The sequence below is a fragment of the Primulina tabacum genome, chromosome 14 (assembly GCF_025594145.1).
Source record: "Primulina tabacum isolate GXHZ01 chromosome 14, ASM2559414v2, whole genome shotgun sequence".
Lineage (NCBI taxonomy): Eukaryota > Viridiplantae > Streptophyta > Magnoliopsida > Lamiales > Gesneriaceae > Primulina > Primulina tabacum.
The window spans coordinates 32132574-32249588 of NC_134563.1; the positions used below are offsets into that span (position 1 = coordinate 32132574).

The window sequence follows — 117015 nt, forward strand, 5'->3', positions numbered from 1 at the left end:
TGCACTAGAAAGTATAGAAGATCTTTTCCGTAGAGATAGAACACACAGAATAAATCGACCCAATACCTCTTAATTAAGGTGGCCGAAACTTCTTGCAACAGCAACGAAAGTCTCGAGAGCAACACCTCTTAATTTGGAAGAGCCAAAAAATTCTTGCATAAAAGCTTTTCTGCCATTTTATTATCAAATAAAAATAAAAAATTTGATACTCACGGGAAATTTAGGGTTCGATTCCAGCAAGTGTCACTAGTCCAGAAGCATTTTTCGAAATTACCCTGAGCCTGAAATCACGAATAAGACTGTTAGAAGGGGGCTAGGAGGGTATCCTGGCATAGCTCCTCCGACGCTCAAGTCAGAGACTGAGGTTATAAGTGGATAGCAGCTAAAGATGCTGCTGAAAAATAATATAGTGAATGAATGAATTAAACACTCGAACCTGATATTTATATGGAAATACCTGGGCCCGTGATGGGCCTTGCACCTTGGTTGGGGGTGGCCTAGGGGTCCCACATCTGGTTTGGGCTAACCCTGGGTCCACATCTGGTTTGGGCTAACCCTAGTGGGTCCATCTATGGGGTATCACCAGTCTCCCCCTCCCGAGTCGAACTGAATCGCAGGTTCGAAGTTCGATAAATGTGTTGTCCTCGGTTTACAAGGCGCAAGTTGTGCATTTTTCCTTTGCTTCTCATTAGTATCCACAGGTTTGGAAACATATCAAATCACGATCATGTTCCGAATGGAAAGATTTGGTCTGAGCTTCCTCTATAAATAGAGATCCCCTTCTCCCTTCATTTTCATTTATCTCCCACAGAATTTACCTCGCACCTCATTCACCAGCTCTCCCCCTTCTACGCCTCATCCTCGTCTTCGCCCGCTTGCCCACGCGTCACCACGCCACATCCCCTCGCAGCGCCGCCTTTCGCCCCTTTGCATACTCGCCAGCACACCTCACCCCTCGCCCTGCACCACCATGCTCACACCTACCCACTCGCACCCTCGCCTTGCCATACTTCCTCTCGCCCCTCGCAGCGTCGCCCGTGCTTCACTCTCCTCGCCCAGCACAGCCCTTCACCCTTGCTTGTCTCGCCGCAAGCCGCACCCTCGCCCCAGGCCTCACAGCCCTTCAATTATTATGCCACGTAGGATTATCATAATAGAGAACTAAGGAGACAATTGCTGCTCACATAATCAACAGATTCCGTGACAAATCTTCTTATGATGCCCTTATACATCTAGCTAATCAGTATCCTTGGTTTCAGATTATTGATGCCAAAGTTCACCAACTGGATTTTTTGCTTGAACGTATCTTATTATCTTTGAAGGAAATAACGGTAACCCTCCTCCATGGTCAATGACTTTATATTATTGGTTTAATAAGTTTACATTGAAATAAAAGATGATCTAATATTTGCTTACATGGCAGCCAGATCCACTGATTGAGGCCTTGGAGGCTGTTGTTGGCGATCATGATTCCTTAGGTGATGAACTTGAAGCAGTACAGGAAAATTCAGCATAGGTTGTTATATCTAAATGCATGCTTCATAATAGAAAAAATATTTTGATTTCATAAGTTGCATCTCTGAATCGAGATGAGAAAATCCTGACATTTTATATTTATTAGTGGACCGATGTTGAATCTCTCATCAAAGAATTGCTGCAATTTGAAGGAATACAATCTGTATCGAAAGGCCGGTATTTTTTTAGCCCAGGTTTGGCTCCGACTTTTCAGGTAAGATACCAATATATTTGTCTGCCTTCCAGATTTTTTTGCCCAAATTTTGTTGCACAGCTGATATGTCAAAGAAATTCGCATATCTGCAATGGAAAATGGTGATAGCTTACCTCAGTGGGTTTGCATACTGGAATCAAATTCTTATTATTAAATTCTTGTAGGTGTACATGGCGTCTATGTTCGAGAATCAATACAAGTTACTCGCTCGAGCTGGAAATAGGGTACAAGAGGTAAAACATTCCTAACTCCATTTATTTGCAGCTTGTTTGTTGATCAAATGAATACAATGAACTTTTTATTTATTCAAAAGAGAGACATATTATGTATCACAATGTTTTCTGGACTTGACCAAAGGAATCGGAATTTACTTTTTCGTTGTGTTATATGTCAGCGTGTGTCGATGTGGGGTTGGAGGGAGGTGGTAGGCATTGTGAGAAACATTTTCTTGTATAACATGTATACTTTGCTTCACAAGAGTCGAGTAAAGCTTAATTGTTGTCATCTTTGAGCTGGTTCAATGAGCTATAGCACTACTCTAGCTAGAATGAGTAGTCAATATCTATGAGAACCGAAAATCTTGCAATAATATAATTAATTATGTGTAAGGAAATGTTAGGATTTTATTACTATATTTTTGGGTACATGTATGTGGATGAGATATATGGGAATACTTTGGTAATACAATATTAAGTCATATAAGTATGCAAATCATGCATATTTTCGAATTGGGGAATTATATTGCAAGATGGAAGGTAATATATTAGACTTAGGAGACTTAGGCATAGATATTGCATATTTTCGAAATTATGCAAGGAAATCTCCAAGGTTTGGTAAAGACCATGCATGGCTAAAGGAATCAAAGCATAGATGTGGTAATTTTCGAAAATCCCATAGATTTGGTGCATAAATATTGTGGTGCCTAAGGATATAATCACATGCAAGAGTAAGCTACAAGAAAATTGGAAGTAAATCCCCTCACTTGGCCACCATATTTTCGAGATTTGGCAAGGAAATTAGAGTCAAATATTGTGAGGTTTATGCCAATCTTGAGCATGATTCTAGTGCCAAAATTAACTCCCTCTCCCTCACCTATAAATACCACATCAAAGCCTAGCATTCCTACACTAATTTCGAAAAACTCTCTTGCTGAAGATTTCGAAAATTCAGCAACCTCTCCATAGCCGAAACTCTGCCCAAATATTGTCCTAAAGTTAGCCTAAAAGTCGAAGCCGAGGCGCTGTCCAAACAAGAGCAAGGAGCGATCCAATTCTCGAAGCCAAACACCTACGTTTCTAGCATAAATACATACTGTAAGTGGGCTGTTTTAAATGCTTATAAATTCGGTTTTATGTATATGTGATTTTCGGTTTTTGGTCTAAAAATACGGTCGAGTACCGTCGTTTTGTCTATGCGTTTTTACGAAAATCTTGGTACGTTTTGTGGACACTGTGAGGATTCCCTGGAAATGGGTGGAATTCCAACATATGGCCCTAAACGGTGGGATAGAACCGTTTTATGGCCTCGCCCCCTTAGAGGATTAAAACTTAGGGACTGACGTCGGTAAACCGTTAAAGGTGAAAAATCGCAGTGTTGTCATGTTACGAATACGATGTTACGGTTATGAAAAGCATGCTGTATGTATATGTATGTTTCGAAAATGTTATTAAATTGTTTATGCTGTGTTCAATATCCCCCATTTACTGAGTATTCCCAAATACTCACCCCTCTTACTCTCTCCTCCCAGATAAGTCCGAGGAACAGGTTGAGGACGAAGAGTCCGAACAGTTTTGGGGCTGGTGAATCACAAGATTAGTAATAGGTTTTATTTCGACTTTTATGATTTAATGAATTGTAAGACGCTTCCGCATTTATTTCTGTCGTTTAGTGATTTTGGTTATAAAAGACAATGTTTCCTTTGGATTGAAATTATGATATATAAACTGGTTCGGTTTATACTGTGCTACGAAAGGCTTGTTGTTTCGATTGTGTGATTGTTAAACAACGCCGGTGTCAATCTCGAGTTTCGGGGCGTGACAATATCGAACGAGCACTTGAACCTAATTCAAGAAGTCGCTTCATTAGCTGTCGCTTGGTCCGAACCACTTGAGTCATTCTTGATGCAACAGTGGTTTCCATTGCAATTGCATTCCTATATACAGCCATAATAAAACCAAACTAACGAACGCGTATATATGTGCATGACTTAAGACAAAGAAATAGAGATATAATCTTCTTTTGTTAAAAATATTGTTGTAATATTAGAATGATATCGTCTCCTCGATTTTTGTAAATAAACCGAAACTAAAATTAAGAATTTACGATTTGGTTTCATTTGTTGAAAGTAAAGATTCAGCAACATGAATGAAATGGGATTGGTACAAAGAAATATTTCGAAAATTTTATTTAAAATGCTTAGTGAAACAACACACTTTTCTTAGATTTTTTGGTTTTAAATCGGCGTGATTTTTCTTGGAATACATCAACACCGTGAATGGTGGTACTAAGTAACTAATAAGTTATACACTTTAGTAATTAGTTAACACAAAATTTCTCATTAGATCATCTAATGAGTCAATCTTGTAAGATGAATATTTTATCCGACTCGATCCAAGAAAAATATATTATTTTTTATATCAAAAGTATTATTTTTTTATAAATATCGATCTGGTCAACTCGTCTAATAGATATAGATCCGTAAAACCGTCTGTTTCACAAAAAACTTACTCGTAAAAGTATTACTTTTCTTTATAAATATTGATCTGATCAACCCGTCTAATATATATAGATTCGTGAAATCGTCTGTCTCACAAGAAACTTACTCGTTAGTGAGACTGACTCATATCTATGTAATATAGTACATTTATATAATCATTGAACTACGCGCTATAAAAAAACCATAATTAAAACATTGGAAATATTTAGAACTAAATCGCATCTTGATATATAATTTATTTAAACATAACTAAATTTTATGGAGGTATATATGGAATATATATAGGTGCATGGCCATTTACAAGCAATAGTGTTCACAATAACAAAAGACCTCATCAATCCCAGGGAATTGGTCACAATGTGGATATGGATTAAGATCCGTATAGTAATCATAGCATAATTGTATGCATCTAGCTTCGCTCAAAGTCTTTCCACATACTCCCAATATACTCACACACGTATAAGGATACGTTGTTCTTGGTGCGAGTGCAGGTGAAATATCAATTTTAAGCTTCGAGCTATGCAGTATGGGGTATTCACCTATGTATATACATCATAATAAGTAACAGACGATACGCCGATGGTGGAAGATATAATTAAGAAGATTCAGATTTACGTCTTTCGATCCATACCGATTTCAAACGATATGGTGCATGTTTTGTTATAGCCCATGTATTGTTGTAGCTGTAATTGAGTTCTAGTTTTTGATTTGTTATGTTATTTGTGTGTCTTCTGGGGATGCACACTATAGTTATAACACACACTTTTTACTTTTTTTTAAATGAAAGTAATTTTGTTATATATAAAAAAGTAACAGACGATGATGCTAATATTATTAGGTTCTTGTTTGGAGTTGTATAGGTGCTCAGTTGTCTTTTAGTAGCTGCGTTTTCTTGTAGCGAATAAAATCTATCACGCAAAATTGAATCATGAGACAGTCTCACGAGAGGTTTTGTGAAAAAGAAATTATGATTTATTATTTCGAAAGACTAATACTTCCAAATATCGTTAGAGAGTGACAATTTCATGTTATCTTTATGATACTATTTCAACTTAAAAACTCTTTGTGAGACTTACTCATGAGTTAATTTTGTGAGACAGATATTCTCTTTGAGTAAATAATGAAAAAATATTATTTTTTTTATTGTAAATATGGACAAAATTGACATCGTCTCACAAAAGACATACTCTGAATAAATTTGCTCCATATTTTATTTATGTTAAGAAGAAAGAATAATAAATAAATTTACTCAAAATTGGAGAGGCAGGGGGGGTGAAATTTCTACCTGAAGCAAGAATGAAGGCTAGAGAAAGGAATAAACTTAGAGACTTGTTGGCCATGTAGATAGTAAACAAATTAAGATTATTTTTGTTGTGAAAAAGTAAAAATTTATGGTAAGAAGTAAAAATCTCAAACTCTCAAAATTTACCAAACTACACACTTTATAATATTTTTCTCTCTGCTCAATTGTGATTTTCTTCACAAATGAGAGATCTATTTATAGGAAATCTTTACAAATAATCCAAAAATAAAATACATCATTACCTACATCATCACACACTAATTTTCAATATTTACAACTCTTATTTTCAACATTCAAATATTCAACATTCAAATATTCAATACTCACATTTTAAATATATTTTTCAACACTCCCCCTTGTGATGATGATCATAATGATTGTCTTCATTACGTGTTTTTATACTGCCTCGTTAAAAACCTTACTAGGAAAAACCCATTGGGATAAAAACCATAGTAAGGGAAAAAGAGTGCAGTCACGTAAACTCCCCCTCATGTTGACACGAACAATTCTTCACAAATTTCGTAGATTGCGCATCCCAATATTATATATATGCTTTCTGAATATTGACGTAGGAAGCGCCTTTGTGAAGAGATCTGATGAATTTTCACTTGATTGAATGTGACGAACATCAATACATCTATTCTTCTCAAGCTCCTTGGTGAATGCGAAGAACTTAGGAGGAATATGTTTAGTTCTGTCGCTTTTTATGTATCCTTCTTTCATTTGAGCAACACATGCAGCATTATCTTCATATAGTATCACAGGCTTCTCATCAGATGATAATCCGCATGAAATTTGGATATGTTGGGTCATTGATTTTAACCACACACATTCACGACTTGCTTCATGTAGTGCAATAATCTCGGCATGATTTGATGAAGTTGTTACGAGCGTTTGTTTCTGAGAACGCCAAGATATTGCAGTGCCTCCACGAGTAAATACATATCCAGTTTGGGAACGTGCCTTGTGTGGATCAGATAAGTATCCAGCATCAGCATAACCAATTATACTTGGATTAGCATCTTTTGAATACAAAAGTCCCAAGTCTGTCGTTCCTCGTAGATAACGGAATATATGTTTAATTCCGTTCCAGTGTCTCTTTGTTGGATATGTGCTAAATCTTGCCAACAGATTCACGGCAAAAGATATATCAGGCCTTGTACAATTTGTAAGGTACATAAGGGCACCGATGGCACTTAGATATGGTACTTCTGGACCAAGAATATCTTCATCATCTTCACATGGACGGAATGGATCCTTTTCTATGTTTAATGATCTAACAACCATTGGAGTACTTAAAGGATTTGCTTTATCCATATTAAAACGTTTAAGGATCTTTTCTGTATAATTTGTCTGGTGAACAAACATTCCACATTCTTTTTGTTCAATTTGTAAACCCAGACAATACTTGGTTTTTCCAAGATCCTTCATTTCAAATTCTTCCTTCAAGTATGACACAACTTCTTGAATTTCTTTATTCGTTCCAATGATGTTTAAATCATCAACATATACAGCAATAATTACGCATCCGGATGTTGTTTTCTTAATGAAAACACAAGGGCATATTGAATTATTTACATATCCCTTTTTCATCAAGTGATCACTTAGTCGATTATACCACATTCGACCTGATTGCTTTAACCCATATAATGATCTTTGTAATTTCACAGAATAACATTCCCTGGGTTTTGAACTTTGTGCTTCAGGCATCTTAAATCCTTCAGGGATTTTCATATATATATTACTATCAAGTGATCCATATAAGTAAGCTGTAACAACATCCATAAGACGCATTTCTAAATTTTCAGATACCGCCAAGCTAATCAAATACCGAAACGTAATTGCATCCATCACAGGAGAATACGTTTCTTCATAATCAATTCCAGGCCTTTGAGAAAAATCTTGTGCAACAAGTCGAGCTTTATATCTTACTATTTCATTTTTCTCATTTCGCTTTCGAATAAAAACTCATTTGTATCCAACAGGTTTTACACCTTCAGGTGTAAGGACTATAGGTCCAAAAATATTACGTTTATTTAGCAAATTTAATTCAACCTGGATGGCATCTTTCCATTTTATCCAATCCTGCCGATTTTTACATTCACCAAAAGATTTTGGTTCATGATCTTCGTTATCATTTATGATGTCGATTGCCACATTATAAGAAAATATATCATCAATTTCATCTATATCTTTTCGGTTCCATATTTTTCCAGTATTAATATAATTGATAGAGATTTCATGATTCTCGTCAGTTTGTGGTTCTGACAGAACATTTTCATCATCATGTGTTTCTTCAGGAACACCATTCTCTATTTTGTGATCATCATGTGTTTCTTCAGAAACGTCATTCTTTATTTTGTGATCATCGTGTTTCTCTATGAATTTTCTTTTTCGAGGATTTTTATCCTTGGAACCGACTGGCCTTCCACGCTTCAGGCGTTTAATGACATCATGAGTATCTTCCATTTGTTTCTTTGGAATTTCAATTCGAGCAGGGGCATTTGCAGCATGTATATATGATTTAGTTACCCCTTTTGTGTCTGCAAATGCATCTGGTATTTGATTTGTTATTCTTTGCAAATGTACAATTTGTTGTACATCTTTTTCACATTGTTTTGTTCTTGGATCCAGATGTAACAATGATGATACATACCATGTAATTTCTTTTTCGGTATGTTTCTGTTCTCCCCCTAACATTGGGAAGAGTTCCTCATTAAAATGACAATCAGCAAAACGTGATGTGAACACGTCGCCTGTCTGAGGTTCAATATATCGAATGATTGATGGACTATCAAAACCGATATAAATTCCAACCTTTCTTTGAGGTCCCATTTTCTTTCGTTGCGGTGGTGCAATAGGCACATACACCATACATCCAAAAATTCTCAGATGAGAAATGTCTGGTTCTTTACCAAATGCAAGCTGCAATGGGGAGTATTTATGATATGCACTTGGTCTGATGCGAATTAATGAAGCAGCGTGTAAAATTGCATGTCCCCATATAGAAATAGGGAGCTTTGTTTTCATTATCATTGGTCTAGCAATCATTTGCAGACGTTTAATCAATGATTCAGCCAATCCATTCTGTGTATGTACATGAGCAACAGGATGCTCAACAATGATTCCCATAGACATACAATAATTATTGAAAGTTTGGGAAGTAAATTCACCAGCATTATCAAGTCTAATTTTCTTGATTGTATAATCGGGAAATTGATTCCTCAATTTTATTATTTGAGCGAGTAATCTTGCAAATGCAACATTTCGAGTTGATAATAAACATACATGTGACCATCTGCTGGAGGCATCAATCAATACCATAAAGTATCTGAATGGTCCACATGGTGGATGGATTGGTCCACAAATATCACCCTGAATACGTTCAAGAAACATTGGTGATTCAGTTTGGATTTTGACTGGTGATGGTCTTATAATAAGTTTTCCAAGAGAACATGCTTTACATTGAAACTTATTATTCTGAAAGATCTTCTGGTCTTTCAGTGGATGACCATGTGTATTTTCTATAATTTTTCGCATCATTGTTGAACCAGGATGTCCCAATCGATCATGCCAATTGGTTAATATCGAAGAATTATCAACTACCATGTTTGATTCAATGGGACTTATATGTGTATAATGCAATCCAGTAGGGAGCATTGGTAGTTTTTCAATCACATATTTCTTTCCTGATTTATATGTGATAAGACACATATATTTCTCATTCCCTTCATTCATTGTTTGAGTATCATACCCATGGGAATATATATCATTAAAACTCAACAAATTTCTTTTCGATTGTGGTGAATATAAAGCATCATTGATCAAAAATTTTGTACCATTAGGTAACAAAAATTGTGCTTTACCACATCCTTTAATCAAGTCTACAGGACCTGATATTGTATTCACCGTTGTTTTTGTTGGTTTTAGTTCCAAGAAATATCTTTTATCTCGGAGGATAGTGTGCGTTGTACCACTATCGGGTATGCAAACTTCAGCTTTGCTCATAGCATTTTCCATATTTGAACTTCAAAAAAATATGCAATGAAATAAATTACTTGCAATATATATTTAAATATAACACAAATCATAATTATACAATAAAACATTATTCTATGAATACATGAAAAATAGATTATTGTACATTTATATTCTACCATTATATTGTTCATTTTCAGAGAAATCGTTGAGAAAATCTGCAGCATCAATATTGTTCATTTCTATCCCACCAACATATTGATCATTTCCAGAGAAATCATTCATAAAATCACCAGCATCAAAATGAGTTGCATCACTCAAACGGTCACTGCGTTCAGTGAAGTTGGTCTCCTTTTCTTTCCCCTTTAATGATTCTTTATAAAGTTTACAAAGGTGCTCAGGGGCTCGACAAACTTTGGACCAATGTCCTGGAGTATCACATCTGTAACAAGAACTTTCATATCTTTTTGAGTGCTTCTCATTAACACTTGTATTCTCATGATGCCTTTTCTGTGGATGGTTTGGGACGTTCTTTTGAGATGAGTTATAAAAATAACTATCTCGATTATTTTCAAAACCACGGCCTTGACCATGACCACGGCCAATTCCACGTCCACGTCCACGTCCACGACCTCGACCTCGACCTCGACCAAAACCTTGTCTTTGAATTTGATTTTGGTTTCCAGGTTTAAATTCATTTTTACTTACAGCATTTACTTCTGGAAATGCTGTTGATCCAGTGGGTCGGGACTGATGATTTCTCATTAATAGCTCGTTGTTTTTTTCCGCCACAAGAAGACAGGCGATGAGTTCAGAATATCTCGCGAATCCACGTACTCTATATTGTTGCTGTAGAGTAATATTTGATGCATGAAACGTGGAAAATGTTTTTTCAAGCATCTCAGATTCTGTGACCTCATGTCCACAAAATTTTAATTGCGAGATTATTCTATACATCGCCGAATTGTAATCACTGACTTTTTTAAAGTCTTGGAATCTCAATGTATTCCATTCATCCCGGGCGGTCGGAAGTATAACTTCTCTTATATGTTCGAATCTTTCTTTTAATCCCTTCCACAAAGCCATGGGATTTTTTTCAGTCAGATATTCACATTTCAATCCATCGTCGAGATGTCGACGCAAAAATATCATGGCTCTTGCCTTTTCTTGTGACGTGCATATGCCATTTTCTTTAATGGTCTCGCTTAGACCCAATGACTCAAGATGCATTTCTACATCTAGAGTCCATGGCATATAATTCTTTCCCGTGATGTCGAGCGCAACAAATTCGAGCTTTGTTAAATTTGACATGGTGGTACTAAAAAATTACGATGCATTTTATTAGTTAATAATTATTGCAATACAAAGTAACGGATAAACAACAAGTACAAGTATTTGTAAAAATAAAGAAAACACACGAGGAGGATATTCTCCGATAAATAAAAGACTCGTGAGTATGATAACCAAAATAATTAAAAATAACCTTGAGAAAGCCATCTTCTTTTTTCTTCGAAAAATTTGATGATGAATAATTTTTAGAGAAGAAGAGAAAGTTGGAGTGATGGAATGTGTTTGTGAGATCATATTTATAGGGCAAAAAATAGCCGTTGTTTACCATTTATGACCGTTGGGGTACAAAAAAAAAATAAAGGTATGTATTTGTATAATTTTATGATAATAATATGATATATATAATATTAGACATATTTAAATAATTATGTATATCATATCATAATATTATAATGAGTGTCATAATTTATTTTGTTTAAAAACCTTATAGGCTTTTATACTTGTCGTATCCCTTATCGGGAGTGTGGGATGTCGTCTTAACATCCTCCCAGGATTTATAACAAGTTTATGAAAAATTTATTTTTATTATTTCTAATAATAACATTATATTGTATATTAAATAAATACACAATAAATAAATAACAGTAAAATAAATATAATTATTTTTGTTATCTTTTTCTTCTGTTTGGAGCTTGGAAAAGTATGTAGGACTTTTAGAGCTTCGTGCTGATAACGTGTTGTGAAAAAGTAAAAATTTATGGTAAAAAGTAAAAATCTCAAACTCTCAAAATTTACCAAACTACACACTTTATAATATTTTTCTCTCTACTCAATTGTGATTTTCTTCACAAATGAGAGATCTATTTATAGGAAATCTTTACAAATAATCCAAAAATAAAATACATCATTACCTACATCATCACACACTAATTTTCAATATTTACAACTCTTATTTTCAACATTCAAATATTCAACATTCAAATATTCAATACTCACATTTTAAATATATTTTTCAACAATTTTAATATTTTTAAAACTTTGATAGATTCTAGGCTCCAAAATTCTCATGTTATATAGTGGCATGGGCTCTATTAATGGAGTAACTTTGATGATTTACATAATTTATTATATTTTGCTAATTTGGTATAATAAAAAAAAGTAAATAAAAGTCGCATTTAACCGTGCGGAAATTTATATTAAATGATTGCGTGGAATTAAGCAAACGTAATCTAATTCTTGTATCATAGCAATATATATATTTGGTTATCTCAATCATTTTTTTTAACTATGATTTAAAAATAATAAATTATCTATTATTTAAAATTGTTTTTTTATTCAATATTTGAATGTGGCTAAGTCATTGGTGAGTAGATTGCATGCAATATTTTAGTTTTTTGAATTTTTGTAATATCCATAATGGCTAGTGGATTTTACATATGTTGTTAAAGTAAATCATAATTACTTAATTGTACTTGGAATTTTTGCTTTCATGCGCGACGTGGTCTAACCAATTTTTTTTTATTGCCCAAATCCAATTTCAAATATCGTGGAAATATAGCCATAACTACCAAAAAAACAAAAATAATAAAGCGAACTTGGGTCAACGCAATCATCAACTGTAAATTAATGAATGAGATTATGCAATTTTTACTAGATAATAATATGATATTCCAACCATATATCGGCAAAAGTACAAAATCCTAAGTCTGCCACATCTATGGTACAAGACAAAAACTTGTGTGAGACGATCTCACGGGTCATATTTTGTGAGACGGATCTCTTATTAGTCTCATCCATAAAAAAATATTAATTTTTATGCTAAGAGTATTACTTTTTATTGTGAATATCGGTAGGGTTGACCTCTCTCGCATATAAAGATACGTGAGACCGTCTCACAAGAGACCTACTCATCATAAACTCTTGTGAGATCAATATCACACAATTAAACTTTGATGAATAAAATAAGAAATAATTAATAATGCACAACATTTGTGCATTGTCTCAGGGCAAAAAAATTCACCAGAAAAACTTGTCAGTTTAAAAAACTAATACCAACGAATAAAGAAAAACTTACTCCATTAACAAAGTGAGGGAGCAAAGTGCATCCAAAACACTTATCAAATCAAATAGCCAAAACTACGGATGCAATGTTTGTGAAGCCGAAATTTTGATTTATGAACAACACTCTAATCAGCACTGTGATTAAGTGTTGTGTCTGCTTGTCTTCAACACTCCACGACAACACGACAATACGCCTTGGCTTGATCAATTGATCTCTTCGAAGTAAATAACCAACTATCGACCCACCATCTATATTTGATTATTTATAAGCTTCATTTGCTCTAAAATTTATTCATTGAATAGAATTCTACAAGATATGAAAATAAAAGTTTCATTAGTAAATAAACTCTTTTAAATAAATTTATCATATTTAGAGTTTATCAAATATCTCAATGGTCTAAAAAGGAAAAAATAGCGCTTTATTAATTTTCTGCATTAAAACTTACATCTCTTTGCCTGTGCTGTCTGCAGGTCAAGCATACAATATTGCTAATAAACGATGATTTTCCCACTGGTTCATTTGAAAGCCAAACAGATATTTTCACCCCTTTGACCTTGGAAAGTCTTGGCCTCCTAAGCGTCAACCAATTTATACATATGGTACGCTATATAATTGTTATGTTATATCTTCTAGTTTCAATGGTCGGCATTGCAGCCCGTTGCATTAAACTAGATGGTTAGATGATGACAGAAGATGTGATGCATGCCAGATTATTTCCCCACTACGAGCAAGTTAGAAATTGATTTAACGATTGCTTGATAAGTTTTTCACTGAAGCATTTAGAATTGTTTTCAAAAAAAAAAATTTGAGGTTAATACATACTGTGCTACTAATAATTTCATGATAGGATAAACTTTTGGAGTTGTATAAGTATTAAATACCGGTAAATATAAAATGATGAAAAAATTTATTCTTTACTATTGCAGCTGTGTTTGTATATTATATCAAGTGCTTTATAGCCAATTACTCATAGATCAGGTCCATTATATAGCGATACTTTTCAAACAATGGTTCTGGCAGGGGTTTCGTCAGTGGATCAACAACTTTATTTGCGAAGACGACTCTCTCTACCGATATGTCTCCTCTTGCCACAATCTTCTGAATTATGTGGAACTTCCTTAGTATACGTTTCGATCGCTGATGATACCTCGGCTCCTTCGCTTGCACAACGACACTGTTGTTGTCACAGTAGACCAGGACTTGATCAACTATTTGAGGAATGACACCCAACTCTTGGATGAAATTTATCATCCAAATACCCTCCTTTGCTGTAGCCGATGAAGCTATGTATTTGACCTCAATGGCTGAATCCACTGTGGTGTCTTGCTTGGAACTTTTCCAAGAAATAGCACCACCATTCAGCTTGAACACAAATCCAGAGGTTACTTTTGAATAGTCCACATCTGATTGGAAGCTAGAGTCAGTGTTGCTTTCAATTTTAGCTTCCAATTTTAGTTGTCCACTCCCGTATACCAAGAACAAATTCTTAGTTCTTCTATTACCAAAAAGAAAAATATAATTAAAGAATAAATTATATTCTTTTCAATCTCCATATTTTTATATTTCTGAACAAAACACAAAAAATGTTAATCACCAGAACTCCCTTGAGTTAGCACGCAACTCCCCCTGAGTTAGAGACTCGTTTCCCTCTAAATTCAACTTTGTTAAATTAGATGTTAGAGCATTGTTGTTAGAGGTGTTGCAACACGTGAAACAATAACACTTAGTAGCTTACTCAATAAGATCATAACACTAACAATAGCTAAACATCATTACTAAAAGCTAATAAGCAGAGAGAAAGCAAACATCAAAACAAACCAAGGAGTAATTTTATCTCCAACTCCATCGGTGAGCTCATATGTATCTCCTTCTTCTTAATCGTCCGCTTCTTCTTCCATTTTTTATGCTGCTTCAACACTTGCACTTATTGCAGCTTCTCCTACTCCATTTTTTGACAAAAATGCACCGCCATCTCTAGAAGTAAACAGTACTCGGCTACTTGAACTTCATAATGAGCTATGAGCTCTTTCGTATTGAAGATTTACTTCAAGAAAAACTCAATTTGAGCCTGTACAAAAGAGGAGGACAACATAATAAAACAAGCAAGATTCACTATAGATGAAGAGGTCGTGTTGCCAACATCTTGGGCAACACCAGTAGTAGAACAGGGAAGGTCCAACTTCCTATTCCCCTAAAGTAAGTTGGGGCAATCTTCAGCATTTCACCAACATCAGAGAGATCCTTATCAATGTCTATGATAAAACCTTGAGATTCCAAAATATCATAAATTAAAGATGGAAACGACAACTTTGTTGATTTCAATCATCCGTCAGCAAATTGAAGCACAGTCTTGAATACGAGCTTTCCTAAGATGAAAGTAGTCCTAGTACCAATGGGAAAAAAAATAAATGTATGTGGTCTAGTAATCACTCTTGTGTTTGTTGAGGAAGTCTGATTCCGGATGGCAGTCTTGTGAAGCACAGAATAAAAACAAGATAAAGTTTGACTTAGACAGTCTCTTGGGATGATCGCGAAAACATCGAATCGATCCTCCCGTGAGAACACCAATTATTCCATGAACATCAGTGATAAAACCTTCTTTTTCACCAGGCAAAGTGTTATAGAACTCATTAATCACAATATGATTAAATTGATACATATGAAATAAAGCTTTTCAAAGCACTCCCAGATTGAACAACAATAAAGTAGCTGGAAGACACCGAAATAAAGGTATAATTTTAAAAATTTTGCCTAGACAAGCTCCTTTCGCCCAAGGGACATCGTTGGAGAAATAAGCACACTCGGGCATATTTAACAGACCTCTTATCACCCACACTAGATGAGAGGTTCGCAAAGAACTCTAGAATAGGTTTCCGGCAATTGAGTCCATACAATTCCTTCTTTAGCTTGTAGACATAGTCCGAGTGGTGTGGGTCTTCAAACTCTTTCGGTTGACTCACATAAGCTTCTTCATTCAAAATATCATTCAAAAATGCACTTTTCACATTAATTTATCCGATAAAGTTTAATCCTCATATTACATGCAATGTCAAGCAACAGTCAGACTGACTCAATGCGGGCTACATGGGCGAATGTTTCATCAAAGTCAACCTCCTCAACCTGCGTATACCCTTGAGCAACCAACCAAGTTTTATTTCTAACAACATTTTCTGACACATCAGTTTTGTTATTAAAAATCCATTTTGTTCCAATCACATTAACATATTTATTGCTTATAAAATATATTATTATTTGGGTGTATATGTTTTTTATGTAGAGATGAAATTACACAATTTTTAATTTAGAAATGATCTCCTTTTTTTTTGCAAGTGTTGTTCTACCTTTGTGAGAATATATGTTTATACCGGCCTTTTTTAGATTTATAAGCACTATTTTATTCTTGGGATTACGTTTGTTTGTCTTTTTTTTCAATGAGATGGTTAAAAATCAGAAGAACTCATGTTACTAAAAATCATGCAAATGCTCTGTTTATTCATAGAGAATGATAACCCGACAAAATAAATAGATACATGTTTTTAGGGTTTTGAGCAATCATGCTCGCATCGACAAGCGAACACATCAGTCATGGGCAAGTGAAAACAGCGTGCGAATGGATTCTGACCCGCATAAAACCTATTGCACTTTTTGTTGCACTCCTTAGGTGTTATACCCATCATACAAAACCCCAAATAACTCGCACATCGACGTGTTGGGCTAGGGCTAGGAGCCCCGAAAACACTTTTGGAGTCACTCACCACAAGTGAAATATCGAATTCACTTTTTTCCGTATGTATCGACTGATCACCTGTATACACAATACACATCACGTGAAAAGAGAATTTTCTAAATTTTTTAGAAAACTTTATTGTAAAATGCTATGTACCAAATTGAATAAAAAAATTATAACACCAATGTGATAAGATTTAACTATGATCATGTCTAAATGTGCATCGATTTGTTTTGTAATATTAAAGTATCAATTATCAATCAAGAATTTAAGTCCTAACCTAGTTCGGGTTGAGTATTGTATAGAAATAATAATCTCCAAAATTTCAATAAATTAAAAATTAAACGATGACTATTAATTTTGAATATTAAGATGATTTGTTTATTCAATTTCTCTCCTTTAATTTACTGACGAGATCTAGCCTGATTTTCTCTAAAGAAATCTTCAATCTAATACATTATTTCTTATTAAGTATTAGATAATTCTTTCCTTCTTTGCAACAAATTTACAATTTTAGTAATGTAAATTGATATATTTTTTGTTTTAGTTATATCGATATTTGGTTTTCTTCCACTGGTTTTTATTTTGTTTTGATCTTTTTATCTGAAACCACTAATTCTATCAAATAATGTTTTATATGAAACCGATACTCTCATACATGACTCATATAGCATTAATGAAATATATATTATACATATTAAAATATATCAAGCAAAAAATTTGCTTTATTTTTGTCATTTATTTTTATTTAGGTTTATTTTGGTGTGAGTAATATGAGTCTATTCTCGCTATACGAGCTACGTAGGTGAACATCGATATCAGATAAACAGTATTCAAAAAACAGACCAGGTTACAGGACCTAAATGGTAATTTTCTCATTAATGACTTGTTTATCTCAACATTTATATGTCATCAATTTTTTTTATAAAAAATCTTACATTAAACTGATGACATATAAATGTTGAGATAAACAAGTCATTAATGAGAAAATTACCGTTTAGGTCTAAAAAAATTCTTACATTAAAGTGAAAGAGGAAAATTTATTTAAAATCGAGAGGAGAAAAAAATTAAAATTACCTGATGCCAAAAAGAATACCAGAAGAATGAATAAACTCAAAGACTTAATTGCCATCTTGCGAGAAAAAAAAATCAAGAATAAATATTATCTTCGTACTCAATTAATATGTTGGCTGTCACAAATGCTCATGTATAATATATAGCAATGAATCAAAGATTTATATAATATTCATATGATATATACAAAAAATATTTTGTCGCGCTTTACATATATATTCACATAATTACTTGATTTATTATCATAATTAGATTACATAAAGTATATTTATTTAATAGATAGTCACCCACAAAATCAAACTTGCCACACTACAACAATAAATGGCTATTGTGACAATTTTTTATAGACATTTTTAATTAAATGTTGTTACAAATACTTAATAATGACACTTGTAAAAAAATTAATAATGTGTAAAATAAAAAAAAAACATATTAGATTAGTTATCCCGAAAATTTTTAATTGATGTCATTTTTTATATGGAGTGAAACAATTATTTTCCATCCTTCAATATTTATCCAATTCAAATATTCACACATTTATTTTATCGATTTTTCTCCCCAAAATCTTACCATGCTCTCCACCCCAAAATATTATTGCACGCTGCGAAAAATTGGCGCCCAACGAGTTTGAAAAAACATTGAAAAAAATCATTAAAAAACTAAAAAAACAATTTAATTAAAAGGAAAAAAAATTAATTAAAAGGGAAAAAAATCTAATTTTTTGTAACATTTTACTTTGACAAAGTAGTTTTGATTAAGTAAAACGTTAAAAAAACTTTAAAATTTATATTTAGTGAATTAAAAAAATAACCATACTTGACTTTTAATTTCCCTTAATTACTTTGTAAAAGATGAACCGATAGTTAATATTTAAACTCCCTCGATTTTTAAATGTAGCGCCTAAAATCTGGAATAGCCACTAGACCACGAATTTAGAAAAAAAAAACAAAATAACATTTTAAAGATTAAATTTAATTTGAAAGGGAGACTAAAACTCTAATTTTATTTACTGAAATAAAATACACTTTTTAAATTTAATCTAACAACTGTAAAAGTCTAATATATACACATATAGGTCCAAAACCCATGTATATATGTAGAGCTTAAAATCAGTACACGTAAAACTCATGCATTTATTTAATTGTTAAATCATTTATTTAAATTTAAAATAATTTTAGTGATGCAGGACCTATTTAAATTGCATTATTTTAAATTATTTATGTTTATGTGATGCACGTTAAAATATTTTCTCGAGTTTTATATTTCAGGCGATTATTCGATGCGGAATCGAGAAAAAGAGACCGGTGACGATTTTGGCGATTTTAAAATGTGATATTTTATTTTTAGTTAAGTTTGAGGCATATTAATTAATTTAATAATTTTCAGCATTTTTAAAGCCTAAATTATTTATTTGGGAATTTTAGAATTTTAAAAACTTTTAAAGTTGGCTTTGTGCATTTTATTTTGTTAAAAAGAAGAATTTTGTAAAATTAGTGTGTATTTATTTTAATTGAGGAGTTTGTTTAAAATTAATGTGAGTTAACCTTTTTAGTAGCATTTTAATTAGTTAATTTAACAAATTAACTCTCCTAATTACCACTAATCACACGCACACACACTTTTACACACACTAAAAAATCGGATATCACACACACACTTCATTATTCAGATTTTTATTATTTTTGAGAAGAAAAAACCTAAGGTTCCTCCACCTTAGAACAACCGCCCCTCCCTTTGAATTTCCAGCGAGTTTTTGGTGATTTTTATTGCAAGAAATCGCACCACGTTCGTCCCGGATCAAGCCTCGCTCCGTCTCCGCTTCGGTATCGCCGTATCGTGAGTTTTAAATATCAAAAGGCACGTATATTCTGTTTTTCCTGCGTCGATCTTGTCATAGTACAAATTTTATTGTGTTTTGTATGAAATCATATGAACGTTATGTAGTAGTTTGAGAAGAAAATTTATTGGATGTGTTTGGAAGAAATTTTAGATCTGAAATTTCGAACCCTACTGTACTTTGAATTACTGCGATTTTTTGGTCGTGATTTTGAGAAAACTTTCAAAATGAAAATCATAGAAATTTTTGATACCTTCGATTTGATATAAAATTCGAAATATTTGGATAAAAATTGAGTGAGTTATGATGTTTTTCGTGGGACTGCTCAAACTGCGTTTTCTGAAAATTTATGCTATTGATGTGTTCTTCAAGTTTATTTGCTGCAGGCTTCGTTGGGAACCGTCGGGTGATCGCTGCTGTGTTTAGGTATATGGAGTATGAGTTTGGGATGAGTTTTGATGCTTCGTTTCGTGTCGATAGTCGTTGGTTGCATTAGAAATCGTCGGGACAATTGGTGTCAAAATTTGAGTTTACGGATTTGTTGCTTGTTTGGTGTGCGTCGTCGGTTGGGACGTCTTGTGGAGTCGAGTCAGTGCCATAGTGTCCTAGGATGAGTCTCGAGACGTTGTTCACTTCTGTGTAATCGAATTTGGAGAGTATAAGTTTCTGAGTCGCGGAGTCCAGTTTGCTCGGCGTCCGAGCGGTAACTTTTTACCACCCGAGCGCCACTCCTTCTGTCCGAGTGTTCTTTCCAGTAGACCTGGCGCTCGAGCGGTAATTTGTTACCGCCCGAGCGCAGCCCCATCTGTAAAAATGTTTGGTTCTTTCTTCTTTTCAAGTTCAATAGTGAGTTCATGTCTTTTATTTTTGGGAAATGTTCACACATCGTTTCAGAGATTGTTCGGGGTTCGATGTCATGGGTTAGTACGATGATTTAACAAGGTCAAGTCCCGAGTGATCTAGAATGTCTTAAGCTATTTTCATACTTCGGTGGTGAGCACGAGTATCTACGTCTAAGCTATGAAAGTTAAGTGCATGTAATCCTGTTAGTATGTGCAGCAGTGACCCCAAGCGAGATCCAACGAATCCCTCAACACCAAGTAAGTATGTTCGACGTGCAAAGAAAATATTTTTAAGTTTTTGAGGTATGCTAAATGTCTTGTGACCAATTTATGTATGAGATTGGAAAGCGGTAAAGCATGACCAGAGACCAATCCACCCCGTTAAATCATGAACGGGTTTAGATCAGGATTGGAAAGCGGTAAATCATGACCAGGGACCAATCCACCCATTAAAGCATGAACGAGGATCTCATGTATGTGGCAGTGGATTTTCCTTTTCAGCACAGTACTGTGGTTTAGTCTGATCAGGCGTATTTATGTATGGGTCACTTGCTTTGAAACATGCCTCTACGCAAAATGATGAAGTTTATGTATGTTCAAGTATGCAAGCATTATGGCACGTCTATATAATGTATGTAAGATCAAGCTTTTTCACGCAAGTTAAAGTTCAAGTATGTATGTTCTATTATAAAGTTGCATGTGATTTTATTACGTATTACTTGATACTTCCAGTTTATACGTGTTGAGTCTTTAGACTTACTAGACTTGATCGATGCAGGTGAGGATGCATTTGAGGAGACGAGAGGTGGGGACCAAGGAGCTGGCTTGGACTGAGCAGGAGACTAGACCCGAGGACCGCCTAGTTTTTAAGAATTTATGAAAGTTTCAAATACTCTGATTTTATGTTCGTTTACGATGTTCTAAAACAAGTATTTTCGTTAGCAAAATTTCTATGGTGATCTTTTATTGCAAATACTTTTAGATGGTTGGTAAACTTGAGTACAGTTGGTTTATGGCAAATGTTTTTAGACGAACGAGTTATTTTAATGCAAATTCGAAAGTTATTTTATATTTAAGAAAATTTTTATTTTTTCGCAAATTTCAAGTAGTTTAAAAGTACGGTACATTACAATATAAGTCCAAAACCCACCCCATAACCCTTATAAACCTTCGCTTCAGCAGCCTCGCTACACTTCCTTCACTTTCAGCCTCCCTCGGCCTCAGCAACTGCCCTTCAGGTATGACATTTTCGGGTGTTTGCTTCGGATGTATGCTGATTTATGCTTCGTATTTTTGCTTCGGATGTATGTTGATTTCTCAATGATTGTTGCTGCTTGTGGTATATGTTTTGAAGGGCGTCGTTTTGGGTGTTTCCAGATTTCCTTTTTTGTGTAACTTCTGGTTTCTCATATTGTTGTCTGGTTTCGTTTTTGTTGCTGGTTTAATTTTTGTAACTTCCTTCCAATTAATTTTGCTGATGGTTTGTCGATGGCGTCGATTTGTTGGTGGCGTCGATTTCAATCTATTTATCGTTACATTTTTTGGGATTTTATCGATTTGTTGCTGGAGTCGATTTCAGTCTATTTATCGTTTCGAATTTTTGTTGCTGGTTTGTTGCTGACGTCGATTTCTGTCACGCCCCGAGACCGGGGTTAGTCGATACCGGCGTTATCTCACAATCACATAATTGCAAAACAACAAGCATCGTAGTAATTCGCAATAACCAGTCTTTTTCATAACAAGTCATCGTCTTTACATTGCGATAGAAATAAAATGCGGAAGCGAAATACATGATGATAAAATTAAAAGGCAGAATAAATTCGACTGGTCTCAAATGGATTTGCTTCATCACCATCCCCAAAAGTAATCTTGCTCTTCATCCTCGATTTGTCCCTCGTTCTTATCTGGGTGGGAATGTAAGGGGTGAGTATTTTAGGAAATACTCAGTAAATGGGGGCCGATCGGGCATAACAATTATCGAATAAATTATCGTAATTTCAATATTAAGCATGTTGAATCAAATACAAACAAAAATACGAATATAGCACTGGAAATCATCTCATTTTCTATGGTTTTACTGATCAGTCCCCTATATGTTACTCCTCTAAGGGGCGAGGCCAAAGGAACGGTTATTATAACCCACCGCATCAGGGCCTAAACAAAGCATATCAAAGTTCGGAATTTCCTTTACCATTTCTAAATCAAATCATTACAGTGCATTTCAAATAAATCAACATGCTTTCAAATATTATAACTGATATCGAACAACGAATAATTCAGGAGATTTTATACCAAATGAAAACGAATATATCATGCCGATCGAATTTTCAAGGTCATATTTAATTTATTTCGAAATATATTATGCTCACTTAAAGAGAAAATAAGTGAGCCAAATCCTTTATATAATAATTTATATATTCAAAAGTCCACTTTAAAAATAATCAAATAAGTAGACCATATTTATTAAAAGAGTATAAATATCAAGGGCCACTTAAATAAATATAAGTGTGCAATTTTATTTAATAATATCAAAGACAAAAGAAAACAAAGGAGAAAACCCACTAACAGATTTTGTGAAATACTAAAAACGTGATGGGGAGTGTAGGAAATCGGGCGATACTCGGACAACTACTAGTCTCACTCTCGGGTGGCTCCTGGATAGACAATAAGGGAGACAAAAACTTGAAAACTAAGCTTCCAATATTCTTGGGGTATCGATCAACTTACATGCGGGTATTTGAGAAATAAGGAACAAGGCACGGCTTACCACTCCAAGGAAGATAACCGAGAATTGGTGAGTTTGTGGGGAGGATTTGGGGCTTCGAATGGCTACTGGTCCAGGGACAGCAACTTGCTGCTATACAGTTCAAAGATGACAGAGAAGCTTTAGTGAATTTGCTGCAAGAGGCTCCTACGGAAGCTTCAAAAAATGGACAGAGATTGGCTTACTGGAAAGCTTCGGAAGTGGTGGAATCTAGACTTCACACTGCTGCGGCAGAGCTTCGAACTTGGGGCTGAATTCTGGCTTTGAGGAATGACGGGAAATGCTAAGGGAACAATGGACAACAGCTTGTTCGAACCGCCGCGAAAATATCGAGATTCTGGATGAAGCTTTTGGTCGCTGGAAAACTTTCGAGAAAGGGCAAGGAGGTGCTCGGAAATTGCAGGCTCTATATGGTGTGATCTCTCTAGTTGGACACCATATAAATAGGCTGTATCACCCGGCTGAAATGCCCATTCCATAATCCTCCTTACTTAGTTGCTGTGCTTCCCTCTCGGCTGAATGTGGACTCCTTTTTGTTTAGGATACAAGTCCGAGAATCTTGCTGTAATGGTGAGTGATTTTGGCTTCCTTAAGTGCAAATGGAGAGTGATTTTTGGGTTGCAAGAATTTCCTCCAAGATTGGTGCCTTCCATTTGCACGGTCTTCACAATTTCAGTCTCAAATTTTGGTCCATTATTTACTGGTACTGCTATGTGGGATGGAAAGAATAGCTTTACATGTTTGTTGGCTAATATCAGTAGTGGAGCTCCTTGTAGATCCTCATACCGGAGAAGAGCTTTACCTTGTAGATCCTTGTTTATATAAAAAACACGAGACAAAATCATATGTTACACTTGGTGCTCCAAACCGTGCAACACTCTGCTCAAACAAACTCCGTTTACACAAATTATTTAAAATTAAACGCATTAAACATCATGGATGAATAAAATACAATTAATCATTGATAAAACATTTGATCAATCTATTTTTTTAATTAAAAAATATTATATATTATTTTAATCATTTATCGTGTTTATAACATCAATTTCTTTTTTAAAAATAGATGAATCGAGTGTTTTTATCAATGAATAAATTATATTTTGTTCATCCATGATATTTAGTGCGTTTAATTTTTAATAATTTGTGCAAGAGTAGGTCTTTTGTGAGACATTCTCACGAATCTTTATCTGTTAGACGGGTTAACCCTACCTTCACAATAAAAAGTAATATCTTAGCATAAAAAGTAACAATATTTCATGGATGACCCAAATAAGAGATATGTCTCACAAAATACGACCCGTTAGACCGTCTAACACAAGTTTTTGTCTTTGTGCAAACATAACTTGTATGAGCAAAATACAGTAAGGTTTGGAGCACCAAGTATAGAAGAGAATTTCGTCCCAAAGAACACTCCTTTCAGATTATAAAATACTGAATTTTCATTTAATAAAAATACCATGAAAATCTGTTTCCATATATTTGTAACTCAATTCGATTTTCGGTAATTTTTAAAATTACTAGGAAAACACTTATTTATACTTTTAAATTTATAAAAAAAATTAGGACATATATACCATATCTCTTTCGCTTTTTCAAAAATTTAAAATTATTAAAATATTTTCTTATCTATACTTTTAAATATGAAAAAACGGTAGACTCCACCTGTATAACACTTTCCAAAATTTATAAAAAAGTAATCCAATTTAAAGATATGCACACGGGGAGGATCGTGTGCGTTGATGGCTAGTTTTTAATTCAGATATCCTTTACAGTTTCATTTACCAAGCTGAAGAACCAAAATTAAAGAGTGAATGACATAGATAGATTTTGATTACCACTGACGGTCATAGATCTGCAAATTATGATAACTAATACAATGCTGAGTTACAATTTTCTACAAATATACCCCAAATGAGCCATGTTAAAAATTCTTAGAGAAATCCCATAATATATATAGTTTTGATATGATGTTCATTCATTGTGTCGACTAAGTGCCACCATTGAGATAACACTCATATATTATATATGCAATTTTGATATGTTTCATCATATATAAGATGAGTGTCACCTCAACGATGGATACAGTTGATGAACATCATAATAAAACTATATATATTTGAAGGACCAAAAGAGAGAGTAGTTTTAGAAGGTGGAAACTTGCATCCCTTGATAGAATAGGCCTGAAACAATTTGACCTTTAGGGAGCAAAGCCTGCATGACTGCGCCTTTAGCACCTTCTTCAACTGTCAAAATTCCCATATTGGAATTGATACCGGTCTTCACAAATCCAGGGCACACGCAGTTAACACATAAACCTGCAGCTGAATTCTCTTTTGCAAGGATCCTCGTGTACACATTCGCAGCTACTTTCGACATTTTGTATGCAGATAGATTCAACGGCCATCCCTCTGATTCCAACACTCCATTCCTGAAATCTTGCCATTATTTCGTTTAATTTCCTCTTTGTCTGCAAGTTTGTGTTGGTTGTTCTTCTTTTATTGTCTTGGGAAATCATGGGATAGAAATAGGTGAACCAAATGACTACAAAAAAATAGTCGAGTCAATAGTTCGAATTTTTTTCTTTAAAACGATATTGTCCCGCCTCGGTGCTCACGGCGGTTGTCAATTCGTTCCCCAAGATACAACGATTAAGGCTTCAAAATAGTAGCACTACAAATTTTAAAGTCACACAAACTTTGAAAATGTCTATGATACTATCAAGATAATATACAAACTTTTCAATTTTGAATTCTAAGCATTAAACCCAAAAATCTAATTTCAATAATTTAAATCTCGCAAAACTTGGATTTAAGTGCAAATGTTTTAAATATATATATATATATATATATAATTTTTTCGATTCAATCTTTTCACTCGATAAAATTCGAACTCAATTAATTTTTCATTCACCCTGATTGGTGATCAAAAAATAATTTCTTTCGTCACGTAGCTAGTTTGAATTATTTTATCGATCCCAAATGAGTACAGAAACTCATTTTTCTAACACTCAAGTTCTTGTTTGGTGATCTCGCCTGGGATCAACGACAGGAATTGTGGTTCAATATATACCTAATTGTTGGTGGTTTTTTTTAAAGAAAAAATTTACAAAAGTGTTTTAAATAAAATATAAAATGTATCTTTTAAAAATATATACCTCAAGTTTCCCAAACACATTGACCAATATTCCTGAATCCGATAGCAAAAGGGAAAGAAGCAGAGCCTTCGTTACTCTTTTCAAGCCTAGTAGTTTGTTTCCACACATTCTTCAGCCATCTCATACGTTTGTGTGGTCCGTTTGTTTAACAAATCAACTTTGTTCACGTTTTGCTGTACAACAACAAGCACACGATCCCATCAAATTTCTTCGCTAACTTGTGTTTGTATTCCCATATCTAGAGATCGATTTACTTCGTCTTTCTGGAGATTATACGCTTTCCAATCCAATGTGACTCCACCAATCCCTGCATCGTTAACCTGTTAAGATTAAAGAATCTTGATCAGTAGTTTGAGTTCTAAAGTTTTCATATATTTATTCCATATTATGTACATTCAATCTGATTTTATCTATATCCATCTTACTGTTTTGAATGTTTTTGAATTCTATGGGCTTGAAATTCATTCCTTTCTATTTTGTATTTGTTTATGAATGAATATAATGGTTTTTCAAAAACTTTCTCTTCAAAATGGAATAACTAGAACATGACCATATCAAATGTCATCTTGTATATTTTGGGGGAAAATTAGTTAGGAAATTCAAATTCCATACATATCCTCCAATACATTTTTGTTTATTTTGAAAGAATTTCAAATTACTACTAACAATATGTCAATAATATTTTAAGGGAGTGTTTGCAATATCTTTGCTTTCAAAGAAACGATTAAATTTATAGATTACGAAGTGAGGAAAAATCAGAAATGAGTAGTGTTTAAAAATAAAAGTGAAAAATATGAAAATCAAAAGTAGGCAATATTTGATATAATTGATTTTAGTACTAACTTATTACTAGAATCACTTCGTAGAAATAGGATCAACATCCCACCGACTTTTATTCTAATTAAATTAAACAGAAGCTAAGTTAGAATTTGCGTTTAAAAAACACACAATACCATGCACATATGATTTTTATTATGCCAAATTCTAAATATTCAAAAGGAAAAATATGTTTTGTATGATCTAAAACTTGAAAAAAAAATAGAAATTGATGATCTCTTACCAGTATGTCAAGTTTCCCAAAGTGGTTCTTGATGAAGGTTGCCAATGAAGCTATGCTCCCCTCCTTCACTACATCCAGTCGATGAAATATTACATCAGAAAACCCTAAAGACTTGAGGAATTCTAACAGCCTCAACTCCCCTTCTTTCATCTCTTGCTGTCAACACCACATAAATCCCATGACTAGCCAACTGCTTGCATATTTAGAATTTGATCGATCCCCTTGTTTGCTCCCGTGATAACCGCGCACCTACTGGTGATCATGTAGAGACATATAGCGTCAAAGTTCAAAATACTCTACTGATCATGCCATGTCAGGGTGAGACTTGACGCTAGAGACGAGCAAAGACGGTGATCTAGCTATTTTTTTTAAAAAAAAAATAGCTACCTTCAATTTTATATGTAGATTTGGATTGTTTATATAGAATCTAACAAACTCAGTATGTTGCCTCTAATATCGTCGGAGTTGATCATCTCTAAGTATGCATTACAAGAAATAAAGGAAGAAGATTTTATGTAGAATTGAAAAAGTAGAACACACCTGGTTTAATTTCTTCTCCATCTGCTAGATCACAAGCAGATATGCGATCATGGCATAGTCAACTAAGCTGTAGTTTTTATCTCCGTGAGAGAGTTATTCCACTTTTCGTATATTATTGCTATTTTATGTTGAAGTACCAACATAGGAATATCACAAAATTTTAATTAAGACATAAAAAATCTTGTTTTAGTATTTTTTTTAAACCCAAAAATCTAACACGTTCAATTTTGAATAGAATATTGCCAATCCAACACTTTCAACTTAAACTGTTAACCTAATCAAATTTGTTTTTTGAAACATAATTTTAGTGGTGGACTCGATCAATCATACATCACCACAAATTAAAGTCCACCACCAGATCGACTTGAGAAAGCATGCTTATAGTATAGATTACTCATTCAATCATATCATATACTTTTTACCATATGTTTTTTTAATTGATCCAGATATTTTAATAATACAAAAACTCATGTGGGACGATCTCTCATTTTAATTTTGTAAAACGGATCTCCAACTCTATCCAATTCATGAAAAATATTACTTTTTATACTAAATTTTAAGTATGAATTGAGTTGACCCGTATAACAGAAATAGATCTATGTATGTACTTTTTTAATAATGATTATTTTTTTGAGATATATGAGTTCTTTCCTCTAAACTACCACTTTATAATAACCCTTATTTATATGGAAAATTAAATATAGTTTTTTTTTTTGAAGTAGGAAAATTAAATATAGTTAATAATTCAAAATATTATTAATTACTCCAATTTGTAATTAGAAAATAATAGGATATATATTTTGGAAAAAACTTGTGTAAGACGATCTCACGGATCATATTTTGTGAGACATATATCTTATTTGGGTCATTCGTTAAATATTATAACTTTTTATGCTAAAAATATTACTTTTTATTGTGAATATCGCTGGGGTTGACCCGTCTCACAGATAAAGATTCGTGAGACCTTTTCACAAGAAACCTACTCATATATTTTTTGTAATATCGAGTAGGGGTTTGAAAGGTTTCGAACTCGAAATTTACCCTAATTAATAGGACATATGTTTAATAAATTTTATTTATATTTTTTTCATTTTGTGTCTATATTTATTTATTTTTTGTTTATTTTATTTTATTTTATTTTTCCTATTTTGAATTTTGAAACCAGTCGGAACTAAAAGTTTAAGCCCGGCCTCCAAACCAGAAGCCACTCTTTTATTCAAAATCGAGATTCCTATTTGAAGAAGGAAATGGAGGATTGGGAGTTGAGCGCGGAGGAGCTTGATTGTCTGGAAAGGGACGCCCTCAAGCAATTGTCACTCCGCCATTCTACTAGTAGCACGGCCCAGGCTTCTGCCACCTCGCTGCCACCAATTGGGGCAGTGCCGCCTTCTCGTTCCTCAGACATGCCTCCTGCATCTTGCTCCACGAGCAACGATCAGGTTTCTTTCTATCAAAAATTACGTACCATTTACTGGTGACATCGTTGTTGTGCTTATAATCCGTCCACGACGTAAAATATGAAAGATGCAGTGCTCAGTGTTTTAGTAGATGTGAAGGGTTTCTTGAATCTGGACGATGATGGAAAATATTCTCATTTTATCCCATTAAATGTTTTTTTTATTCTTTTCTTGGAGCATTGCATGTCCAAAATTAATTAGGCAGGATTGGTAGGGTGCAAACTGCTAACTTTAGACACCAAAAATTATTGCTTCTTTCTTTCTCTTTTCTTAAGTGTATGCAAGCTGGATATATATTTTCTTGAAAGTCATACAGCCCGATACATCAGATTATTCGGTTTTTCCAATGGTTCATCTGCTCATGCTAATGGAGATGCAACTAGCGGCTAGTCTGCCCATTCTTACTTCATTATTCTCTAAGCAGATGAACGCTTCACATCAGGCTAGTAAATCTCCTTTATCAGCCGCAAGAAAGCTGACTGGTGAGGGCCTTTCTTCAGTGCTTTGACTGCTACTAGACTTTTTTTTGCTTTTATCATTTCCGGCAGTCTTACTTGTGCATCTACCTGGATTCTTTCTCGGTTACACCCTTACACTTAATCCTAAATGAAGACAATTCTTCAAACCAACCAAATCAAAAGCTCACAGTGAAATTTTTCCTGCATTCCAGTGGAAATATTGCTGCAAAATTTCGATTTCACCAGGTATGCGTGTCTACTTTCTTGATACTGTTTCACATAGATTTTCTTCTTCTTTGATGGTGCTTTATCTTCCAATAGACAATTGTAGGAGCTTTTCGCAATATTCCTCGAGCCAATTGGAGTGCAAATGAAAGGTTTGTCTATATTTACTGGTGCTCTTTCCCACTTCAGTTGCATGATGATAAGAATGGTCTAAGCAAGTAAAGTGAGACCTACACGAGTTTGAATATTTTCATCTTTAGTTTTTAAATTATACTTCTGTTTTCAACTACATGACACAGTTATAATGTGGATTTTCTTTGCAGATTGTGGATATTTCCAATATCATCATTATTGACCGCAGAAAGGGTTCTGAATGATATCAGCCCCATGATTGAGGTGATGGATACAAATCTGGGAATCTTTGCTATTATTGATTGCATTTGCATGTTCATGAATGTTCTTGTAGGTGTACTCAGCAATATCATTCTGCTTTAAAAAATTAAGCCATCTTGATGAACAGCTTGAGAAAGAACTCTTGAAGTATGATGATGCATGACCATGGTGGAAAATGCCATCTTGAATATTTGTGATTGGAACTTAAAGTCGATGTGTAATATTTGTCTCTCTTCTATTTATTTTCCAGCTTGAGAACTTGGACCCTTTGGTAAAACGTGCTATTGCAGCAGCTACGGCAGTTTCCGATCTTCGAGGTAAATTTGAAAATTCCCCTCCTCTTATCAGGCTTCAAATCAGGCCCTTTTGTCTGTGATTAATTATATCAAACAAAATAAATTGTTTTTCATGATGGTAGATATGTCTGAACTCTGAAAATATCTATTTATATTATTGAGGTGGAAACATATCTTTCACGCCTTAAGGGTGATGACCATTCACCATACGAAACTTATAATAGGTTTTTGAGAAATTAGAGAATATTGATCTCCGTTTCTTTGGTTCAAATAAATATCGTTGGATGTGATAGGCTATGTTGCATGATCACGAACATGGACATGGATACGGCAACACATACATGATGAGACAAATTTTTAAAAATTTAAGGACACAACACAACTTGTGAGACATGTATATTTAATATTTATGTACACAAACAGAAAAATCGATAATAAGTGACACTAATTGGGTCAAATCCATTGCCTGTAATCATTATCGTTGTGAATATTAGAATGTTGTTCCCCCAAAATTTATATGTTGAATAGTCCATGGAAATTACACATTAAAACCGTCTTATATTACAAAGGACCACAAGTAATAAAGGATAAACAAACAATCCACTAGTACCAACCTATGTGGTGGCTCAAAAGTCTATTAATATCATACTTAAAAAACATCCTGACCCTACTTTCTGACAGTCTTCAGCAGCATAAACCCATCAAATAAGCTTTCTCCTTCTGCAAAGCTTTGAATGGTAAACTGAAGTTTATTTATTCATCTGAAGGTGGTGTTTATATACTGGAGAATGAGATAATCTATATGGAATAGTAACAACAATCTTTCCTATCAATCTGAAGTAATTTTTCCTAACCGAACAAATTTCCCATGACAATACTATCTTGTAAGTTTAGTTTTTTCAGAGCTATCTAGTAAATAATTTATAGCTTAGAAACAACAATTTGGAAAAATGGATTGTTGAGTGCCTTGGTGGTCACATCTGTTAAGTGTGAATTTCTTGTGTGCAGATCAGGCCATCGTCAAGATAAAGGGTTGTGGGCTATACTTGTTGGCCATTACAATATAGTTTCATTGATCCTCCCCACTTAGTCTTTAGGTCTTCTAATATTTTCTTTAACCAAAGTAACTCAGACGCCGATTACGCCATAAATCTGATTTTGATTCTGCACTTGACTGGCTACCTCAGTGTGTTTCTTGCTTCTTTTAGTGACCAGATTTCCTCCAACGATGTACAATATCCAGTTTAGATCTTATATCGAGCTTTCTAATCTGCATCTTTGTAAACTTCGAGTAGTAACATATTGGGTTTCTTGAATTAAATGCCTTTCCCTAGGGTTCCTTGTAGGTATCGGAATAATCTATGAACGGATTTCAAATGGATATTTGTTGGTTTTAAGATGGCGACTTTAAATTTGGATATTTGATAATTTTGTGCTGTGGACCTTATGATGAAGGTTTAGGGTTTTGTGATTTTTAATCATGCTATAGACATGGAATTGAGATTTATAAAAAATAATGAAATAGGAATGTCTTCATTAAATTCTTTTACATATGGGTGGATGCGCATGTATAATTCCTGGCTTGTAAGTCACAAACTTTTATGTTTGGCACTTTGTTGGGGGCGCACCAATTTACTGGATTATGTTTCCCAAACATTAATGCGGTCTTATCATTGTTACTACCAGATCAATACAATAAAATTCCCAGCAATATTGAAGCAAAGCTCCTGCCTTTCCAACGTGACGGTGTTAGGTATGTGAGAATACTCTCTTAACATTTGTATGCTTAGATTGAGTGCAAGATGGGGTATCATATGTTATTCGTAAAGAGATCTCAGCGGTCAATTGATTCATTTTGTCATTTGAATGTTGCTAATTTGGGCCTTTTCAGATTTGTGCTGCAGCATGGAGGGAGGGTCCTGCTTGCTGATGAAATGGGGCTTGGAAAGACTCTTCAGGTATTGAGACTTCAACTTAGAGCTACTATCCATGTCTAGTGTGAGGCGTTAGTTGATATTATACTTTGACCCAATGTTTTCATAACTGGACCGGTGATCGAACCGGTCTACCTTAGAAAAATGATCCAACCGGTCCGACCAGTTTAATCAGATGGCCGGACCGGAATACTGCTATAATATATAAATATTAATATAATATAATGAATAATATATTTTAAATTTTAAAACCTAAAAAATGTATATAAATAAACAAAAATAATATATTTATCAAAATTAAAAAATTAAATAACTATATATTCAAAATGCCAATTATAATTATATTTTTTAAAAACACAATAAATTAAATAAAATCTAGTATTACTAAAATAATATATTTTTCGAAGTCCAAATTCCAAACAATCATGTATGTATATAACAAAATATTAAATTTAAGAAAAATAAAATGTAATTTATCAAAAAACAAGTAGTAAAAAAATCGGAAAACCAATTTTTCCGGTTCATAGCCAGTTCGATCTGTTCTTGACCGGTATTTATAGTTTTGACCGCTAAATGGTTTTTGAGGGTGTTTCGGACCAGGCATGAACAGTGACCGGTTCTTGGTCGAACCGAACTGGCTGGTCCGGTTTCGAAAACACTGCTTTGACCTACCTATATTCGTGGTTGGACAACTTTTAGCTTTGAAACATTTATCATCGAGTGTTATTGTGCATGATATGAGTTAATTATAAGATTACTTATCGATTCAATATTATCTTCAGTGCATCAGTTTCTACTAGCCACTTTTCAAAGCTGAGCCTTCATCACTTGATGAGTATTGGACTTTCAAATGGCAATAGGACGCCCTATTGTCACTTTCAAACATTCTTGTTAATTGTATTAAGTGGAAGCCATACTAAACGGTGCATCTCCTCCTGAATTTTTTCATGTTTGACTTTGCATTTCACTCCGTATTTTTTGCTAGTAGTTGTCTTGTAAAGATAGGTTATTGCTGAGAAACTCGTCTATTGAATTTCAGATTTTTATTTGGTAAACCTTTCACTATGGTGACTTAACCGTTACAAATGGTTTCAGGTTTTGAATTCAGGCACTAGGTGTTTCTCATGCTAAAAGAACTTGTACACATTTTTCTTCTGTTTTAATTCTCATTCTAGCTGCAATATGAAATTTTGATTCATGTGCAGAGCTAAAATATATCTTGATTTCACCCACACATTCCCATCATTGTGACCAAATTAAGGCTTCCTACATTTAAATGTTAAGTTTGGAAGCAATTTGAATTCATTTTATTGATTGGACACATTAGATTATGTAGGGAATACTGCTATCTCTTGAGCCCAATTTGAAGTCTCCTAATTTGCAGATGAAAAGTACTAGCAATAAGGCAAGAAACTAATTCCTAGAAATCATGAAACTAGTATAATGTGATCCTAACCATGACCAAAGATCAATTAGTAGATGATCATTCACATGCTTCACGGTTGCCAATGGTACGAGAACGAAGTAATAGATTAAATTTTAAGTGATTTTAAGAAAGACAAAATATAGAAATATTATGCTGTTTGTATCATTACTTTATCAGTGAAATGTCAAATTTGTCCCTACTGCCACGTGCCCTTTCCATGTGGTTTTCCCGTTGGGTGTTTTGAATTTACCTCTCCTGTACTTAACGTATTTGACACTTATCTCCATTATCAAGTGCAAAAATATAACATGCTAGGGAGGTAAGTGCCAAATACATCAAGCTCAGGGCCAGGTGAATACAAAAAACCCTTTTCCCATTTAGTTTGTGAGGCGTAGCAGGAAGGAATGGTTTTAAGAATGTTGCTCCTCTTCACTGTTTGATGTGGTGGTCCTATATTAAAATTTTGTGGTAGCTTATGAAGAATCGACCTATATGGTTCCATGGTCTTCTAGTTTTGGCCAATTCTTTGGTAGAAGGATATGCCGATCTGTGCTTTGATACCATTAAACTTTGGAAGAAATTTGAATTCATGCTTATTTTAGTGGTAGGAAATTTTAGATTAAATAGAGAATAATACAACCCCTGGAGCCTTGATTAAGTAAATAAATATGACAAAATACTGGAAATCTGAAATCTCCATGAGTTCAAAAGGAAAAAAAATATTGGACAATAAAATAAGAAACCAATTCCTAGAAACCTGGAAACTAATCTGTAGAAATTATTTAAACCATTTAGCTGAAACCATTAGTTTTAGAGATTTAAACTGAATTTATTTATGTATTACTTAAACATGCAGATTATGCTTTTCAGATTGCAAAAGTTTTGTGACAGTATGACACCTAGATTGAACAAGTGAAATCTGATATTTGATCACATCTGCAGGCTATTGCTTTCACCTCTTGCGTTCGTGAGGCGTGGCCTGTTCTTGTTTTGACTCCATCTTCCTTACGGCTTCAGTGGGCTTCTGTGAGTGATGTGCACCATGTCTTTTCTTAAACCTGTTGTGTGTTTCACTTTCTTATTGGCTGCTTTGTGCAGATGATTCAGCAATGGTTGAATGTTGCCTCATCAGATATACTTGTATGTTTCCTTGTTAATTTTTATGCATGATTATTCTTTTTACCTTTGTGAAGATAAGACTATTTTTGTGTTGCTTCAGTTTATTCTTTTAATTGCCAATTCCCAGATATATTACATAATCATTCATGTAAACACTTTAATCATCTTTTTACCAAAGGAAAAAAAAGAAATATAAATGTTGTGTGCAATAATTGTCCCTTTGGGTAGAACAATCGAAACGTGATTCTTGAGCTGCTGTACGGTTTAAAAGATTTGAGTTGCATTGTTACAACCAGCTATAGTTTTTTTATAAAGTGACAAGCACTCGGTCCTACAATAAAATTTGTAGAAGTTGGAGAGAAGAATTGATAAGTCTTTCATTTGTTAATTTCTTTTAATACAAGAGGTCGTATTTATGCGAGAGGGCTGAGAGTCTTTTCCCTTAATTTCAGTAATGAATAGTTAATTCTCATCAGCCAAATAAAGAAATAAACTAATTGTAGCTGACCATTTACAGCTAGAAAATAGCCTGAAATCAGGAAATTCATCAGTTTTCATATAAAAAGAGCTTAAAAGCACTGATTTGATAAAATATACAATAGCCAAACAGAATCCGTAAGAAATAAGTAAAACTAAAAGACGAGTCACGTGAATGATGAAGTCTGCTTTATTTCCACTTTGATGTCCTACTTTTGATCTGGCCTTCTTCTTCTCAGATTAGTCATTTAATCACACTTATCTTTTTGGGATTGTTGTTGTAACGCCCCAGATTCGACGACTGTCTTCACTGTACCAAGACGAGTCTTTCCAGCGTGCTTATGTCCTCACTCACACGCACCCTAGGAAACTTCCCAGGAGGTCACCCATCCCAAAATTTCCCCAAGTCTAGCACGCTTAACTTTGGAGTTCTTATGTGATGAGCTACCGAAAAGAAGATGCACTTTCGTGATATGAGTAGTACCAATAAAATCTTTTAAGCCTCCTCAACTGCACAGTCCCATACCTGAATAGTTTCGGAATCCCTCTCTGTCCGGTGTAATATCGGTTCATTCATGTTCCCTCCGCCTAGATGCCTGCCAGGATCCGCTCATTGTCTCATGGCACCGGCGATCACCCCCCGCCCTCTTCGGCCCCGGGCCTCACATGCCCACCAGCTTCCGTTTGGTTCGTCCCCGAACCACACCGTACTAGGAGAGGTCGGCTCTGATACCAATTGTAACATCCCAGATTCGACGACTGTCCTCACTGTATCAAGACGTGTTTTTCCAGCGTGCTTCTGTCCTCACTCACACGCATCCTAAGAAACTTCCCAGGGGGTCACCCATCCCAAAATTGACCCAAGTCAAGCACGCTTAACTTTGGAGTTCTTATGTGATGAGCTACCGAATTGAAGGTGCATCTTCTTTTCGGTAGCTCATCACATAAGAACTCCAAAGTTAAGCGTGCTTGACTTGGGGCAATTTTGGGATGGGTGACCCCCTGGGAAGTTTCTTAGGATGCGTGTGAGTGAGGACATAAGCACGCTGGAACGACTAATCTTGATACAATGAGGACAGTCGTCGAATCTGGGACATTACAGTTGTTCCATATTGCTTTTGTTTTTACCCAGTGAATAATTATTTTTTGATCTTCCTTGCAAGGCCTGAGATAAATTAGTATCTGTATGCAATGCCTCACCTCAATTATCTGAGAATATAATGGCGTAGAATGATCTTAGTGGATATATGAGAATCAAAATGTTTGTTTTTTAAGAAGATCAAGTATACCATGCAGAACAACATAAGAATGAACTAGAGTTATGGTTTCAGATATGAATCAAAGTAATGCTGGAGAATATAATTGTGACTTATAAACCAGTGCACATTGCCTGATACAGAAATATCAGGTTTTTAAGTGCCATTGCTTTGTTATCAGGTTTTTAAGTGCCATTGCTTTGTTATAGATTGACTTTATGCTTCTTTAATTCCATATGTATAATCCTACGGCTCCGACGAATAATTGTGTAGTTAACTCTGAACTCATGCTTGTAAAAGTTACTTCTACATGTTCAGTTTCACGGAGCAAATTTTTGAAAGCATATGTAGCAGCCAGCCGGGATATTTTCCTTTGTTTATGAAAGAGTGAGCTGGGCTTGTGCAATAACAAATATTACCTGATGAAGAGTCATTGGCAGGTGGTGTTGTCTCAGTGGAGCGGTTCAAATAGAGGTGGATATAAAATTGTGCAGTCGAATAGTAGAGTGTCAGTCAATCTTGATGGTGTCTTTAACATCATATCATATGATATTGTGCCCAAGCTACATGACATCCTTTTGGCTTCCAAATTTCAGGTAACAGTTTGAATTCATGTGCATCTCAAACACTTTGTAAGCAAGGTCTCAAGTTGTTTTTCACCTGCTCTATCTGTTTGTACCCTTATAAATAATTGCAGCATACTTCTGATTATTGCATGTAGTAGGCCTTGTAAAATGAGAACTTAAAATGCACGTTTTGGACATAAAAGAGTACCCCAGAATCCGAGATTCTGAACTTGGCCTTTTTTTATATGCACCAAAATCTCACTAAGTCAACATGCTCGTGTTCCCAGCATGCTTTGCTTAAGGATCATCCACTACTACATGCATGCGTCAATTTGGATTTTTTGGGTTGAATGGGGCAAATGCAACCATGTGATACAACTCATTCAAACTTTTAATAAGTTGTACATATGGGGATACTGTATCTGATGAGGTATTTATTAACTACGATGTGCTTATTCAGGTTGTGATCGCTGATGAATCACATTTCCTGAAGAACGCCCAAGCAAAACGAACATGTGCCTCTCTTCCTATATTGAAGGTTCAGTATATATTTTGTGTTCTGAGATTAGCTACATCAATATTATCAATCAAGAAAGATAATGATGGTTTAATCTAGTTGTGTAAACAAACTGAATCGAGTTAATTTGAGCTGAATTCGAGCCTTAAAATTATTCGAAGCTCGGAATTCTTTTATTTCTTTGCTCGAGTTCGGCTCGAAAAGAAGATTGAGTTCGAGTTCGAGTTTTGCTCGAAATTATCGAACTTATTCGTGGGCTATTTGAACTATTGCTCGGATAGTAAGGTTCGAGAAAAAAGATTCGAAAGGTCGAAACTTCCGTAAGGCTCAAAATTTATATATATTTAATATAAATTATATTATATTAATAAATTATTAAAGCTTGTGAGCCGCTCGTGAAATATCGAACAAAATAATTTTGACTTAAGTTCGGCTCGAAAAAAGTTCGAATATGTTCAGGTTCGATAAATTTGAATACGACTCAAATATTTATCGAGCCGGCTCGAAAAGCTCGCGAACCGGCTCGATTCGTTTACAGTCCTTGTTTAATCACATGCTATCACTTGCTTATCAACTAATTGCACCGGTTGTATTAGATTTTTTATTTGATCATCTTTTAGAGATTGCATAACAAAAACACGATAACGTAATATTGAGGAGATGATCGTTTTTTGTTCTTTCAGTTTTGCAAAAACTTATATTTTGCAGTTGAATGTTTCGGCATTATGTTGTCGGAACATAAATATACTAGTTTGTTGTTAAAAGCAAAAGGGAAAGAAAAAGATATCTTGTCTCGTAGATTCCTCTTTTAGTGTTCCATTTTTATGAAAAACATTGGACCTCTCTCTCCTCCTCTCCCTCTCCCTCTCCCTTCTTTCTCAATACCCTCTGTTGATTTGCTCATGAGTGATTATCTGTAGAGAGCTCAATACACGATCTTGCTCAGTGGAACTCCTGCTATGTCTCGACCAATTGAGCTATTCAAACAGGTATCTTTTTTAGCATCAGTATCATATTTGAGTTCAATGTTCATGATTTTTAATGATTGGAGCTTCTTATTAACTTTTTGATTGCAGTTGGAAGCCTTGTATCCTGATGTATATAAGAATGTTCACGAATACGGTGACCGATATTGCAAGGGTGTAAGCAGTGCGAGTAAAATGCTATTTTCATGTCTCCAGTCTAAAAGACCGAGAAACTTAGTAATGTCTTGTCTTCAGGGCATATTTGGAATTTATCAAGGTGCAAGTAATCATGAAGAGCTGCACAATTTGATGAAAGCGACAGTGATGATTCGTAGACTCAAGAAAGATGTTCTTACCGAGCTCCCTGTGAAACGCAGGCAACAGGTGCATATTAAGCTCTGTTTATGCAATCACTCTGTTTATGCAATCATATCCGCTATACATTTTTATTCTGTGAGTTACAGTTACTATATTGGTGTCTTTGAGGGTATAGTTTTGACTTGGGCTCCATAATCTGATTTCTAAATTCTCAAAAGTGAATGCAAGAACTGTCCCTAAGTTTTGGTAACTACAAAATCTTTCTAGGTCTAATGGATTTAACATGATAAACGTCAATGGAAGAGTCAAAAGGTCTCTTTTGCGCTTTGGTTATTTACCTAAAAAGGAAACAAAGCAACAAGAAGTTAAATTCGTAGTTGCACTATTTTTTCCCTCTATCCTTTCATTTATGTTCCATTTCTGTATCCTTCTTTACCTTCCTTAACTTCGTACACATCCACAAATATTTCTGATTACATTTTTATCATTAATGTCGGTACTAAAAGTAAACGAAATTGATCCTCCACGTTTTATTTTACAGATAACAAAATTGATCCCTCATCTTATCACTGGTGCCTATTATCTCTATTTCTTATAATCGTAAAGTTAATATTAAGCTAGAATCAAGATGCACTCAAACATCATTTAAAAGCTCTCCGAGCCTCAGATAGTTAGCTATATATATATTATGTATTATTTCTTATTTCAGGTCTTTTTGGATTTGGAGGAGAAGGAAATGAGGCAAATCAATGCGCTGTTTTCTGAGGTAACACGGATTTCTTTAGAATTTACTTTTATGGATTAACACGCTAGTTATTCTCTAATTTTGATGCAATGGCTATATATATTCTGGCTGTTTTCTATCCTGATGTCCCTGGTAAGATAGTGTCACACGATGTTACCTTTTTAGATGGTTACCGTATGATGGTTTCTAACTATGTTTGTGCTTCTTATTCTGCAGTTGGGGGTCATAAAAAGCCAAGTCAAGTCATGTCAGTGCAAAGAGGAAGCTGATTTACTCAAGTTGAAGGAGAAAAATCTTATCAACAAGGTATTGGATGTTCATGCATGATTGTTGTGTACTTGCTGGAAGCTGATGACCAAATATTAATGGAATAATGTATTAATAACGAAAACACAATATTGATTGTAACCATTTTTAGCCAAAAAAGAAACATACTATAATTACATATTACTTGAATACACCCACATATATTATAATCATATGAAATTGACGGCTAAATAGAAAGTTTCTGTTGTAACATTCCAGAAATTTGGGTTTTGTTGCAAACATGGTAATATTTCCATGCCATGCTCTTTAAATCCTTTGAGGGATATTTTTCATCAGTACTTGATTGCAAGTTTGAGAAGAATACTAGATCAAAGTAGTTCAACAGAGATGAACTTTTCCTTTATGTTTATTGACATGAATGTCTATGTTACATATTTGATTTGAAAAAAGTTCAACCGGATTAAAATTTTTCGTTAAATATTTATCGCCAACAAGCATCCAACTTACATTATCGATTGGTTCTAATTCATTTTTTTGGTTACTGTTGATAATTGTTGATAAAATTGTTAGGATAAGTAAAATGTTTTAACTTGTTATTTAAATTATATTGATATCTTATCATTAGTGGTCTATGTAGCACGGATACCTTTTTTTTTTTTAAGTATCGGATACGGATACGACACGATACGGATACGACACACGGATACGCGTGTCGGATACGCCAAAATCCGTGTCGTTGACTTTTTTAGGGTTGACCAGCCGGATACATTTTGGACACGGCAAGGACACGCCATGGATACGACGTGGATACGTGTTTCGGATACATTTGGACAAAATTGTAAATATTTAAAGTTTTAGGGGTTAATTGAAAAAAATAAAATTTCTAAGGACTAAAAGGAAAATAATTTAAAATAAATTGGGCTGGGCTTTAAATCCCTAAATACATTTGTATGTCTCTTCATTCTATTTCTGCTCAAGCGGCTCTTTCATACATTTGCGTTTTATATTTCGTACTTAAGATATCTCTATAATTACTTTTCAATGCTAAATTTATACAATATAAATATATATAATATTTATATATTTTTTAATGATTGTTGTATCCTAGCCGTATCGTGTCTTATATTTTCAAAATTTGACGTGTCGTCGTATCCGTATCGTATTCGATACGATGCCCGTACCCGTATCCATGCAACATAGTTAGTGGTAGAAATATTTTATATATTCCGAAAAACTCTGAGGGATGATGATTATTTTTCAGAAACTTAAAAGCTTTGAATAAAAGAAGGCGTTTATGCTTTACTTATTGATCCTTCCATCAGCCTTTATGGTATCAGAGCAAAATTAAAGGCTTCAACCGATGGTCAAAATGGCGTATTCCCGGGAGCCATGAGAATCCGGATCGGAAAATTCCTCCAATATCTCTGGACCGAACACTATTTCTTCCCCTCTTACCTTCGAATCCACATCCCTTCAAATTACGAATCACAAACTCAACGGAAAAAATTTCTTTCCATGGTCTCGTTCCGTCCAATTGGTGATTCGGGGCAAATGAAGGTTTGGGTATCTTGATGTGTCAGTTTCACCACCTTCTTCCACTAATCCAACTTATCAAAACTGGGACACTCAAAATTCAATGGTAATGACGTGGCTTATAAACTCAATGGAAGAAAGTATCAGTGAAACTTATCTCTTCCATCTCATTACTAAGTATATTTGGGATGCTGTGACTTTAGCATACTCCGATCTTGAAGACTCCTCTCAAGTGTTTGAAATGCGTAATCAGATTCGGAACTTGAAACAAGGAGATGGTGCTGTCGCTCAATACTTCAATGCGCTCAAGAAATTGTGGCATGAAATGGATCTGTTCACTGTCTGTGAATGGAAAGATCCAGCCGATGGGATCTTATATCGCGAGATGGTGGCAAAGGAACGAGTTTATGACTTTCTCGCTTGGCTAGATCGAAGTTTGGACGAGGTTCATGGACGTATTCTAGGGATGAAAACGTTACCATCAATCGATGAGGTTTCTGCGGAGGTTCGAAGAGAAGAAAACCGAAAGAGGGTGATGCTTCATACCTTACCTTTTACAGAAAAGTTGGCACTCGCCATACGCACTCCAGAGAATTGTATCGATCCTCATATGAAGAATGGCAAACCTTGGTGTGAACGTTGTGAAAAACCGTATAACACTGTTGAAACTTGCTGGAAAATACATGGTAAACCGGCGAATTGGGTCCCGAACAAATTCAGAAACCGAGAAAAAAAAGGGGCTTCAAGCTTAAGCCAACTTGGACGTAGATGAAAACCAATATGCAGCAGGCTTCTCGAAGACACAAATGGAGCAACTTTGTAAATTATTTTCTGGTGCTGCTGGATCTCCCAACTTGGCTGAGAAAGGTACCAAATTCACAGCCCTCAGTGACCTAACTGCAAGAGGTGAGGCTTTGATCATAGATTCTGGGGCTTCAGATCATATGTCATCCAGTAAGAATTTTTTTTATCATATATTCCCAGTACAAATCTCGAAAAGGTTAAAATTTCCGATGGGTCGTATACTCCTGTCCATGGTGTAGGTACTATTTTACTCGGCCATTCGATTGTTCTTAAGGATGTTTTGCATGTTCCTAATTTGTCTTGCAATTTGCTGTCCATCAGCAAACTTATGAAGGATTTGAATTGTGTTGTTATTTTCACATCATCTACTTGTATTTTTCAGGACCTGATCTGGAGGAAGAGGATTGGCAGTGCTAATGCAAGTTCTGGCCTCTATTACTTTCGGGATGAATCTATCGTGAGTCACCATGTTCAAACAGCCGTTGGGAATTCTCCTTTTTCTCGCAAGCAACACATATTATTGTTGCATTCCAGACTAGGGCACCCGAATTTCTTGTATTAGACGTTATTTCCTTATCTATTTTGTAATAATGATTTGTTTCAATGCGAAATTTGTCAATTGGCAAAACATACACGTGTGTCTTTTCCTCCTCATTCATATAAATAGTCTAAACCGTTTGCTCTAATTCATAGCGATACCTTCTCGAGTATGTACTACTTCCAATCGACGATGGTTTATTACTTTTACTGATGATCATACTCGTGTCTGTTGGGTGTATCTTTTACGTGAAAAATCGGAAGTTGAACAAACCTTTCGAAATTTTTATTCCATGATCAAAATGCAATTTAATGAAACTATTCAAATATTGCGAACAGATAATGGAACATAATTTTTTAACTCTATACTTGACAATTTTTTTAGTGAGAAAAGTTCTTGTGTTAATACACCCCAACAAAACGGAATTTCAAAAAGAAAAAATTTCATTTATTGGAAGTTGTGTGCGCTCTTTTGTTCACATCACACGTCCCTAAATTTTTTTTGGGGGATGCCATTCTCACAGCATGCTATTTGATAAATAGAATGCCTTCACGTGTCTTAAAGTTTCAATCTCCCCTTGATCATCTTCATCAATCCTATCCTGAACATAGGTTGTCATCCTCCTTAGACCTCGGAGTATTTGGTGGCACTGCCTTTGTACATATCCATGATCAAAATCGGAGTAAACTGGATCCTCGTCTCATAAGTGCATATTTTTAGAATACTCTTCGACCCAAAGGGTTATCGGTGTTATTCGATTGATAAAAAAAATATTTTGTTTCTCGGGATGTTACCTTCTTCGAAACACAAGCATTCTTTCCAAAAGGACAGTCTACCCCTTTCCATGATGAAGAAAAAATATTTCAGATCCAGTCCTTCCAAATGCTTGGGAGTATCATTGGAATCTGCCTACTCATCCTACTCCTTCTCCTATTCTACGTCTGTCAATGGCAGGGGGAGAATTACTACAGCAGTTTCCTTTGCACTTCTCAAGAAAGAAACATCCAGATACAGTGGTAGAACCAAAGTTTCTTGACAGCCAAGTCTCCAACTTGGAATTTCGGTTTGCTGATACTATAGATGGTCCGCAGAATGATGTCTCTTGTCCAGACTTAGATGTTCCAATTGCATTGCGAAAGGGAACCAGGTCCTGCACACAATATCCAGTGGCCAAGTATGTGGCATATGAACATTTATCAGCTTCGGTTCAGGCACTAATCTCCAATCTATCAAGTGCAAAACTCCCAACCACAATACAAGAGGCTTGGAATGATTTCAGATGGAAACAAGCTGTCCTAGAAGAAATGCGGGCATTGGAAATGAATGAAACTTGGGAAATTGTTCAAAAACCCAATGATAAAATCCATGTTGGTTGTAGGTGGGTCTTCACGATTAAATACAAGGCTAATGGCTCAGTTGAACGTTACAAAGCAAGATTGGTTGCGAAGGGATACACTCAAACCTATGGTGTGGATTATCAAGAAACCTTTGCACCAGTTGCAAAGATCAATACAATACGTGTTTTATTATCCTTAGCAACAAATCTAGATTGGCCACTATATCAACTGGATGTAAAGAATGTCTTTTTGAATGGAGATCTAGAAGAAGAGGTATACACGGAACTACCTCCTGGTTTTGATGAGGAGAGAAAGAGTTGTAAAGTTTGCAGGTTAAAAAAGTCATTATACGGTCTGAAGCAATCTCCACGAGCCTGGTTTGACAAGGTCACTAAAGTGATCCTAAAACTTAAATTTCTACAGGCTCATACTGTTCATACCCTATTTTACAGACATAAGGATGGAAAAATAACGATTCTTATTGTTTATGTAGATGACATTGTTCTTGCTGAAGATGATCTATATGAAATGGAGAGGCTGAAACTGAAGCTTGCAGCTGAGTTTGAAATGAAAGATTTGGGAAAATTGAGGTACTTTCTTGGCATGGAAGTGGCGAGGAACAAATCTGAAATCTCAGTGTCTCAACAGAAGTATGTGATTGAACTTCTGAATGAGACATGAATGCTAGGATGTAAACCGGTTGATACACCCATGGATCCAAATCAGAAATTGAGAGAAACAGTGAATGGTTCCCCTGTGGAGAAAGGAAGATATCAATCTTGCTCATACTAGACCAGACATAGCCTTTTCAGTGAGTTGTGTAAGCCAGTTTATGCATGCCCCGTCTGAAGACCACATGACAACCGGTCTATCGAATATTAAGGTGCCTCAAGGGGACACCATGAAAGGGACTTTTCTTCAAGAAAACAGAAGCAAGAGATGTTGAAATATTCACTGATGTAGATTGGGCCGGATAAGTGAGTAATAGAAGATCCACATCAGGATATTGTTCCTTTGTCTTGTCTGGGGGAATTTGGTAACTTGGAAGAGTAAAAACAACCAATAGTAGCAAGGAGCAGCGCAGAAGCTGAAATAAGATCAGTTGCTCATGGTATGTGTGAAGCCTTATGGTTGAAAATGTTGCTCGGAGAACTGAAAATGAATGCAAGGATGCCATTGAAACTATTTTGTGATAACAAGGCTGCAATAAACATCTGTCACAATCCGGTGCATCGTAATCGAACTAAACACGTTGAAGTTGATCGACACTTTATTAAAGAGAAGATCGATGAAGGAACAATCAGCATAACATATGTCCAACTTCAGAACAAACTGCTGATATCCTAACAGAAGGCCTATTTAGGCCATTGTTCAAAAAAATGGTTGACAAGCTAGGAATGTATAACTTGTACATTCCAGCTTGAGGGGGAGTGTTGACAAGGTTGTCAGGATAAGTAAAATGCTTTATCTTGTTACTTAAATTATATTGATATCTTATCATTAGTGGTAGAAATATTTATATATTCTGAAAAACTTTGAGGTATGGTGATTATTATTTTTCAGAAACTTAAAAGCTTTGAATAAAAAAGGCGTTTATGCCTTATTGATCCTTCCATCAGCCTTTAGTTACGTAGGTGAAAATTGATACTGTTCTCGTTTTTTTATTTATTTCGTTCTACGTGTGCTTCAGATTTATACCGAGTCTGCCGAAGCCAAGATTCCGGCAGTACTGGACTACATTGGAACCATAATCGAGGTACAAACTTAGTAACTTTTGTCAATTGATTAAACATTTTCAATGAACTACCTTGTATTTTCCTTCTTGCTGCAAACTGTGGATTTATCAGAGAATGTGAAACCTGACTGGAAGTTAATAAATTGATTATGTACAATCCAATTTTGAAAATAAGCTGATACTCCATTATGTTCATGAACTGGAGTTTTATGGACTAGAAAGTTCTGAGTTGTTAGAGGCAGAGATATTCTGCTATTACTAAAAGCAGTTATACAAAAGGTAACTTCTGCTGATCGCAAGGTTGTGTGGGGGAGTTTATGTTAAGAAGGACTGAGAATCAACTTAAGGCACAATGTTTCCAACTTGGGAATTTCAGTTAATACTGGACTTGTTTATCTCAGGGAGTGTCTTGTGTACGAAAGTTTATCTCAGGGAGTGTCTTGTGTACGAAAGTATTGTTCTCGTTTTTTATCTTGTATAATATTTTGATTGTGTGCTTTTATGCGTGGGTCACATCAGAGCAATTCTGCCTTTGGGTATTATTTTGTATGTCTATCCTTACAGTTCTTCTGACTGGGATCAAAAGTGAGAGGGGATCGTCAAATTTCAAAATTTTCCATTTTTGCGGAAGTTCTTAACTAATTGAAATGGTTTATTAACAACTCTAGTTCCACATTTGTTGTCCTTAAATATCTATGTCGGTGCTCCTTTGGGTCGCGTCACTCTGTAAAGGGTGGCATTCTAGCTTTTTTGCTAGTTCATTCATCTCTACATTCCCATTGTTTTCCTGTGCAGGCTGGTTGCAAATTTCTGATATTTGCCCATCATCAACCTATGATCAACTCAGTACACAAATTTCTTTTGGTATGCCCCTGTTTAATTTTGTGGCTGTTTTGATGAGTACATGTTCATTATTATTTTTATAATTTCAGAAGAAAAAAGTTGGTTGCATAAAGATTGATGGAAGTACGCCAGCAGCATCAAGACAAGTTCTGGTGACTGAATTTCAGGAAAAAGATACTGTTAGAGCAGCAGTGGTATCAACCTCGTTATTTGATGTGCTGCTCTTCTATATTATTAATTTATTTATTTTGCTTCACAATATGTTGTTTCTTTTTTGCGTTTCTTTGTGTAGTTGTCCATCAAAGCTGGGGGTGTTGGCTTAACTTTGACTGCAGCAAGCATGGTAATATTTGCAGAATTATCTTGGACCCCAGGGGATGTGATTCAGGCTGAAGATCGTGCTCATAGGATCGGCCAGGTGACTGAAAAAATTTGACTTTTTATTGCCTGGAACTAAAAACGAATCTATTGCATCCATCTTCAGATGGTGGCTGGTAATCATTTGTCGGAAAACATGATTTTACTATGTATCACATACAAGACTTTTATGTTTCTGCTGTAAATATCATTTAACATTTCTGAGTCTGAGTATGATTCTGGAAGGCTTTGTAATCAGTAATTTGTCGCAAATTAGGCTGAAGCTGTACTTTTATTTGCAAAAGGAAAACACACTGTCTAATCCTAATAATATTGACCCGGAAATAATTCCTTAGAATTCGGGATTACAATGACTGAATTAGTACAAATTCTCCTACCTGATTACAGCTATAAACACAGTTTTCCTTATTCAGAGGACCTTATTTTCCTATAATAATTAAACTAAGACCGTATGAAGAAGCCTCAAAAGTTGGAATGAGGTTTGAGAATAAGTGTGGCAGTGTGGCATTGGTCCTGTCTTATTATTGCATTCATGATAAATTTTTTTTTTGGACATAGAACAATGCTTCTATATTGATTAAAAGCTCCTGCTTTCTTTTTAGGTCTCATCAGTCAATATATATTATTTGCTGGCAAACGACACGGTGGATGATATAATATGGTACTTCATGTCTTTCCAACTGTACATGTACAATCTATGGTGGACTTTTCTTTATTGTGTCTACCAGATTAGTTACGTATATTACTGAGTGCCTTCATTGTTTCTTTTCAGGGATGTGATTCAGAGCAAGTTGGAAAATCTTGGCCAGGTACTTATTTTTCGTAAAGTAATTAATATATGTTCTTTTTATTATTCTGTTGTGGTGGCTCTTAACTTGTTAATTCCAAATAATGTTAAATTTGGTAAGATGTGATGTCTTACCAAATTTCATGATAGAACCGAGTAAAGTTGTAATGTCAAGCGGTGGGTGATTTTTTTTGGTATGGTCGCTATTCACCCCGACCATCTTGTTGCCGACCTCCTGTTACTTGTGTTTTGCGAGAATTACTAGCTGATACTTTACTATTGGCTCCATAGATGCTTGATGGCCATGAGAATTCCTTAGAAGTTTCAGTTAAACAACCAAGAAGTGCCAGTCCCCCTTTGAAGCAGAGGAAACTTGACTCATTCATGAAATCATGTTGTAATAAATAATGAACAGAAGCCCAAGAACCCGGGGCATTGAAATGAATTTTGTGCACACCCCACACGCAGCCTCCCATTGTGCCCAACTGCAGAATGATCATCTTATTTTTGTGCGGTGGCATGTAATTGTATCAACTTGTTTATTTTTTCCGGAATATATATATATATATATATATATATATGTATATATGAGGGAGCCTTGTGTCTTTTGCAGCTCGATGGCCTTCAATTTTAAATTCTGGATAAGCCCATTTTCTCATAGCATTAGAAATCATTGTCCTGCACTCGCTTTTTGATGACCTTTTACCTCCAATGATTCTGTAGTTGTTAACAAAAGAAAATGGAAAAGTCCGAAAAGTCGGTCAACTGCTGAAGATTGTGTACCAAGTTTGAAGTCCTTGTTCTTGCCTTGTATTAGACTTTGGTAATGATAGACGAAATTCTTTTGAGAACAAATCCAACTAATCCACTCCAGACAATCATTAGGCTTCGCGCACAAACATGCAAATCAGTGTTTGAGGCCAGTTTCGATTAAGCGTATTTGGTTCAAGTTAAAGGTTGATAATACAAACCAGCAGCAGCTGGATATGCATCTTGTCCCACAAAATCCACCATTTGCGAGTTGTTCGAATAGACACGATGTGGGAATAGACACGATAACATAATGATGATATTTTATTTTCGGTGGCGGAAGAGTGCATATTCTTAATTTATTTACAAAAAACAACAACATGATGACATAACAAGCCAAGCTAATATACATCAAAACCTGATTCACAACTTGCAATGGTCACTTTTCTAGTTTTCCTCTGGATCACTGCGACATATGACATTTGGTAACAATGACGTATCATAAAGAAATATCATTTCAAATATAATGAAGTGATTGTTCATGATTTTAAAATGAATATTGTGGGGGTGAGAAGATGGTTCTCACCAAATTTAGTTTTTCTCACGTAACCAAATAAATATATACAATTGATCTTACGAGTCAATATGAACTTATATTTTTGGAATAAAGTCATATTGTTCAGACGAACCATGTACCTGTGTTAAAACTCTTTGGGCCTGTTTGGTAGGGTTGATTAAGTCTGGATAGATTTTATATTGTGATAGATTATTTGTATTGGAAAAGAAGTCCATGATTCTGCCATATATTATGCAATCCTCCCCAGTACCAAGGATTATTGGTAGCAAAATACAAAATTGTCCCTTCATTTTAAATCAAAAAAATTTCACAGCTGCTAAACCCAGCTTCTCATTCACACTCTCAGTCTTCATTGCCGACAGAAGATTTATGTATGCAAACCACATCTGAAACAATAGCTCTGAAATGGAAAAAAACAACGTAAAAAACATTATCGGAGAACATATATGAAGAATCATTGACCTGTGTTGAAGGTGAAATTCTGAAAGTTAAATTTTCCAAGCTAGTCTTAAATTATATGCTTATCATGAAGAAATCGATTCCGGATATTTTCGGATATTCATCTCAAAATTGTGTTATATATGATAATGTGTATTAGATAGACTTTTGTTCTATTTAAGAATCTCTTTAGATCTACTGAAGTAAGAAAGCTCGGTAACTTCTCCAACCACATTTAACTACTGTAACAAAATCAAAATCAAAATGCATATACATTCAACAATTATTTTTTTTCCAGATAAAATTTTGTATATATTTTTTTAACAAAAGAACACGAATAAGAATTACATAGATGACATCTTACTCAGAAAATCATTTATTTTAACTTAAGATGTGTTCTTCAAATGGATTTGCACGACAGGATCCAAACGAAGCTTTGAGTTGTTCTGTATACAAAAAGTAATAATAATTATTTTTATTGCAATAAAAAGGTTCCCCGAATAAAAATACTCGCAACATCCACTTTTCTCCAATTAAATTTAACTCTTCTATCAACATGGAAGGAGATTATAGTCAACAATTATTTATTTGAAATTAATTATTTTGTATAAAACTGTGTAACAAAATTACTATAAGAAATCTTATGCAGATAAAAGCTTACTCAGAAAATCTTATTCCTAAGTTCCGATGTTTTCTTCAACTGGGTTTGCACGACAGCTTCCGAACGGATCAATGATTTCTTCTCTGTACAAAAAAAACTAAATCAGAATATTCTCACAATAAAATTATTTACAACAACCAGCTTTCTCCACAGATTGCAACTCATCTTCAGATCTAATAATTGTGTGCAATGTGTAAAACTTCAAAAAAATTTAAAAAAATATTTTTTTGCAGTATTTGCATATGCGAAAATAATCATAGACAATCATAATCGCAAGTCGTCGTTGATTAGTGCTTGGTTTTTTCGGGCTTCCTTCACTTGGAATCACTGTAAAAGAAAAAATTCGGCGTGGAAGACATTTGGGAGGAACGCTTGGAAGACGATATTTTCTAGGCTTTGTGGAAAGAATATGGTATTTTGTGGTGTGAAATTCGATTGATGGAATTTGATTTGAGTATTGCAGAGTATTTTCTGTGTTTTGTTGGAATTTGATTGAGTACTGCATGGTATTTTGGTCAAAAGAAAATTTATCCCACTAATAAAAATTATACCACATATGAAATAATTAATCACACAATATTACACATCATTCCTTATCAACAACATATCAATCAAATTATTAATCATTTAATTATCACACCCCATGTACCAATCGGTCGCTTTGTTCATTAGAATCACATTTTCGTTCCAAACCAAAATCCATAGTTCATGGCTCCAATCATGTAGTCATTCATCCAATAAGAGTATAATCAATCAGTAACTAGTCAGGAATTAGTAACATTTTAGAATAACTTCACCTCATTAGCTTACTTTTCGTCTATGTTGTCAATCACGAGCCACATTAAATTCCTATAAATATAGTTTAAACTATATTTCAAGTGTCGGTATGCATTAAATGTCAAACATGAATGATTCAATGAATGAAGAAAAGTCATAATTTGCAGCATAAGGAAATTCAGACGGAAATATGAATACGCGTTTTTAACGCGTATTCACACGGACAAGGGGCTCTATAAATAGAGCTCCCTCTTTCATTTTGAAATCATCCCTTCTTCGAGTTTTCTCTCATCTTATAAGCACTTGAGTGCTTAGTTCTATAATATTTGTGAGGTGTTTGTTCTCCTGTTTTAAGAGAGTGTGTGTTCTCTTTGAAAACACAGTGAGTGGGTTGTACACCACAAAATATTATAGTGGAATTCTTTTCATATTGCCCGTGGTTTTTACCCTAATAATTTTTAAGGGTTTTCCACGTAAATCTCGGTGTCCAGTTTATTCTTTATTTTCGGGTTTTATTATCTCAAATTCCGCACGTGGGACCAACATCAAGAGCTAGAGCCATAACCAGGGGTTGGAATCTTTAAAATCATTTTTGTAGAACAAGCTCACAATTCGTGAAACTTTCAGAACAAGCCCTGATTAAGTGCAAAAAGTTTGGCAATTAGAAAGGTAAAAATCAGGAAAGCGCGTGGACGAGCTCCAACCGCCCACACGACCAGGAGTTTTATAACGACTTCATCCCTTGCCAATCTGAAAAATCTGTATATATAGAAAGTTTTCTGAAATTTTAAACTGATATGGCTTAAATTTCTAGTATATGTGTATCTAAAATCTTGATTTTAGATGTTTTTAAATATTTTCCTAATGAAGAAATTTTGGGGTGTTACACACAAGTTACTTGATGGTAAGATCACGCATGAAAACCGAAGACAACCGAGTTGATTCAATCCACCTTAGTCCTTGTTCAACAACCCTCTAATCAAAAATCTGTGTTTGACCGAGACTAGTTATATTCACGATTACTCTAATCAATCGTTTTGTATGATCTCTAAAAATAGAGTTGATTTTGCAATATTTTTTGAACATGGATACCGGACGAGGTAGTATAGATTGGGATGTGCTTTGGGGTAAAGATGTTGAGTACCAGGGAAAATTTAGTGATCGGGAGTTCCTTACAAGCTAATTCGGAAGAAGGGTGTGATCATGTTACCCTTTTGCCCATAAAAATAAAAACTTAAATTAACCAAAACAATACACTTAGCCAAACATTACATTGCAATTAAACAAAAGAATAGAAAATTTTATTTTTTCCAACCCCGTTTCTTCTTCAATGAGCGCTAAGCTCATTCCCTCCAATGTTTCTTTTTGGGTGTTCTTGCTCAACAGACAGACAATATCACCCCCACCGCAACCAATTTAGAGCTCCACCACAGACGTTTAATTCATTTCCGGGCAATATGGTTGATGAATCCCAGTTAAATTGGGTAAGCTAGGCGGACAATCTATCGGATCAGATTATGTTTCTTCCCTGGGAGCGCTGGGAACTGGGAAGAAGGATTCTGGGTTCAGTGTTCTGCACACTTGAAAAGAAAGAATATTAGAGGGGCATCGGAAGATTTTCTGGCGTAGTCAGTTTCACGTTGAATTCAGTCGAGTACTCATACAAAGGAAAATGTTGTATAGAGAATATATAGTGGGTACTTGTGGAAATGTTTTGTGAATGTTTTTAATGATCAATTAAACCTCAATATTTATAGGAGAAAGAATAATGTTTACCTTGTTTTCAGTTCTCGACCACATCTCATGATCAGACAGTTGCCTACGCCCTGCCCTCTGACATTGTTGCGACTGACATCTCGTACTGCTTCTACTCTTATCAAATCGTCCCACGTGCGTTGATTGATATACTAATGATTTAGAGGCAAGACGATCTATATTTGTGGGCCAAGAGTCGATGTCTGTCCCGAGATGCTAAGGCAGTAGTCATGATGTGAGGGTACAGACAGTGTCCCAAATTCATTATCATAGCCTCCTTACACAACCCAGACTAGTCTGGGATCCTAGGCTTGTATGAGTATGTACTGATATAATAGACTTTTCTAATTGTTGCATACCTAGATATGATTTATACAAGAGCACTCTTTTTTCCCGGGATAGTTTTCCCTCGGTAGCCCCAACTCCCGATCTTTTGCTCTGCCCGAGTCCGAGGATGACCCGAGGTCTTTCTGCGGTATCACCACTTGTCATTTTTCTTGTGGGGTATCTTGTTCAGGATGTGATTAGCCGAAAGTATTGCTTCCCCCCACAAGTTTTGGAGTAGTCCTGAACTTATTAACATAGCATTCATCATATCTTTTAGAGTTCGATTCTTTCTTTCGGCAATGCCATTCGATTGTGGTGAATAAGGAGCAGTCGTTTCATGAATTATACCCACAGATGTGCAGAATTCATCAAACGGTGCTCCGTATTCGCCCCCTCTATTGCTTCGAACCCTCTTTGTTTGTTTTCCTAGTTGATTCTCAACTTCGGTCTTATAACATTTGAATGCTTCAAGAGCTTCATCTTTCGACCTCAAAAGATATACGTAAAAGTACCTTGTATTATCATCAATGAATGTCACGTAGTATCTTTTCCCTCATCTAGTTTGTACAAACTTTAAATCACCAAGATCGGTGTGTATTAGTTCTAGAGGAGTTGTACATCTTTCAATCGAGTGGTAAGGCGCTTTGGTCATTTTTGCTTCAACACATATCTCGCATTTGTGTGTTGGATCGACGTTGTGTTTAGGCAATAATTCAAGTTTCATTAAACGTTGCAAGGTATTAAAATTTACGTGTCCTAGACGAACATGCCATAAATGAGAACACTCAAGCAAGTAAATAGAACTTTTGTCTTTATTACTTTCAACAATATTTTGGCGTATAACCATTATATTCAACTTGAAAAGGTTCTCATCGAGATATCTTTTTCCAATAAAATGACCATTCTTGGTCAATACAACCTTGTTAGACTCAAATACTAGTCTAAACCCGTGTTTGACCAACAGAGACCCTGACACGAGGTTCTTTCTTATGTCTGGTACATGAAGTGCATCAACAAGGGTTACTTCTAAACCCGATGTCAACTTCAGTACTACATTTCCGGTGCCCACCACCTCAGATGTAGTTGAGTTCCCCATGTATAGTTTTCTCCCGGTCGATGGAGTGTACGTGGAGAACAATCCCTTGTTGGAGCATATGTGTCGAGTTGCTCCAGTATCAACCCACCACTCGTTAGGGTTTTCCACCAAATTTGCTACCAAAATAACTGCAGATAAATCAAGTTCAGAAAAATCAAATGGTACCGACCTTTCTTGAAATACGTTGGCTTGAGGATTTCCCTTCTTTGGCTTCCTACAATCCTTAGCCATGTGATTCGGTTTTTCGCAGTTATAAAAAGTGCCTTTGAATTTCTTTTTGTTTGGTGGTTGTTGGCCTTGTTGTGGTTGCTTCTCAAACTTTCTCTTCTTCCCTTTGAAACTTGATTCAACAATGTTCACCCTTGCTGCCATTTTACTTGCCTTGGCCTCGGTGCTCTTGTTGTCCTCTTCTATTCTCAATCTCACAATGAGATCCTCCAATCTCATCTCCTTCCTTTTATGCTTCAAATAATTCTTGAAGTCCTTCCACAACGGAGGAAGTTTCTCGATCAAAGCAGCAACTTGGAAGGACTCGCTTAGACTCATTCCTTCCGCATGAATCTCGTGCAAAAGAAGTTGTAATTCTTGCACTTGACTCGTCACGGACTTTGAGTCCACCATCTTGTAATCCAAAAATCTCCCAACAATAAACTTCTTCAAGCCCGCATCCTCCGCCCTGTATTTCTTATCAAGCATATCCCAAAGTTCCTTGACGGTCTTGACTTGACAATACACATTGTACAATGCATTGTCAAGTCCATTGAGGATGTAGTTCTTGCACAAGAAATCACTTTGGTTCCATGCATCCAAAGCGGCCCTCATGTTGGTGTCTGTCTCGTTTTCAGCAACGGTGGGAGGATCCTCCTTCAAGAACCTTGACAAACTCAAGGTTGTGAGATAGAAGAGCATCTTTTGTTGTCATGTTTTGAAATCTGCACCGGAAAACTTTTCCGGTTTTTCTCTTGGTGCAACGGTTGCATGTGGTGTTGTAGATGATGATGCCATTGAGATTCTTCTTGCAAATAATTAGAAATCCAAATTCTTCTTAAGATTGTTGTTTGGGGTATTCAAATTTGAGAGGAGAAGCAAGAAGAAAACAAATGAATGACTTTGTAGAGGCAAGTGTTGAACACTTTCTCCTTAAGAAGAATTTGCCCATCACAATGTGCTAGAGGTTTGTGGCAATCTTCTCCCAAGATACAACTACAACTCTTGAATAATGTACACTCAAATATTCAAGTTCTATAACAAGTAAATGAATGGAACTCTCTCTTGTTGAAAAAGGAAAAAGACAATATGCAAATGCTTTTAAAATTGTGTATGTTGTGTATATGTTTTTTATTTTCAATAAATCAAACATTTAATGTTTTTCATGTGAAAAGACATGATCTTTAATTCATAGTGGTGTCCCTTGGCCATTGTAACTGACCACAATCATCAAACAATGCCAAGGACACGAAGTTGGGCGCTTCGCGCGCGCGCCCGATCGCGTGCTGCCGAGCGCCTGCCGAGAGCTCTCGGCAAGCGCGCGCAGGTGCGCGCCTGCTACTGTTCACGACCTTTTTTTTTCTTTCGATTTTTGTCCCTTATATGTTCTGACTACTCGTTTGAATTTCTTTCAATATTTGATGAACTCGTTTCGAGTTTATTTCAGAACCACCGAACTTAATATTCATTCATTAAGCTTCGTTTTTTGTTTCGAATTTTTCCAATCAAGCAAATTGATTTATTTGCTTAATTTTCATTCATTAAGCATCAAAATTCCAACATATGTATCTGGATAAAATGGAGGGTGCATGAGTGGGGAAGATGAATGAGCCCTATACGTGGGAGACGGAGAGCGGAGGAGCGAATGATGGCTGGAAAGATAATGGAATCATGTATATGGGAGATGAAGAGTTCATGAGTGGGGGGATATAGATAAGCCCTATAGATATAGATGAGCCCTATATGTGGGAGATGGAGATCGGAGGAAGTGAAAATGAGATGGTCGGGGAGATTGTGTAGATCCGTGTTTGGGAGATGGAATGTCCTCGTCCATATCATCCATCTTTGTATTCAGATCATCCTGCTCTCTATCCAGATCGTTCTACTATGTATCAAACTCATGATGCTAGATAATTATGACTTTGGCACCCCGACCCATCAGCTCCACAAAGCGAAGTGTCACTCTATCAGGCTTGAAGTTTAAAAAATTTCTAGTCAAACAGTGCTCATACAGTAGCTCCTCTACAGTCGGAGTAAGCATTCTGACAAAAGCTTACAAAATTTATTAACATTAGCTAACAAACTAAATGTGAACACAAAAGTAAATGAATTGGATTCTTCATACTCATCTATATTGGAACATCATTCAATGTTTTAATGATATCATCCATCGAAGGGACATTAGCCTCCAAATCATTAGAAAGTATGTTCTTTATCCCCAAAAATGCCTAAACCGAAATCCATAACTCCCAGGTATGATAGGAAAAACTTTCGAGCAATTGAGATCAATGAACAAACAATACTCCAATAAGGAAAAACGTACTGACCTATTGCGTAACACCATACAAACTTCGTCGCCGTACTATCATATGCCTCTTTACTTGTAATAAACCACAACAAGTGATTCGAATTGTTATAATCTTTTACCCTTTGACTCATCTAATCAAATAAATATTGTGTTTTTGGGACGAACGGTTGCATCTCATTTTCATTCAAAAATGACAATATTTTATTAGACGCATCCTCGTACTAAAACCCTGATGACAACTTACAGTAAAACATTTCATTTATTTGAAGTTGGGTGGGGAAATCAATTTGCGTAATACAAATTTTTAATGAAATAAATATTTAATCAAACTAAGGGAAAAACAAAAAAGGACATTATCCTTTGGCTGAAAAAAGAGCGATTTTTTTTTGGGCCGAGTTTTTAAACTCAACCCAAACCATACAAAAGTTGGCCGAGGAAAAAAATGAACCATTATAACAGGCACTGTTAAAACAAGGTATGAGAAATGTTTTTTTAAAAAAGGGTTTTATATATTCTGGGACGAGTTTTTGATTGTTTCAAACAAAAATCGACCTAGAATAAAACCAAAAATTAAAGAGCCTCTTGTGAGATGGTTTCACGAATTTTTATTTGTGAGACGGGTAAATCCTACCGATATTCACAATAAAAAATAATAATCTTAGCATAAAAAGTAATATTTTTTCATGGATGACCCAAATAAGTGATATGTCTCACAAAATACGACCCGTGAAACCGCCTCACACAAATTTTTGCTAAATTAAAACACACGTTTTTTAAAACACGGGTGCGAGAATGTGTTTCCAGACCAATTAATAAAAACTCACCCCAATTATAAAAATCACGATTTTAAAAATGTGGTACGATATATAAACTACAAACTGAGACCAGACCAAAACTTAAGGAAACCATAGAACACAAGGTTGGTCGAGTTATTAAAAATGCGAAATTAAAGTAGTTGGTGTAATTTCAAAACATGTTTTAGGGTTTACATAATTTGGGACGAGTTTTGAAATCGTAACCTCCTAAATTTAATTGAGTTGAATTTTGATCTTCTTTGAGTCGAACTTTATAACTCTACTATTTTAATTGAACGTTTTTAAGATTTGGATTGGGTTATGAGTTCGAAAAAAATACCTTTGAAAATAGTCAGTGTGGCTCACTTTTTTCTCTTCTAACTCGATCTCTACAATTTCTCTCTTCTTCACCATATTGCCCGGAAATGAATTTGCCGTCCGCGGTGGAGCTCTGAATTGATGGCGGTGGGGGTGTTAGTGTCCATCGATTGAAGAAGAACACCTAATAAGAAAGCTTGGAGGAAGAAACGGGGTTGGGGGAAAATACAATTTTCTTTTGTTTAATATAATTTAATATTAGGTCTAGGTTTTTATTGTTGAATTAGCTTTTAAGGGAACCCTTTTACACGTTTCTTAAAACCCTAAACCCTCTTCCTCCGCTCCACCAGGACCATGAACTTTTGCTCCGTTTCCCTCCATCAACGTTTTAAGTCTTTTCCTCGGAGCCTTACTTTCCTCCGTTCGATGGGTGGCGGTCCACGTACCTTCCCCGGCGGGCTCAACAAGTGGCAATGGAAACGCTTGCACGAGAAAAAAGCCCGTGAGAAAGAGAAGCGCCTACTCGATCAAGAGAAGCAAGTTTACCAAGCTCGAGTTCGGTCAGAAATCCGGGCCAAACTAACCCCTGCTGAAAACCCATCAGTAGGGCCGCAACAAATTGATAGGAGCCAGCACAGTTATGGACCCTTATCTGCAAAAGATCACATTCGGGCCCTCGCTGATCGATTCATGAAGGAAGGTGCTGAGGATTTGTGGAATGAAGCTGACGGCCCTTTGGAGATTCCGGTTCGAGCGAATAAGGCTGGTGGGCTGATTGATTCAAGGAAATCGACTTTTAGTTTTAGTGTGGCTGAGAAGAGTGGTGATAGTGTATATTCGAGTACTATGACTGGTAATTTAACAAAACCGAGATATTTTTGTACTTATAGGAAGCGGAGGAGTGATTTAATAGCTGATTTTGGGAAGGAGTGTTCTAGTCAAATGTGTGGTGGTTTTGGTTCTGTGACAGTTTCAAGAAGTGGGATGATGAAGGATGTTAGCGATTTCTTGAATTTTAGGCGTTATTATTCTGTAGGTTCTGCAAATGGGATCAGAGAAAGGTTAAACTTTTCAAGAACTGCTGATTCGATTGGCAAAGGCAGCTCGGATAATAAAGCAGCTTCTGGTGGCAAGAGGGCTGAAAAATGGTCAAAATTTCGAGGAGGTGTGATGGATTCATCGGACGATGATAGTGATGATTATGAGGATGAAGGGGAACCAAGAATTGGGGGACAAACTGAAAGGATAGTGGGTACTCGTGCGGCACTGGGGAAGTACGATATCAAAATAAAAAAGAGATTGCCATTGAATATTGTCGAGGATGAGGATGACTTGTCTCAGCAAGTTGAAGTTATCCGAAAGGAGTTCAGATCTAGGAGTACGCAGGGGGATGGAAGAGAAGAAATTGAAGAGGAATCAATTCTTAGTTCTAAAAGGTATGCTGGATTTTATTTATCAAGTATGATACATTTTAATGGATTGGTGTTGATTATAATTTAATAAGGTAGAGCATGCTTCTTCAGGTTCGATGAGTGTAACATATCTCCTTTAACCGTGCGAGCACTTACTGAAGCTGGTTACGTGCAAATGACCGCAGTGCAAGATGCTACGCTTTCTGTGGTCCTTGAAGGTTATCAATTTCCACTGTGACATTTATTTATAATTGTGTCAAATTCTGTGAGAACATTGTCCAAGTACTAAATCGAAATTATTTTCAATTAGTCATCTAATACAGGATTGTTAGATTGTATTAGTGTTCTACCCTTTCTATCTGCCATTTCCTTTTCTTGCTTGTCGTTTGAATGGGGAAAAAACAGGAATCACCACCATCGCACTCCATCTTGTAGGTTTAACCACATTTCTTAGGATGAATATTTTGTGCAAACCGATATTTTATTTACTCTATAACTTCCTAAGTCACTCTGATAATGTTGCTACTGTTATGGTTTAAAAAAACGCTCTGCATTTAGATAAGGGGTGAATTCAAAATATATCAGGGTGTTAGGGGTGGTGAAGGGGAATTTTATTAGTTGGGGCATAAAGTATGCATTTTTAGAAAAATTGTGCATAAAATTTAAAATATTTTCATTTGGGAAGGGAGGTAGGTGGTAGCCCCCTATACCCTTGTTAAGTTCGCCCATGATCTTAATAGTGGTGGTCAGGTGCAAAATCAGAAGATTACACATAGGATTTTGTTTTATTTGATTATGCCAGTTTTGAATAATGAAAACTGACCTATTATAGTCTGTTCTGTTTCCATTAAACTTGCGCTTTATTTAGTGGAAATACATTGGCTCCAATGGCTGTTGTAGGACACTTTTTGTTATTATTTTTCTTCATTGCTTTAGGCTTAGATGCCGTGATATGATTTTGTACAGCTTGCTATCTTTTTCTTTGTTGGGATAAATATCATTACCATTTGTTTTCTTACTTTTTATGATCCATGGTCTTTCTTTGGAGCAGGGAAGGATGCTTTAGTCAAAGCTAGGGCTGGCACAGGGAAAGAGTATTGCCTTTTTGGTGGGTCACAAGACTTCTTATTTATAGCTTTATTTGTAGTCAGTTCTTAGTTTTTACCCTTATTGCTTTGCTAAACATAAACAGCTTCCTGCTATTGAAACAGTTCTGAAGGCATCAAGTGTTAACAAAATTCAGCGAGTCCCCCCGATATATATCCTTGTTTTGTGCCCCACTCGAGAAATTGCAAGTCAAATCTGTGCGGAAGCAAATGTGCTCCTGAAGCACCATGATGGCGTTGGTGTTCAAACACTAGTTGGAGGGACACGGTTTAAAGTTGATCAAAAACGCCTTGAATCCAATTTATGTCAGGTGTATATATAATTATACGGTATTTGATTATTGCAGTAAAGGTTCTGTTGCGAGCATATTTACTAGGATGTGATGTTTGCAGATAATTGTTGCCACTCCTGGTAGATTGTTAGATCACATTGAAAACAAATCAAGCTTCTCTGTGAGATTGATGGGACTGCAGATGCTTATACTTGATGAAGCTGATTGCTTGCTGGACCTTGGGTTTCGGAAGGATGTGGAGAATATTGTTGATTGTTTGCCTCGCAAGAGGCAGACTTTACTCTTTTCAGCTACAATGCCAAAGGAGGTTCAGCCTTAACTGGTCCTTTTTATTGTATAAGAGCAAAGGTAAGCTATCACCTTTGGGAGGTCTTAATTTTGAAATTGTCAAATTTCAGGTCCGTCGAATATCCCAACTTGTTTTGAAAAGGGAATCTTCCTACATCGATACAGTGGGTATTGGGAGTCTGGAAATTCATGAAAAGGTATATTAAATGATTTGATGGTACCGTGCTTTTCTCTGGGTTAAACTGCTGATAACTCCCGTCATATGGAATTTGGAGTTCACTGAATCAAAAGTTATTTGACCTTAGTTGTGATCAGTTTTAAAGTTGACAGAGGATAATAGCTTCATTTTATCAAGTTTTATTGAAGCGAGCTATCATTACAATGTCCGTGCTAACCCTTTGAGCAGGTGAAGCAATTTTATCTCGTTGCACCCCATGACCAGCATTTTCATTTGGTACACCATCTTTTGAAACACCATACAAGTCAAGTGCTCGACTACAAGGTGGGTTTGAGTTAGGTTTTGTAACACGCCAGTGATTTGGAATCCACATTTATTTGATTTGAACATTTTCTTACAGATAAGTGCTTTACTTCTTCTCAGGTCATTGTTTTTTGTGCAACGGCAGCAGTGACATCGTTCTTGTTTTCCCTTTTCCGTGAGTTAAAACTGAATGTTCGAGAGATTCATTCCAAAAAGCCTTCGCTTTATCGTACTCGGATATCCGATGAATTCAAGGCATCAAAAGGATTGATTCTGATTACATCGGATGTCTCAGCTCGAGGGATGCATTATCCTGATGTCACGTTGGTTATTCAGGTGAAGTGATTGTCTATTGTATTTATTTTAACACTTAAGTTAATCCTACACGTCCATTTCTAGAAATCAAACTTCTTGTATGTTCGGTCGATATTTACGGCACCAAATGACTGGAATCTTTGATGTCAATTGTTTGCGAAAGGTTTTAATTACTAGATTAATCTGTTCTAGAAATATCTACTACCACAAAATTGTCATAAAGGCATTTGGTAATGTCATCAGGCACACCGCACAACTTGGCAAAGACCTTAGAGAATTCCGTTAGTTCATTGGTCTTTGATGTCTACCCATGGGAGTTTAAATCAAAAGTTCAGCATCACTGTATGCATTGCGTCAAGGAAACATTAGTTACGATATCGATGGAACTTCACAGTTGTATTTGAATGATGGCTAATACCTCTAGATGTAAATTTCGTGATCATAAGCGAAGATGTTTCTTATTAAAAAAGCAATAATAACAGGTGGGAATACCCCCTGATCGAGGGCAATATATTCATCGGCTTGGAAGAACAGGGCGACAAGGCAAAGAAGGAGAAGGGTTTCTGTTGCTTGCGCCTTGGGAACAATATTTCCTGGATGAGTTGAAGGATCTTCCTATTGAGAAAGTTGATTCACCAACTTTAGATCCTGATATGAAAGTAAAGGTATACAATCTCTTCTGTTCATGTCATATATATTGCAATCGCCATATATATTGCAATCGCTTTTTTTAAAAGTTTGAGTTCATAGGAGGTGGCTCAGTAGCATCAGTCACCCTGATGTCTAGGCCTAACATTGTGGAATGTATGTTTGGAATAAATAGCTATGAGGCACTTATGTATGTTTGTCGAGCATTGGGCGTTGAATGCTGTATAGAAGAAAGGAGATAAAATATTTGAATTTAGTGTGCGCCAGTGGTTTTGAGCTTGTCAGCACTGGTTCGGTTGTCATGTTAAAATTATTTTTTCTAAAATATCGAGCTCATGGGAGGTGGCCTGGTAATATTATGTAATATTATTTATGCATAAGAAATAAATTTATATTTTTTGGGAAACAAATAAAAAATGAATTTACTCTTAAGTAACTTGTAAAAAACGTTTTCTTTAATTGTCTAGGAGGTGGAAGTCAAGCGAAGGCAAATATTCTGAAAAAGATTTAAAAAAGAGAATTTTTAACGCTAAGAAAGTACTTGTTTGATTTGCAGGAGTAACGCTTTGCACCGTGCAACTGTGGATCACTTGTTCACTATCTGTGGTTATTGCATCTAATGAATGAATATAATATAGTGTCCTAAAAAAATTACTCGCACCATGCAAATAGTTAACCATGGCAGTTTTTCTTAACATTTTCTGGTAACATAAATGTAGATTGAGAATTCATCCGAAAAGATCGATGCTAGTGTCAAAGAAGCAGCATATCACGCTTGGCTCAGGCTATTACAACTCCATCAATGTAATTGGCAGAGACAAAACAACGCTCGTGGAGTTGGCCAACCAATTCTCAGCCTCAATTGGTTTACAAAAGCCACCTGCACTGTTCAGGAAAACTGCTCTTAAGATGGGATTGAAAGGTATTTCTGGGATTCGAATACGAAAGTAGCACCTTGTTTACATCTTTTAAATGCGAATATGATGAATTATGTATGTACATTTTTATCACTAGGGAAAGACTCCCCCGAGTGTCAGCTTTTGATATTTTCTTTGCGTTTTTTAAATTTGGCATGGCGTAGTTTTTGCAGGCTAATATGCAGTCATTGATATCAGGTCTGCATTGAAATTCTATATACTTCCAGTGGTTGGATATATAGAAAATTTGATCCCCTTAGGCCTCTTTTACCTTTGTACTTGGTATAAGTCCGCTGTTGGTTCCTGGATCAAATGCATTGGAACTAAATTTGTGAACGCTTAAATATTTAGTTAAGAATCAAAACTTGAAGTTCCAGAAATATTACAATAATGAAAATCAAGGTTCTAATATTCGCTGGCGTTAGTCGGGCACTTGCATCTAGGACACCTAAGAGGGTACTAGATGTTGTTAGGCGGATTTCACTGCATGAACATAATTATTTCACTGCATGAACATAATTAAAAAAATTGGTGTATTAAGGGAAAGTCAACAAATCGCATTAGACTTTGTTTAAGCCTATAAAAAATTAATTTATTTTTATAACTGAACTTTTAATTTAAATTTGAAGCTCAATTTTATTTTTTAAAAATAAAAGCCCAAAAAAATAATTAATCTTAGGTAAAAACTTGTGTGAGACGGTCTCACGGTCATATTTTGTTAGACAGATTTCTTATTTGGATCATCCATGAAAAAGTATTATTTTTTATGCTAAGAGTATTACTTTTTATTGTAATATCGGTAGGATTGACCCGTCTCACAGATAAAGATTCGTGAGACCGTCTCACAAGAGACCTACTCTTAATCCTAAGGTAGCGTATACTGGCCGGCCGACTAGCATTTTTTTCCAATGAGGTAGGCTCGGATGATATGTAATATTTTGATCGAATCATAGAACAATGATAAAAATAAAAATAACGTAACAAATACCAACAACAATATAATAAATACCAACAAGGTGAAATATGGGAATAACAGAATCTGTGATTATACCGTATTCTTCTTAAACCAAACTTCAACAAAGAAATCATTATCTCAATCTCAAAAGTACATTATTATGTAGCATTAAATAGTCAGAGAAGTTATTTGATACTTGTGTTTTGTGTTTATTGAGCCAATATGTGAATGATTGGGTGATAATAACATCTTGCTTATGACTGAAAATATGTCATGCAATTTACATGTTTTTCACATTTAGTCTTGTTAACGATCAATTTACAATCTTAGTAAACTACTTTTCTTTTTCTTTTTCAATTTTGGTCAAGTTTTTGTGTGAAATGAAATATAACCGCCAGAAATTACATATGTTGCAGACATGAATGTTGATATGTATTTACAAGTGGGGGATATAAAAAAAAATAGGCCACATTTGCAATTTCTTGTAAAATCTCCAAATTAAAAATTACATATCAGCATTCACAGCAGCTGCATGCGATTTCCGGCAGTCAGGTTGGATTAAGGGTGAATATGGACCATTTTAAAAGTAAACGACAATTAGTGTTCTAAGGCATATTTTGATATACTTGATAACTAAATGATTAATAAGTTATCATCCTCCGGCCAATGTTTGTTTCATTTTTTAACAGCCCATAAAAATTGGATGGGCCCGTGATAATGTTAGTCCACTATGAAGAAGACATCCCTCTAATGTATAGGATATCTGTATGATAAATAATAAATTCTGTGAAATGACATTATTGCCCCCATTTCTAAGCTTGAGATTTAAATTAGTTTTAAATATTCATTCGATAAAAAAATTGCTATTGATATTGTGTTACGACATGCATAATTTATTTAAAAATATATTTTTGTTATTAAAATTTTAAACTAAATAGTTAGTATTAAATTAATCTATACTATTTATTAAACTTGAGATATTTCGAAATTTCGCCAATAATTTATTTTAATATATCCATAATCAAATTATAAACTCATGAAACAATAAAAAAATATTAAAACATAAAATATAAATAAAATAAATATATAAAAAGGTGAAAAACGAACTAACTTACTGCACACATCAAATTAAATTAATTTTTTAAAATATATAATATTATTTGATAAATAATTTATTTATAATTGTTTTATAACAATGAAACATATACACACATGCATATATATATACATACATATATATATATATACATATATATATAAGCTACATTGTGCTAATGAATTTTGTTCCATTATTTATTTATTTTTATGATCTATTTATACTTGATAAAATTCTTGAATCTTGAACATAATATGTAAAATTTGATGCGGCAACATATAAAATTTCCAACTTGGGTACTTCTTGTTTTATTTTCTACCTTTGAAAATGAGACTAGATTGAAAAAATATGTTGTAATAGATTAACTATTTCTTGTTTATATAATCTGTTTTTTTTTTTTTTGGTCTTTTTTTTTAAAAAAAATTTCTTATAAAATACTTGCATCAAGAAATCCTGAGTCAATTAGGAAACGTCGCTGTTATACCAAATACCAAAGACGTGACACCAATTCCCCCACCTTCCAGTCGAGTAATAATTATAACCATAAATTAATCAATGGATGGAATATTCAAATTCATTTAATTAATTAAGACACCCAAAAGTCCATGATATTAAATGAATACATATATTGTGAAATTAATCTCTACGTATCTATTTTATTAAATGAGTCGACCTGATCCATATTTAAAATGAAAAATATTAATTTTGACCTAAAAATTAATATTTTTTTATAGGTCAGATATAATAGGAGATATATGTCACGAAATTGACCAGTAAAACAGTCCCAAAAGAGCCTTTGTGCATTAAATTATTGTATCCAATTCTCGCAAGTTAATTTTATATGACTAACAATAAGAAGTACCTTAAATCATGTGCAAGAGTTGCTTGTTACTCCTGTTCTGTCGGCACATTTCACTGTCGACATCTAATTTATAATAATCAATAAATCTGAACAGTTATAAGAACAATTAAATAAATGATTCTCATTGCTACAAGGTCAAATCCACAATATTAATCACAAAGTCTATTCAATTTTGGTACTTAATTACCTAAGAAAATAATTTCTGTCATTCACATTAAGCAAAAAACAGCTGTTTAAAAGATAAAATTAGCACAAACAAACACACACACACACACATTTCTTGTAACATTTAGTTGGTCTTATATTAGCAAGCCATGATCATTGTATTAAATGTATTCAGTCTCTGTCAAACCGAAACTTTCTTTGCATACCATAATTCCTACAAAAATTGTTTATACAATCCATGGGCCCACAATTATTTTCAGGGTGAAGTTCAATATAAAACATTCAAAATTTGGAACATATAACATATACTAATACATGATTTTCAAGGCTTTGTATCGAGTTTTCATCCAAAAAGACATGTCATTAATATCAATTTTTTTATACATATATGAATACTCAAAAATCATATATCAGTGTCATATCTAAAACATTTAGTTCTGAAATATCACATATTTGTTCCAAATTTTCAATGTCATCTACTGAGTTTCATCTAAAAAAACACAAGTAGGCTCATGGAATGCAAAAACATTTTTTGGGTTAGCCAAGACTAAAGAAAAAGAATCGATTCAAATCAAAGTGATCACATATTTAATTATTGAGACATGGGATTGATCATTTTTGCTCTTAAAATTTTATGTTGAAATATAATTTCAACCATTATATAAAATTCATGGCATATTTGTATTCACCTTACAAATAAAATGTATGTCAAATATATGATATAAAATAATAAAGTAGGCAATATGTCTTAAGTAATGGATTACAAAGTCAAACCGGCACAATTCATGCACCCAATGTTTGCGCATTATATATTCCATATAGATGTCTGAAAAAGTCAACTTATGTAGTTACATTTTCAATGATAATTATGGACACATATGTTGTCAAATGTTTTGTTAACTACCTAAAAATATATGAGTATGTCTTTTGTGAGACGGTCTCACGAATCTTTATCTGTGAGACGTACGGGTCAACCATACCGATATTCACAATACGAAGTAATACTCTCAACATAAAAAGTAATATTTTTTCATGGATGACCCAAATAAGAGATCCGTCTCACAAAATACGACTCGTAAGACCGTCTCACACGAGTTTTTTTCAAAATATATATCTGTTCACAAGTAAATCAAATTTTCCTTTTGTTAACATATTGAAATAATAATATTATATAAGTTTTGCACGTATAAGTAATATATATGGGGAAATGATAGTACATTAAGTTATTTTGTAATTATTTTCTTTTGATTAATAAAAAAATGATATTTATAACCTATACTTACGCATCAAATAAAATATTCAAACACACTTTTTGATATGAGATCCAAAATGCATGTTTGATTCCATATTAGTACATCCTATCAACTATCTAAACATTTTGTCAAAAAATATTAACTACAATTAACGCATCCATCCTCACCAACTCAGCTGAATTTCCAGCACAAATTCAGCTAGAATTATGAGATTTCATTCTCTCCAGCTTCTCATTCTGCTCATTATGGTGATACTCATCTCCTCAAGCCATCTCTCGAGTTGTCGAGATATTCGCCACGCCTTTCGTAAAATCACTAAACAAAACACAACATCTGAATTCGGGTCTCGGTTTTCTTGGTATTTTCATGCACCATCTCCAAAAGGATCAAGAAATGAAGAAGACGATTCGAATTATCGAGAGTCGCTCCACAGAACCCCCGGAGGTCCTAACCCTCTACATAATTGACAAGTTCCTTGAGAAGGGGTAATTCATGATAGACTACAAGTTTTTTGCTTCCTTAATTAGTGTGTGTATTCCAGTTTTCTATAACTATTTTTTATGAAATATTCGATGTACACTAGAATGATCTATATGCTGACAGACTAGTTGTTTGTGGTTTTGTTTGTATACTTCTGCCAAAGATGCACACAAAATTTTTACCAGGGTTAAAATATAGAACGTGTACAGAAACATTAATTCAATGTTCTGATTTTTCCATTTTATGTCATGTAAATCAAGAAATTCAATGCATCTCAGATTATTTACTATTGGATACCATTTCATTTTTCTAGATTTTTTCTTGCTCAAACTCATTAAACCAGCAGGCAGCTTGATTAAATGACATAAATAAACTGGTAAAAGTAAGATTAATTTCATTAGTTATGTGATTTATTTATTCAATAATTATTAATCATTGGTTAGAGCCTTTAATTTGTCTATAAATATAAGTGTTGGAATTTTGATGCTTAATGAATGAAAATTAAGCAAATAAATCAATGTGTTTGATTTGGAAAAATTCGAAATGAAGAACGAAGCTTAATGAACGAATATTAAGTTCGGTGGTTCTGAATAAAACTCGAGAAGAATTCATCAAATGTTGAAAGAAACTTAAACGAGTAGTTGGAACGTGTAGGGACGAAAATCAAAGAAAAAAAAATCGCGTGAACAGTAGCTGGCGTGCACCCGCGCGCGCCTGCTAGTGGCTGGCGCGCATGTGCGCGCGCCTGCCGAGAGCTCTCGACAGGCGCTGCCGAGCGCAGCCGAGAGCGCTCGGCAGCGCGCGCGCGTGCAGGCGCGAGCGGGTGCCTGCAGGTCTTCGTTTCCCTTCGAATTTTCTGATGTTTTTTCATTTCCTTGGCATTGTTTGATGATTGTGGTCAGTTACAATGGCCAAGGGACATCCCTATGAATGAAAGATCATGTCTTTTTACATGAAAAACATTAAATGCTTGATATTTTGAAAATCAAACATACATAACATATCATAAGCATATTGTTCTTCTTCCTTCTTCAACAAGAGAGAGTTCATTCATTTCATTGTGATAGAACTTGAATATTTGAGTGCTCATTATTCAAGAGTTGTAGTTGTATCTTGGGAGAAGATTGCCACAAACCTCTAGCACATTGTGAGGGGCAAATTCTTCTTAAGGAGAAAGTGTTCAACACTTGCCTCTACAAAGTCATTCCTTTGTTTTCTTCTTGCTTCTCCTCTCATATTTGAATACCACAAACAACAATAAGTGGGATAGAATCATACTAACTTATTTAATCACCAGATGTAACTTGTAAGAACTACGATAGGAAATATACCGAGAAAAAGAATAAGGGCTAGTCATATTGTCAATTTTTGTTTTTACTCAACACAAAAACATAATATATCATGCACATGCATCGCTCGTGGTTCAAGATTTTTTTATATCATGTCGCATCGCTCATGAGATGATACGATAAAGGTAGTACATTAATCGTGTATCCGATAATATTAATATTGATAATGTTAGTGTGACAAAACATGACTTATTCCCTTGTTTCGAGAGATGAAATAAGAGTTGTACCCTAATCATGTATCTGTTTGCTAAGCTGGATAAGGGCTTATAAAATTAGTTGCTTTAAAATTAGTTGCATTTATTTCTTGAAGTAAAAGATTTCTCAGCCCATTAGTAATGTAACTGGTTTTTAAAACTAGATGTAAATGGAATAGTCAACACGTATCACAAAATTAATAATTAAAGTTTTTTTTTTCCGAAAGTCAAATTCTGGCACTATGAATCTAATCATGTTGTAGTTTCCTTCATATTGTAACTTAGCAAGACTGGGAAAAATAATATAAAAAAAGTACTGCCTTTGAATTAATTATAGCCGACTTGAAGCTACCACGACCGACCGACCGGCCTATCCAACAGTCCAACAAGTCGGCAATGATCACTAGTAAAATAAGAAATTTGAGCAACAAATGCTTAACAAATGCTTAAAAGCAATTGAATTTTGTTTTAAAATTGTAGGCAACTCTTTATTTTCATAGTAATGGAAGAGTTCAATGGCTATAATAAATGTTCTTGGCAAACATTTTAACAAACCGATCCTAAATTATTCTAATCGAGGAGGCATCGTTGATTTGTACTTGTGGAGAATGACTTTCAAGTCTTGGGAGTGCCTCGTCTAATCGGCACTGGATGTGAGGAATCAACTGACACGAATAAGGGTAACTAGAGAATGAAATTACTGAGGAGTACCAAGTAACGCTAGATACAGCAAAACCATGATATTTGAAACCAAGGGAAAATAAATAGGATCCAGAATATGTACAAGAAACACAAGTTTAATTTTCTCGTTCATATGTACATACCCAAGCTTGGTTGAAAAATTACCTGCTCTTCAAAAGGTTATCAGACGCTGGTCGCATTTTGAACCGAGAAAAACATGCCAGTTTTTAGTGGAAGCAGACACCGATAAGAACCTCCACCATCAATAAAACCACTCAGCCATTTGATTCTGTGAGAGCCAACGGGAAAATCAGAAACATCGAGCAAACAAGAGGCGAATCCTTGCCCTTGTTCGTTAAGTTCGAAGGACACACATTCAGTTACCATGCGACGATCATCATCTTGGTCTCTGCTACTCTCCACAGGGCCAAAGACATATCTATACAGCTTTTCATTCAAGCCCATCATATCATCAAGTTCTTGATCTTGCCCGCTGAAGTGGGCTTTCCCTTTACAATCTCCAATTTCAGTAATCTGATAATGTAGTTTACAGTTGAGAATGCAACAGACTTTGGCAAGTGGACCTCGCAGGCCAGATGGCAAGTTTTTCAATTGAAAACACAAACTCAAGGAGAGATGGAACCCTGACAAAACGGATATATTGTTGAGGCTTTTACCATCCGCATCAACCACAAAGAGCTCAAAGGAAGCAGCAGGCCTGAATTGTGTGTACAATAATTAAAATGATTTAGACAAACATCAACACAGCCTAAGCCTAAGCCTAAGCCTAAGAAGTTATACAGACGCTTTAAGCCGTAAAAGTTCAAAACAAAAATTTGAGAATATAAGGCCGAGAGGCCCAGCTTCTATGCCAGTTAACACTAACTTTGCCCATGTAATGAAATAGATTTTGTATTTGACAAAGAAATTGATCTCTTTCAAACACTATGATATTAGTAGGACCGCTCCTTTATCAATATAAACATTTTGGCATATGCATAATATTAAAGAAAACAAGATAAACTAGCCTCTTGTGGTTTAGAATTTCTAAGTAATTCTTCTTTCAACATACCTGACTCGAAAAAAGTGATTCGGAGCTCGGAAAGAGATTGAAAACAATTTTGAGATAACATTCAACAACAGTAGACATCCATCGTTAATAATCTGAACGATTCCATCACCATATTGTTGCACTTGGCTTGCCTCTTTTTGCAAGGAAACAATCCCTGTAATAGAATCCTCACAAAGTTTGTGCATGACTCCAGACTCATAACCAGCAACTGAAATTTGAGTTTGAAACCTTAGAAAATTATGGCCTTTGTAGTTCCCAAAGGATTTCAAAAGATAAAGAAGATCTCTTCTTGTATGAGCATCCTTTTTCCTCAATCGCCCAACCAAATTTTGTACAAGTAAAGCATGGAATTGATCTGAGTTTTCAGATTTATAAATTTGAATTTTTTGTGAAGAATGCAACTTCAGAATTAGGAAAACAAAACCAGCAGTAAAGGCCAAGAGGGAACAACTCAGTGCAAGTGCTTCAATAATCATTACACTCTGCCTATCCATGCCGATGGAAGAGAGAATCAATAAATCCAACTCTTGAGCTAATTTCTTCATCCGGTAGGAGACCTCAGTCAACGTGTACATCAATGAACCAAAAGTGCGAGATGTAGAATCGCATGGAAACAGAATACATCTTTCCAGTTGTTCAATGGGTGGAGGGCCATCTCTAATACAAGAAATTGTGTCCAATAGCTTCATCACATCAATAACAGTTCCTAGGAACTTCGCCCTTATGGTTAGAAACCATATTTGGAAACTCAAAAGATGACCCATATCAGAAGTTTCTAGTAGTTCCTCTGATGATAGAAGCATATTGTGAGTTCCAAGAAGAATATCCATGTAATTGTGTTTGACCTTCCAGCCAATGCCTTGTCTTTCAGCAAAATTAATTTCCGACAGGCAACTAGAGGTGCTTTGGTCAAGTAAAAATAATGATTGCATCTGCTTTTCCGAGGTTGAAAACCGAGCCAAGGATTTCAACCAGCAGAAATAGGAAGCAGACTTAACCACTTGCACGAGTTGTTCAAATATAAAAGCAGCGGTGGACCATGCTCCCTGACATGCAGCAACTTTTCCAACTTTATAAGCAGACCAATAACTGTTACTTCCCAATATCTTCTTCACCCAATTAATAGTGGATATATCAGGCTGAAGAACTGCATCAACATATAACGGACTCGAGTTTTTACTGGAAGACATACATTTTTCTGTCATATCGATGTAGTTGACATGCAAGTGCAACAAGAGGAAGTAGTTCATGCTGGTATCTAGACCAAAATAACTGCAGTGAATCATATTTTCTGCCTGAAGCTTCAACGCCTCCAAAACTTGGTAGATTTCAGTATCAATTTCTCCCATATTTTTCAAGCAAGCAACTAAAATTTTTGACACATAAAGCACAAGGTTTGATTTGATTGGCTCATGAGTTGTGGAGGCGGTTTCCTCAGTGTCCACAACATTGTCAAGCTTACTTGTTAGTTTACCTATGAATAAGTGTATTTCTTTCAGTAATGTGAAACAAAGATAAGAATGCTTTTCAACCAGGATAAATAAAAGGTTAAGAAAGCTTTTAATCTCAAGCTCTGAGGAAAACTCATGCTGCTCAACTTCCACCATTGGTGTTAGCAGGAAAAGGATTCGATCTAAAGCAAATGAGATCACCTTGCAAGCCAGGCTGGTACCAGTTCTGCTCGATTTTATATCAGCTCGTCCCAAAACCTTTTCAGAGAGATCGGACAGAACACTAACAGCTAACACTCTGATTGACACAATGGATGATTGTACCATATTCTCAACAACCACCAATAGCTTCAGAAAAATTTCAGGAAGCTCCATGCAAGATATGGTGGATGAATAAAGTAGAAAAACCTGCATAGAATCATAACAAATGAGACTCGTAGAAAACAGTGTCATGATTCCGTATGAGAAGAATAGGAAAAACCTTATGTAAGACTTTAAAAGTGTCACGCTGCTGTATGACTGGAAACTCAGATTTGTTTAGAATCTCAAATAACTTTTGGACCATGTCTGCACTTGAAGAAAAATTCCAAACTCCTCTTGCTAAGATGAAGAGATGACATCTCAACGACGTAGCTCGTAAATGCAAAGATCTATCTTCACTCAGAAACATTGTAAGCAATTCTACCTGCAACCGGAAAATTATCATGTAAACAATGGTGGATAAAGCAATTAGAGAAAAATTAAACATTTAATCTCTGAACCACAGGCCACAATAATCAACGCGAGACCTCTCTAACAGATCAACTGGGTTGGAATTTTGCTTCGATCAAACATATTTCAGTTTTAGTTTTCACAACCATCATATTCTTAACTGAGAGCAGCTAGCAGTAAATTAAACAACCTTGAATTGTTGAAAGTCTAAGCAGAAAAGAAATCCCTGCAAAGGTATTGAAATTTGGTATCTGCAATAATCCAGAAAAACCTATCCGTGCAATTACTCGGATTTGCGCACAACAATCTATCACTTTGCATTATTTTCCTGCAGCACAACATTATGGAGTCCTTTCTTTCTTCTTAATTTCACTGTAGCTTTAAAGTATTCATTGGGTATAGGGAAGATAAAAGGTGCCTCATTGAACCCTTGACGTTTTGAAGTTACATGAGTAAAGTCATGGTTTTAATACACAAAATAGAAAAGCAAATTGATATCTTAACTACAACTCAAAGCTTCGATCTAAGAGCAATAATAAATAAAACATAGAAGTAACTTGTACCTGACTGGGAATCAATAATAAATAAAACATAGAAGTAACTTGTACCTGACTGGGAATCAAAAGCTTCCAACTAAAAGCAATTCTGGACAGTGAAATCAACATAATGGCAGAGAAGTCATCTTCTGAAGAATCCATTAGAAGCTTGTAACCTGTCTGTAATGAGTAGTTAAAAAGAGCAATGTGCCCGGACATATCAAATCATCACAAGCTTGTAATGAACAGTTATAGAGAGCAACACGCCCTTACATGTTGAATTCTATCTGAAGATCACGCAAACTATACATGCAAGTTCAATTGACACATGTCCACACGTGGCACAAGGCATCTTATTTTAACAAATTTGGTCATAGAAAGATAGAAATTTTTACAAAGTCTTGATTTCAGAATTTTCTCCTGAAAGCATGCTTTTTGGATTAATATGCATTAATTCCTTGAGAGAAGAGATATATCATGAAATAGGAAAATAACGAAAACATGAACTTGTCTGTAGGCGTAAAGAAAGGTGGACAAGATTCTGAACCTTATATGCCTTATCTGCAAGTGAAAATGAGCACCACATTTTGCAAAATTTCCGTGCTCCTGCTAACTTTACGTCCCTTACTATCTCTGGTGATTTCAGCATCGTGGTTAGCATCTCCAAGAAAACATTCCCAAAGTCATCTGCCAATTCACATAAGCATCCAGCCGCAAATAAAGAGGCCTTTACCTGCAAATACAATAACAATTTGTGCATAATCATAAAACAAAGAGCAAACTGAAAAAATCAACATATGATGTGCACTGTTAGCGTGTTCATGCGACCCAAGCACGTGAAAAACAAATAGCTTTTCATGATAGAAACCCGTAAAGCTAAGTACTGCAACGTGCAAAGTGCAAACACTATGATCGAAAACTATACTGGGCATGGGCATCTAGCCACTTAGGTTGAACTATAGACTCCTCAAGAAGTCACAGTAGAATCAATAGCATAATCAATTGAACTAATACAAACACCATTACTGAAACTCCAAATTCCTGGCAACTTAAATAATTTACCTCAAGAACATCACTGGACACCAAACTGGACAGCACTATGTACCTTATATCCGCACAATCTTTAGCAATATTAGCCCAGCAACCAAACATCAGCAAGGCCGAAACTCTTTCCTCAGCATCCCCGTTATCAAAAACTTCTTTTACTCTCCTTAACAACTCCAAGTAATTCTCCAATTTATCCTTGCTCAAAATACCTTCCCCGCCATCTCGTTTCCTCCACCTTCTAAGTCTCAAGAAAAGTTTCACAACCTCGTTTTTAGTCTGTTTGTTTCCTAATCTAAATGCGTCTGCCATACGCAGAAAAATGGAGTTCAGAAAAAGCTTCTCCTCACCGGGAATTAAACCAAACAATCTATACTCTGCAACCACCGTTGGTCTCGATTCCTTGATCCACCACTCAAGATGAGTACCGATTTCTTCCAAAGCTTCAATATTTTTACCTGAACAAGTCATAAAGATTCAAAACACACAAAAAAAATCTAAACAAAAATTCAATTTTTCGAGAGTCAATTACCAGGTTCTTTGGAACGTAGGTTTTTGTGAAGCTGAATGCTCCACTCCATTGCGCATGCCGCCGGAATTTTCTCCATATCTACATACACAACAAACAACACTAGAGAGTGAATTTTCTCTTCGGCGAAATTTTTGGTGCGCAGGGGGTGGGGAGCGGGAGTGGAACTGTTAAAGATTGTAGAATCGGCCCGGTTTATGGCCAAGCCAAGACTATCCCGGTCCATTTAATCGGGGTTTTTCCCAAGGGGCCATGTTTTCATTTTAAGATTAACGAACTGGGCCAGATAAAGATGAAGCCCAATCCATTTAATGAGGTTTTACCTAAGGGGCTGTAACAAATTAGGTCGGTTCACGATAAAGCCCAAATAAGCTCAATCCATTTAATTGGGGTTTGAGACTTCGGCCCATCTTAAATAAAAAAATTGAGCGATTCATCTAATTGAGGTTATTTCCTAAGAGCTGGAGTATGAGACCTCGGCCCCTTATTTTAATATGGTAAACAATTGGTCCAGATAACACTGAAGCCCCAATTAGCCCAATACATTTAATTGGGGTCTTTTCCTTTTGAGACCTTGTTTTCAGACTGTAAACGTTGGGCCTGATACAGCGAAGCCCAAACTATCCAGATCCATTGATCATAAATCTTTACTAAATCATTAATCAAATAAAATCTTAAAATCAAACATATGCACATGATATAAGTATCTTCTGAAACATCTAAAAAAATTATAATTTTATTAAACTACATTTAAACAAAACAAAATTCATATAAAAACTTGTAAAATAACAAAATAAGTAAAAACGAGCTTGTGGTGCGGGCCAGCCCGCAACCCAGCTCAACCGGCCATAAGACGAGACGATGATTTCCATTAGATTACCAACCTAGCCCAACCCGCTTGGGTCACGGGTTAGGCCGACAGATCTGCTTATTAAAAAATTGAAAAGATATTAATAAAAAAATTTTAATAAAATTTTTTAAATACAAAAATGCTAAAAATATTTGAAATTATAAGAAAATGAATCTTAATCAAATAGTTGAACTAATATTTTAAAAAATTACTTTAAAAATTTAATAACGTATAAAGTTAATTTATTAAATAAAATATGAAAAAAAAAACTAAAAAAATAATATTACAAAATTAATTACCATTAAAATTCATTCAAAGTAAACCAAATAAAAATTAAAAATATCTATCTGAAAAAAACTTCAAAAAACAATTTTAAAAAGAATAAAATAATATGATGATGAGCCGGCCTGCCCCGCTCTAACCTAGAACCCATGCGGGCTCAACCCGTTTGGCCTTTCTCAAAACAAAGTTTATTGCATGATCTTAAATCACACCGAATTTACTCGTGATTAACGAATGATGGATTACGCTGTGAGATCAATAGCATGTCATTATAACGTGAGACAAGACTCATTCAGATTTAATCCTCCACCTTTTGTTTTAAAGTCAAATCTATCCTAATTGTATTCACTTTAATCTCTGTGTTTTTATAATCTTAATATTCAATTTCCTCACTATGTCTTGATTAGTACAATATTTCCAACTTCGCGCCAATCATACATAAAATTCTAGCAATTAATTAGGAATTTAACTTAAATTTAATATATCAATTTTCAGAATATTTTATTATTTTTAGAAGAAACCCATTTATGATTAAAAATTTAAAATTAAAAAAATATATATTAAAAGGGGGTTGAAGTCAAATTGATATTGATTTGGCTCTAACATTGCAAGCGGTAAGTAACTTGGTGACTAAGACTCGATCCAAACTGAGCCGCCAATTGGCTCTATTCCGTGTTCTTAAATCCAAATGTATATATATATTCATGATTCTCTTACAAATTTGACAAACTTCGGAAAAAACAAACAAATCAAAACTTTTCAACGAAAGTCAAATCAACATGGAAACATCAAGTTCAACATCCGACCCTGGTCAACATCATGATGCATCGACTACTTCTCTAATATCACGAAGATTTGCTACGAATGAGCGCAGAATGGTGCACTCCGACGAGGAAGTCATACTGGCATCGAGCCGGCCGAAGAAGCGTGCGGGGAGAAAGAAGTTCAAGGAGACTCGCCACCCCGTGTACCGTGGCGTGAGGCAACGGAACTCGAAGTGGGCTTGCGAGTTGCGAGAGCCGAGCAAGCAGAAGAGGATTTGGCTGGGGACATATCCAACCGCGGAGATGGCAGCGCGAGCACACGACGTGGCGGCATTGGCGCTGAGGGGTCAGACGGCATGTCTCAATTTCGCAGACTCGGTATGGCTACAGCCGACTCCTTCGTCCAAGGATGCGAAAGATATTAGAAAAGCCGCGATGGAGGCGGCCGAGGCCTTTCGGCCGAAGCCAGGGGAAGAAGGCGGCGGCGGCGATGACGGGAGGATTGTTGAGAACGTGGATGCGGTGGAATCAAGAAATACTTTTGGGAACAAGGATATCTTTGAGACCAAAATTGCAGGAGGCATATGTGATCAGGAGGTTTTGATGTCTCCGGAGCTCTTGGATAGGAGCTATAGTTGGGATGACAGGGAAAGTGATGCTGAGATTGAATTATGGAGCTACTCGATTTGAAAGGGACTTATTTTTGTGCCTAGAGATATTTTAGTGGGAGCGCCTTTTATTTGTTGTCATTATTGGTTTTTAGAATGCAATAGGATCGTTTTGAAATAGTAAAATTTTACCATTCGACTATATCCGGTTTTTGTTTTTGATGCACAATTTTTCCATACATATTAATAAGTTCAACAAAACAAATATAACTAAGTTCCAAATTTTAAGAAGGCAAAAACTCGTGTGAGACGGTCTCACGGGTCATAATTTTGTGGGACAGATATCTTATTTAGGTCATCCATGAAAAAATATTACTTTTTATGCTAAGAGTATTACTTCTACTGTGAATATCGGTAGAATTAACCCGTCTCATATATAAATATTTGTGATATCGTCTCAAAAGAGACTTCCTCTTTTAAGAATTGGGTGGATGACAATGACCAATCGACCATTGTGTGTTCACTTGAATATCTTGTTTTTTAAACATACCTAAATATGTCGGTTTAATTGAGTTCACATTCAACTTGCAAGCAACAAAAACTCCCACTAACACTAATCCGATCATTGTATTTTATATTTATTATTATATATTTAATTTTAATAATTGACATTAATGATTACGTACTTAGCCAATATATTAGACATGTAAAGCTATGCTATTTCAAATCTATTGATATGTAATGGTCCGACTGTTTGGTCACCAAAAACAGCTTATTCCAGTTAAATATTTTTAAATATACTTTTTGTCATTTTAATATTTCAACATATCATCTTTATCTAACTTAAAAATAATATACATACAAAATATATTATCACACAACTCTTATAATTTTGTTAGACGAATATCTTATTTGACTCGAATCATGACAAAATATTTACTTTTTTTGTAGATATGGATCAGATCGACTCATATCACAGATACAGATTAGTGAGATCGTGTTACGTGAAACTTATTTGCGTATTATTTACTAATATGCTTTCAATAATAATAATTTTTTTTAACACCATCTCCAAAAGGAATGCTCCATTCTATTCTTGTCAAAACCATTTTGAACTTGTAGACAAACATCTATTATTTTTTCTAAAAATATAAACAATTGAGTAAAGATAAAGGAATAAAGAATAAGAAGCAAGAGGCAAAAACGAGGTTTCCTTTGAGTTGAGAAATTTCGAAGGTGAGTTGCCAAGAAACCGTGTTTTTTCCGAAGGTTAAAAAACAACTGTAAACTCATTGTGTGTTCATTTTGGACCGACTGACTGAATATTTTAAGAATATGTTGACTTTAATTCTCTAATTTAATCCTGGGATGTTCACGTGGAAATCAAATTTGATGATTCACGAGATTATCTTCCTCAGATCCTTCTACTTTCCTCTGCATACAGGATCAGATTTCCTTATGTTCAATAACAAATTTACATGTAATTTGACTAAAAAGGAAAAGATTGGCAGTGAAGCTTCCTCAATTCTGATGCCTTTCTTGTTCATTTCCATTTCAGAATAAAGCCTTTTTGCTAACAAAAATCCAGCCTTTTTCGTTTCCTCCACAGTTAAAAGAAAGCCCACTAATATTAGAAAAACCAATGACTTTTAGTTCAGTTTTCATGTTTTTGATTGGTTAAGGGGAGGAAAAATACAGATATGAAGAAGGAAGATCAAGCAAGGTCTCTCTTTGGGATATCTTTAACAGATAGACCCACTTGGCAGCAGTTCTTGATCTGTTCCTCTGGTTTCTTCTTTGGTTATCTCGTCAATGGCATTTGTGAGGTATTTCACAGTTTTTTTGGGATTAAAAGTAAAATTAAACCCCTTGTCTCCCTTTGAAAAAACTGATTAAACTCTTGTTCCGCCGCTAATTTTGAATATTTGTATGACTACTATGTTTCTTTTCTCTTCTTTTCCAGGAAAATGGGTGTTTGGAGTGTTTGTTTCGAAGAAGTTACTTGTGATTGTAGTTGAGGATTCAAATTTTAATTATTTAATTTAAGTATTATTTTGCCAAGGTTGGTGATTGATATTACCGACTTCACCAAAAAAATCTATCAAAATTTTGGTTTTAAATATTGAGGGTTGATCATGAAAATTTCAATTTCTACTCAAGGAGGTGGCTAACCTTTTGTTTTTACCTATATTTATTTGTAGCCCAGTATTTATGCCCTTTGTCTTTTGCTGCATGTAATGAATTACGAAAGGTAGAGTAAATGTAGCTTTCACTATTTTTTACTGCAGGAGTATGTATATAATCGCCTACAATTCAGGTACGTAGATTAGTACTAGCTTCAACTCATTCTATTTGCACATATTTGATCAAGAACCGTGTTAGGCAATGAATTTTAAATTATGGAATTGCGATGTTTTGCAGCTATGGATGGTATTTTACCTTTGTGCAAGGTTTTGTATATCTGGTGCTGATATATTTGCAGGGATTCACGACCAAGCAAATGGTGAATCCATGGAAAACATATGTCAAGTTATCCGCTGTTCTTATGGGCTCTCATGGACTAACGAAGGGTTCTTTAGCTTATCTTAATTATCCCGCACAGATCATGTTCAAGTCTACAAAGGTATAAACCATTAAATTAGCTAGCCCCGGCATCGATACTGAAGCATTTCACTTAAAAATATGCTCTATGTTTTCTTAAAATATCGCTTTATTAAGTTGAAGCTTGCTTCGTGATGTAACCAACCTGTTTTGAACCGGTTCTGAATTCAAAATTATAAGAACTAGTATTTTATAGGATGGGATCCGTTACAGTTCAATGGACTAGTTAGTAAGCTCTGACGGGGCGGTTCTGGTTTGGTTCTTGTTCAACCTGCCATTTTTAAGCTTCCCTAATCAGGTTTTTTAAGTATTTTTTTTTTCAGAAAAGCATAATTTATTTATATTTAGATTTTTGTGATAGATTTTAAAAGAAAAGTTGAAGCAGAAGCCTAAAAGCCATAATTTTGGCTTCTAGCTTTTTTAACGTTTTATATTTGTTAAAAAAGGCACAACCAACACAATATTTTTGAACGAAAGTGGTTTTTCTGTAAAAATTTCTGCATCCAAATGCATTGCAAAGTTGTTTTAATTTATGATTTGGAAATTCCACAACTGCGAAGAAGAAGTTATGTGTTGGTGCTATGGAGGGTTGCGGTCATACATTTCGCCATTTCTTTCAAGTTCGAATTTGTATATTGGTATCATACAGAACTGGTTATCATTTTACATGTTTCTCATTTTGCCATTCCCTTCAAGTTTCAATCTGTATATTATTAGTGTCTTTGAGAGTTAATGTTCGTTGAATGCTTCATGTTTGGCGGTTTCTTCCGAGTTCCCACCTGTGTATTGGTATCATGAAGTTTTGGTGATCTTTAAATAGGTCATGTTCAGTCATTTCTTTTCACACCAATTTGTCAAATACTTAATGTTCAGCATTTCTTTTGATTCCAATTTGTCAAATACTTAATGTTCAGCATTTCTTTTGACTCCAATTTGTATATTGGCGTAATGGAGAGTAGGTTATTGCCTAATATTTCACATTTGCCGGTTTAAGCTCAAATTTGCATATAGTGTGAATTTATTGAATTCATTTGTTTATTTGTTTGTTGGAGAACAGGTGCTACCAGTGATGGTGATGGGTACATTTATCCCTGGCTTGAGACGAAAATACCCTGTTCACGAATATATTTCAGCAATACTTCTTGTTGTTGGCTTAATTCTTTTCACCTTAGCAGATGCCAACTCTTCTCCAAACTTTAGTGCCATCGGTATTGTGATGATTACAGGTGCTCTAGTCATGGATGCGTTTCTTGGAAACCTCCAGGAAGCAATTTTTACTATGAATCCCGAAACTAGTCAGGTGTTTACAGTTTATCTCCTTTCTTTTTATACAACCATGAGCATGAAACCAGGATGCTTAATTTTAAGAAGTTTGTTAAACAGATGGAAATGCTATTTTGTTCGACGGTGGTTGGTTTGCCTTTCCTGTTGCCGCCGATGATATTGACAGGGGAGTTGTTCAAGGCATGGAACTCTTGTTACGAGGTAAATATTCGTCAATTTTTTTCCTTGGCGACATGTTCCTCATTCCACCTGTTTCATTTCTTCATTACAAGAACAGAAAACAGTGTAGGTTGGATGTGAAACAGAAAGATTTAGTTTGGGAATGCATGTTAATAAGTAGTTACTATCTAGTAGAAATTCAAGCCGTTCAGGCATCCATTTACCTCCAGAGAACAGAAGTCCCGAATTTTGCTTGCATTTCATCTTTGCTCATGTGTTGCAGCATCCTTATGTTTACGGCGTGCTAATCTTTGAATCAATGGCTACATTTGTTGGTCAAGTCTCTGTGTTATCACTCATTGCTTTATTCGGTGCAGCCACGACAGCTATGGTAAGCTTAGTTCCTACCTCAAATTTTTTTCCAAGTATTATTGGAAGATCGACTTTATTTTCTTCGATTACACGACCTCAGAAAACCAGACACATTTTCTTACAGTTGGAGCATTTCAATACAGGTAACAACAGCAAGAAAGGCAGTAACTTTGCTGCTGTCATTTGTAATTTTTACGAAACCACTTACGGAACAACATGGTTCTGGACTACTTTTAATCGCCATGGGAATCGTGCTGAAGCTCCTTCCAGACAGTAAACTTCCCAGTCGTGCAGTAATGCGTGATGCCAGCGCCATGCAGAAGCCACTCGAAAACAAAGGCCATGAAGAAAATGAGGAGAAAAGGCCATTAATCTGAGTTTTTTAATTTATTTGGAATTTTCTTTTATCATATTTTCATTTTTTGGGAAAAAAATTTACAACAAGAGTTAGATTGGTCGAGGATGCGTGGGCTTACCATATTTCTTACTTTGTGATTTTTTGATTTATTCTTCACATGTATAATGTTTCAAAGAAAATATGTATAACTGTGTATTTTCGTGTACACCAGTACGAATTTAAATTATTTTTTGATTGGCAACTGTAAATAATGTTATTTTCAAGTACAACAAAAATGAGCCAGACCAGCAGAAATTTTCAACCATTTTCTTCTCTAAAACTATTCTACCAGTTTCAACAATTTTTTCTGCAATCTGAAAAAATGGGAACCTTTAAATTTAGACTAATTAAAATTCTTGACATTGACTAACAGAACGAAAATCAAGAATGAGTAGTATTTGTTCTATACTCGTCATGTTCTATCATAGCCACAGTTCTTGAGCTAGAAGCAGTGAGACCCCCCACATGACCAACCATTGAAACTTGTAATGCTTCTTCTTCATAAGCCCTTCTCTCCAATTCATCCATTCTTGCCTTCTTTTTCGCATTTACAAACATTGCGATCAGTAACAAACTCAGAAGGAACGCCCCTAACGTAGCTCCGATCGAGCTTCCTATCGCTATCTTCCACTTGCTAGCCCTTCTCTTCAATGGAATCATTGGTGACTCAACCACCAAACCAAAGTGACCGTTCCTCATTGCAATACAAACTTTAGGCCTCATTTGACTTGACAGTATCATCTTTCCATCAGGATCAAAGCTTGCACATAAAGGGACGATCCCCGTTGAGACATGGTATAATGTCGTGTTGCTAAAATCTACAAGGATTGGCTTTCTTCCGGCTTCAATTCCAAGCTCAAATGGCATGCTACTGTTGAAGTTTATGATCCCACTCACACCAATGTTATAGGCTAGTAGGCCTAAAACAGGTGAGATGAGTCGATATCCTGTCAATTCGTAGTTGTTATAATATATAGATGACCAATTCGATCCAAGATTTTGCCGAAGCAATATGACTCTTTCGATGCAAGGATGCACATCAACGCCAACGTTCAAGTGGAATTCTTTGATTCTTGCTCCAAATCTTCTTAGGCTGCCACACCGGTATCTTATGATATCGACATTTATGCCTGAAAGATTTGCTGGTAAGTTGATTCTGTGCAGTTTGCCTGTTCTGAAGTAGTTGTTGTATGATTTGAAAGTGTAATCCCTGATCACAAGATCGAGGAGGCTGGCCGATTGGATTTCTTGAGTTTGAGCTTGTAGGATATGCAAGGATGCTAGTGATATAAGAATCAGTGTGAGAGAAAAGAAAATGCCCATTTAAGGATTTTAGGTGATATTTTTTGCAACAAGGGATTTTTGATTGAGCATGAAAAAGGTCAGCTTTATTTGAATGTAATGAAGGTGTACTTTAATCAGGTGTTGACTGTTTGAGGCAGCAGGCCAGGAATGATTGTCAACCGAGCTAGATGTATAATCTAAGGAGCTTTCTCAATGCGAAAAGATGAATTCAAAGATTTAATCGAAAAAGCGAGAAAAAGGTTGTTATTTTATCTTCTGAGTTAGTGTTGATATAATATTTTAAATATAATATTAGATATTGTTGGTACGGTGCTGGATCATTCCAAAATTTCTAACGTAAGGCCAAATGTTCGAAAAAAGACTACAAGTACAACAAAAATACACTATAATTCGATAATTTAAATGATCAAAACCAGTATGCCAGCTTATAGGATGATTGTTGTACATTTTTTATTTACCAATTAAAAATTGGAGAGTAACATGATGATTATATATTCCTATATCACTTTTTTTTTAATATATATAGAAATGTGGAGTTAATGAATTTAAGGCTCTTCTGTAAAGAGAGAGAAGCAAGGATGGAAGGAATGATTTAGGAGCGTGGTGGGATGATGATAACTAAAGTCGTAAAGGCATGAAAAAAGGAGATCATGGCGTGCTTCGCCTGAAGTTCTATGCCCTTTCTTTACATAAAATTACAAAACATAAATATGAAAATATTTATTGAAATTATATTTTTGTTTTAATAATAATTGTGAATACAATAATAATTGTGAAGATTAAATAACAATAAAATAATATATTTTTGAATTAATATATATCTACATCTAGAGTTCCGAAGTTAACTTTATGACATGTTTTCTTTTAAAAAATTAATGAAGAGTAGAAAAAGGATTACATTTGCTTCATATATCATTTAAATCTCATTGTTAGTATCAATGTTTTCATGACCAAAACGACAATTGTATCGGTCTAGATTATAAAACGATCACGGATCCGGTTGAACCAAGCCTATAAACCGTTTTAGTGGTCAAATCGGACAAAATCAGTCAAGAACTAATTGGACATGTCATGAACTGATTAACTGGTTAAAAACAGCCAGACTAGTTTAAAATTTTTTTAATATTTTTTTAAATTTTGATTATTTCTATACTCCTTAAAAAATACTATTTCTTATAATTAAAATTTTATTTTTTTGCAATATATATGATTATTTGGATTTTGAACTTTGTTAAAAATATTAATTATTAATATTATAGCTTATTTCGATTTTTTTTGTTTAAAAAATATAGGTATAATTATATTCAATTATATGTATGTTGTTTAGATTTTAATTTTTGACAAATATACTTTTTATTATTATTATTTATATATTGATATATATATATATATAAATATCATCTCATATATCAATTTTGTGAGACAGATAATCAAAACTTACCCGGTTCAAGAAAAAATATATTATTTTTTATGTCAAAAGTATTTTTTTTTGTAAATATAGATCAATTCAACTCGTCTTATGTATATAAATATATGAAACAGTATGAAAGTAACGTAAGAAGTTTGGTGGATGATGAAACATTTTTTGTCATATCTAAAATACCCTTATTATTTTTAAATTTCTCCTCCTACTTTAATAATTATTTTTAAATATTATTCAAAATAATCCATAATTTTATTTTGTTTTATTTCTTTATCATATATATGTTTTTTTAGTAATAGTAATAACTTTTTTTCCAGTTTAATTAGATTGTAAAAAATAAAAATACGAATTAAAATATACTATAAATTATTATTATATCCATTTATTTCTGATACACAATATGCATGCAAAAATACTAGTTTAAATAGAGTATCTTCCGGGGTATTATATCTTAATTCTATATATATCATCCATGGGATTGGAACTCGACTCACTGGAACTTGAGATGTTACTCCAACGATGCATCTAAAGGTAAACATTTATCAATACATATATTGTCCATTGATTTTTTCTGGATCCCACACATATTATTAAATATCTTTCTATAGATGTATATTTAAATATCTCCCTTAATGTACATCCTTCCTACGTACAATCAGAAATATTTACAACATGATTATTATGCACATTAAGGGATGGAGTCGTATGAGATGAAAATCTCACGTACGATTCTGGAACGAAGATTCTTTTAATTGAATGTCGACTGTAATGGATGTCACTTGTTAATTGAAAAGTTGTTTTATCTATCTGATTGATGAATCATAAGCAAACAATTCATGGTTCATATGATTTGATTTTCTACAATCTTATGTATATCAACAATGATATTAGAATAGTAGGCTCTCTCTTATGGGCTTTGATATGTCAAAAGCCAGCTATCATTAAATTAGGTTTGATGGGCCTCTAATTTGAGTTGTCCCATAAAGAAACCTATATATATATATGATGGGCCTCTAATTTGAGTTGGCCCATAAATAAACCTATATATATATATATATATATATAATATATATATATATACACACACACCCCCCTTCTTAAATCACCAAATTTTCATTTTTATTTAATAAAATATCATCAAAACCTATTTTAGTAAATTTTTATTTAATCCATAACTAACATATTTTAATAAATATTTTCCATCTTTATCTGTATTTTTTGAGTGTTAAATAACCCCTGACATAAAAATTACTGTAAAAAGTAATTATAAATTAATTTTAATATAATATTTACTTTTTAACAATTTTTTTTTAATATATATAACATATTTGATATCTGATGGGCGATAAACTAAAGTGTAAAAAAATGAAGGAAATTAGAGAAATGGCAAAAAAAATCATGTAAATCATTATTTTCATTTATAAGTAACATAATGTAAGCGTAAATGTATGATAAAATTTTGGTGATGTGCATTAATATATAGTCAGAGATTCAGGACTAGGGATACTAATGAAACAAATCGAACCAAATAATATTAAAATATATATAAGGTTTGAATTCGAATAGAATCAAGTATATCCGAATTCTAGCTCGGTTTGAAACTAAAAAAAGTCTAGAATTTTGGTTGAAATCTCGAAACGTTCGAAATATATATATATATATATATATATATTATATTAATAAAATATTAAGGTTCGCGAGCTGCTCGAAAAATATCGAACAAAATAATTTTTGCTCGAGTTCGGCTCGGAAAAAGTTCGATTATATTAGAGGTCGACTCGAGTTCGATAAGTTCAAAGTTGGAGCTTGTTCGAACTTTACTCGAGTTCGATAAGCTCGAATACGAATCAAATATTTAACAAGTCAATTCGAAAAACTCACAAATCGACTCGATTTCTTTGTATTTTTTATTGGCGGACGACTATTGTACTTTGACTTACGGATAGTTATAATCTAACACAATTAAATAACGCAGGGCCTGATGGGACAAGCCATCTATCTATATGGCTATTAGGAACGTTTCACGTGAATCATACCCGCCATTCAAACTAACCTGCCTAAAAATTCTTTTCGGAGGGTTGGATGCATAATTCTTGTTTAAGTTACTGTTCTATACTATCAATATATACGCAACCAATTAACCATTTTCATGGAAACAGATGCAAAATTAAGCTCGTATAATTCTTTCTTTTACCCCCTCCAATATGTCACCAATCCCACGAGTCGAAATTCTAGCCGGCAGCGGGATCGAGTCGATCCCTAAAGAGTATGTCAGGCCTATAGAAGAACTCAAGAACATTGGAGACATTTTCTTGCAAGAGAAACTCAGTGAAGGACCACAAATTCCGACCATTGACTTAGCATCGGTTAATGCGATGGACGAAGAAACGCGAATAAAATGTCATGAGGAGTTGAGGGCTGCAGCGATGCAGTGGGGCGTGATGCATCTTGTTAACCATGGGATTTCGGAAGATATCGTGAATCGGGTAAAGGTTGCGGGCGAAGAGTTCTTCGGGTTGCCTATGGAGGAGAAGGAAAAGTATGCCAATGACCAAGCTTCAGGGAACGTGCAAGGGTATGGGAGCAAGCTTGCTAATAATGCTAGTGGGAAGTTGGAGTGGGAGGACTATTTTTTCCATTGTATTTTCCCTGAGGACAAAAGGGATATGTCTATTTGGCCAGCGAAACCTGTTGATTATGTGTGAGTTTTCATGCCTTTTCTTGTTACTTTTCATTCATATTATAAAGAACCAACTACTGATATTTGTTGATAATGTGTGTATTTCCAGGCCAGCGGTAACCGAGTACGCAAAGCAACTAAGAGGGCTAACAACAACAATATTGTCAGTTCTCTCACTGGGGTTAAAACTGGAGGAACACAGGCTAGAGAAGGAAGTTGGAGGCATGGAGGACCTCATTATGCAAAAAAAGATAAACTATTACCCAATATGCCCTCAGCCGGAGCTCGCCCTCGGTGTCGAAGCTCACACGGACGTAAGTGCCCTCACTTTTATCCTCCACAATATGGTGCCAGGCTTGCAAGTCTTCTATCAGGGCAATTGGGTTACGGCGAAATGCGTCCCGGATTCTATAATCATGCATATTGGGGACACTATTGAGATTTTGAGCAATGGGATGTATAAGAGCATACTTCACAGGGGTTTAGTGAACAAGGAGAAAGTAAGGATTTCTTGGGCCATTTTCTGCGAGCCACCGAAGGAAAAGATCATACTCAAGCCTCTGCCGGAGACGATTTCAGAGGCTCAACCACCGCTCTTTCCGCCTCGCACGTTTGCAGAACATATAAAGCACAAGTTGTTCAAGAAAGGTGATGAGGGTGCTGCTGATCATGATCAAGAATCCCAGGAACATATAAACCGCAAAATATTGTTCAAGAAAGGTGATGAAGAAGCTGGCCACGATCAAGAATCCAAGGAACGCATAGAAGGTGATGAGGATGCGCTCGTGATCAAGAATCCCAGGAACATATAGATCTCTAGCTATTCAAGAAAGGAGATGAGGATGCTGCTCGTGATCAACAATCCGACGAAAAAAACCAAATAATAAGTTGATTTACAGTTGAACTTCGTTATTCAAGATCAATTGTTTTGTGTTGTTGCTAATTAATTGCATATTTAATATGTTGGTGTACGAGGACCTTGCATCATATTACCGTAAATTTTATTTTTATTCTCGATAATTCATGATATTTGTCATATTACTGAGTATATGAAGTATATTATTGACAATAAAAGTGAGAAAATATGTTGTGATAATGAAGGATTGTATTAGTAATTGATTTATGTTTATGTAAGAAATATGACACATATTAAAAGAGGCGTGTCGTGTAAAAATTGACGATGGCCAAGAAACCTATCATTTTTTACGAACAACAAATACAGCCTCAAATTTTTGAAAAATTGAGACGTGCACGCACCTCTTCTTTGACAATCAAGCTCCCACAATAAACTCGTTGATTGTATGAGATGCCTATAAATAGCAGCGATTGAGGTCCCTAAGCACACACCTCAGACAAGAAAAATATACATCATCTATAGAGAGAGTACAGTGCTTAGAAGTCTTCAATCGGAGGAAAAGCAGAGAAATCAAAAAAAAAATTCAATGGCCGGAGGTAATTCTCGATCCGCTTCCGCGTATTATATTTCATGTTTATATATACGTGAAAACATGATTTTTGAGAAAAAATTCTGACATTTGGTATCAGAGCCGTGATACCTCTGCCTTGAAAATATTTGTTTTCAGATCAAGAACTTTAAGAAATATTTTTTGAAGTTTTACGTAAGAAATTTGAAACTTTAAGTTCGAACATAATAATCATAATAAATTTATACCTGAAAATTTCTTCGGAGAATTTTATTCTTGATCGGAGTTTCAAATTTTGAAATAAGAATTTTTTGAGAGAGAGGAGTATATTGCTGAAGGTTGAAGATGAAGTGCATGCAATTCATTCTGATTCAATCTATATGCAATAACGTATACACATTTAATATATAGAGCCCACTAATTAAACTGAATAACGTGTATACGGAGCCTTCACATGCAATTCATTCAATTGCGATTCAATTATCTTCAGATAAACAATAATGTCGGCAATCAATTTATTATTTTTTTAAAAAATGTGGGACCCACACATTTTGACAATTGCTTGCAATTGTCGGTAATTTTTTTAAAAAAAAATTATTTATTTATTATTATTGATAATAAATACATCATTAATGATTAATGTGTTATTTAGTTATATGAATAATTCAGTATATATATGATATTTTGTTAAATAATTTGTACAAATTAAAATAATTCCAAATTCGACGTAATTTCTAATACATGTTTAGAAATTATTTTTACATGTTTGATATAAAGTCAAATATTATGGATAAGTGTTTGTGTGTACATGCAAATTTAATATTATGTTTGCATTTATTTTTTAAGTTTTTTTTAAATGCAAATTGTATTGAAAAATATTTTGGTAAATCAATATTCACATTATGTTCATATTAAATTATATTGAGTTGTTTATAATTTAAAATAAACATATCAAGTAAGATGTGAATATAATATTTAAAATAAAATATTTCAGATGTTCACAAATGAACAAATAATCCTCACTTTATCACTAGTCTGATAAAGGATAAAAACTGATGAGGAGCCCACATTTTCACGTAAATGTGATCATCACTTTATCACTACTCTGATTGAAGAGAAAAGCTGATGATGAACATATTTGTTCATATTAAGTAAAAATGTGGATATAAAATTAATTAATAAAAAAATTTGGCTTATAAAGATTCATATAAATATGGATAATTAAGTTGAATAATAATTATAAGGTGACGTAAGAAAACACGATATGAGTGAGTTCTTCATAGATCAGTTTAAACTTTAAAAAAAAATAAAAATTGATTGCCGACATTATTGTTTAACTGAAGAGAATTTAATCGCAATTGAATGAATTCCATGTGAAGACTCCGTATACACGTTATTCATTTTAATTAGTGGGCTCCATATATTAAATGTGTATACGTTATTGCATATTGATTGAATCAGAATGAATTGCATGCACTTCATCTTCAACCTTCGGCAATTTATGATATGAGATGCCTATAAATAGCAGCGATTGAGGTCCCTAAGCACACAACTCAGACAAAAAAAATATACACCATCTATAGAGAGAGTGCAGTGCTTAGAAGGCTTCAATCGGAGGAAAAGCAGAGAAATAAAAAAAAAATTCAATGGCCGGAGATAATTCTCGATCCGCTTCCGCGTATTATATATCATGTTTATATATACGTGAAAACATGATTTTTGAGAAAAATTCTGACATTTGGTATCAGAGCCTTGATACATCTGCCTTGAAAATATTTGTTTTCAGATCAAGAACTTTAAGAAATATATTTTGAAGTTTTACGTAAGAAATTTGAAACTTGAAGTTCGAACATAATAATCATAATAAATTTACCTGAAAATTTTTTCGGAGATTTTTCTTCTTGATCGGAGTTTCAAGTTCTGAAATGATAATTTTTTTAGAGAGATGAGTAAATTGCCGAAGGTTGAAGATGAAATGCATGCAATTAATTCTAATTCAATCAATATGCAATAACATATCCACATTTAATATATGGAGCCCACTCATTAAAATGAATAACGTGTATACGGAGCCTTCACATCAATTCATTCAATTGCGATTCAATTCTCTTCAGATAAACAATAATGTCGGCAATCAATTTATTTATTTATTTAAAAAAAATATGGGACTCACACATTTTGACAATTGCTTGCAATTGTCGGTAATTTTTTTTAGAAAAATTTATTTATTTATTATTATTATTAATAAATTAATCATCAATGATTAATGTGTTATTTAGTTATATGTATAATTCGGTATACATATGGCATTTGGTTAAATAATTTGTATACATTAAAATAATTCCAAGTTCGACGTAATTTCTAATACATGTTTAGAAATTATTTTTGCATGTTAGAAATAATGTCAAATATTATGGATAAGTGTTTGATGTGTAGATGCAAATTTAATATTATGTTTGCATTTATTTTTTAAGTTTTTTTTAAATGCAAATTGTATTGAAAAATATTTTGGTAAATCAAAATTAACATTATGTTCATATTAAATTATATTGAGTTATTTATAATTTAAACTGAACATATCAAGTAAGATGTGAATATAATATTTAAAATAAAATATTTCAGATGTTCACGAATGAACAAATAATCTTCACTTTATCACTACTCTCATAAAAGAGAAAAGCTGATGAGGAGCCCACATTTTCACGTAAATGTAATCCTCACTTTATCACTACTCTGATTGAAGAGAAAAACTAATGATGAACGTATTTGTTAATATTAAGTAAAAATGTGAATATAAAATTATTTAATAAAAAAATTTGGCTTATAAATATTCACATAAATGTGGATAATTAAGTTGAATAATAATTATAAGGTAGCGTAAGAAAGCGTGATCTGAGGAAGTTCTTCATAGATCGGTTTAAACTGCCTTGACTTGCCACTGGTATCCATGAGGAATGTTGTTCTGACTATGAGTTAGGTATTTAAAGGGCCTTTGCACTACCTATCTTTTTACTGGGAGCACTCTTGGAAAATGTTGATTATGTTACTAAATAATTATTATATAAAGTATTAAAGTAAAGCCAAAATTTTGTTCGGTGAACCGTATAATTTTAAATAATTGAGGAATAGCCACATCATCCTTGATTATGAAAAATTATGCATTAAGTGGATTTGGATCATATAATGGACATCAATTGTAATTAATTATATAAACATAATAAATTTTACCCTACATGGATTTTTATTATATTTATATACCTAATTAGGTTAAAATATCCATTATATTTTTCTTAATTTACCCACAGAGTTAAGGAAAATACATTTTGATAGTTCTATCATAAAGTTATCGAAAAATCTTATTGAATTAAAATTTTAACCAACAGGCAAATTTTATGTCACTAGATTTTTAAAACATGAATTACGTTGGTAAAACATGATATTGTCTCAAAATTTTAAGCAAATGATATTTTGTGCAGTTATGCAATCTGCGAGTTTTTCTGATATGAAATGTGACATTCCCGAACTAAAGGGCGATAACTATAAAATATGGAAAGAAAGAATTCTTCTTCAAATGGGGTAGATGGATATTGATTATGTTATATGGAAATACGAACCATCTGCTGTTACTGAAAGTAGTATTCCAGATGATGTTGATCTTTATGAAAAATGGGAGCGATCTAATCGCCTCTGCGTAATGTTCATAAAGACCAAAATCTCTGATGGTATGCGTGGTTCTGTCGACCAGCATAATAATGTCAAAGAATTACTGAAGGCTATTGATGAACAGTTTCAGTCTTCAAATAAGGTACTTGCAAACACCCTAATTATGGAATTCTCTTCATTAAGGCTCACCAGTGTGAGAGGCGTGCAAGAGCACATAATGAAAATGCGGGACATAGCGGCTCGGCTCAAAACACTTGAAGTGGAAATGTCTGAGACTTTTCTTGTGCACTACATTTTATGCACTCTTCCACGGCAATATGGACCCTTCAAAATTTCCTACAACACACATAAGGATAAATGGTCAATTAATGAATTAATGACCATGTGTGTCCAAGAGGAAGGAAGATTATTAATGAAAACGAGTGATAATGTATTTATGACTACACAAAGAAAGTATAAGAAGCAAGCCAATGTCAAGGGAAAAGGGAAAGGAATATTTCCACCCCAACCTGACATTAAGAAAGAATCCAAGTGTTTCTTCTATAAAAAGACGGGACACATGAAGAAGGATTGCAAAAAATTTAAGGACTAACTTGAAAAGAAAGGTATTCCTACTTCATTTGTCTGTTATGAATCTAATATGGTTGTTATGATTTATAACACATGGTGGATTGATTCTGGTTCTACAATCCATGTTACAAATACCTTGCAGGGTATGCAAAACCTAAGGAAGCCAATAGAAAGCATCTATTCAGGAAACAAGATGTCTTCGCATGTGGAGGCTATTGGGACTTGCTGCCTAGTGTTGAATAGTGGTTATATTTTAAAATTGAAAAATACCTTTTATGTTCATAGTTTTTCTAGGAATTTAATTTCAGTTTCAAAACTTGTACCCCTTGGTTATTCATTTCAGTTTTTGGATAAATCAATAAATTTGTTTTATGAATCAAATCTTATTGGAAATGTTACAATGTTTGATGGTCTTTTCTCTATTTCTTTACAAAATAATAACACCACTATGCATGTTCAAGGAGGTATTAAAAGATGTGTTATAAATGAAGATTCCTCTATTTTGTGGCACAGGAGATTGGGACACATCTCCATAGAGAGAATTAAAAGATTAGTAAATGATGGAGTACTCAGTACTTTAGATTTTACTGATTTTGAGACTTGTGTAGACTGCATTAAGGGAAAGCAGACCAATAAGTCTAAAAAGGGTGCCAAGAGTAGTACGGAAATATTAGAAATCATACATTCAGATATTTGTTGTCCAGATATGGATATGCAAAGTCCGAAATACTTCATCATCTTTCATTGATGATTATTCACGATACATCTATATCTACATGCTTCATAACAAAAACGAAGCACTTGAAGCCTTTAAGGTTTTTAAGGCTGAAGTGGATAAGCAATGTGGAAAACATATTAAGATTGTGAGAACAGATAGAGGTGGAGAATATTACGGTAGATACACTGAGAATGGACAAGCACCTGGTCCATTTGCGAAGTTTCTCCAGGAACATGGGATTGTTGCCCAATATACTATGCCTGGTTCTCCGGACCAAAATGGCGTAGCTGAGAAGAGAAACCAAACATTATTGGACATGGTGAGGAGCATGTTTAGTATCTCTAAACTTCCTAAATCCTTGTAGATTGAAGCTCTTAAGACAGCTGTGTATATATTAAACCGAGTTCCAACCAAGGCTGTCCCAAAGACGTCATTTGAATTATTTAAATGTTGGAAACCGAGTTTGCAACATATACGCGTTTGGGGTTGTCCTTCAGAAATAAAAGTATACAACCCACATGAAAAAAACTGGACCCAAGAACTATAATTGGATATTTTATTGGGTATGCCGAAAAATCCAAAGGGTACAGACTCTATTGTCCATCTCACAACACTAGAATTGTGGAATCAAGAAATGCAAAATTTCTTGAAAATAATTTGATACGTGGGAGTGATCATGACATAGTTTTTGAGAATGATCACATTAATGCACAACCATCTTATTCAAATGAGAGATTGGTCGTTATTCACACCCCTCAAGACCACATGGGTGTTAGACAACCAGTTACTGAATTTCCACAAATTTCTGATGAAAATCCAATAGATCAAGTTGTTAATGAAGAACAACAAGAAATTGTTGATCAACCAAACAATCTTAGGAGATCTACTAGAATAAGAAGATCAGCAATATCTAGTGATTATGTTGTGTATTTAAAAGAATCGGATTTTAACATCGGAGCCGAAAATGATCCTGAAACGTTTTCACAAGCCATGAGTTGTAATGAGTCAAAACTATGGTTTAATGCTATTAAAGAAGAGATGAATTATATGAAAGTTAATGGAGTCTGAGATCTTGTTCAGTTTCCTGATGGTGTAAAAGTCATTGGATGTAAATGGGTCTTCAAAACCAAGAAAGACTCATTAGGCAACATTGAAAGGTATAAAGCAAGACTCATTGCTAATGGATACACTCAGCAGGAAGGAATTGATTATAAGTAGACTTTTTCTCTTGTATCTAAGAAAGATTCTCTCCGTATCATTCTAGCATTAGTTGCACATTTTGACTTAGATTTACAATAAATGGATGTGAAAACGACTTTTCTCAATGGAGAACTAGAGGAAGAGGTTTATATGAAACAATCTAAAGGATTTTTCTCTAGTAATGGTGAGCAATTGGTTTGTAAGCTTAAGAAATCTATATATGGATTGAAACAAGCTTCCCAAAAGTATGTTGAACCGTAATTGAGAAAAGACATTTGTTTTGGTTTGTAGTATAATAATCTGAGTATTATTTAAATGAGATGAAACCAATTTTATTAGAAAGTTAATACATAGCACTAAAACTTTTATATTTTGAGTTTTGTCCAAATCCATATGGAAATAGGGGCAAAATCACCCCAAAATGTGTCGTGTGTATTGACGTTCTTGTACTAACAAATTTTAGGAGAATTAGCATAACTCTCATATCCAGTATTAAAATGGAGTGAGATCAATGACAAATAAAAGCCAAGACATAGATCTTCAACTTTCATATTGACAACTTTTTCTAATTAGAAGTGCAAAAAAGAGTTTCAGAGAGAACAAGGCGCATACCCGCAAAGGAAGGCGTACGCCAAACTCTGTTAAGTCCTTCCGGACAGCATCAGTAGTGACCGCACCGGATTTTGCGCACCCACTCCCACCGCCTAGTTTTGGGCTAATTGTAAAGAAAAATTTTACTCGTTTTCCGTTGTAATTAATTAATTCTAATCACATTGTATTGTATTAACGATTAGGAGTTAAAGGCTGTGGCACCCCAAACCTCGCCACGTAATCATACAACATGTGACGTCATATACATAAAATTTTCTTTTCGACGACGTAATAAGATAATGCATATACGACAAAATAATGCAATCACCACACTATATACGTCACTGTAGCAGAAACAGTATAATAAATACACACATACAACTCAAATAAAACAATAAGTTATATTATCTCTATCTACTATTATCTCCAGGCTTGTTTGCCTAGACACACCTAGTCCTTCACCACTATCATGTCTCACGGCATAGACCTGTAACCTGTCCAACAGAAACAGCCCCCAAAGGGTGAACATACACAACAATCATCATCGCAATACATAACAATTATATTAACAACAACATAAGATATAACTGAAATGATAACAAAAATACCCCCTTTGCCGTTTCTGGACAATCAGCCATCAACAACCTCAACAACATCACAATGCAACAATAACATCGACGATACGTCGCACCCCAACTCCGGCGACAGCAATATCGTCGAACGAACAACAACATCGACGATACGTCGCACCCCAACACCGGCGATAGCAATATCGTCGAACGAATAACATCAACGATATGTCGCACCCCAACTCCGGCGACTGCAATATCGTTGAACGAACAACATCAACGTGACATCTCCCAACAACGATAGCCAACAACATTAAGAATAATAAACAACAGCAAATATAATATCAAATCACCCAATTCCGATGATTTACCATCGTTCAACACAATAGTATTTAACAATACTAAATAACAACAACGTATGCTCGTACGTCAACACGTACCTGATAATCGAGTATATATAAAATCTGGCTATTTCTTTGATCCCGAGGCCCGTGATGTATCTAAATAATTCAACAACAAGTATCAGACCATTGTCACCGTATCAACACAATCATAACAGCCTCAATATATAGCATCAAATAGCCCAATAACAATTAATTCAACAAAATATAAAACTCGATTATAAATTCTTATCGTTCAACAATTTAATATTCTGGTGTATTTATTTCTCAATACTACAGTCAAATACACCCTAATTAATTAACTTCAAATAATAGGCTATTTTACAACATCCGTCAAATTACGAAAACTTTATATCAACATGTAGCCTATTCTTCGTAGACTTCGAATATATAATCAGAATTAATAACAACTAACAAACAACTCTCCAGTTTCAATTCAACGATTAAAAATCCCTAATTATAACAAATTAGGAATAATTCAAAATAACACCACTATAATCTTCTTTACTTCGTTAAAATCATACACTACTCAACAATCTTTAATTTCTGTATGATTTAACAATTTATTAGATTTTTTCCAGAAATCGACGAATTTCAAACATCGCCAAAAATATAAAATTTATACCTCAAATCGAAGACCTCGTGTTAACGATTCCATAACTGAATTCGGTTCGTAGATTGGATAAACCGACAAGTCGCAAGATCGAAAAGAAAATTCGAAACCCTTATTTTTCTTCTCTCTCACCTCTCGTAACTTTCTGTAAATGAAATCATTCATCGTCTGTTTTCAAATTTATCTTTTTTCTTTTTTATTTTTTTAATATTATATTATATTATATTAATAATATAATATATAATATTTAACATTTTAACATCGGTATATCCATTTGGACCAGTCAAACGATCAAATTTTCCAAAACTCAAAACATGGAACTTCTATATCTTTGAATTTTCTACGTTATATCCAAATTTCAAATCATTTGGACTTCATATGATCAAATTATATCATATTCCACTCTTTAAAAATCATTAATTATTTAGTAATCTCGCATTACTAAATCAACAAATTGTGATATTTACTTCAGGCATTACATTTTTACCACCCTTAAATTAATTTCGACCCCGAAATTAATCAACAACAGTAATAACATGCACAAATAAAGATACGTTATACCATCAAAATAAGTAGGGGTAGAGCTCCCTCATACGCTGCTCTGTCTCCCAAGTGGCCTCTTCGACACCTCTATGCTCCCACTGAACCTTTACCATCGGTATAAGCTTACTACAAAGATTCCGTTCAGATCGATACAAAATACAAACTGGTCTCTCAACATAAGACACATCAAGGTCTAACTGAACCTCAGAAATATCCAATACATGTGAAGGGTCTGGCTCATACTTCCGTAACATCGACACATGAAACACATCATGAATACCAAATAAAGATGCAGGTAGAGCCAATCGATAAGCCAAAGTGCCTATCCGCTGCAATATCTCATACGGGCCAACATACATCGGTGTCAACTTTCCTTTCATACCAAATCGCATTGTGCCACGAAAAGGAGTAACTTTCAAAAATACTCGATCGCCCTGCTGAAACTCTAAAGGTCTTCGTCTTTTATTTGCATAGGCGGCCTGTCTATCTTGCGCTACTTTCAATTGTTGTTGTATCAACTTTAGTTTATGTTCTATCTCATGAATCATATTAGGATCGGTAACTGCAGCTCGATCAACATCATTCCAGTATAACGGAGATCTACAACGTCTCACATACAATGCCTCAAATGGACCCATCTGAACACTACTCTAATAACTATTGTTATACGCAAACTCCACCAATGGAATAGATGACTGCCAAACAGATTTAAAATCTATAACATAAGCACGCAACATATCCTCCAGCGTCTGAATAGTACGCTCAGTCTGACCATCTGTCTGGGAATGATAAGTTGTACTCAATCTCAACTCTGTCCCCATCGCAGTTTGCAATCCTTCCCAAAAATGAGAAGAAAATCGAGGATCTCTATCAGAAATAATATACACTGAAATCCAATGCAGCCGTACAATCTCTCGTATATACAACTGTGTCATCGTCAAGTACATACTATTCATGCTATAGGGTATAAAATGTGCAACTTTCGTCAATCGATCAACAATCACCCAAATAGCATCAATAGTTCCAGTGCTTCTTGGCAAATGAGTCGCAAAATCCATCGATATGTGCTCCCATTTCCAAGTCGGTACTTCTAAACACCTCAATTCACCTCCTGGCCTTCTCCTCTCAGCTTTGATATGTTGACAATTAAGACATCGACGTACAAAATCAATTACATCACGTTTCATTCCCTTCCACCAAAACTGAGAACGTAGATCCTTATAAATCTTCTTGCCACCAGGGTGGATAGAATATCGACTACAATGACGCAACTCAGATGCATCAGGAACTACCCATCTATCATTCATCCTCAAACTGCTATCATCAGCCACTCTAAAATGAGTATCTTGTTTCTGAGAAACTAACTCCTTCCATCGCTGAACTCTCTCATCTGTCATCTGTGCATCACGAATACAACCATATATATCAGGTTCAGCTAATAAGGTAGATACCTGGATATGAGTCGTCGAGATATCAAAATCATATCCCAAGGAACAAGAAGACATCATCATAGCTGATAAACGACTCACATCCTCTGCAGTACAACTCACTTTACGGCTCAATGCATCAGCTGTAAGATTGGCTCGACCAGGATGATATTCAATCTCACAATCATAATCCTTCAGCAAATCTAGCCATCGTCTCTGTCTCATATTCAACTCTGTATGTGTAAACAGAAATCTCAAGCTCTTATGATTAGTATAAATCGTAAACGAGGTACCATATAAATAGTGTCGCCATATCTTCAAGGCAAATATAATGGCTGCCAACTCCAAGTCATGCACATGGTATCTTGTTTCGTCTAGTTTCAATTGTCGCGAGGCATATGCCACAATATGTCGATTCTGCATCAAAACACATCCCAAACCATGTAATGATGCATCAGTATAAACACCAAACCTCTCGTTTTCTGTAGAGATTGATAACACCGGTGCAGTCGTCAGTCGATACTTCAACTCCTGAAAACTCCTCTAACATGCTTCAGACCACTGAAATCGCACACCTTTCTAAGTCAACTGTGTCAAAGGTCTAGCAATCTTTGAAAATCTCTCGATAAATTAACGATAATAACCTGCTAAACCCAAGAAACTACGTATCTCTGGTACACATGTAGGTGCAGACCACTGTAACATGACCCAAGAAGACTACTCGTTGGATCAACAGAAATCCCATCTCTCGATAAATCGACGAAATAACGCTTCGACCTTCGTTGGATCAACAGAAATCCCATCTCTAGATATAACATGACCCAAGAAGACCACTCGATCCAACCAAAACTCACACTTACTAAGTTTGGCATACAACTGTCTATCTCGCAGTACCTGTAATACTGAACGTAAATGGCCTGCATGCTCAGCCTCACTCCTGGAATATATCAATATATCATCAATAAACACAATAACAAACTGATCGAGATAAGGCTGAAATATCATATTCATCAAACTCATAAACACAGCTGGAGCATTCGTCAACCCAAACGGCATAACCAAAAACTCATAATGTTTATATTTGTTCCTGAATGATGTCTTCTGAATATCCTCATCTCTAACTCGTATATGATGATATCTTGACCTCAAATCAATCTTCGAATATACTGAGGTTCCCTGCAACTGATCAAACAAATCATCAATACGAGAGAGGGGATATTTATTCTTAATCGTTACCTTATTCAGCTGTCGATAGTCAATACAAAGCCGCATCGTTCCATCTTTTTTTATCACAAATAAGACTGGTGCACCCCAAGGTGATACACTAGGGCGAATGTATCCCTTGTCCAGCAAGTCCTGCAACTGGGCTTTCAACTCTCTCAACTCTGTTGGTGCCATTCTGTAAGGAATACGAGAAATAGGGGAAGTACCTGGCATCAACTCAATCCCAAACTCCACCTCACAGGCTGATAGGAAGCCTGGAATCTCATCAGGAAATACATCGGAAAACTCATAAACTACAGGTATCTCCTCTATTCTCACCTCCTTATTCCCACCTCCTTCTTGTTTTCTGTCACATCTACAGCATAAATAAGACAACCCTCATGTCCATGATCCAATATCCGAGACATCCGGATAGCATATACCAACGGAACACGGGGACGAGAACCATTCCCATAAAATATCCAATGCTCTTTCACATCTGTATAAAAATATACCACTCGCTGATAACAATCAACAGTTGCACAATATCTCCTCAACATATTAATTCTCACAATACAATCAAAATCAGTCATATCCAAAATAATCATATCAGATCTCAGCTCGTAGCCCTCATAAGAAATAATATCATCTGATACCATAGATACAACTGATATATCAACTCCAGACGGTGTCAAAACAGAAAGAGGCATAGACAATGGAGACGGGCGCATATGATGCTCAACCACAAATCTCTTCGATATAAAAGTATGCGAGACACCTGTATCAACAAGAATATAAGCAGGATAAGAACATAAATAACACTTACCCGCTATCATCTCCTCTCGTGCCTCCTCAGCTTGCTCTCGAGTCAAAGCATACACCTGTGCATGAGGCGGACCAGCTCCCTGCATGCGTGGCTGTCCTCCAGAAGGTCGTGATGTAAACTGCTGAGGCTGTCGTCCTCCCCTCTCTGAGGATCTACCTCTATCACTCCTGGGCTCTCGCTGTCCCTCACGACTAGGACACTGTCTGGCTATATGGCCCACACCGCCACACTCAAAACAGGTGATCTCGGTCTGTGTACACTGTCTGATCAGCTGAGGTCCCCCACAACGAAAACATCTCACTGCTCTAGACTCCCCTCTCTGCCCCTGAACAGACTGAGAACTACCTCCACGACTCTCAACACGTCGTGAATCAAATCGACGCTTCCCAGATGATGCTGAAGAAGAAGATGAACCCTTCTGATATTTAAAAGAGTGTCTATGCGGTCGCAATGACTCCCTAGTAGGCTCTGATAATCGTCCCTGAGCCCCATACTCCTGCATAACCAACTCAGCCATCTCAGCCCTCGTCAGTGCATCCTCAAATGATACCGGGTTATTTGATTGCACACGGTCAAATAACTCTAACTTCAACTCTCTCAAGAAATGCCTCATCTTCGCATGAACATTCGTAGCAATATGTGGAACATAATTCAGCAATGCAGAATACCGAGACTCATTCTCAGCAACAGACATACTACCCTGTCTCAAATCCTCGAATTCTCTCTCTTTCTTCTGTCTGGCTGCTATAGAAAAATACTTATCAATAAAACGAGAGCGAAACACATCCCAATCAACAGTACGGCCCTGGGCTCTCAATACGGCCTCAGTCGTCTGCCACCACAATAGTACATCACTCGAAAGCTGAAATGTAGCAAATCTTAACCAAGCAGACCTAGCACACGGAGCGGTCACAAATATCTGCTCTATCCTCTCAATCCACTCCTCTGCTCGCTCACCAGTCTCAGAGCTATAAAATCTCGGTGGAAGATAACTGTTAAACTGTGCCAAAGTCAACTCACCAGGCAATAAAGGCTGATCTGCAGGTGCTTGTCCCATAGGAGGAGGTGGCAATGGATTCATCTGTCCAAATCCACTGTCAACCTCGTCTGTTTCCTCGTGTGGATGTACATGTTCTCGAGCTGCCATCACTGGAAATCAAATTGTTAATCATAACATTTAACAATTATAATCCAGTAATCATCGTCAAACCTTTCGCATGAAAGCACACGCAACTAAAGATCAATCAATCATATCGAGAAATCATCAATAACAAGTCAAATGCACAGACACACGCAGATAATATCGTCATCCAACTCCCTCATCATAAACCCAACTCCTAACCATCCCAGACATCTAACATATGCTCTGATACCACCAATGTGGCACCCCGAACCTCGCCACGTAATCATACAATATGTGACGTCATATACATAAAAAATTTCTTTTCGACGACGTAATAAGATAATGCATATACAACAAAATAGTACAATCATCACACTATCTACGTCATTGTAGCAGAAACAGTATAATAAATACACACATACAACTCAAATAAAACAATAAGTTATACTATCTTTATCTACTATTATCTACAGGATTGTTTGACTAGACACACCAGTCCTTCACCACTATCATGTCTCACGGTATAGTCCTGTAACCTGTCCAAAAGAAACAGCCCCCAAAGGGTGAACATACACAACAATTATCATCGCAATACATAATAGTTATATTAACAACAACATAAGATATAACTGAAATGATAACAGAAATACCCACTTTGCCGTTTCTGGACAATCAGCCATCAACAACCTCAACAACATCACACTGCAACAATAACATCGACGATACATCGCACCCCAACTCCGGCGACATCAATATCGTTGAACGAACAACAACATCGACGATACGTCGCACTCCAACACCGGCGACAGCAATATCGTCGAACGAATCACATCAACGATACGTCGAATCCCAACTCCGACAACAACAATATCGTTGAACGAACAACATCAACGTGACGTCTCACAACAACGATAGCCAACAACATTAACAATAATAAACAGCAACAAATATAGTATCAAATTACCCAATTCCAGTGATTTACAATCGTTCAACACAATAGTATTTATCAATACTAAATAACAACAACATATGCTCGTACGTCAACACGTACCTGATAATCGAGTATATATAAAATCTGGCTATTTCTTTGATCCCGAGGCCCGTGATGTATCTAAATAATTCAACAACAATTATCAGACCATTGTCACCGTATCAACACAATCATAACAGCCTCAATATATAAAATCAAATAGCCCAATAATAATTAATTCAACAAAATATAAAACTCGATTATAAATTTTTATCGTTCAACAATTTAATATTCTGGTGTATTTATTTCACAATACTACAGTCAAATACACCCTAATTAATTAACTTCAAATAATAGTCTATTTTACAACTTCCGTCAAATTACGAAAACTTTATATCAACATGTAGCCTCTTCTTCGTAGACTTCGAATATATAATCAGAATTAATAACAACTAACAAACAACTCTCCAGTTTCAATTCAACGATTAAAAATCCCTAATTATAACAAATTAGGAATAATTCAAAATAACACCACTATAATCTTCTCTACTTCATTAAAATCATACACTACTCAACAATCTTTAATTTCTGTATGATTTAACAATTTATCGGATTTATTCCAGAAATCGACGAATTTCAAACATTACCAAAAATATAAAATTTATACCTCAAATCGAAGACCTCGTGTCAACGATTCCAGAACTAAAGTCGGTTCATCGATTGGATAAACCGATAAGTCGCAAAATCGAAAAGAAAATTCGAAACCCTTATTTTTCTTCTCTCTCACCTCTCGTAACTTTCTGTAAATGAAATCCTTCATCGTCTGTTTTCAAATTTATCTTTTTTATTTTTTTTATTTTTTTAATATTATATTAATTATATTATATTAATAATATTTAACATTTTAACACCGGTATATCTATTTGGAACCAGTCAAACGATCAAATTTTCCAAAACTCAAAACATGGAACTTCTATATCTTTGAGTTTTCTACGTTATATCTAAATTTCAAATCATTTGGACTTCATATGACCAAATTATATCATATTCCACTCTTTAAAAATTATTAATTATTTAGTAATCTCACATTACTAAATCAACAAATTGTGATATTTACTTCAAACATTACAAAGGCCTCACATAGTTGATGTTTGGAAAACTTAATAAATATGGTGGTCGATGGTTGACAAATAAATATTGTGGTTGTTAGTAAAAAGATGTGAGATATTTTGAACCATATGTTTTATATCAAAAATGTTTATAAATAGGCTTCATCCATTATCTTGAAAAACATCTCAAAGTGAGAAAAATAATAAGCAATTGAGAGAAATTGAGAGTTTATTTGTATACACTTGGGATAGGAAATCTTCAATGCGTGAAGAGTTCTCTTGTAATATTTTCTCCAGAGTATAAAGATTATTGCTCTCTTTCTCGTAAATATAAGCAAATTGTCGAACCACATAAATTTCTTTTGTCTGATTTCCTTCATTATTTTCTTGCATATATAATTTTCTATAAGATGCATGACACCAAGTTCAAAAAATTGTTATAAGATATTTGCTTGTAATTTTATCTTGATTTTCAAAGTATGCTCTGTGTTTGCAGTTCTGACCGCATCAAAAACAATATTCTTGAGAACATTGCCCAAACTAGGGTTGGTTTTGAACTTGTACAAGATGTTATTGGAACTATGACAAGTACAAAGTTCGAGGTAGAAAAATTTAACGGAGCAAATTTTACCTTATGACCTAAAAATGAATGATCTACTGGTTCATCAAGGTTTAACGAAAGCCTTAGAAGGTAGAGAAAAACTGTCGGAATCTCTATTAGCGGTTGAGAAGGATAAGATCATGGATAAAACACACAGTGCAATATTGCTTTGCTTAGCTGATGAGGTTCTACGAGAAGAACCCGAAGAAGATACAACAACAAATTATGGTCGAAAACAGAAAGCTTGTATATGATGAACACACTCACCAATCGATTGTAATTGAAGAAAATATTATACACTATTCAAATGCATGGAGGAGAGCTCGTCAAAGGCTATGTTTGTTGTCGCTGCTGACACATTTATTCTTGACACCCTGGAAATGGCTCGGGTCATTCTTGGACTCGGGCGGAAAGAGAAACTTACACGAGTCGAATTCCAATTTGCTGCAAAGAGTGTAGCTTGGGTAAAATTTAGACAGGGTACTCCAGCTCGACCGGGGTACTTTTGCCCGACCGGGGTGACTAGGGTACTCCAGCCCGACTAGGGTACTTTTGCCTGACCAGGGTGACTAGGGTACTCCAGCCCGACCAGGGTACTTTCGCCAGGGTTCAGGTCACCCGACCAGTATGAGTCACCATGCATCATTAGCATGATAATCAGTGCACATGACAAGACCCGAACAGTATGGGTCGCCATGCCTACTGACAGATGACAGGGTATGGGCAATTGTCAGATGACATGGCATGAGCAGCTGTCAGAGGACATGGCATGGGTAGCTGTCTAATCAGGAACTAATCGGAATAGCGAGTATGACTCTAGCCTGACTATTTAAGGAGGGAATGATGATACCCTAGAAAGGGCTCGGGTCATTCTTGGACTGGGGCGGAAAGAGACACTTACACGAGTCAAATTCCAATTTGCTGCAAAGAGTAAAGCATGGGTAAAATTTAGACAGGATACTTCAGCCCGACTAGGGTACTTTCGCCCCACCAGGGTGACCAGGGTACTCCAGCCCAACCAAGGTACTTTCACCCGACCAGGGTACTTTCGCCCGACCAGGGTACTCCAGCCCGACCAGGGTACTTTCGCCCTACCAGGGTACTTTCGCCAGGGTTCAGGTCACCCGATCAGTATGAGTTACCATGCATCATTAGCATGATAATCAGTGCCCATAACAAGACCCGAACAGTATGGGTCGCCATGTCTACCAACAGATGACAGGGTATGGGCAGTTGTTAGATGAAAGGGCATGGGCAGCTGTCAGAGGACATGGCATGGGTAGCTGTCTAATCAGGAACAGTGTCTATGCACTATAATCGAGGTCATCTTCTCCCCTATAAATACCCAGGTTTGCTCATTTAACAGACATTGCAATATATTGCATTCAATAAATTCTCTTATCGACTTGGTGAACCTTATACTGACTTGAGCATTGGAGTGGCTACGTCGGAAACTCTTCCGGCTCCCCCACTGACATTTTTCTTGTTGAGTGTGTGTAGATTGTCTGACCCAGGGTCATCCCACCAAGTCAGGCCTGACCACACGGGCAGACAACAGTTATATTAACAACAACATAAGATATAACTGAAATGATAACAGAAATACCTACTTTGCCGTTTCTGAACAATCAACCATCAACAACCTCAACAACATCACACTGCAACAATAACATCGATGATACATCGTACCCCAACTCCGGCGACAGCAATATCGTCGAACAAACAACAACATCGGCGATACGTCGCACCCCAACACCGGCGACAGCAATATCTTCGAACGAATCACATAACCGATACGTCGCACCCCAACTCCGACGACAACAATATCGTTGAACGAACAACATCAACGTGACGTCTCACAACAACGATAGCCACCAACATCAACAATAATAAACAACAGCAAATATAATATCAAATTACCCAATTCCGGTGATTTACCATCGTTCAACACAATAGTATTTATCAATACTAAATAACAACAACGTATGCTCGTACGTCAACACTTACCTGATAATCGAGTATATATAAAATCTTGCTATTTCTTTGATCCCGAGGCCCGTGATGTATCTAAATAATTCAACAACAATTATCAGACCATTGTCACCGTATCAACACAATCATAACAGCCTCAATATATAAAATCAAATAGCCCAATAATAATTAATTCAACAAAATATAAAACTCGATTATAAATTTTTATCGTTCAACAATTTAATATTTGGTGTATTTATTTCACAATACTACAGTCAAATACACCATAATTAATTAACTTCAAATAATAGTCTATTTTACAACTTCCGTCAAATTACGAAAACTTTATATCAACATGTAGCCTCTTCTTCGTAGACTTCGAATATATAATCAGAATTAATAACAACTAACAAACAACTCTCCAGTTTCAATTCAACGATTAAAAATCCCTAATTATAACAAATTAGGAATAATTCAAAATAACACCACTATAATCTTCTCTACTTCATTAAAATCATACACTACTCAACAATCTTTAATTTCTGTATGATTTAACAATTTATCGGATTTATTCCAGAAATCGACGAATTTCAAACATTACCAAAAATATAAAATTTATACCTCAAATCGAAGACCTCTTGTCAACGATTCCAGAACTGAAGTCGGTTCATCGTTTGGAAAAACCGATAAGTCGCAAAATCGAAAAGAAAATTTGAAACCCTTATTTTTCTTCTCTCTCACCTCTCGTAACTTTCTGTAAATGAAATCCTTCATCGTCTGTTTTCAAATTTATCTTTTTTATTTTTTATTTTTTTAATATTATATTATATTATATTAATTATATTATATTAATAATATTTAACATTTTAACACTGGTATATCTATGTGGAACAGTCAAACGATCAAATTTTCCAAAACTCAAAACATGGAACTTCTATATCTTTGAGTTTTCTACGTTATATCCAAATTTCGAATCATTTGGACTTCATATGACCAAATTATATCATATTCCACTCTTTAAAAATTATTAATTATTTAGTGATCTCACATTACTAAATCAACAAATTGTGATATTTACTTCAGACATTACAAAGGCCTCACACAGTTAATGTTTGGAAAACTTAATAAATATGGTGGTCGATGGTTGACAAATAAATGTTGTGGTTGTTAGTAAAAAAATGTGAGATATTTTGAACCATATATTTTATATCAAAAATGTTTGTAAATAGGTTTCATCCATTATCTTGAAAAACATCACAAAGTGAGAAAAATAATAAGAAATTGAGAGAAATTGAGAGTTTATTTGTATACACTTGGGATAGGAAATCTTCAATGCGTGAAGAGTTCTCTTGTAATATTTTCTCCATAGTATAAAGATTATTGCTCTCTCTCTCGTAAATATAAGCAAATTGTCGAATCACATAAATTTTTTTTGTCTGATTTCCTTCATTATTTGCTTGCATATATAATTTTCTATAAGATGCATGACACCAAGTTCAAAAAATTGGTATCAGATATTTGCTTGTAATTTTATCTTGATTTTCAAAGTATGCTCTGTGTTTGCAGTTCTGACCGCACCAAAAACAATATTCTTGAGAACATTGCCCAAACTAGGGTTGGTCTTCAACAAGATGTTATTGGAACTATGACTACAAAGTTCGAGGTAGAAAAATTTAATGGAGCAAATTTTACCTTATGACGTAAAAATGAAGGATCTACTGGTTCATCAAGGTTTAACGAAAGCCTTAGAAGGTAGAGAAAAACTGTCGGAATCTCTATTAGCGGATGAGAAGGATGAGATCATGAATAAAACACACAGTGCAATATTGTTTTGCTTAGCTGATGAGGTTCTACGAGAAGAACCCGAAGAAGATACAACAACAAATTATGGTCGAAAACAGAAAGCTTGTATATGATGAACACACTCACCAATCGACTGTAATTGAAGAAAATATTATACACTATTCAAATGCATGGAGGAGAGCTCGTCAAAGGCTATGTTTGTTGTCGTTGCTGACACATTTATTCTTGACACCCTGGAAATGGCTCGGGTCATTCTTGGACTCGGGCGGAAAGAGAAACTTACACGAGTCAAATTCCAATTTGCTGCAAAGAGTAGAGCTTGGGTAAAATTTAGACAGGGTACTCCAGCTCGACCGGGGTACTTTCGCCCGACCAGGGTGACTAGGGTACTCCAGCCCGACTAGGGTACTTTTGCATGACCAGGGTGACTAGGGTACTCCAGCCCGACCAGGGTACTCCAGCCCGACTAGGGTACTTTTGCCCGACCAGGGTACTTTTGCCAGGGTTCAGGTCACCCGACCAGTATGAGTCACCATGCATCATTAGCATGATAATCAGTGCACATGACAAGACCCGAACTTTTGCCCGACCAGGGTACTTTCGCCAGGGTTCAGGTCACCCGACCAGTATGAGTCACCATGCATCATTAGCATGATAATCAGTGCACATGACAAGACCCGAACAGTATGGGTCGTCATGCCTACTGACAGATGACATGGTATGGGCAATTGTCAGATGACATGGCATGAGCAGCTGTCACAGGACATGGCATGGGTAGCTGTCTAATCAGGAACTAATCGGAACAGCGAGTATGACTCTAGCCCGACTATTTAAGGAGGGAATGATGATACCCTGGAAAGGGCTTGGGTCATTCTTGGACTGGGGCGAAAAGAGAAACTTATACGAGTCAAATTCCAATTTGCTGCAAAGAGTAAAGCATGGGTAAAATTTAGACAGGATACTCCAGCCCGCCCAGGGTACTTTCGCCCCACCAGGGTGACCAGGGTACTCCAGCCCGACCAAGGTACTTTCACCCGACCAGGGTACTTTCGCCCGACCAGGGTACTCCAGCCCGACCAGGGTACTTTCGTCCTACCAGGGTACTTTCGCCAGGGTTCAGGTCACCCGATCAGTATGAGTTACCATGCATCATTAGCATGATAATCAGTGCCCATAACAAGACCCGAACAGTATGGGTCGCCATGTCTACCAACAGATGACAGGGTATGGGCAGTTGTTAGATGAAAGGGCATGGGGAGCTGTCAGAGGACATGGCATGGGTAGCTGTCTAATCAGGAACAGTGTCTATGCACTATAATCGAGGTCATCTTCTCCCCAATAAATACCCAGGTTTTCTCATTTAACAGACATTGCAATATATTGCATTCAATAAATTCTCTTATCTACTTGGTGAACCTTATACTGACTTGAGCGTTGGAGTGGCTACGTCGGAAACTCTTCCGGCTCCCCTACTGACATTTTCTTGTTGAGAGTGTGTAGATTGTCTGACACAGGGTCATCCCACCAAGTCAGGCCTGACCACACGGGCAGACAAGGCCAGAGCACCCGACCAGACCAGTCCAGGACAGAGCACCCGGGCATACCGGGACAGACCACCTGGCAGACAAGGCCAGAGCACCCGACCAGACCAGTCAAGGCCAGAGCACCTGGGCAGACCAGGACAGGACAAATCACCCGGGCAGTCCAGGACATAGCACTCGGGCAGTCCAGGATAGATCACCCGGGCAGTCCAGGACAGAACATGAAGTGTCCGTACCACCCATGAGACCAGGCCACAGCACCCGGGAGACAAAGACAGATCACCCGGGCAGACCATGCCAGACCACTCGGGGTCACCCCATCAGGTCAGGCCACACTCATGCCAACATGTCAAAATATTTATAGGGAAATGACACTTCTCTGCTTGGGTAGATTGCCCACCCCAGCTCGCCAAATCTACCCGGACATCATCAATTCTTTTTTTAATATAATTGATATGTGTAAGTTTTCTTGCACCCGCGTCATAACTCACGTGTGTTGCCGGCAGCACGTGAGGATCCTCTATCGTGCAGTAACCATCGAGTTCATCATTCACCAGAATCATGCAGAACCGCCAGCATCCTTCACCGTTTGTCCCTTGGCGATGCGCCCTATGGCTATCCCGCCACCCCTTGCGCAGAGCACGACTTTTCCTCTTATATCATTGCCACCAAGTGATCCAGGGCCACGTAAACTTGTGGTTTGGTTCTCACTAGCCCCCCCGCGCCAACCAAAGGTAATGATGTTGTGGTAAAATCGCTAGGCTGAAAAATTGACTCTCCATCATAGATTTCCATATTTCCCAACAATGCCGTGGTGACTATCTTCCGGTCGATTGTGCTGGCACCTACTGTGAGAATCCAGAGTGCCTTGTTCGACAATGAAGAACTAATTGGACCAGAATTATCTACGGAGAAGCTTACGAAAATACCTTTTTGGATCGCACTAAACGCACGAAGGCAATACCATCATTGTAGAAATCATATGATGGTCCACCGAGAGAGTGGGAAAGAATGTCAACACCATCCTCTACCGCAGCATTCATTGTTGCCAATATATCAGCATCACTTCAACCCTCCACGTAACAAACTTTATACATGGCTACATGTGCACGAGGAGCCATTCCATGCCAGCGGCTGTTCCATTAGCCATTCCGAAAACATTGGGCATCTTTTACAAAGTTCCCAGCAGCCGTGCTAGACATTTGTTTCCCATGACCTTCGTCATCGGCAGGTGGCCCAGGGGAATTGCTCACGAAATTCCTTGCACCGATTAGCTTGTTGTTACACGCCATGCCGATGCAGCATTCCCTGGAAATCTTACAAGCACGAGGAAGGCCATAGAGTTAGTAACCCCGCAGTTTGATCGCAACAAGAAGATAATTGTTCAAATTTGGGTTAGTTTATTGTTTTATATCAAAGTATCCTAATTGGGAGCTTGACATATTCCATGTGTCCAGAGTAATATAAACAAATATATTATATATATATATATATATATATATATATATATATATATATATGATCTTTATTCCACTTGAAAGTTCATTGAAAGAAACTATTTTGAGTGATTTATGTTCAAGCTTTTAAAAAAGTTTTCTGCTATACTTTTACCTATTTGGTTTCTACTACTGTCGCTAGGTTTATTACCAAAGAGATTTTCGTCTCTATGTTTTTGACAGATCCTTCCCGAAATATTGTAGATTAATGAAGTTTAGCTATTTTAAATATTATGGAAAAAATATTTTAAAAAAATTACCATGGATTATATGCTTTGATACCCCAGGGATGGGCCTAGCCCAGATGGAAGACATGGATGAGCCCACTACCCTTGGCCCATCCCGAGCCCACATGGAAGACAAGCCCATCAAGGGCCCAGGTATCTTCCTATAAATACCAGGTTTGATTGTTCAGTTATGGATTCTCTTTTGTTTTCAGCAGCACCCTTAGCTGCTCCCCCCATATATCCTCAGTCGCTGACTTGAGCGTCGGAGGGGCTACGCCAGGACACCCTCCTGGCCCCCTCCTAACGATCTTATTTGTGATTTCAGGCTCAGGGTAATTTCAAAACCTGCGTCTGGACTAGTGACACTTGCCGAGAGCGGACCCTAAATTTCCCGTGAGTATCACTTGGCGCCGTCTGTGGGAAATATTTGAGTTGAGACGTAGAGATGGTAGGGAGAAGAGGGAGTAGAAGAGTTAACTCAGCGTCATCGCGTCCTTAGAGGGGACTCGAACAGTCTCATGCTGAGGCGAGGCAGGAACAACCCCATCAGGAGACAAGAACTGAACAACCTCGTCAAGAGACCAGGGTCGAGCAACCCCATCCTAATGAAAATGTGGGGAACTTGACCCTGGAGCAGTTGGGTCAATTTATCACTCGGACAGTGGATGAGGCTATGAAGAGGAACCAAGAAGCTGTGTTCATTGAAGAGCAGGCCACTCGCCAGGAGCGAGAGGAAAATGTTGAGGGCCAGCAGAGCAGAATTGAAGAGACCCAGCCCCTCCCAAGCGAAGGGAATGCAGAGATTGGAGAGATGTGGAAGGAAATACGGATGTTGAGACAACAGGTGGGAAGTAGAGCGCCGGCCCCCAAGAAAGGAAGTCCTTTTTCGCTTGTCATTCTGAAAGAAGGACTTCCCCCGAGTTTCCGACAACCGAATGTTGGAGAATATGATGGACATACCGACCCCGAAGAGCATTTGGGGAGATTTGAGAATGCGGCTCTGTTGCACCAATATTCAGATGGAGTCAGGTGTAGGGTTTTTCTGGGAACGTTAGTGAGGTCAGCCCAGCAGTGGTTTAACACTTTGCAGCCCAACTCTATACGTTCTTTTGAGGACTTCTCAGCTGCCTTCTTGCATCGATTTGCTAGCAGCAAGAGGCACCAGAAAAATTATTTGAGCCTGTTCGTGATGAAGCAGCAAGAGAATGAAACTTTACGAGAATTTGTCCAGCGTTTCAACAGTGCAGCGCTGGAAATACCAGCGGCTACTCCTGACATCATGATAAGTGCCTTCACACAAGGATTGAGGGGAGGGGAGTTTTTCAAGTCGCTGGTCAAGAAGCCCCCGTCAAGCTTTGATGAACTGTTGGCTCGAGCTGAGAAATATGTAAACTTGGAAGATGCCCAACGGTACAGAAGGATGGAGAACCGGCACGGAGGAAGTAGAGTTGAGGGAGTGGAGAAAGGAGGAAGGAAGAGGGGTGCGGGGGAAAGAGAGGAAGACAGAACTAGAAGTAGAGGACAATTCTCATCACATGTTCCCCTGGATAGGAGTCGTGACGAGGTTATGGAGGTGAGGGAGCCCGCGAGGAGGTGGGAGAAGTCACGAAGGGTTGAGTGCAGTGCTAGATTTCCTTCGCGGGACAGACGAGAAGGATCTGCATCCGGGAGTCGACCGAGGTCTCACCCGTCCCCTAGACGTGGTCAAGGCCCTCCATGGATAAATCAGGGGGTTGGGGAGCAGAGAGGGGAAGGTCGAGGTCAAGATGTCCTTCAGGAGCCCGTCGAACCGAGGAGGGGATCGAATGAGGATAATCACCCTACGAGAGGAATGATTCATATGATCTCGGACGGTGCTACCGATGGAGGCTATGGGCGAGCTCGGAAAGCACATGGGAGAAAATTGGAGAACTTTGAGATATATAGTGGTGCAGACTTACCACAAGACCCCGTCATCAGCTTTGGGCCGGAAGACCTCCGAGGCATTGTGACTCCATATAACGATGCCTTGGTGGTAACGGCCACCATTGCCAATTATGATGTGGCAAGGATATTTATTGATAATGGAAGCTCCGTGAACGTCTTGTTCAAGAGCACGTTGGATCAAATGAAGGTGGAAGAATTTGAGTTTGAGCCGGTTTCCACCCCGCTGTATGGGTTTGCAGGACATGCCATCCCGCCGCTGGGTCAGATTACTCTTCCCCTATCTTTGGGACGTGACTCTCGGCGGGTGACAAAGATGGTAACATTTACCGTAGTGAATACTCCCTCATCGTATAATGGAATCCTGGGGCAGCCAGCCTTAAAGGATTTTAGAGTCGTAGCTTCCACTTATCATCAGAAGCTTAAGTTTCCTGTGGGAAAGGGAGTTGGAGTCTTGTGCGGGGACCAAAAAGTCGCACGTCGTTGTTATGAAAGAATCGTGAAGGAAGAAGAAAAGAGAGGTCGCGAGCATTCGCATGGAAGCTTGAGCTCAGTCTTACAGTTGTAGAGTCATTCGCAGAAGCTTCTAAGTGGGTAACTTTGTTCTGTGGAGATAAAAGAGGAGCAGAGAAGAAAGTTGGAGAATGCGCTGGTTAATGCTCTAAAGAGGCCCAGGAGCACTTATCATCTTAGAGAATATTAATCTTGACTTGAATTTTGCTGTATTTTGTTTCTGAATTTATCTTATGTTATCAGTTGAAAGTTAATAAAGCCAAGTTCTTATATTAAGTTCGTGGATGTTGTTGTATTGTGAGGATGAAATGAATTAAATTTTTCTGCTAAGGCATCGCCTAGCAGAGGAGCAGAGTGTAGGAGAAGATTTTTATTTTCTTGCTAAGGCATCGCCTAGCAAGGAGCAGAGTCGGGGATGAGAAAAATTTTATTTTCCTGTTAAGGCATCGCCTAGCAGAGGAGTTAGGGGGTGAGGGTGGAGAATCTTTATTTTGCTGCTAAGGTATCACCTAGCAGAGGAGTTAGAGGGTGGAGGGGTTGAATTTTATTTTCCGACTAAGGTATCACCTAGCGAAGAAGTAAGGGGGTGGAGGTGTTGAATTTTATTTTCCTGCTAAGGCATCGCCTAGCAGAGGAGTTAGAGGGTGGGCGGGTTGAATTTTATTTTCCTGCTATGGCGTCACCTAGCAGAGGAGTTAGGGGTGAGGGTGGAGAATCTTTATTTTCCTGCTAAGGTGTCGCCTAGCAGAGGAGTTAGGGGGTGAGCGGAGTTGGGGATGAGGAGAATTTTTATTTTCTTGCTAAGGTGTCGCCTAGCAGAGAAGTTAGGGGGTGAGGGTGGAGAATCTTTATTTTCCTGCTAAGGCATCGCCTAGCAGAGGAGCAGAGTTGGGGATGAGGAGAATTTTATTTTCCTGCTAAGGTGTCGCCTAGCAGAGGAGTTAGTGGGTGAGCGGAGTTGGGGATGAG

General features: G+C 35.7%; 7 protein-coding genes, 2 long non-coding RNA genes and 1 pseudogene across 15 annotated transcripts; 6 read left to right on the forward strand and 4 right to left on the reverse strand.

Annotated features, from left to right (window-relative positions):
• Window positions 1-1256: 1256 nt before the first annotated feature.
• Window positions 1257-1962, forward strand: LOC142524704 (uncharacterized). The gene is made up of 4 exons (XR_012814952.1): window positions 1257-1331; window positions 1424-1516; window positions 1622-1729; window positions 1894-1962. It is a non-coding gene; the product is annotated as an uncharacterized LOC142524704 (long non-coding RNA).
• Window positions 1963-25833: 23871 nt separating this feature from the next.
• LOC142523958 ((+)-neomenthol dehydrogenase-like) lies at window positions 25834-27799 on the reverse strand (annotated as a pseudogene).
• A 1436-nt stretch (window positions 27800-29235) lies between these two features.
• Window positions 29236-48999, forward strand: LOC142524138 (uncharacterized). Of its 2 annotated transcripts, none has more exons than XM_075627920.1 (24): window positions 29236-29515; window positions 29958-30015; window positions 30146-30237; window positions 30313-30368; window positions 30540-30612; window positions 30860-30926; window positions 32592-32658; window positions 32797-32863; window positions 35208-35291; window positions 35364-35405; window positions 37558-37713; window positions 38144-38221; window positions 39121-39189; window positions 39277-39342; window positions 39421-39549; window positions 40193-40249; window positions 40445-40534; window positions 46398-46463; window positions 47238-47306; window positions 47375-47479; window positions 47578-47703; window positions 48266-48324; window positions 48436-48472; window positions 48742-48999. In XM_075627920.1, the coding sequence occupies exons 1-24, from the start codon at window positions 29324-29326 to the stop codon at window positions 48856-48858; spliced, it is 2022 nt and encodes a 673-aa protein (XP_075484035.1). In that variant the 5' UTR covers window positions 29236-29323; the 3' UTR covers window positions 48859-48999. The 2 variants fall into 2 exon arrangements, with proteins under 2 accessions (XP_075484035.1, XP_075484036.1); XM_075627921.1 differs by having other exon boundaries at window positions 35373-35405.
• Window positions 49000-50492: 1493 nt separating this feature from the next.
• On the reverse strand, window positions 50493-58612 carry LOC142524306 (uncharacterized). The gene is made up of 3 exons (XR_012814865.1): window positions 58481-58612; window positions 50877-50959; window positions 50493-50661 (listed from the first exon to the last, which is right to left on the reverse strand). It is a non-coding gene; the product is annotated as an uncharacterized LOC142524306 (long non-coding RNA).
• LOC142524305 (putative DEAD-box ATP-dependent RNA helicase 48) lies at window positions 58559-64096 on the forward strand. The gene is given in 12 exon segments (XM_075628229.1): window positions 58559-59894; window positions 59982-60088; window positions 60922-60956; window positions 60958-60978; window positions 61063-61287; window positions 61370-61576; window positions 61668-61754; window positions 61964-62059; window positions 62159-62374; window positions 62836-63018; window positions 63721-63783; window positions 63785-64096. Coding segments are annotated over 12 exon segments (2490 nt in total). The 5' UTR covers window positions 58559-58812; the 3' UTR covers window positions 63953-64096.
• A 6851-nt stretch (window positions 64097-70947) lies between these two features.
• On the reverse strand, window positions 70948-76501 carry LOC142524309 (uncharacterized). 2 transcript variants are annotated; one of them, XM_075628232.1, is made up of 7 exons: window positions 76300-76501; window positions 75786-76225; window positions 75271-75456; window positions 74796-74903; window positions 73958-74161; window positions 72026-73884; window positions 70948-71671 (listed from the first exon to the last, which is right to left on the reverse strand). In XM_075628232.1, exons 1-7 carry the CDS (start codon window positions 76373-76375, stop codon window positions 71137-71139), a joined length of 3408 nt encoding a protein of 1135 aa, XP_075484347.1. In that variant the 5' UTR covers window positions 76376-76501; the 3' UTR covers window positions 70948-71136. The 2 variants fall into 2 exon arrangements, with proteins under 2 accessions (XP_075484347.1, XP_075484348.1); XM_075628233.1 differs by lacking the exon at window positions 76300-76501 and having other exon boundaries at window positions 75829-75965.
• A 1650-nt stretch (window positions 76502-78151) lies between these two features.
• Window positions 78152-78995, forward strand: LOC142524310 (dehydration-responsive element-binding protein 1E-like). The gene has a single exon (XM_075628234.1). It carries the CDS (start codon window positions 78208-78210, stop codon window positions 78880-78882), a length of 675 nt encoding a protein of 224 aa, XP_075484349.1. The 5' UTR covers window positions 78152-78207; the 3' UTR covers window positions 78883-78995.
• Window positions 78996-80083: 1088 nt separating this feature from the next.
• LOC142524479 (UDP-galactose/UDP-glucose transporter 2-like) lies at window positions 80084-83727 on the forward strand. Of its 3 annotated transcripts, XM_075628489.1 has the most exons (7): window positions 80085-80626; window positions 81089-81117; window positions 81222-81423; window positions 82459-82701; window positions 82785-82886; window positions 83128-83235; window positions 83360-83727. In XM_075628489.1, the coding sequence occupies exons 1-7, from the start codon at window positions 80501-80503 to the stop codon at window positions 83591-83593; spliced, it is 1044 nt and encodes a 347-aa protein (XP_075484604.1). In that variant the 5' UTR covers window positions 80085-80500; the 3' UTR covers window positions 83594-83727. The 3 variants fall into 3 exon arrangements, with proteins under 3 accessions (XP_075484605.1, XP_075484604.1, XP_075484607.1); XM_075628490.1 differs by lacking the exon at window positions 81089-81117 and having other exon boundaries at window positions 80084-80626; window positions 81283-81423; XM_075628492.1 differs by having other exon boundaries at window positions 80090-80626; window positions 80764-81423.
• A 137-nt stretch (window positions 83728-83864) lies between these two features.
• LOC142524480 (uncharacterized) lies at window positions 83865-85093 on the reverse strand. The gene has a single exon (XM_075628493.1). It carries the CDS (start codon window positions 84934-84936, stop codon window positions 83995-83997), a length of 942 nt encoding a protein of 313 aa, XP_075484608.1. The 5' UTR covers window positions 84937-85093; the 3' UTR covers window positions 83865-83994.
• Window positions 85094-88477: 3384 nt separating this feature from the next.
• On the forward strand, window positions 88478-90149 carry LOC142525485 (anthocyanin synthase-like). Of its 3 annotated transcripts, none has more exons than XM_075629800.1 (3): window positions 88478-89042; window positions 89131-89678; window positions 89798-90149. In XM_075629800.1, exons 1-3 carry the CDS (start codon window positions 88546-88548, stop codon window positions 89839-89841), a joined length of 1089 nt encoding a protein of 362 aa, XP_075485915.1. In that variant the 5' UTR covers window positions 88478-88545; the 3' UTR covers window positions 89842-90149. The 3 variants fall into 3 exon arrangements, with proteins under 3 accessions (XP_075485915.1, XP_075485914.1, XP_075485913.1); XM_075629799.1 differs by having other exon boundaries at window positions 89131-89669; window positions 89742-90149; XM_075629798.1 differs by having other exon boundaries at window positions 89131-90149.
• The last annotated feature ends 26866 nt before the right edge of the window (window positions 90150-117015 follow it).

Bases quoted from the DNA above. Each gene is read 5' to 3' on its own strand.
- LOC142524480 (XM_075628493.1), bottom strand. From the start codon at position 84,936: ATGGGCATTTTCTTTTCTCTCACACTGATTCTTATATCACTAGCATCC.
- LOC142524138 (XM_075627920.1), top strand. From the start codon at position 29,324: ATGGAGGATTGGGAGTTGAGCGCGGAGGAGCTTGATTGTCTGGAAAGG. The intron at 30,016-30,145 runs GTGAGGGCCTTT...TCCTAAATGAAG, and splicing joins AGCCGCAAGAAAGCTGACTG to ACAATTCTTCAAACCAACCA. The intron at 47,307-47,374 runs GTATGCCCCTGT...TTATAATTTCAG, and splicing joins CAGTACACAAATTTCTTTTG to AAGAAAAAAGTTGGTTGCAT.
- LOC142524310 (XM_075628234.1), top strand. From the start codon at position 78,208: ATGGAAACATCAAGTTCAACATCCGACCCTGGTCAACATCATGATGCA.
- LOC142524309 (XM_075628232.1), bottom strand. From the start codon at position 76,375: ATGGAGAAAATTCCGGCGGCATGCGCAATGGAGTGGAGCATTCAGCTT. The intron at 76,226-76,299 runs GTAATTGACTCT...TGACTTGTTCAG, and splicing joins CCTACGTTCCAAAGAACCTG to GTAAAAATATTGAAGCTTTG. The intron at 74,904-75,270 runs GTTCAGAATCTT...TACTCATTACAG, and splicing joins TTGCAGATAAGGCATATAAG to ACAGGTTACAAGCTTCTAAT.
- LOC142525485 (XM_075629798.1), top strand. From the start codon at position 88,546: ATGTCACCAATCCCACGAGTCGAAATTCTAGCCGGCAGCGGGATCGAG. The intron at 89,043-89,130 runs GTGAGTTTTCAT...GTGTATTTCCAG, and splicing joins GCGAAACCTGTTGATTATGT to GCCAGCGGTAACCGAGTACG.
- LOC142524479 (XM_075628489.1), top strand. From the start codon at position 80,501: ATGAAGAAGGAAGATCAAGCAAGGTCTCTCTTTGGGATATCTTTAACA. The intron at 81,118-81,221 runs GTACGTAGATTA...GATGTTTTGCAG, and splicing joins TATAATCGCCTACAATTCAG to CTATGGATGGTATTTTACCT. The intron at 82,887-83,127 runs GTAAATATTCGT...CATGTGTTGCAG, and splicing joins CATGGAACTCTTGTTACGAG to CATCCTTATGTTTACGGCGT.